Here is a 144,179-nt window from a genome sequence, read left to right as displayed (position 1 = left end):
TCAAGGTACCTTCTCGATGTGAGCCAGACTATCTGTATCAGTGACTGCAGGATGATAGTATACAGCTACCACAGGTAGGTGTTTAGAGTTGTTGGTTTGCATAGACCTCTTTTTATGTTATTTGGAGGCGTGGCTTCAGAAATAAAAAAATAAATAAATAAAAATAATTTTTAACACACCAAAAATATGACCTAAGATATGTTTTATGAAAGTAATTTTGAATATTTGGATACACCAGAAGTAATAATAAATAATGGAGGTAAACATTTTATTAGTCATCTACTTGGTCAGAACCATGCCTAAATATAAGACTAAGTTGAGTCGCTATGAAGGTTTTGTTTGGTAATGCTGCTGTAATAGGCCTACGCTTATTCCAGGCCAAAAAGGAGGGCCTCGTCTCCCATGTGAGTGCCTTACATCAGGAGTTATATCAACTGTCACTTATAAATGTGTATTCCCCTTGTTTCCAGATCAAGAGTCGCATAGTTTGCTTTCAGGTGGTTGGGTTGTCCTAAAAAGACGCAAGGAAGAGCTTGGACTCAAGAACAATGAACCCTTTCAAGTGCTGTTAACCTCTACAACCTCAGTGAAACTTCAAGAAAAGCTAATTTGGGTTCATGTCAGACATTGAATAAAGATTATCAAGGGAGGAGACAAATGTGGCCCATAATCCTTTGTTATATGTAGGACCCTTGCGGTCATTGGGCTCTCATTTCTCTTCTTCCTCATAAGGGTAACAGAAGACGTACATCCTATGAAGAGGGTTATACTGTTTCATATGTAATGTGTAGAGACGTAACTTGAAGCTCCCGGCCCCCGATGCAAAACTTGGAACAGGGCCCTGAACTATAATGCTTTACTCATAGTACTGGGTTCCCTATATGAAGAAGAGAGGCCTTATGGGCCCCCAAAAGGCTCCTGGGCCCGGGTGCAACCGCATCCTCTGTATCCTCTATAGTTACGCCCCTGGTAATGTGTCAAAGATCGGAAAAATGTCAATAGATACAATAAGGTAGCAGTAAGTGTACCAATGTTTCAGCCATATTGTGTAATCAGACCAATGTTAACCTGTAACAAACAATATAACCTGAAATCACACCTTGAAAAGCCAGTCACATTCAACATGTTGTATCATCTAAACTATGAACAAGGTGGCTTATGCAGAAAACGTGAAGAAGATCAATCTTTCAGGAGCCATCTACCTAGAATACCATTAGGAAACTGTAACGTGTTGTGTGGTATTTTCCTTATCCTGGATATCACCCAGCAGTAGGAAGGGATAAGGCAGGAGACAGGGAAAGGGCAGCAGGCGTGTGGTGTCACCCTTGCGGGAGGCAGCCACATGGCGGAGGTGACAGCTAGGGTACCCTGTAGGCGGTAGGGAAAGGCCCGAGAACACAAATAGGAAGGAAAAACTATCCAGGAGAATGAAAATACGCACAACAAAGGAGGGAATTGTGGGAGATACCCTATATGTATTTTCTGTATTTTTGTCAACTGTGAAGATGCTATGTTGTGTTTCTGGTCTGAACCTCTGGGGGAAGGGAACATCGCTCCCCCCCACCTCCACAAGAATTTAAGGAGCAGTGCCTATTGTCCCAATACTGGCCAAACCGGTTCTAACTGGCAAAAACCTATCTAGGATTGTCTTTATCTTGGTCAAGCAGAGAGGAGAAACAGGATGCTCTTCTCATGAGACCAAATTCAAGAATGAACTGAGCGTGCTCACCGAAGTTCCTCCCAGATGGATGACATCACAAGCTACCTCACAAATACCTCCCTCCATGAATGACCAATCAGCACACTAAATAATGTAACTGTGTCCTAAATTGCCTGACTACCTGTGTTGAAACTTATTTAAGTTTTACCCGCGCTTAATAAAGCTAGAGATTCTTTTGAGACACATGATGTAAGCAGTGTGGTCTTTGAAGGCTCTCCAGGCCTGTACACATATTATTTAATTTGGAAACGCACAGTATATCTGAAATAGCGAAAATTGCGCTAACAGCTTCTATGGGAGCCTGGAACGCACGCAGCCCACACCTCGGGGCAAATGAATGGGCTACTTCATGGAGCTTGAAGCCGCCCATTTACGCAATCTTCAAAGCACTGTTAGCAGGCAGCTTTTCTCGCTACTAACAGCCGTGACAACTACATTTATCTAAAAGGGCCCTAAGAAATAGCAACCAATCACAGCATAAATTTCATTTACCTCAGCAGTATAAGAAATGAAAGCCGAGCTGTGATTGGCTGCTATTAGCAACAAAAATTATAGGGGAAGTTGGTGAGATTTCAATTTTTAATTCCGCCAGTATTCGTCGCCCGGTGCTGAAGAACGCTCATGCAAAATTTCACACAAATCGGGCCAGAGCTGTGGATTTGTATACGATACAAACAAACAAACAGATTTTGCATTATATATATAAGCTGGTGAACCTTGCAAGAAAACAAAAAAATAGCAGAATTTCCAATCCTGTCATTAAAATTAAACAATACATTATGCTCCAAAGTGGTACTATTAAACAATACAACTCATCCAAGGAAAAACAAGGACTCTTACACATATGTTGACAAGAAATATAAATGGTTCCTGAAACATGGTCATATAAAACAAAAAACAATTGTCTGGTCATTTAGGTACAAAATAGGCCAGTCACTAGGGGGTTAAATTAAGTTTGCTTTATAATTATTGATATTTACTGTAGAATCACTAATGTTAGAGATTTGTATTAATAACAATAGCCTAGTACATTATAGAGTTCTCCTGTTCAGTTCCCATTCAGGGCTGTAGGGAATTTAACCTGCTTTAAGCAGGCTTCCATGTCGATTAGATAATATGTATTACTATTATAAATGACTAAATATTAATATCCACCGTGATGCAACATTGATTATAAATGTCTTACAGTAACTATGAATCATTTGCTGGACATTCTATAATGAATTAAGAAAGCATGTAGAAGACTTAATTTAATTGTTGTACCCAGTGCATTAGTCAGCGTCTTAGCCAGAACAAAATTTGCCATAGAGCTATTAAACTGAACGTAATTTATATTTGAGTACATATTATGGATCATAGTAAAAGAAAAAAAGTATCATTAACTAATGACATCTCATTCCCTCCCTGAACCAATTTAATGTTCACCTATTTACCAGTCATGACATCCAGCCATTTACCAGTCATAGCATGACCAGTTATGTGCAAAGTGATATTTACCGTAAATTGAAGCCCAGAACAAGTGATATTCTTTGTTCTTATTACTTTTACATATTACACAGGAATTCACATTTACAGAGGACGTTTTGCATGTATTCCTGCCACAGCAACACTCATATATCTTTACATGTAGACAGAAAGAAATATACAGACATACAAGGAATACTATACATAACATAATGGCTGATATGAGACCCATGGGGAGCAGTGAGCCGGCTAAAGTCGACCCCATTCCTATTTCTCAAGACAAAAAATGTACAAATTTAGCCACAGTCCCTTCTCTTCACATGTACTGTATTACAAAGTTAGCAAACAAGATGGGTAGAAACCAGCTTGAGGGTCTTTTTTGCATGGGGCTACACACTATAGAAGAGACCCATGTGGCGCAGAGTGTTAGGGTAGCAGAAGTGCAGTCCTAAGCTCTCGCTCATGACCTGAAGGTTGCAAGTTCAATCCCCACAGGTTCAAGGTTGACTCAACCTAACATCCTTCCGAATTCTGTAAAATGAGTAGCAAGCTTGGTAGGGAGTAAAAGATGACTGGGGAAGGCAATGACAAACCACTCCGCAAAAAACAGTCTGAGAAGAAAACATCACAATGTGACATCCCCTTAAGAGTCAGTCATGACTCGGTGCTTGCATCGGGGGACTTAACCTTACACACTATAGAGGCAGACGTTTTGGCTGCTATGGGACCCATAAAGTGAGGGTGCTGACCCTGGTTCATCTCATCCCCTTTGCTATTGACTGGTGACTTCCTGTGCAGGACTAACCCCTCCAGAATTCTTGTCACAACCACTGTGAAGAAAAAAGAACAAATTAAAAGCAATTATGTTGGGGTTCTTATTTAAACAGTTTGCCAGCTAGCTTATTTTCATTCAAGTATGAATATAAATAACGAATTGTAAGGGTCTTCCTTTGAGTTTTCTTATAGTGATGAAAAGGTATTCAATTCTCAGAAAATCTTCCTAAGGCCGCCTGCAGACGAGCGGGTCGGATCCGGCAGCGAGAATTCTCGCCGCGGGACCCGACCTGAGCGCCTGCAGAGACGAGCGCGTACTCACCCGCGCCCGGCGGCCCCGGCTCTTTCATGTGCCGACTGCCGGGCCACCGGCGCATGCGCAGACCGGAGCCCACGGCCGGGTGAGTGACGTATCTGTGCGAGGCTCTGCGAGCCCTGCACAGAAATAGGACATGCCACGGTTTGTTTGCCGCGTGAGATTTCGCACAGCCAAACTGCAGCCGTCTGCATAGGAGTGCGTATTGTAATGCACTCCTATGCAGGCTTTAAGCGGCCAGAATCCCGCGGGAAATCCCGCCGTGGGATTTCCGCCCGTGTGCAGGCGGCCTAAAGCATATGTCATTGTATTTCCACTGATACGACTCGGATTATTATCTTCATATTTCTTTAACTATATCATTACGACATTGATCCTCCCAGAGAGCTATCAATCACATATTACTAGAGACAATAGCACCGCCAACATAGCTACAATCATTTCTGTGACTTTCAGTTGTGTGCTGTAAATCATTCATACCTGCATCATTCATTTATAAAGATCAGACACTTAGCAGGAAAATTCATTTTATTTCTAGACTTGCAAAGCAATATATATATTGATGGATTGAACTGTCCTCAAATAAATTTACTATTTCAGTGAACCTGAAGAGATTGCTTTATTTTCAGCTCTGACTTCAAACAGAGATATGCTAAAATAAGCTCAATTACATTTGCTCAATAAAAAGACAAACATTGTAATATTATATCTATAAATGAAAAGTTTGGGGTTTTCATACAAAATAGTACATTAAAATCTATATTATTATTATTGTGGTATAAAGTCTTTGATAAATAAAGGCTATGCAAAAGAAGATACAAAAGCACCTCCACAGTGGCAACTATTGGAAGGTGGCGCTATAGAGGTACTTTTCCATTCACTTATTGCATACCTTATCCCTGGGGGTATTGCATGTCCTATATAAGACTCCCTACACCAACTTGGCACACTTCACAAACCTCATAATGGAGAGAAGAAAAATAGTAAACAATACAGTTCACCACATAAACTGAATCCTCAACTGAATCCTGGGATATCCCAGAATGTATGATAAAGTACACAGGAGGTAAACCCAAAGCCAAGTCTTGGGAACAGGATAGTAGAAAAAAAGGTGTGTACTCCAGTACTATAAACCTTTATTGAAATATGTCCATAAGAGCAAAGTAGTAGTGCTAGTCAAGTTAAGATAAAAAACCTACACATTGCCGTATAGTCTTAACCTTCATACTGACATCATATTTATCTATTAACATTATTATATTGTTATTGAATTGCTCATTCACTAGTAGTAGTGGTCTTATATTGGATATGTGATATCATTGTTCTTTTAAACTTCTGTTTATCTTTTTGACTAAGGCTGTCCCTAGCCGAAATGCACAAGTTTTTTTGTTTTACTTGGCTGGTGCTACTTCAGTAAAACCTCTACTAGCATTGACATCTACTGAGGTCAATTTCTAGTAAGGCCAGTTTTTTAGCCAAATTTTTGTCTCTAGTAACATTGGTTGCCTCTGATAACACCGGCCCACGTGACCTTGCTGCTGAACCTACATGATCTCCTGCTCGGCGTCTCTTCCTGCTGCAAATGCAACCCACCCTTCTCCGTCATCGGCGTCAGGTAATACATTAGTACAGTACAGTATTGTACAATTGCACTCTAATGTAACAGCACAAAGAACACAGTGATAACGCTGAGGACAGATAATGATGTCACCTGCAGTGCTATGTAGCACCACAGAGAACACAGTGATAACGCTGAGGACAGATAATGATGTCACCTGCAGTTCTATGTAACAGCACAGAGAACACAGTGATAACGCTGAGGACAGGTAATGATGTCACCTGCAGCGCTATGTAGCACCATAGAGAACACAGTGATAACGCTGAGGACAGATAATGATGTCACCTGCAGTTCTATGTAACAGCAGAGAGAACACAGTGATAACGCTAAGGACAAATGATGTCACCCTCAGTCCTATGTAACAGCACTGAGAACACATTAACAACGCTGAGGACAGATGTTGCAGTAGATGTGACCTGCAGTCCTATGTAACACCACAGATATCACACAGTAACATGTTCAATGACATGTTAAATGTTCATTTATTCTATACAGGAGTCTTTTATAGTCATTTATTATTGTTATTGTTTTTGGTATTAAAGATCATATTTATCCTCCATTAAATGTGGTTTGGTGTGTTTTTTGGAATGTGTAGAATAAATTATTTGAATTTAACCATTGGTTCCTATGGAAATAATTACCTCAAGTAGTAACGCTTTCAGGTAAAGCCAATTGTTTTCGGACAGATTACCAACGTTAGTAGAGGTTTTACTGTACTTTGTTTTCATGGACATATTTCAATAAAGATTTACTGTTTTAATGTTTGCTGGAGCACACACCATTTTTCTAAGGATTAGCTCATACCCACATCAATAGAGACTATTATTTTTTGCTGTTATTTTTGCTAATAGTGGAATGGATTTGTAATAAGCTACCTTTACAAAGGGCATTATATTCTGCTGCTGACAGGTCTGCTTCAACTCAGACCTCCTACTGGTGTGAGAGTTACAAGTAAATTTTAGTAGAAATTGGCTATTATTATTTACTTTGAAACATCATTCATTCCAGAGTGCTATATATATGAAAATGTGGGGTTTAAATACATAGCATAATATACCAGAATCAAGTATAATAAACATGAATCAACTGAGATACAGATTGGTGTGGAGGACTTCGAATCTACAAGGGGTGGAGGAAAGAGACAATAGGTAAGGGTAGAAGCTGTTCATATGGTAGTGTTGTGGCAGCAGGGCTGTTGGGAAGAAGTGGGTATTTTGGTTGCTTTTGGAGATAGGAGAGTCTGATGTGTTGGGGTAGTGAGTTTCAGAGTATGGGGATGCAGAAAAAATCATGGCTATGGTTGGGTGAAGAGCAGACTAGCACAGAGCAGAAAAAGAGGTCTTATGGTGATCAAAGATTATGTGTGGGAAGGTATCGGGAGATTAGGTCAGAGGTGTATGTAGGAGGCAAGTTGTAGACAGTTTTATATGTCCATGTGACCATGGGCAGATGGAGAATACACAGAAACGAATAACTAGATTTATCCTTTACAGGCCAGACCTGTCCGTTAATTAAAAAAGAGCATAGTCAGTCCCCGTTGAGTACTAAACAGAGGAGGCTAGTGGAGTCTAGTTAGTAACGATAATCTTTTTTTCTCGGTCCAAAGAAGTCCTAGGTGAGGGCTTCTTCTGATGACCATATTTTATTTGCATTTTTGCAGGCTAAAAATATACACATGTGAATAGGCGCTATCTGTGTGAAAAGTACAGTACTGTGCGCAAATACACACTGAAATATGTTGCATTGAGGCAAGTTTATTTGCATATATGGTTGTCTGAATTAGGGCCAAAACACACTGCCGTGGGCGCAGCTATGCTCCTTAGTGCCAAGGGAAATTTCTTATCCTTAACTGGCAGTTCAAACTCTCCACCAGAGCGCAGTCCAAATTTTTTTTAATCTCCTGCTTTCCCGCAGATCTGCAGTGTCAGCTGTGGCTGTGCCGCTGAATGGACAGCTCCCACTGACTTCAATAGAAGCCATCCTTGCGGGAATTTGAAGAAAATTGAGCATGCTGCTTTTTTTCCCCTATACGTGCGATCCACACACCGGGAAAAATAACATCCGCAGGTATTTAATTACAAATGAAGGTATATCACCACCTAATTCTGTGCCTCCCAGTTGCCTCTCAGCCACAACACTTTAGCCAAAAAGAATCACATTTCTGATTATGTGGTTCACTAAGCCAATCGAACTACAATGCAATTTAGTTTGCATGCAGTATGCCCTTTGAATCAGTGACCCTAATCAGAGAATCCGAGAATTCCTATGAGTGCCACAATAAACGCATTGCACTTAAGGGCTTAGTCACACAGGCGCATCGGCGACTGTGTTACTGCACTAAAAGACGGACGCACTGCAGATGCGGAAAAATCTCCACACCGCCGGAAGAAAGAACATGTGACTGGCTCCATTGCCGGTCATGTGTTTTTTCTTCGGCGCTGCGGGGAGTCGTCCGTCCTGAAGTGTGGCTGTCTTCTTCGTGCAGTAAGGGCTCAGTTACACGGGCGCAGATGTGCCCGTGTGACTAAGCCCTAAATTTAAATGCGATTTTCATGCAAGTGCAATGTTTTTTTCCATTTTAACTATTGGAATCACTTGCAATTTCTTTTCACAAATGTGAAAAACGCAATTATATCTGACACATATTGTACATTTTTTATGCAAAATGCATCATATATGCTTGAAAATCCCATGTAAAATCGCCTTGTGTAAATACAGCTTTAAATTAATTCAGTTTAATGCATTTGGCTACTATTTTTTTTTTGTTCATTAAATCTGCTAATTTTAATTTAGCATTAAACATAAAGTGAAATGGATTTGTATGTGAAATGGACGCATTGATATGCAATGGAAGGACACAGTTTCAACTACACTTGATGAAATTCCAGGTTTTTGGCAAGTACATTGTTGTTTCTGACATTGGTGATCTCATCCCATGTTTTCTGCTGACCTCCTCTCCCTCTGTCAAGTACATATGCCCTAAAGCATTGTTCCAGTCTTTGAACTTCGTGTGATTCAAAACTGTGATTGACAATTTGAACCATGTCCAAGAATAATGGTGTCCTATTCGTCCTCTAGGTGGTAACTTCTTTGAATCTTTGGGGGGTTCTTTAAATTCCATCCATTTCAATATAGAGAAAGCTTGTGTTTGGTCAACTTTCCAGATGCAATGGGGAATCACTGCATCCCCTCTGGGTCAGTGGGGTTCCCGGCAGCCTCTGATCAAACTTTTTCTTCCCATCGGTAAAGTTGATAACTGGAAAACCCCTTTAAGATCAACTTTTATTTTGTAATCTAAAGTTTCTTGTTTTGCTTAAATTGCTGTAGGATTATCTACAGCTATTTAAGCCCTAAGTGATTAAATCAGCAAAAGTTCCTTTTGAACAGATTTGCATTTTTAATCACTGCACTCTTAATTAAATACACATGGAAAATGTAAATTTAGCTCAGGTATTAATTTTTGTGTAAAAGTGACAGAAGGTTTCTGTTCACGCTAGGGAAGACAATTTGCAGCAGGCACCACCAAAGGCATTCAGTTTCTTGAATTGGCTGTAAAATCTAGATCTTTGTGCATAGCAGATGTGTGTTAATTATTGAGATCAAGACTCTCTGTAACCTCTGGCCTTAATTGGACAAAATATTGCTCGTTTAGGTGTTTTGCTCATTTGAATAATGTCCATGTCAGCAGCATGAATATCAATGGAGATGTCTACTTTTCAGTTTCGGGAATCTGTTATTTTTCTTATTGCTCCATCTGCAGTTACTAGATTATGTGATACTGTTGTCTGGAGTATTAATGTTCAATTTTTACTGCAAACATTAATCTGGGCCAAGGATGGATTTCCAATAAAGGCAAATGTAATGCTAGTAAGCATGAATATTACAAATACTTTATGAGGTGTTTATCTTAAAGGAGTTGTACCAGGATCACAAGTTATTCCATATCTACAGGATAGGGGATAATTTTCTGATCAGTGGGGTCTCGCTGCTGAGACTTCCAGCAATATCGAGAAAGGGGGTCCCATGTTACTGTGTGCCCGACACTGCACGGTTGCTTCTTCCCTACAGTGATGTCAAAATCAATGGAGCACTGGCTGAGCATGCATGGATGCCAATCCATTCATTTCAATAGGGCTGATAGAAGTACCCAAGAGCTTGCTGTTCGGCTATTTCCGGCAGTTCCCATTGAAAGTGAATAGAAGGGCAGTGTGCTTGCATGACCAGTGCGTCATTCATTCTTCTCATCATGGGGCGTATGGGGGCATTAAGCATGCAGTGAAGAGGAGGGGGAAATGTGGGCCCTCGTTCTCGGAATCAGTGGAAATCTCAGCGGTGAGACCCCCACTGATTAGCAAGTTATCCCCTAAAAGTAAATGTATATAACAAATAAAAATTTACTAAAAAAAACAGTTAGGAGTGTCAGTTGTCTGTACAATATCACATAGTTCCCTGAGCTGTGCAAGATGGTATGTTTGTTTACTCACTGCAATTGCAAACCGTATGCTGCATTTTACTAATTTTAAGGGTTTTTCAAATCTAAATTTTGCCTTTAGTGCACTTCAATAGTCTATATCATTATAGATCATGCTGTATTGTCAAACAAAGACCTCTGGTTTACTACATTTGCCTTGGGTTTATCAGTGTGAAAGCAGTGCTGCTACTTCTTCCTTATAGAAGCACAACAGGTGCTGCCTGATGATAACACAGGATCAAAACCAGTTAATTATGCCAACAAACCCATTAAAACCTCTACCTGGGAAGTTACAGCATTTTTTTGTTATCATTAGCGGGAGCAGATACAAGGAGGGTAAAATGGAAATATGTACAGAACATTATATGTAGAATAAATCTTTATACTTTGACTTTTTGCCGTACAGTAATGAAAATGTACAACCTAGTGGGTTTGTACATGTTGCACTATGATGATCTTGCCTGCAAGTACAGTGGTAATAGTGGGGTTGTAATACACAGCCTTGCTCCTGCTACAGCTGACAGGATTGGAGAAAGACCATAATTTGACAAAGGTCCCCATTGTGTACCTATTATGATATACTTGCGGTATGCCTTAATCAACAACTCTACATAAAAATCTATATTTTAACCCAATTTTGGATTCAGGGTTTCCTACGGGGCTTTCTCTTTCTGCCATTAGACAATGGTGCCATCTGATGGCTAGAGCCAGTACTGCGGTATGTGACATGCTGGAGAGGCCCCCGACCACAGAAGGGCCAGTAATATACAGTAAGAATACCCTGCCGGATATCTTCCGACATTGGAGCTGTACAGCTTTCAATCAGATTGTCTTTAGACGTCAGACAGTGGATTGGAAAGGGCTAACCCCTTTCCAACCTGCCTGTAACTATATGTCATGTCATTGTAAAAAGTGTATAGAGTCCACTCAATACCAAGTGGCTATCAATTGTTCCTGACAGCTGCTGACAATGGCCGTGAACAGAGTTAACGCCGATCTCATAAGTATTTAGATGACTTCGTCAAAGCTGACCACATATCTAAGCAGTCAGCTGGAGGAGGGCCCTCTGGTGCTCCATTGGCCCCCTAAACATCATGCTATAGCTTAGTGAAGGCTCCTAGGGCTGCGATGCATAAATGCCTATTAAGCCCTGCTTCTGGCAGGGCTTAAGAGCAACATTGAAAATTACTATATGCTGCACTACTGAAGTATTGTAGTATATTGTACAAGTGATCAAGTAACAGCAATTTCAAGTCCCCTATGGGACTAAAAAAAGTAGAACATTTTTTAATAAAATATATGAAAAGTTTAAAAATTCCTTTCAAGTTTTCCCAATAAAATTAAACAGCAAAAAATGTGGTATTATTGTATGAACTAGTATAAATACTATTAAGAAGTACAATATGACAAAATTGCATTTTTATATCCCTAATACAAACAGTATTTGCAATAACTGCTCATGCAGGTCCTAATCTAACTTATACTTGAGAAAATTGGTACATAATCAGAGTTCAGCTTTCATTTATGAACTGCTCTTGAAAAATAAAAGTTGAACTTTGGTTTACTGGAGAAACATTACCTTCTTCCAGTACCTATTGCCTCATTTCTCTCTATTTTGTAACATTTTGAATTGTCACAAAATATCATGGCATTAGAATAATAATACTCCTAGTAAGTGTATGAACTGGACATGTCTATGCTATGGAAAAAATGTACAGCTGTGACTACTATCAATTATTAAAGGGGTTGTCCCGCGCCGAAACGTGTTTTTTTTTTTTTCAACCCCCCCCCCGTTCGGCGCGAGACAACCCCGATGCAGGGACGTACAGAAAGCTTACCGGAGCGCTTACCTTAATCCCCGCGCTCCGGTGACTTCTATACTTACCTGTGAAGATGGCCGCCGGAATCCTCTTCCTCCGTGGACCGCAGATCTTCTGTGCGGTCCATTGCCGATTCCAGCCTCCTGATTGGCTGGAATCGGCACGTGACGGGGCGGAGCTACACGGAGCCTGCATTCTGCACGAGCGGCTCCATTGAAGAGAGCAGAAGACCAGGACTGCGCAAGCGCGGCTAATTTGGCCATCGGAGGGCGAAAATTAGTTGGCACCATGGAGACGAGGACGCCAGCAACGGAGCAGGTAAGTAAAAAACTTTTTATAACTTCTGTATGGCTCATAATTAATGCACAATGTATATTACAAAGTGCATTAATATGGCCATACAGAAGTGTATAGACCCACTTGCTGCCGCGGGACAACCCCTTTAAGGTTGTGAATATTAGTTTTTAGCATTCTTTTTGTTTTTAATTAATGACGGCTGCTATGGCTTTTGCAGCTACACAGAAAAACTGAAGTATAAAAATTATAAACAAAAATAACGGACTGTGATGCCATCCCATTGCTTTTAATGGGACCGGTGCTGCTGCCGCCCCATTGAAAGCAATGGGATGCAGGCAACCACCGCAGGAATTTTTGGGGAATGGCTGAGCGCTGCCTCTAATTGGTCATAGCGCTCAGCCAATCACAGGCAGTGCTTTCAGGGGGCAGGGGTTTTTTAATCCCCGGCCAGAAAAAAAGGCTACAGGAGAGTGCTGTGGAGCCAGGGAGAAGACGCGTCGGAGCCACGACAGTGCTGCTCGGTGATGTATATATATATATATATATATATATATATATATACAGTATATATATATATATATATATATATATATATATATATATTTTACAGCAGCTAGTGCTTATTTTCAGGGAAGGGCTTATATTTCAAGCCCTTCTTCGAAAATTCCTGTAGGGTTGCCTTCATATAAATTGCTTTCACTGGGGCGGCAGCAGCACCAGCCCCATTGAAAGCAATGGGATAGCATTGCAGTCCTTTGCCTCTGCACAGAGCTTTGGTCACGTGCATTTAGCAGATCTGAGGTGCGCACAAAAAAAAACAAAACGCTCATCTGACTTCGGCCTGATTGTCACATATAGGAGTCTTTTTTTCCTAGAAAATGAGTGAGAAGATTGAGTGAGAACACTTGCTCATCTAATCACTCCTCTATGTCATTTAAGCCCACAGATGCTAGCCATTGTTCACCACAGCATCTTAATATAAAAAATGCTTTTCCCCATACATAATGCTTTAAATATTTAAAAAGTAAAAAGACATAAAAAATTGGTATTGCCACATCTTTAGCAACCCGTACTCTAAAACATTACATTATTTAGGGCTCAGTCAGAAGTGCATTTTTTTCATGCATATATAGGCGCGTGAAAAAAAACACAGAACGCATGTATAAAAAGCGTGTGGCAGAAGCTAAAATTCGAACATAAATAGTGCGGCCCCACTGAAAGCAATGGGAGCCGATCACTATACCCTGCTGCGGCTGTGACATCTGTAGCAGGAGATTCCTTGGATGATGTATGGCTGTGATTGATCACAACGCTCAGCCAATCAGAGACAGCGCTTCCAGGAGGCAGGGATTTTTAAATCGGATGGAAGAAAATGAAGAAGATGAGTGGCGTGGACCCAGGGAGCACACGCGCCGAAGCCGGACAGCGCTTCTAGATGATGTATTATTATTATTAGTTTTTTTTCCTGCAGCTAGGGATTATTTAAAGCCTTTGACAGTAGGAAAACCGCATTTCCCTGTGTAGCGAAAAATTCTGGCCTATCTTTTGCAGGTGTGAATTTTTAGCGCTTGTAAAAAACGGACATGTGACCACTTTCATGGGAAAGCATTGTTCTAATAAAGCCGTTTTTTAAAATGCACTTATACATGTATGAAAATAGCACTCGTCTGACTGAGCCCAGATTTATTCAGCAAAGTAAATTCAGTAAAAAAGAAAATGGCAAAATAGCCATTTCTGTTCAACTTGCTTTCCCAAAACGGAAATAAAAAGTAATAAAAAAGTCATATATGCAGTCCACAAAATGGTACCAATAAACACCACTAATCATTCAGCAAAAATCAAGCCCTCATGCAGCTCTGTGGATGGGAAAAAATGCTATGGTTGTTGAATATGGTGACACGCAAAAAGTATTTTTGTAAGAAAAAAGTGTATATGAAGTGCAAAAGTAATAAACTATAATAAACTTATTGTATTGATCTGTAGAATACAGTTAACATAATATTTATACAACAGGGTGAACGCTAGAGATGAGCGAACGTACTCGTCCGAGCTTGATACTCGTTCGAGTATTAGCGTGTTCGAGATGCTCGTTACTAGAGGCGAGCACCACGTGATGTTCGAGTTACTTTCACTTTCATCTCTGAGACGTTAGCGCGCTTTTCTGGCCAATAGAAAGACAGGGAAGGCATTACAACTTCCCCCTGCGACGTTCAAGCCCTATACCACCCCCCTGCAGTGAGTGGCTGGCGAGATCAGGTGTCACCCGAGTATGTAAATCGGCCCCTCCCGCGGCTCGCCACAGATGAATTCTGACAGAGATCAGGGAAAGTGCTGCTGATGCCGGAGCTGCTATAGGGAGAGCGTTAGGAGTGATTTTAGGCTTCAAGAACCCCAACAGTCCTTCTTAGGGCCACATCTGACCGTGTGCAGTACTGTTGAGGCTGCTTTTTGCAGTGTTGCACTTTTTTTTTTTTTGTATATCGGGCGTGCAGAGCATTGCGTCCTCAGTCTGCAGTCATTGTACAGAGTATAGGGCCAGTACTGGTGAGGCAGGGAAAGAGATATACAGGCTATATAGGCAGTGGGCTTTTTCAAAAAAGTTGGGGAAAAATACTATATTTGGGCTGCCTGTGACCGTCTTCAGTTTACTGCGTGTCTGCTGGGTGTAGTAGTCCTAATCAATATGCAGCTAAGCGTTACAGCAGGCTTGCGCAAAATTGTTTCCTGGCTCTGCTGTCTCCGTTACATCACCGCCGTCATCCCGCCAGAGGGAAACAGTATACGTAATATTATACGCTGTCTGCAGTATCTGTCTGCTGGGGGTAGTAGTCCTAATTAATACGCAGCTAAGCGTTACAGCAGGCTTGCGCAAAATTGTTTCCTGGCTCTGCTGTCTCCGTTACATCACTGCCGTCATCCCGCCAGAGGGAAACAGTATACATAATATTATACGCTGCCTACAGTATCTGTCTGCTGGGGGTAGTAGTCTTAATTAATATGCAGCTAAGCGTTACAGCAGGCTTGCGCAAAATTGTTTCCTGGCTCTGCTGTCTCTGTTACATCACCGCCGTCATCCCGCCAGAGGGAAACAGTATACATAATATTATACGCTGCCTACAGTATCTGTTTGCTGTATCAGCTCAGCATTTAAAAAAAATAGAAGCAAAATACTTAAGGCCTACTACTGGCCTTTGGCCACTTGACTGCTTCTGCGCTGTGAATTCCACTAGCTCAGTCATACACACCTACGTCTCACTACAGGCGTGCGCAAAATTGTTTCCTGGCTCTGCTGTGCGTTCTGTTTCTGCACTACTGGTAATACAGAATGCTGAGGGGTAGGGGTAGGCCTAGAGGACGTGGACGCGGGCGAGGACGCGGAGGCCCAAGTCAGGGTGTGGGCACCGGCCGGGCTCCTGATCCAGGTGTATCGCAGCCGACTGCTGCGGGATTAGGAGAGAGGCACGTTTCTGGCGTCCCCACATTCATCTCACAATTAAGGGGTCCACGCGGGAGACCTTTATTAGAAAATGAGCAGTGTGAGCAGGTCCTGTCGTGGATGGCAGAAAGTGCATCCAGCAATCTATCGACCACCCAGAATTCTGCGCCGTCCACTGCTGCAACTCTGAATCCTCTGGCTGCTGCTCCTCCTTCCTCCCAGCCTCCTCACTCCATTACAATGACACATTCTGAGGAGCAGGCAGACTCCCAGGAACTGTTCCCGGGCCCCTGCCCAGAATGGCCAGCAATGGTTCCTCTCCCACCGGAGGAGTTTGTCGTGACTGATGCCCAACCTTTGGAAAGTTCCCAGGGTCCGGGGGATGAGGCTGGGGACTTCCGGCAACTGTCTCAAGAGCTTTCAGTGGGTGAGGAGGACGATGACGATGAGACACAGATGTTTATCACTCAGGTAGTAGTAATTGGAGTAAGTCAGGGGGAGGAGCGCACCGAGGATTCGGAGGAAGAGCAGCAGGACGATGAGGTGACTGACCCCATCTGGTTTGCTACGCCTACTGAGGACAGGTCTTCAGAGGGGGAGGCAAGTGCAGCAGCAGGGCAGGTTGGAAGAGGCAGTGCGGTGGACAGGGGTAGAGGCAGGACGAGACCGAATAATCCACCAACTGTTTCCCAAAGCGCCCCGTCACGCCATGCCACCCTGCAGAGGCCGAGGTGCTCAAAGGTCTGGCAGTTTTTCACTGAGAGTGCAGACGACCGACGAACAGTGGTGTGCAACCTTTGTCGCGCCAAGATCAGGGAGCCACCACCACCAGCCTCACCACCACCAGCATGCGCAGACATATGATGGCCAAGCACCCCACAAGGTGGGACGAAGGCCGTTCACCGCCACTGGTTTGCACCGCTGCCTCTCCCCCTGTGCCCCAACCTGCCACTGAGATCCAACCCCCCTCTCAGGACACAGGCACTACCGTCTCCTGGCCTGCACCCACACCCTCACCTCCGCTGTCCTCGGCCCCATCCACCAATGTCTCTCAGCGCACCGTCCAGACATCGTTAGCGCAAGTGTTGGAGCGCAAGCGCAAGTACGCCGCCACGCACCCGCACGCTCAAGCGTTAAACGTGCACAGGGTTGTGGAAACGGAGGCTTTCAAAGGTATGATGGCGGCCGCGGCCCCACACTACTCAGTTCCCAGTCGCCACTACTTTTCCCGATGTGCCGTCCCAGCCCTGCACGACCACGTCTCCCGCAACATTGTACGCGCCCTCACCAACGCGGTTACTGCCAAGGTCCACTTAACAACGGACACGTGGACAAGCACAGGCGGGCAGGGCCACTATATCTCCCTGACGGCACATTGGGTGAATTTAGTGGAGGCTGGGACAGAGTCAGAGCCTGGGACCGCTCACGTCCTACCCACCCCCAGAATTGCGGGCCCCAGCTCGGTGGTGGTATCTGCGGCGGGGTATGCTTCCTCCACTAAACCACCCTCCTCCTCCTCCTCCTACGCAACCTCTGTCTCGCAATCAAGATGTGTTAGCAGCAGCACGTCGCCAGCAGTCGGTGTCGCGCGGCGTGGCAGCACAGCGGTGGGCAAGCGTCAGCAGGCCGTGCCGAAACTACTCAGCTTAGGAGAGAAGAGGCACACGGCCCACGAACTGCTGCAGGGTCTGACAGAGCAGACCGACCGCTGGCTTGCGCCGCTGAGCCTCCAACCGGGCATGGTCGTGTGTGACAACGGCCGTAACCTGGTGGCGGCTCTGCAGCTCGGCAGCCTCATGCACGTGCCATGCCTGGCCCACATCTTTAATTTGGTGGTTCAGCGCTTTCTGAAAAGCTACCCACGCTTGTCAGACCTGCTCGGAAAGGTGCGCCGACTCTGCGCACATTTCCGCAAGTCCCACACGGACGCTGCCACCCTGCGCACCCTGCAACATCGGTTTCATCTGCCAGTGCACCGACTGCTGTGCGACGTGCCCACACGGTGGAACTCTACGCTCCACATGTTGACCAGGCTCTATAAGCAGCGTAGAGCTATAGTTGAATACCAACTCCAACATGGGTGGCGCAGTGGGAGTCAGCCTCCTCAATTCTTTACAGAAGAGTGGGCCTGGTTGGCAGACATCTGCCAGGTCCTTGGAAACTTTGAGGAGTCTACCCAGATGGTGAGCGGCGATGCTGCAATCATTAGCGTCACTATTCCTCTGCTATGCCTCTTGAGAAGTTCCCTGCAAAGCATAAAGGCAGACGCTTTGCGCTCAGAAACAGAGGCGGGGAAGACAGTATGTCGCTGGATAGTCAGAGCACCCTCCTGTCTATATCTCAGCGCGTTGAGGAGGAGGAGGAGGAGGGGGAGGAGGAAGAGGAGGAGGGGGAAGAGACAGCTTGGCCCACTGCTGAGGGTACCCATGCTGCTTGCCTGTCATCCTTTCAGCGTGTATGGCCTGAGGGGGAGGAGGAGGAGGAGGATCCTGAAAGTGATCTTCCTAGTGAGTACAGCCATGTGTTGCGTACAGGTACCCTGGCACACAAGGCTGACTTCATGTTAGGATGCCTTTCTCGTGACCCTCGCGTTACACGCATTCTGGCCACTACGGATTACTGGGTGTACACACTGCTCGACCCACGGTATAAGGAGAACCTTTCCACTCTCATACCCAAAGAGGAAAGGGGTTCGAGAGTGATGCTATACCACAGGACCTTGGCGGACAAACTTATGGTAAAATTCCCATCCGACAGCGCTAGTGGCCGAAGGCGCAGTTCCGAGGGCCAGGTAGCAGGGGAGGCGCGGAAATCAGGCAGCATGTACAGCACAGGCAGGGGAACACTCTCTAAGGCCTTTGACAGCTTTCTGGCTCCCCAGCAAGACTGTGTCACCGCTCCCCAGTCAAGGCTGAGTCGGCGGGAGCACTGTAAAAGGATGGTGAGGGAGTACGTAGCTGATCACACGACCGTCCTCCGTGACGCCCCTGCTCCCTACAACTACTGGGTGTCGAAGCTGGACACGTGGCCTGAACTCGCGCTGTATGCCCTGGAGGTGCTTGCTTGTCCTGCGGCTAGCGTCTTGTCAGAGAGGGTGTTTAGTGCGGCTGGGGGAATCATCACGGATAAGCATACCCGCCTGTCAACCGACAGTGCCGACAGGCTTACACTCATCAAGATGAACAAAGCCTGGATTTCCCCAGACTTCTCTTCTCTACCAGCGGACAGCAGCGATACCTAAACAATACGTAGGCTGCACCCGCGGATGGAAGCATTGTTCTCTATCACCATCAAAAACGTGGACCTTTTAGCTTCATCAATCTGTGTATAATATTCATCCTCCTCCTCCTGCTCCTCCTCCTGAAACTTGACGTAATCACGCCGAACAGGCAATGTTTCTTAGGCCCACAAGTCTCAGTCATATCATTTTTGTAAACAATTTTTATACGTTTTAATGCTCATTAAAGCGTTGAAACTTGCACCTGAACCAATTTTTATTTTAACTGGGCTGCCTCCAGGCCTAGTTACAAATTAAGCCACATTAACCAAAGCGATTAATGGGTTTCACCTGCCCTCTTGGTTGGGCATGGGCAATTTTTCTGACGTACATTAGTACTGTTGGTACACCAATTTTTTGGGGCCCTCGCCTACAGTGTAGTCCAATTAATTTTTTGCCCACCTGCATTAAAGCTGACGTTACCTCAGCTGTGCTGGGCACTGCAATGGGATATATTTATGTACCGCCGGTGGGTTCCAGGCACCCACCCATGCTGTCGGTCCACACGGAGTTGTAACTGCATGCGTCCACTTTTAAAGAACCCCAGTCTGACTGGGGCATGCAGTGTGGGCCGAAGCCCACCTGCATTAAACATGACATTACCTGAGCTGTGATGGGCAATGCAATGGGATATATTTATGTACCGCCGGTGGCTTCCTGGCACCCACCCATGCTGTCGGTCCACAGGGACTTCACAATAGGGAGTTGTACCTGCCTGTGTCTATGAATTAAAAACCCCAGTCAGGTTGGGGCACGCAGTGTGGGCCAAAGCCCACCTGCATTTAATCTGACGTTAGCTCTGCTGTCCAGGGCACTGCAATGGGATACATTTATGTACAGCCGGTGGGTTCCAGGGAGCCACCCATGCTGTGGGTGCACACGGAATTCCCATTGCGGAGTTGTACCTGCCTGTGACTATTTATAAAAAAACGCGGTCTGACTGGGGCATGCAGACACCTTGACAGAATGAATAGTGTGTGGCACATAGGTTCCCCATTGCTATGCCCACATATGCAGCTCCTGATGGCGGTGGCACAGGATTGGATTTCTCATTGCTTCTGTACAGCATAGTGGGCTATCGCCCCGCCCCTTTTAAAGATGGTCGCTGCCTAGCCGTGCCAACCCTCTGCAGTGTGTGCCTGCGGTTCCTCCTCATGGCAGACGCACTTATAAATAGACATGAGGGTGGTGTGGCATGAGGGCAGCTGAAGGCTGCGCAGGGACACTTTGGTGTGCGCTGTGGACACTGGATCGTGCGGGGGGGGGGGGGGGTTGCGCAGCATGTAACTCAGGAGAAGTGGTAGCGGAGTGTCATGCAGGCAGTGATTGTGCTTTGTTGGAGGTAGTGTGGTGCTTAGCTAAGGTATGCATTGCTAATGAGGGCTTTTCAGAAGTAAAAATTGTTGGGGGGGGGGGGCACTATTGCCGCTATTGTGGCTTAATAGTGGGACCTGGGAACTTGAGATGCAGCCCAACATGTAGCCCCTCGCCTGCCCTATCCGTTTCTGTGTCGTTCCCATCACTTTCTTGAATTGCCCAGATTTTCACAAATGGAAACCTTAGCGAGCATCGGCGATATACAAAAATGCTCGGGTCGCCCATTGACTTCAATGGGGTTCGTTACTCGAAACGAACCCTCGAGCATCGCGAAAATTTCGTCCCGAGTAACGAGCACCCGAGCATTTTGGTGCTCGCTCATCTCTAGTGAACGCTGTAAAAATAGATCCCAAATAAGAATGCTATAAATGTGTTTTTTGTCTGCAGGCAGTAATCAGACAAAAAAATCATTTGTATGAACATACCCTAAGGCAATTATTTTTTCCTCTCCCTCTCTAGGCCTCTACACAGCTGCACAGACGGTATGTTTGCCCTGGATTCTGTGCAAAGCAAATATAGTAAGAGGCTCAACTTGTAGACAAAATATTTTAGTCAAATATTATTGATAGTTAAGAGTTTCAATTTTGCTGACAAAACATTCAATAATTCTTTATGTTATTTATTAAAACTAGTGAGTCAGCAACTATTGAACAAAACAATTTACGGCATTGCTGTATGTCAAAGTTTTAGCTACAAACTTAGAGAGACTCAGTAACGTGCTGGCAAAAATTCACTGTTGCTGTTTTGCTTTGTACAATATATAGTATTGTAATTGTTAGAAAACTGTAACTTTTAAATTTTAGTTAATAAGATTTATTTTTCTACAGAAAATCTCAGAAGTTAAAACACTAGACTAAAATATTACGATCTAGTTCATGTAGTGATATCTAAACAATGCTAAAAATTGTTGTTGTGTATCTTCAGTCCTTTTACTAATGCTGACCTTTGAGCTGCAGGTTCAACATTTATAAACTACTTGTAGCCCAGAAAATCAGTCAGCAGAGGGGTGTATCTCTGATGTCATGGTTCAGGATGTACAATAGGGTGGCCCATAGAGATATAGCAGAAAATAAAGTGGCAGCTATACAGCAAGACCCCTTCACAATGTGTTACATCTGTTAATAGTAATGTTAGGGTAAAGTTTCAGCTTTAAATTCCAACTGCAAGACGGTGCTCAAAACTAATGTATATTATGAGAAATGGCTCTTATGTGCAAGATTTCCAGTTACAGAAGGTGCAGCATTAATATTAACACCTTGTTCTTGCAAAAGAACCGCTATACCTTAAAACATTAAGTATTGACAATGGCATGTGTCCTGACAATCTACACAAAATACCTCCAAATATATAAAAATAGTCAAAATTACGACACAGGTACTTGTCAGTCAGTGCTTAAGGACTGGACAGCGGACTTCTTGGTAATCTGTGTTGGAACTGCCTTGCGATTTGCTTCCACGACTTGAAGCAACAGTTGTTTTTCTTTTCCATCATTAGTAAAAAGTCTGAAAATTCCTGGTCTTTGGGCACAACCTTGCCGTGGAGCTAAGAACCTGAAACTCTGCCCCAAATAAAGGGTGGCTGAAAGGAAAAAAATTAGAAGGCGTCTTGCTTTGTAGTTGAAAGTTAAGTTTTTTGGGCCACCCTAATGTACAATCTAGGACTATCTAACAGAGCTATATGAGGCCCAAAAAACATCATAGAGTTTCTATGTAATAGTACGATATATTAAGGGCTCAGTCACATGGGCGTTTTTATGTGAGTATGTTACCTGTGTTTGAGATCCACATCTATTGCTTTTCAATGGCAGCGGTCAGATGCCCGATCTTTACCTGCGCACAAAAATACGCAGCGGTAAATATAGGGCAGCGGATTTTAAAATGGAGGTAACAGCGGCATCTGTCTTTTTTGGATGTGAAACCCCTGGATGCAGCATCGACCCCATTGAGAACATATAGTAAAGATTGCCACCCTCTGGCACAGCTGTGACAGCTGTGGCACAGGAGCGCGATGTTCTCTCATTGAATTCACTGAAGCCGGCACTACAACCGGCTCCATTGAAAGCAATGGGCTGCCGGCAAGCCCTGCAGTGATTTTCGGGGAAGGGCTTTAAATATAAGCACTAAGCTATTAGACGACAGCTGAGAGCTGCCTCTGATTGGTCACAGTGCTCAGCCAATCAGAGGCAGCAGTTTCAGCAGGTGGGGATTTTAAATCCCCACCTGCTGAAATCGCTTCAGAGCAGTGCAGGGGAACACCCAGCTAGACGCTCCTGAGCCCAGGAGAGGTGAGTATATATATTTTGATTTTTTACACATTTTAGGGTTGATTTTCAGGGAAGGGCTGCAGGACTTGCCGGCAGCCCATTGCTTTCAATGGAGCCAGCTCCGCGGGGAGTCCCCTTGTCACTACACACTGTGACAATGCTGTCACAGTGTTCAGTGACAAGGGTGCTCCCCGCGGAGATGAAGAAATCCTCTACCACAGCTGTCACAGCTGTAGCAGAGGATCACGATCTTCTCTGTATGTCAATGGGGCCACCGCTGCTGCAGCCGACCCCATTGGCCAAAGATGAAACTCCTGAATGTGACTGCATCCAGGGGTTTCACATCCAAGGAATCCCTTGCTGCAGCTGTCACAGCCGCAGCAGGGGATAGTGGGCAGCGCACTTTATGTGCGGAAAAACGCAGCCAAGTGTGTATTTTTTTCTGCATGCCACCCACTTCGATCACCCAAAATTTTTGTGCATTGGCGTTCCGTGCACACAAATTTACACGTTAAAACACTTGTGTACCTGAGCCCTAAATAAGTAATAGAACCAAATTAATTATCCAGTAATCCAGCCTTGCAATAGTAAAGAATAAGACAGATTACATTTGCAGAATGTTTCTCTTTTAACATTTTATGTGTTTATATGTCGTGAACACATCTCCTGCTTTCTGTATTTGTACAAATGCCACCTAATCAACAGCATTATCTCTCACTCACTCTTTCTCCACCTGCCCCCCCTCCCCCACACACACACTTCCCATGCACACTCTCTAGGTAAATCTTTGCTTCAAGACTGTAGATACATTTGTGTTATCTCTAATGTACTAACTTAACTCATTTTAGCAACTCTAATATGATCTAACCTATGTTATTAAAATACAACAGTTGTTTTGGTTAATAAGACTTCCACATGATTGTGATAGATTTCTTCATACATAGACCGAGTACAAATGACACTAAGAAATCAGCTATCTGGCAGCTGGATAACATTTGCAGTGAAGGTAATTCTGATGAATACTGAGATGGTTCACAAATAAAGTATGCTTCTAGTGATTTATGATTTCATTTAATTTCAGCTGAATACATGGACTTTCCAGGTTGTTTGTGCTGTCACCAGTCTACTGATTTACCTTATATGTCAGAGAGGTTTTGTTGGAATAAGCAAACTTCCTTTATTTATCGAGACAAGCAGAAACTCTGAGTGAGCTTCCTCCACCACCCCCAATAATGCATCAGACGGGAGAGCTGTGCCCTTTTATCATTTCTCAAATCCCATACCATTTGTATTGTGACTCCAAGATCTTCAGCAGAATTGCTGCTGCCTTCACTTGTCTAGAATGCTTTCTATATATTATTCTTGGAAAATGTCAGAAAGACCTCACTCTGCCTGAACAATCTGTCTCTGTCACGTAGCAGAGCATCCTAAAATAACTCTGCACCCTGTGAGGGAGAGAAATTGGATAGGACCTGTTTAAAAGGTTTCCACTGATTTTTTTTTTACATTTAATGTGGAAAACAAGTTTTAAGGCAAAAGAGCAGTTGAAGAAGAATTTGAAATGTTTGAATATACAGGAAATATATGGTAGCTCACTATCCCAAATGTGCTCTGAAAAACTAATAAAAAATAAATGAATTTGCATATGGTGTATTGCTGAAGGTTAGTCCAGATATGTTCTGCATTATTTCAGTTCATGCAATATTTAATAAGGCATTTGCTATGTTCAAACATGGTGCAATTCATTTGGTACACACTGCTTTGGAACAAATTTCTTTGATGCCCTGTGCTTAAATTTAATAGCCTTAGGCAGTTAGGAGTATTCCCATGAATTCTACCTGTGAAGAATAAAAGTAAACAAAGAGGAACAGATATGATTTACTATGGCACATGAGCCTCTCAAACTACTGTGCTTAGTAGTTAATAACTTGTATAACGTAAACACTGAATTCTAATAAACTATAATATTTTATACGGTTAAGTTGAATATTCCTGGGATGACTTATTGGTGACCTGATTATTCTGCTCTAGCATACACAGAAGAAAGGGTGTGTCAAACCAAAGAAGATCCTGGTGTTTGTTTCTTCCATCATACCCTTTCCATGGCCAATTCCTAATGGGTTAAAAATAGAGATGAGCGAACGTGTTCGTCCGAGCTTGATATTCGTGCGAATATTAGGGTGTTCGGGATGTTCGTTATTCGTAACGAACACCATGCGGTGTTCTGGTTACTTTCACTTCCTTCCCTGAGACGTTTGCGCGCTTTTCTGGCCAATTGAAAGACAGGGAAGGCATTACAACTTCCCCCTGCGTCGTTCAAGCCCTATACCACCCCCCTGCAGTGAGTGGCTGGGGAGATCAGGTGTCCGCCTAATATAAAAGTCGGCCCCTCCCGCGGCTCGCCTCAGATGCCGTGTGAGTTAGATGAGGGACAGTGCTGTTTGTACCGGAGCTGCTGTAGGGAAAGAATTGGTAGTTAGTGTAGGCTTCAAGACCCCCCAAAGGTCCTTATTAGGGCCACTGATAGCTGTGTGTTGGCTGCTGTTAGCAGTGGCAATTTTTTTTTTTTCTCAAAATCGGCTCTGCAGAGCGTTGCACCCGGCATTAGGGACAGAAGTGTTGCATAGGCAGGGAGAGTGTTAGGAGTGAGTGTAGCCTTCAAGAACCTCAACGGTCCTTTCTAGGGCCATATTTAACCGTGTGCAGTACTGTGCTGGCTGCTGTTAGCTGTGCTGCATATGTTTTTTCTTCTCAAAATCGCCTCTGCAGAGCATTGCACCCTCCATTGATACTGCAGGGAAAGAATTGTGTAGGCAGGGCCACAACAAAGTTATTATTCATTGAATATACGCAGTGCTGCCTTTTGGTTGAAAAAAACTGAAAATAATTGTATTTGTCCTGCCTCTATCCGTCCTAAGGGCGGTGGACACGTGTCGGCTGCGTGTGACACCTTTAAAAATCATACGCACCCAGCTACGTTTTACTCCTGGCTTCGCCATTTGCTTTCCTTAATTGGGAAAAAAAATACCTGCTCTGCCAGAGTTAATAACTCTGCTACCCTCACGTTCTGTGACACATTAGCAGGGACACAGCACAGTTATTAAACTTAGATTATTCATTCACTAGAGGCAGTGGGGCCTTTCGTTTTCAAAAAAGGGAAAAAATTATATTTGGCTGCAGTCTTGCGCCAATTTATTTCCTGCCTGTGAAATCAAATCACTGGTAATACAGCATGCTGAGGGGTAGGGGTAGGCCTAGAGGACGTGGACGCGGCCGAGGACGCGGAGGGCCAAGTCAGGGTGTGGGCACAGGCCGAGCTCCTGATCCCGGTGTGTCGCAGCCGACTGCTGCGCGATTAGAAGAGAGGCACGTTTCTGGCGTCCCCACATTCATCGCCCAATTAATGGGTCCACGCGGGAGACGGTTATTAGAAAATGAGCAGTGTGAGCAGGTCCTGTCCTGGATGGGCAGCTGAAGGCTGCGCAGGGACACTTTGGTGTGCGCTGTGGGGGGGAGGGGGGGCGGTTGGGCAGCATGTAACCCAGGAGAAGTGGCAGCGGAGTGTCATCCAGGCAGTGATTGTGCTTTGTTGTAGCTAGTGTGGTGCTTAGCAAAGGTATGCCATGCTAATGAGGGCTTTTCAGAAGTAAAAGTTGTTGGGAGGGGGGGGGCCCACTCTTGCCGGTATTGTGGCTTAATAGTGGGACCTGTGAACTTGAGATGCAGCCCAACATGTAACCCCTCGCCTGCCCTATCCGTTGCTGTGTTGTTCCCATCACTTTCTTGAATTGCCCAGATTTTCACACATGAAAACCTTAGCGAGCATCGGCGAAATACAAAAATGTTCTGGTCGCCCATTGACTTCAATGGGATTTGTTGTTCGAAACGAACCCTCGAACATCGCGGGAAGTTCGTTCCGAATAACGAACACCTGAACATTTTGGTGTTCGCTTATCTCTAGTTAAAAACTATCAAGATATCTGTAAAATAAACTAAAAATCCCTATGAGTAATAAACTCCAACAGGGAATTATCTGCTCTAGCATCAGCTTCAGATGTTTTCTTTTGTTGGATCTTTACTCAAGGGTCCAACTTATGATTCTCTAGCAAGGCAGTTCGACCCTGACCAATTTCAATATATTTTGTTTCAGTACATTGCACCTTGTTTCTTGTATTTTACAAGAAGGCAGTGAGGAAGCACTAAAAACATACAGGGAAAATAATAATAATAATGTAAGGAAAAGATCAAAACTGCCAGAGAGGAGGCAGAAAGACTGATTGCCAAAGAGAGCAAAAAATAACCCTAAACTGTTTTTCAATTATATAAACAGCAAAAGGATTATAATAAAATAAAGCAGGAGAAACCATAAAAAATGATGGGGGTAAGGCAAATCTATTAAATAGTTTTTTCTCAAGTGTATTCACAAATGAAAAAGTAATGTCACACGAGATGCAGGGGGATAAAATGAACTCCCTGCTAAATATCACCTGCCTAATGCAGTTGAAGTGCAGAGTAGACTAAAATCAACAAACCACCGGTCCCAGATGGAATACACCCAAGGGTTCTAAGGGAACTAAGTGACATGATAGATAGACCGCTATTTCTTATATTTTGGGACTTTCTATTGAGGCCAGGGTTGTACCACAGGATTGGTGTATTGCAAATGTGGGTCCAATATACAAAAAGGGGTCAAGGCCTGGTAACTACAGGCCAGTAAGTCTCATTTCAATAATTGGAAAAAAATTTGAGGGGTTTCTGAGAGATGCCATCCTGGAATAGCTAAAAAAAACAACGGTATAACTACTCATCAGCATGGGTTCATGAGGAGTCGATCATTTCAGACCAAATTGATCAGCTTCTACAATGAAGTAAGTTTTAGGCTAGACCTCGGAGAGTCTATTGATCACATATATCTGGATTTTTCTAAAGCATTTGACACCGTGCCGTATAATAGGTTGATATCCAAAATGAGACAGCTCAGTCTCGGTGAAAGCAGAGGGTGGTAATAAATGGTTCATACTCTGGGCTACTATTGCTAGTGGGGTGCCACAGGGTTCAGTATTAGGCCCCATTCTGTTCAATATATTTATCAATGACCTGATAGATGGACTGCACAGTAAAATATAAGTATTTGCAGACGATACAAAATTGTACAAAATAATTAATGCAAAGAAGGACAATATATGTCTGCAAATGGTCCTAGATAAGCTGGTGGCTTGGATAGAAAAATGGCAAATGAAGTCCAACATCGATAAATGTAAGGTTATGCACACGGGCCGGAGAAACAGATACACACTAAATAGGGTACTGCTAGGGAAAAGTGATATGGAAAAAGACCTGGGAATACTAGTTGACTGTAGACATAATTGGAGCAATCAATGCCAATCAGCTGCTGCAAAAGCAAATAAAGTCTTAGGGTGCATTAAAAGAGGTATAGGGGAGAAGAACATTATTCTTCCACTATATAAGGCACTTGTCAGGCCTCACATGGAATACTGTGTACAGTTCTAGACACCAGTGCTCAGGAAAAATGTTGCAGTGCTTGAGGGGGTTCAAAGAAGGGCAGCTAAATTAATAAACAGAATAAGGGGACTCGAATACCCAGAGAGGCTTTCAAAATTTGGATTCTTCAACCTGGAAAAAAGACGGTTAAGGGGCAACCAAATAACTATGTATAAATACAGTAGGGGATAATACAAGGATCTCTCCCATGATCTACTTATACCCAGGACTGCAAAGGTAACAAGAGGACATCCTCTACGTCTAGAGAAAAGAAGGTTTCATCACCAACATAGAAGGGAGTTCTTTACTGTTAGAGCAATGAGACTGTGGAGCTCTCTGCCTGAGGACATGATGATGGCAAAATCGATTGTGGAGTTGAAGAGGGGACTAGATGTCTTTTTAGAATGCTATGATATTACAGGATATAGACATTAAATAACCAGCAGGTCTGTTGAACCAGGTCTTGGAGCCAGTTAGAAACTTTCAAAGGTTGATCCAGGGATTATTCTGACTGTCATTATGGATTTGGGAAATAATTTTTCCCCCAAATGGGCTAAATTGGCTTCTGCCTCATTGGGGATTTTGGCCTTCCTCTGGATCAACAAAAGGGGCGGAAACAGGCTGAGCTGGATGGACGTTGTCTTCTTTCAGCTTAACAAACTATGTTACTATGTATGTACACACATTGTCACTAGTGGAATTGCCATAAAGACTGATATCATTCAACTATAGCCCTATTACTTTTTGAAGCAAGGTTGAACTGAGCATTGGTTAAGAACAAGCAACAATAGGAAATCAGCTCAAATGGCCACTAACTAGAAACATATAGAAATATATAGTTAGACAGATCATTGTTATATGCAAATATATTCTGTATTTTAGATGCATGATTTTATTTGCACTTAAACATTTTAAAAACATATAGTTCAATACATTCACATCTTTAGATGCAAACTGTTAAAGCTTTTATCATTTGCTTATAATTACTATGATTTTAAAGGTGCGTTCTGGGTATTTACAACTGATGACCTATCATTTGGATAGGTTATCAGTAGTTGATGGATGGGGACCCACTGCTCAGGATCCCCATCAAACAGCTGATCATCCAATCTGCTGTCAGTGCAGCCAGCCAGACATTGTCATTAGTGGACAGGGCAAGAGGCGCAGGTGCCGGCTTCACTCACATTGAAATCAATGGGAGTGCTACACTGCTATTATATTTCCCGATCCTCAATATGGACAGGACTGAAAAGTGGACTGGACAATCAGCTGATGGATGGGGATCCAGAGGATAGGTCATCAGTTGAAAATGCCCAGAATACCCCTTTAATGTCATGTGATAACAAACAACAAATCTGAGTTTTTAACCCTTTACTGATCAATGTTGTAGATATATCCAAGTCTGCGTCAAATGTATTGGGTGTTAGCAGTCTTTGACCAATGACACTTGGTCGCAACGTCCACTATAAATTTGGTGTTGTCATAATCATACTGACTCACAAAATAAAAATAGCAAGTCATTTTTATCATATCATGAATGCAGTAAAAACAAACTCCACCCACCAATATGGCGAACTTATGTTCTTTCCGCATGTCACCTCACTTTGAACTTTTTAAAGATTTCCAATACATTATATATTTGAAATGACACTACTAAAAAATACACGTTGTCTCACAAAAAAAAATCCTTATGTGGGTATGTCACCAGAAAAATGTTTTGAAAGTGAAGATGGGAAAATGAAAACTTCAGTACATCAAGGTGCTGACAGATGAAACAAATGTATAAAGAAACGAGCACCTCTTAATATATTTGCCACTCGTATCCCAATGCATACTTTACTTTGACCATGTACGAAAGGCCAGTTGAAGGAACTATGCTCCATTGCTCTTAGTGAAACAGAGAAAGGGACCTATTTATTAAGTAGAACAGAATTCTGGTATCCAAAAGCCACAATTTTGGTGGACTCACCAAAACTGCAATTATTCGGGAATTCATACCGTGCCTCACTACTTTCTCAAAAAGTGGGTGGGGCCCAGGCTTAGGGGATGGGGCTGCACACTACTTGTCCCATTTACTACAATCAATGCCAGAAATTGACATAGATTATAGCAAAAACATATTCCTGCTCAGAGCTGGCATAGGTTTTCATTTGGCACATGGAAGTACCTCCAGATAAGACAAATGTTTTAAGAAGCTTGTGCCTCTTAATACATTTTTCATAGCCCGGCACAGTGTTTACTTAGACCAGTGTGTAAAATGCCTTTCTCAGTAAATAGGACCTCGTGAATGTAAAAGGACTAAAGAGGTTAAATAAATCGCAGCCTTTACGTTCATGTTTCACTAATGGATTAAACCTCTGATTAATTCATACTTTCTGCAAATTAAAGATAACCCTTATGATATTAAGATTAAATTATATTTGAATAAGAAACTGAATGTATTGCTTGAATACTTAGGAATCTTTTACAGTAATTGTCAAACTTGACTGTCTCTGGTTGAATTAGATAATTAACTATTTCATTTTTCCTTCTGCTTTCAGTGGCTAACACTGAATGACCATGTATCTGTAACATATATACGAAAGCTGCTATATGCTGTATAGCCCCATTTACACGCAACGTTTATTGCTCAAAATCCATTCAAATGATAGCTTTTGAGTTTTGAGTGATAATCATTGCGTGTAAACGCTTCCATTTTTCACTCTTCGGCTGAACTATGATTTTTAAGTGAGCATAAAATCCATAATTCAGTCGGAGAGAGATAGCAGAGACCGCAAACTGTGTTCTCCACAGGAGCAGCTGATTACATTGTATTCAGCTGACAGCCCATGCAAAGACAATGCAGCTGAGTGCAAAGTCCAGACCACATGCTGGGATTTGCAAATAGCTGCTGGAGGCTCATTTGTATGCAAATGAAGCTGAAAAAGTGTTAATGGGCATTAGTGCCCATTAGTACTGTATGTAAAACAATCTCTAAAACTGTCAATCTTTCAATGAGCCTTATAAAAAAGATATAAATATATAGGCAGGGGTTGAAGGGGAGAAAAATGGGAGTAGGGAAGTGCATACCTGCTGGATAGCAACAACAACATAAACCAGAATGTGCATGCAAACAACAGCAACAGGCGACAGATGCCAAAATACTTACCAATGTACTACAACACATAGGCAGATGAAAATATCTAATAAGCAAGTACAGATGAGGCATCGGTTTGAATTTTGGCCAGAATACATGAACTCACTAGCCCACATCAAAGGTCCTCCTTATCTTGTGAGTCCCTACTCCAACAAGATAACTAAAACCACAAGTGGGGTGCCTACAAGTGGGTGATCATTCCAATAGAAATGGCCCCATGCTGGGACCTAGGGGCTTGGCTCACCCTAGATGCTAACAGACACTAAGACAAGACAATGGAAATATAATATACACTGAGCAGGACAGTTCACACCTAATGTCTGAACAGCTGCAAACAGACACTGAGTATGTCACTCTTCACATAAGGTGTCTGCCACACTTACAGACAGACACTACAACGACACTGTTCAAACAACAAACAGACAAGGGAATCTCACCCAGAACCTCATACATGCAACTAACACCAAATCAGAACATGCCTGACTGCAAACGCCTGATGCTATGAAGGCATTTATGCATATTCATTATATACAGAAGATTAGCCTACATAAGTCTAAATTTCAGATGCTATTATGGCCTTTTAGTGACAAGCCTCAGATGCATTGCAAGTGTATGTGGAAATTATTTGGAAAGAGGCACAGACTCTTGGGGAGTTTTTTGGGGAAGGGAAAGCAGTGGGTCATTTTTTTGGCTTCTATAATTAAAGCACAAGAATCATAACCTTATGCTACAGCATTGAGAAAGCCTCATCCTCTGATTATAAAGGAGGATGACATTTTGGAAACATTTTTCTCCATTTTAAAAACCTGTATGCTAAAAAAAACCCCTTCGGTGGACCTCTGGAGAGACAGAGTAAATCTCCTCGCAAATCTAGAGGAACTCTCGAGCTGGGCTAAGGGCACATACGAAAAATTCATAGAAACATGGTACCCTTGGAGAGTAGTGGTTTGGAACAGAACTGCCTGATCTGATTCCGGATATTCTAAGCAGAGAGGATGGGACGTTAAGCTAAGCTCGCAATACTGAACCCCCTCATTCATGCCATCGACCCCCGGTCATGAGTGATGGGGCCGGTTGTTACTACTGGGTTGTTGAATCTACAGGATACCTTTCGCTGGACTCGCTTATGGGCTTATGCTCGGTCTCTATGAAGAGCTCGCTCGGAGGCTCTTTCGAGCACCATTTCTCGGAGTAGAGTGGGTTTCTCACCTGCACCCCTAGCTACCCCCCCCCCTTCCCGACCCGCCCTTACTTTCCTTCCTACTCCCTCACACCCCCCCTCCCTGTTTTCACCAGTTTAGGAAAGTATTTCATTCTATAATAGGAATAGAGGTCATCATATGAAGCCTCTTTCATTCTCTACATGGCTCCAGCTGGCCGTTATGTGACACATTAAGGTTAAAGTTCTATGTCGGCCGGTAGTGTTTCTGGCATTCTATAAGAGATTATTTTCGGAGGCTGTCGAGCCCGGTGTGTACGGAGCTCAGACCTCTTATTTGTTGTTTTATTTGTTGCACTGTATGTCTATATGGTAAAAATTTTCAATAAACATTGATTTAAAAAAAAAAAAACCTGTATGCTTCCAAGTTAAGTGTGGATTGTGAAGATCTTTATTAATATGTGTCTCGGGTTCAATTGAAAATTTTGTCTGATGATTAGAGAGTGATATTAGAGGCTTTTCTGACAGTGAATGAGTTAAGAAATGTAGTAGAAACACTTCCCAATGAAGTGTTACCTCGGTTGAATGACTTTCCAAATGAATTTTTAAACAACACCAGGATATGCTTCTGCCACACTTATTGATGGTATTTAATGAATTATTGCATGAGGGTATACTTCCACCATTAGTGAGAGATGCTATGATTGTCTTAATTCTTAAAAGGGAAAGGAATTGTCTTTTTCTGATTCCCATCATCCAAAATCTCTGTTGTTAAAACCTTGGCGAAGGTACTTACAAATAGATTACTTATAGTAATGACTCATTTAATACATAAGGATTGGTCCAGCTTCATGCCAAACATATAATTAGTATTATAAGGAAGATATACCTGAGTATTCAGTTTGTGGGAGCAAGGATGTTTTTTCACTTGGTACTACCAAAGCATTTGACAGTGTTGAGTGGAATTGTTTGTGGGCTGTGTTTTGGTGAGAAATTTGTAGAGCGTGTTTAACTGCTCTATTTAATGCTAGGGGCAAGAGTGAGGACAAATGGTCATATTTCGTGGGGGAAGGGGAACAAGGCAGGAGTGTCCCCTGTCCCCTCTTCTCTTTTTCTTGGCAATCGATCACCTGGCTGGTTTTATGAGGCAATCACCTGATATAGTTGGAATGCAATATGGAGAAATTGAGGAAAGTATCTCACGGTATGCAGATGATCTGTTGTTGTATACAGGGGATGAGAATAGAACAAAGAGTCCTATTATGCTCATTTTTTATATATTTGGTAAGATGTTGGGTCTCACTATTAATTGAGGGAAATCTGTAATTCTTCCTTTTAGATCGCTTGCTAGTGGACTAATCATTGGAACTAGAGATGAGCGAACGCGTTCGTCCGAGCTTGATATTCGTGCGAATATTAGGGTGTTCGGGATGTTCGTTATTCGTAACGAACACCATGCGGTGTTCTGGTTACTTTCACTTCCTTCCCTGAGACGTTAGCGCGCTTTTCTGGCCAATTGAAAGACAGGGAAGGCATTACAACTTCCCCCTGCAACGTTTAAGCCCTATACCACCCCCCTGCTGTGAGTGGCTGGCGAGATCAGGTGTTCGCCTAATATAAAAGTCGGCCCCTCCCGCGGCTCGCCTCAGATGCCTGGTGAGTTAGATGAGGGACAGTGCTGTTTATACCGGAGCTGCTGTAGGGAAAGAATTGGTAGTTAGTGTAGGCTTCAAGACCCCCCAAAGGTCCTTATTAGGGCCACTGATAGCTGTGTGTTGGCTGCTGTTAGCAGTGGCATTTTTTTTTTCTCAAAATCGGCTCTGCAGAGCGTTGCACCTGGCATTAGGGACAGAAGTGCTGCATAGGCAGGGAGAGTGTTAGGAGTGAGTGTAGCCTTCAAGAACCTCAACGGTCCTTTCTAGGGCCATATTTATCCGTGTGCAGTACTGTCCAGGCTGCTGTTAGCTGTGCTGCATTTTTTTTGGGCTTCTCAAAATCGCCTCTGCAGAGCATTCCACCCTCCATTGATACTGCAGGGAAAGAATTGTGTAGGCAGGGCCACAACACAGTTATTATTCATAGAATATACGCAGTGCTGCCTTTTGGTGGAAAAACAAGTGAAAACAAATCTATTTGTCCAGCCTCTGTCCGTCCTTACGGCGGTGGACACGTGTGAGCTGCGTGAAAAACATTGCTAAATCATACGCACCCAGCTACGCTTTACTGCTGGCTTCGCCATTTGCTTTCCTTAATTGGGAAAAAAAATACCTGCTCTGCCAGAGTTATAATAACTCTGCTACCCTCACGTTCTGTGACACATTAGCAGGGACACAGCACAGTTATTAAACTTCTCATGTTCATTGAATATACGCAGTGCTGCCTTTTGGTGGAAAAACAAGTGGAAACAAATCTATTTGTCCAGCCTCTGTCCGTCCTTACGGGCGGTGGACACGTGTGAGCTGCGTGAAAAACATTGCTAAATCATACGCACCCAGCTACGCTTTACTGCTGGCTTCGCCATTTGCTTTCCTTAATTGGGAAAAAAAATACCTGCTCTGCCAGAGTTATAATAACTCTGCTGCCCTCACGTTCTGTGACACATTAGCAGGGACACAGCACAGTTATTAAACTTCTCATGTTCATTGAATATACGCAGTGCTGCCTTTTGGTGGAAAAACAAGTGAAAACAAATCTATTTGTCCAGCCTCTGTCCGTCCTTACGGGCGGTGGACACGTGTGAGCTGCGTGAAAAACATTGCTAAATCATACGCACCCAGCTACGCTTTACTGCTGGCTTCGCCATTTGCTTTCCTTAATTGGGAAAAAAAATACCTGCTCTGCCAGAGTTATAATAACTCTGCTACCCTCACGTTCTGTGACACATTAGCAGGGACACAGCACAGTTATTAAACTTCTCATGTTCATTGAATATACGCAGTGCTGCCTTTTGGTGGAAAAACAAGTGAAAACAAATCTATTTGTCCAGCCTCTGTCCGTCCTTACGGGCGGTGGACACGTGTGAGCTGCGTGAAAAACATTGCTAAATCATACGCACCCAGCTACGCTTTACTGCTGGCTTCGCCATTTGCTTTCCTTAATTGGGAAAAAAAATACCTGCTCTGCCAGAGTTATAATAACTCTGCTACCCTCACGTTCTGTGACACATTAGCAGGGACACAGCACAGTTATTAAACTTAGATTATTCATTCACTAGAGGCAGTGGGGCCTTTCGTTTTCCAAAAAGGGAAAAAATTATATTTGGCCTGCAGTCTTGCGCCAATTTATTTCCTGCCTGTGAAATCAAATCACTGGTAATACAGCATGCTGAGGGGTAGGGGTAGGCCTAGAGGACGTGGACGCGGCCGAGGACGCGGAGGGCCAAGTCAGGGTGTGGGCACAGGCCGAGCTCCTGATCCCGGTGTGTCGCAGCCGACTGCTGCGCGATTAGGAGAGAGGCACGTTTCTGGCGTCCCCACATTCATCGCCCAATTAATGGGTCCACGCGGGAGACGGTTATTAGAAAATGAGCAGTGTGAGCAGGTCCTGTCCTGGATGGCAGAAAGTGCTTCGAGCAACCTATCGTCAACACGCAGTTCTGCGCCGTCCACTGCTGCAAATCCGAATCCTCTGTCTGCTGCTCCTCCTTCCTCCCAGCCTCCTCACTCCACTACAATGACACCTGCTCAGGAGCGGGAACACTCCCAGGAACTGTTCTCGGGCCCCTGCTTAGATTGGGCAGCAGCGGTTCCTCTCCCACCAGAGGAGTTTATCGTCACTGATGCCCAACCATTCGAAAGTTCCCGGGGTCCGAGGGAAGAGGCTGGGGACTTCCGCCAACTGTCTCAACAACTTTCTGTGGGTGAGGAGGACGATGACGATCAGACACAGTTGTCTTGCAGTGAGGTAGTAGTAAGGGCAGTAAGTCCAAGGGAGCAGCGCACAGAGGATTCGGAGGAAGAGCAGCAGGACGATGAGGTGACTGACCCCACCTGGTGTGCAACGCTTACTCAGGAGGACAGGTCTTCAGAGGGGGAGTCAAGGGCATCAGCAGGGCAGGTTGCAAGAGGCAGTGCGGTGGCCAGGGCCAGGGGTAGAGGCAGGGCCAGACCGAATAATCCACCAAGTGTTTCCCAAAGCGCCCCCTCGCGCCATGCCACCCTGCAGAGGCCGAGGTGCTCTAAGGTCTGGCAGTTTTTCACAGAGACGCCTGACGACCGACGAACAGTGGTGTGCAACCTTTGTTGCGCAAAGCTCAGCCGGGGAGCCAACACCAACAGCCTCACCACCACCACCATGCGCAGACATATGATGGCCAAGCACCCCACAAGGTGGGACGAAGGCCGTTCACCGCCTCCGGTTTGCACCCCTGCCTCTCCCCCTGTGCCCCAACCTGCCACTGAGATGCAACCCCCCTCTCAGGACACAGGCACTACCGCCTCATGGCCTGCACCCACACCCTCATCTCCGCTGTCCTCGGCCCCATCCAGCAGTGTAGTTCAGCGCACCGTTCAGCCGTCGCTTGCGCAAGTGTTCGAGCGCAAGCGCAAGTACGCCGCCACGCACCCGCACGCTCAAACGTTAACCGTCCGCATAGCAAAATTCATCAGCCTTGAGATGCTGCCGTATAGGGTTGTGAAAACGGAGTCCTTCAAAAGTATCATGGAGGCGGCGGCCCCGCGCTACTCAGTTCCCAGTCGCCACTACTTTTCCCGATGTGCCGTCCCAGCCCTGCACGACCACGTCTCCCGCAACATTGTGCGCGCCCTCACCAACGCGGTTACTGCCACGGTCCACTTAACTACGGACACGTGGACAAGCACAGGCGGGCAGGGCCACTACATCTCCCTGACGGCACATTGGGTGAATTTAGTGGAGGCTGGGACAGAGTCAGAGCCCGGGACCGCTCACGTCCTACCCACCCCCAGAATTGCGGGCCCCAGCTCGGTGGTGGTATCTGCGGAGGTGTATGCTTCCTCCACTAAAGCACCCTCCTCCTCCTCCTCTGTCTCGCAATCAAGATGTGTTAGCAGCAGCATGTCGCCAGCAGTCGGTGTCGCGCGGTGTGGCAGCACAGCGGTGGGCAAGCGTCAGCAGGCCGTGCTGAAACTACTCAGCTTAGGCGATAAGAGGCACACGGCCCACGAACTGCTGCAGGGTCTGACACAGCAGACCGACCGCTGGCTTGCGCCGCTGAGCCTCCAACCGGGCATGGTCGTGTGTGACAACGGCCGTAACCTGGTGGCGGCTCTGCAGCTCGGCAGCCTCACGCACGTGCCATGCCTGGCCCACGTCTTTAATTTGGTGGTTCAGCGCTTTCTGAAAAGCTACCCACGCTTGTCAGACCTGCTCGTAAAGGCGCGCCGGCTCTGCGCACATTTCCGCAAGTCCCACACGGACGCTGCCACCCTGCGCACCCTGCAACATCACTTTAAGCTGCCAGTGCACCGACTGCTGTGCGACGTGCCCACACGGTGGAACTCTACGCTCCACATGTTGGCCAGGCTCTATGAACAACGTAGAGCTATAGTCGAATACCAACTCCAACATGGGCGGCGCAGTGGGAGTCAGCCTCCTCAATTCCTTTCAGAAGAGTGGGCCTGGTTGGCAGACATCTGCCATGTCCTTGGTAATTTTGAGGAGTCTACCCAGGTGGTGAGCGGCGATGCTACAATCATTAGCGTCACCATTCCTCTGCTATGCATCTTGAGAAATTCCCTGCAAACCATAAAGGCAGCTGCTTTGCGCTCGGAAACGGGGGCGGGGGAAGACAGTATGCCGCTGGATAGTCAGGGCACCCTCCTGTCTATTTCTCAGCGCGTACAGGAGGAGGAGGAGCATGAGGAGGATGAGGAGGAGGGGGAAGAGACAGCTTGGGCCGCTGCTGACGGTACACCGGCTGATTGCCTGTCATCCTTTCAGCGTGTATGGCCTGAGGAGGAGGAGGAGGAGGAGGAGGATCCTGAAAGTGATCTTCCTAGTGAAGACAGCCATGTGTTGCGTACAGGTACCCTGGCACACATGGCTGACTTCATGTTAGGATGCCTTTCTCGTGACCCTCGCGTTGCACGCATTCTGGCCACTACGGATTACTGGGTGTACACACTGCTCGATCCACGGTATAAGGAGAACCTGCCCACTCTGATTCCCGAAGAGGAAAGGGGTTCGAGAGTGTTGCTATACCACAGGACCCTTGCGGACAAGCTGATGGTAAAATTCCCAGCCGACAGCGCTAGTGGCAGAAGGCGCAGTACCGAGGGCAAGGTAGCAGGGGATGTGCGTAGATCGAGCAGCATGTACATCCCAGGCAGTGCAACAGTCTTTAAGGGCCTGGCCAGCTTTATGGCTCCCCACCAAGACTGTGTCACCGCTCCCCAGTCACGGCTGAGTCGGCGGGAGCACTGTAAAAGGATGGTGAGGGAGTACGTAGCGGATCGCACGACCATCCTTGGTGACGCCTCTGCCCCCTACAACTACTGGGTGTCGAAGCTGGACATGTGGCCTGAACTAGCGCTGTATGCCCTGGAGGTGCTTGCTTGTCCTGCGGCTAGCGTGTTGTCGGAGAGGGTGTTTAGTGCGGCTGGGGGAATCATCACAGATAAGCGTAGCCGCTTGTCAACCGACAGTGCCGACAGGCTAACACTCATCAAGATGAACAAAGGCTGGATTTCCCCAGACTTCTGTTCTCCACCAGCGGACAGCAGCGATACGTAAGCAATACGTAGGCTGCACCCGCGGATGGAAGCTACGTTCTCTCTCACCATCCAAAACGGGGACATTTCTGCTTCATCAATCTGTGTCTAATATTCCTCCTCCTCCTCCTCCTGCTCCTCCTCCTGAAACCTCACGTAATCACGCTGAACGGGCAATTTTTCTTAGGGCCACAAGGCTCACTCAAATAATTTTTCAGAACAATTTTTATAAGTTTCAATGCGCTTAAAAGCATTGGAACTTTAACTTGAACCAATTTTTCGTTACACTGGGCTGCCTCCAGGCCTAGTTACCACTTAAGCCACATTAACCAAAGCGATTAATGGGTTTCACCTGCCCTCTTGGCTGGCCATGGCCAATTTTTGGGATGTACATTAGTACTGTTGATACAGCAATTTTTGTGGGCCCTCGCCTACAGTGTAATCAAATTAATTTTTAGGCCACCTGCATTACAGCTGACGTTACCTCAGCTGTGTTGGGCAATGCAATGGGATATTTTTGTGTACCGCCGGTGGGTTCCAGGGAGCCACCCATGCTGTAGGTGCACACTGAGTTTTTAATACATCTGTACACTTCTAAAGAACCCGTCTGACTGGGGCATGCAGTGTGGGCCGAAGCCCACCTGTATTACGCACGACATTACTACCTCAGCTGTGTTGGGCAATGCAATGGGATATTTCTATGTACCGCCGGTGGCTTCCTGGCACCCACCCAGGCAGTGGGTCCACAGGGAGTTTAACCTACATGTGTCCACTTGTAAAGAACCCCAGTCTGACTGGGGCATGCAGTGTGGGCCGAAGCGCACCTGCATTAAGCACGACATTACTACCTCAGCTGTGTTGGGCAATGCAATGGGATATTTTTGTGTACCGCCGGTGGGTTCCAGGGAGCCACCCATGCTGTAGGTGCACACTGAGTTTTTAATACATCTGTACACTTCTAAAGAACCCGTCTGACTGGGGCATGCAGTGTGGGCCGAAGCCCACCTGTATTACGCACGACATTACTACCTCAGCTGTGTTGGGCAATGCAATGGGATATTTCTATGTACCGCCGGTGGCTTCCTGGCACCCACCCAGGCAGTGGGTCCACAGGGAGTTTAACCTACATGTGTCCACTTGTAAAGAACCCCAGTCTGACTGGGGCATGCAGTGTGGGCCGAAACCCACCTGCATTAACCCTTTCCAGTCCACTGTGTGACCTGTGAAGACATTAGGGTTTAAGGCTGTACAGCTCCGTTGTTGGTAGACGTCCGTCGGGGTTCTCTTACTGTATATTGCCAGCCTCTCTGCTGTCGGAGCCTATCCTACGTGTCAGCTCATGCAGTACTGGCTTTAGCCAGCATATAGCGCCGTTGTATAACGGCAGAAAAAGAGTAAGCCCCCTAGGAAAACCATATACAAATTGGATTGGAAAGGGTTAAGCACAACATTACTACCTCAGCTGTGTTGGGCAATGCAATGGGATATTTCTATGTACCGCCGGTGGCTTCCTGGCACCCACCCATGCTGTAGGTGCACACGGAGTTTTTACTACATCTGTACACTTATAAAGAACCCCAGTCAGACTGGGGCATGCAGTGTGGGCCGAAGCCCACCTGCATTAAGCACGACATTACTACCTCAGCTGTGTTGGGCAATGCAATGGGATATTTCTGTGTACCGCCGGTGGGTTCCAGGGAGCCACCCATGCTGTGGGTCGACAGGGACTTCACAATAGGGAGTTGTACCTGCCTGTGTCTATGAATTAAAAAGCCCGGTCTGACTGGGGCATGCAGACACCTTGACAGAATGAATAGTGTGTGGCACATAGGTTCCCCATTGCTATGCCCACGTGTGCAGCTCCCGATGGCGGTGGCACAGGATTCTATTTCTCATTGCTTCTGTACAGCATTGTGGGCTATCGCTCCGCCACTTTTAAAGAGGGTCGCTGCCTAGCCGTGCCAACCTCTGCAGTGTGTGCCTGCGGTCCCTCGTCATGGCAGACGCAATTCTAAATAGACATGAGCGTGGTGTGGCATGAGGGCAGCTGAAGGCTGCCCAGGGACACTTTGGTGTGCGCTGTGGGAGGGGAGGGGGGGCGGTTGGGCAGCATGTAACCCAGGAGAAGTGTCAGTGGAGTGTCATGCAGGCAGTGATTGTGCTTTGTTGGAGGTAGTGTGGTGCTTAGCAAAGGTATGCCATGCTAATGAGGGCTTTTCAGAAGTAAAAGTTGTTGGGAGGGGGGGGGCCCACTCTTGCCGGTATTGTGGCTTAATAGTGGGACCTGTGAACTTGAGATGCAGCCCAACACGTAGCCCCTCGCCTGCCCTATCCGTCACTGTGTCATTCCCATCACTTTCCTGAATTGCCCAGATTTTCACACATGAAAACCTTAGCGAGCATCGGCGAAATACAAAAATGTTCTGGTCGCCCATTGACTTCAATGGGGTTCGTTGTTCGAAACGAACCCTCGAGCATCACGGGAAGTTCGTTCCGAATAACGAACACCCGAACATTTTGGTGTTCGCTCATCTCTAATTGGAACATACACAACTACAAAGAGTGAAGGAATTCAAATATTTAGGAGTTGTAGTATCTTCTAAGCCTCAAGACTATATTTCTTCCAATTAGCAAGGTCTGAAATCATATTCTATTGTCAATAATTGGCAGGAGAAATCTTATTAAAATGGTTTTGATGCCACAGCTAGTTTATATACATTAAATCTCTCCAGTTTGGTTTCCATCACAATATTGTTTTAGATGTCATACGATATTTAGGAGTTTATTATGAATTTAAGAAATCTGCTAAAATTAAATTGAACCTTCAAATGGATAAACGGTATGGAGGGTTGGCAATTCCAAATGAAATAGGATGAGGTTGAATGGCAGATTGGTTTCTAAAATGACAGGTTGTAGCCCCCCTATAACATTATGATGCCAGGAGAAAAAATGATATTATATCTGACAGTTTTAGTAATTAAATTATCAAATACATTTAAGCAGATATGGCAACTAGATGGATTTACTATATACACCCCCTCTGGAGGAACCCTAAATTGCCAGAGTTTTCTAGATTGGAGGGATTTTCACCATGGGATAGGAGGGGAGTAATCCTTTTGGAGCAGGTACATTCTCAGATTCTTCTTATAGTTCTGAACAATTTAGAGAACTTTATGGTATTCCCTTTTTTTCCCCATTTTTTTCCAGTTTCTTCAGTTATGAAATACATTTGCTGCTCAGGCCTGGTAGCATCTGTGCTTACGGTTCAACACCCTTTGGCCAATTTTCTTGGGTGTTCAGGAGCTATGAAGGATGTAATATCTTATTTATATAGACAGATGCTTTCTTACTATTTACATCAAATCACACAAAAAGATAAAAGAAAAATAGGAAAAGATTTAGGCCATATTAGTGAAGATAAAAGGGGCTATAGTGCTGCATATGATTCTAATGATATCTCTATCTGAAAGTTAACGAGTATTGAAATTGTATTTAGTGCATTAAACTCTAAAGGCCCATTTACACTGGACGAGTGTCTGGCAAATTATCCCCGACACTCGTCCCTGTATCCCCGCACACGGAGTGGCCAGCAGGGGGGCGGGGCAGTGCAGGAGATTTCTCTCCTCTCGCTTCCCCACCCATCCCCATTGACGTAACAATGGCGCTGTTCGCTATTGAACGGCAGTTGTTTAAACTGCACTATGAGCGATGATCTGCATCGCTCATCTTTTGTGCTGAGCGATGAAGATCATCGCTTATCGTGCAGTTTAAACAGCCGCCGTTCAATAGCGAACGGCGCCTGTGTTATGTGAATGGAGAGGGGCGGGGGAGCGAGAGGGGAGAAATCTCCTGCACTGCCCCGTGCCCCTACTGGCCGCTCTCTGTGTGAGCCAGCTGTGCTAGCTCCCGTGTAGGAGCACGGGAGCGCGGAGACACAGGGACGAGTGTCGGGCATCGTTTGCCCAACACACGTCCAATGTAAATGGGCCTTAATACTCATGTTAAAACTGCCTGAAATGTTATATAGATGGTGCAGATTTAATGCATATGCTCTGAGATTGCGTAAAATTGGGTGAATTTTGGAATGAGATAATTAGAAATATATATATCTTGTCGACATTGTTCTTATTGAATATGTTATTCCTGATAGGCTTGATGGGCATACTCTTTTTGGAATTCAGAGAGCATTGTACCAGGTGTGGAAGCTGAATTCTGCCCATTGAATACAGCCCCCCCCCCCCCCCCCACTGTAGAAGATTCCGTCACAAAGTAAAGGTTAAATAGAGGTAGTAAAATATGTGTTTTACACAGTGGAAATGGGGAGGCACCTAAATGCAACATCATGAACTCAAATTTGGGCCAAAATTGCTGCACATTTTGGCACAAAATCTGGCATACACTAAGCCAACTAAAAGCAGGAATAACATTAAACTAGACTGTCTAAATATGCACTAGATTTATCAGCCAGTAGAGTCACTGTGATATATATGGCACATTTTAAGACTGCCTGTCTAATTTTGCACTGTCTATTTTCTAACTAATAGACAGTAATAGTAAATCTTCCCAATCATCTTTTATGCAAAAACATAACATTTTTGGCATTTTGATGCAGTGGCATTTTTTCTGGCAAACATTACATTTTTATTAGCAATTATTCTTACTTTTGCTGCACATTTTTGGATCAATAGCATTTTCTTTTATTTTGCAAATTGCAGAACACTCTGGGTGCGACTGTTTTCATGCATTTTTTTAACAGGGGTCTTTATAGGAAAAAATACAAATGGAAAAATGTATGTGTGAATAAAAACTGCCACTACCTCTTAGTTTTGCTGTTATTTTTTTTTCCTTCACTCAAAAATCTCCAAAAAATATACTATACCTGTGGGTGTCACTAGGATGCATTTTTAAATTGTAGAAATGTTTTTTAAGTATGCCTGGATGCAGAATACCAATCTGAATATTTACTTTCTCCCAAAACGAATTCAGATAGTAATAGTTGAAGATATGATGTTAAAATTGCTTGGTGAGTAGATTATATATATTTTTTCACTGTCAAGATCAAAGAATATAGGGTAATCGTGATGTTAATTTCACATGATCAGTTTCATATGAATTATTCATTCAGATCCCAATAAACGCTTTAAGCATTTCCTCTTCGCTGTTGGAGGTATTTCATCAGTAAAAATTTACTGCAAATGTTAGAATGTTCCTTATGGAATTCTCAAAACTTCCTGGCTGCTGTGTATGCAAGGTGACAGTCTTTCTTCAAGCCAACAGCTGTACATTCTGTTTGTGAAAAAAAAGTACATAAAGAGGAATGTATCAAGGGCCTTGTAACAGTTTCCGGCTTCAAAAAGTCGTAAACTTTTGTGCAAGTGTGCTTTTGAGACTTTTTGATGTTTTGAACTTTTGAGTCTGATTAGAGTGTTAGAACTTTTGATGTTTTGAGTCTGATGAGTGTCGGGTTTTAGACTGATTTATGAATTGTGACTTTTTAAAATTTATACAGTTTCATTTTTGGGAAGGTCTGGCATATAATAATTATTGAACTATGCCTAGAAACTCTGCGACTCTCCACCACGGTAGACAGCCGCAGCGGAGGTTCCCTGCATCCCCAAGGTGATGCAAGGTTGTTTACAGATGTAAACGCATTACATTCTTGGGGATTTCACATGGATGGAGAGCGTGATATGGGAGTGTGCAGCGGTTCTAGGATTGCTTCCCTTCCAGTATTCTGGTATTGGTTTTGTATGTGTTTCTCCATTTTCTGGCCCTGGTGGGAGTGGTATTAGGTGAGACTTGCTTGGTCTAACCTGTAGGTAGTTTGTCAGTATTTTTTAACCTGGCCTTTGTGCTTTGTGAGCAAATGCTCATTTTGTTTTTAGTGGTCTTCTCCTATCCCACATAGGGTTTGCTAGTGGTCTAGGTCCGTGGGTAAGTTCACCCTTGTCAGGGTGGGATATCTGCATATAGGTAGGTCCCTTTCCTGTGTGGGGGTCTTTAGAGACAGTGTTTTCCTTGTGGCAGTTTTCTTTATGGCTTACCACTGTTTGGTGTGCTGTTGTGTGAGTTTTCAGGTTTACAGATCCATCACGTCTTCCTTGGATGTGACAGGGGGTGGGATTCATAGTCCCATATTACGCTTACCCATGTGAAGTTAGCCTAATGAAGATGGTCAGTATCACACAGAATCACCATGTGACAAACAATTCTTTTATGTGGTTCTCTCATCAACGTTCTGCCTATTATCTAACACACTTCCAGCTTCACAGATGTATTTGAAATCTGGTAACAACACCTATACTGAACCATACCAGGTGAAGTGAGCCTGTCACATTATATTATATAGGCAGCATGTTGTAGAGCAGGAGGAACTGAGCAAATTTAATATATATACATTCTAGTCTGATGTTGTGCAGCTTTTTATCCAAACAACTCTGCCCTCCTGCCTATGCATTATGTACCACTACACGCTATGCCTCACACTTCACTCGTCATCATCATAGCATCTACAACAAACTTCATGTTTCACATCATCTACATCCACACATGCACAGCAAAGCTACCTCTCTCAATCAAGACACAAGCCTGTATCATATAATGTACACTTTTTCATCAATCATCTGCTGAGGTTCCATGATAATGGTTTCACAAAGTAGCAAAATCTTGATTTAACAAATTAAGTACTGTAAAATAATTGTCCATCCTTGAATGTATAATAGAGCAGAAGAGCCTTGAACTCTGCAAGAAGAGAGAATGAAACAACAGAGAGCCAACAAAACCAAAGAACATCATCCTGTAAGGCTGCAGGGCAACACACAAATGAACCTCCACTTCCTTTGCTCTGGGTATTAGACGCCTTTAGACTATAACCATTCTTTCTAATTCCAATGAATAATTTTTCTGCACGTGAATGTTTATATAGGTACTGTGTTTCCCTGAAAATAAGACCCTGTCCTTTTTAAATTTTGGCCACAAAAAGGCACAAGGTGTTATTTTCAGGACAGGTCTTATTATACTTACAAAGCAGGCTCAGTCCAGGTCCCTCACGCTGCTCACCATATTTCCAACATGCTTCCTGAAGTCCTCTGCGAACATCACTTCCTGGTTACGGGATTCATGAATCCCACCTCCAGGAAGCAATGGTTGTGATTGATTTTTACCGCTGCTCAACCAGTCGATGCAGTGCTGGATGAACTAATGCAATGGCTGTGAGTGGTTTATCGAGCGCTGCATTGATTGGCTGAGCAGCGGTTGAAGAACCAATCAACATCCATCGGGGCATTGGGAACCGCACTGAACCTCTAGAGAGCAGCGGCAAGGACCTGGACTGAGCCTGTTAGGTAATGTATTCTTGTTTTAATGGAGTGTAACTAGGGATTATTTACGGGGTATGGCTTATATTTTAAGCCTCCTCGAAAAGTAGGCTATGGCTTATTTTTGGGGTAGGTCTTGTTTTTGAGGAAACAGGATAAATTACAGTCGCCATCGTGGGGTGGGCCTTCTAATAGTTGAAACCTAGTTTTGTGGGAACAGAATTATTACAAGTTGTACTTTATTAATTTAAAGGGGTTGTCCCGCGCCGAAACGGGTTTTTTTTTTTTCAATAGCCCCCCCGTTTGGCGCGAGACAAACCCGATGCAGGGCTTTAAAAAAAAAAAAAAACGGATAGTACTTACCCGAATCCCCGCGCTCCGGTGACTTCTTACTTACCTTGCGAAGATGGCCGCCAGGATCTTCACCCACGGTGGACCGCAGGTCTTCTCCCATGGTGCACCATGGGCTCTGTGCGTTCCATTGCCGATTCCAGCCTCCTGATTGGCTGGAATTGGCACACGTGATGGGGCGGAGCTACGAGGACCAGCTCTCCAGCACGAGTGGCCCCATTCAGAAGGGAGAAGACCGGACTGCGCAAGCGCGTCTAATTGGGAGATTAGACGCTGAAATTAGACGGCACCATGGAGACGGGGACGCTAGCAACGGAACAGGTCAGTGAATAACTTCTGTATGGCTCATATTTAATGCACGATGTACATTACAAAGCGCATTAATATGGCCATACAGAAGTGTATACCCCCACTTGCTTTCGCGGGACAACCCCTTTAAATCCCTGCATATGCTATACTGAGGAGTCCAGTGGGAGGTCTTATCAGAGATTAACAGCTATCTATGTACAAATTCATACAGGAAAGGCTGTCAATTACAGCCTCACATGGAATGAGTAGGGATTTTAATTAATAAAATACAAACTGTTCTGAATCTTCTCCCATAAACCTATATACCAATCTTCTCATCTCCTCCTGCTCTATAACATGATGCCTACAGATTAGACTGAATGTTAAATGTGACAGGTTCCATTTATATTAAACTGCTGTTGCCTTCTTTTGTCTCAGCTGATGTCAGACTTGCTGGTGTCTGGAACTGGCGTTCCACATTACAATAATCTGATAAGCATTATTATGTGCGTTGCATTATGTGTGCAAAAGAGGGACAACACTGTGTTCAAACAACAAAATAAAGTGTGCCAGTGGTCCTGTTCCAGATCATGGAGCAATTGTAACTAATCCAGAAAAATAGACTAGTGGTTCCTTAATCTGTATCCACCCATGTATGTAACAATGCAATGTTTCATCTCATTCTATGGAGCGTTTCTCAAGCAATATGGTGCATACAAAGTTTAGTATTTAAAGGTATATAAATACTATTCCTTCATAATACACAATTAATGCATTATTCAAAAGGTAATAACAATAATAAAGAACATCATACAAAAATTACATAAATGTATAAACATATCATTCTATTTTTAATATATCCAAAATACTGCATAATAAATATAGTGCTATACATATACCATTAATAATGTAATAAATATCAATAATCCATTAAACAGGGGGATGAGTCAGAGTTTTCTCACCAATCACAGCTCATCACTGGCTAGAAACACATAAATTAAGAAAAAAAAATCTCCCTACTTACCTAGGGCTGCTGTACATGTTCAGAAAGTTCCTCGGTAAGCAAAACAGAATGTCTACTGAATAGGAGGTGATTATTCTCAGTAAGGGCTCAGTCACACGGGTGCCGATCCGCCCGTGTTCCTGCACGATAAGACGGCCGCACTGCACTGTCGTGAGAAAGAACACATGACCGACTCCATTGCACCTGCAGTGCGGCTGTCTTATTGTGCAAGAACATGGACGGATCGGCACCCGTGTGACTGAGCCCTCAGAGAAACCAAGTAATCTTGTAGATATGATACCTTTGATTGGCTAACAAAAATACATGATATTGCCCTCCCATGTGATCATGTGAACTTATTAAATTCATAGTTAGATTTGTTACATTATTGGCCAAGGAAGGACCCCGAGAGATTCAGAAGCTTGCTATAACATCATGTATTTTTGTTAGCCATTAAAAGCTATCATATCTACAAGATTACTTGGTTTCTCTCACTGAGAACAATCACACTTTGCTCTGCTGGCTAAGGCCTCAGTCACATGGGCGCATCGGCACCCGTACACCGGCACCGATGCGCCCGTGTGACTGCAGGAAGGAGACGGACGTACCTAAAGATGGCTGTCTCTCTGCAGCATCAGAGGAAAGAACACATGACCGGCAATGAAGCCAGTCACATGTTCTTTCCTCCGGCGCTGCAGAGAGACGGCCGTCTTCAGGTACGGCCGTCTGCTGGTGTCAGTCACACGGGCGCATCGGCGCCGGTGTACGGGGGCCGATGCGCCCGTGTGACTGAGGCCTAACACAGTACCAAACCTTTTTTTCCCTTTGTTTTACTGAATAAGGAGCAATCTGTTTTTGACCTCTACATGCTAAACACCAAACAGTTAGTTTGTGACATCAAGAGCCTAGGAAGATTGGGAGTTTGTATGCTCAAATTGGAAGGACACTAATGGCCAGAGCATCTTCCCCTTTTCAAAATATTGGCAGTAGACCAGCCCCATTTTCTTCAAACTGGAAGACTTTTATTTACTTGAAAAGATCCTTCTGCAGTATATAGGATAATACTTATGGACTGAGCACATCTGGTATGAATTCTATCAACTACTTCCCTGGGCTAATACCCATCACTTCAGGTATACATCTATTACTCATTCAGGCTTCGTTCACACGAGCATTTTTTGCGCTCAAATGGCCACGCTAAGAAAAAATCGTGTGAACGGGTGATTTCCAGCTATTTAGCTTAATTAGCTGTGAAATTGCCCATTCACATAATCGGGAGCTGCGTGTTGCATGTTATCCAGCTCTCATAGAAATCTATGGAAACTACTGCGCAGCACGCACCAAAGATAGGTCAGGTCCTATCCTTTCTCCCTAAAGCTTTGCATTTGCATGTTCTATTTTTGTTAGATGCAAGTACTTTGCGCATCTACAATTACTTCATGTAAACGCTTCTATAGGAAACAATTGTTTCTAATAGACGCGATCTTTTCACGCACCTATAATAACAGATTTTCTTTAGGACAGCTTTCATAAGAGTGTGGTGCTCGCCTCATTTTTGAGGCCACTTTTGTATATTCCAGGACTGCTATTCATAAAATTGCCGTGCAGTGCACGAGTATGTCATCTAGTTGACTATAAAAGTTATGTATTCATTATTTAGCTTGCTAGCTGTATGGAATGTGATTACATAACTGCAATTATCATGATATGTAATCACACCTCTGTGCTACCCAATTATAATTGTATTCTTATATTTTGTAGTTGACTTTATCTCCCCTTTGGCTCAATTCCTTAGATGCAACTATACCCACTACGGCTATGCCACTGGTTATATTTTATGAAAGGATGGAAAACTAACTATGAACTCTGTAACTAGCAGTGAAACTACTTTCTCATTGCAGTGATCATTCAATAAGTGATTCTTTCCTCAGTCCGCTGTGATTTAAATTCAGGTCAGAAGTTTAGACTGCAGTTTTTTCCTCAGACTGTCAGCATAAACCTATAATGACTAGAGATGAGCGAGCATACTCGTCCGAGCTTGATGCTCATTCGAGTATTAGTGTGCTCGAGATGCTCGTTACTCGAGACGAGCACCACGCGGTACTTGTCTCGATTAAACGAGCACTGACCATTGAATTCAATGGAGCCGGCAATACAGCCGGCTCCATTGAAAGCAATGGGCTGCCGGCAAGCGCGGGATGAATTGTCGGGAAGGGCTTAAATATATAAGCCCTTCCCTGCAATTCATCCAGAAATGTGTAAAAATAAAAAAAATATATATACTCACCTGGTCCCGGCAGACGGAGTTCAGCGCGGCCGGCGGCAGTCCTCCTGAACTGCTCTGAACAGCTGTGAGTAGTATTCAGCAGCTGGGGATTTAAAATCCCCGCCTGCTGAATGAGCTGCCTCTAATTGGTCACAGCCTGACCAATCAGAGGCAGATCTCACTCACACATCCATTCATAAATTCATGAATGGGTGAGTGACTGCTGCCTCTCATTGGCTCAGCGCAGGGACCAATCTGATTGGTCTTTTGCGCACTATTGCCTACCTCCCACCGTGGTGGTGTTGTGACCTAAGGAGTGCCGCTGTGATATCTAGTTCTTTTTGGATGATTTGTCATGGATTCCACACAGCAGGCACCCATGGATCGAGGTGGACCAGCACAAACGGCAGGAAGTGGGCCTGACTATTCCAGTACCTTCACCTATACACAGGTAGAAGCGGACAAGATTTATTCAAGTATGATTGTGGATGGATCTTTTTTGGACACTCCTAATGCTAATACTTTACAGAGGAAATGGGAGGCATTAAATAAACATCTGATCTCCTACCAACTACATTTGGCAACTCTGCGTGAGTATTATGGCGTGGGGAGGATCCCACGGGGCCTTAGATCACATATAAGACCAACTCTGTTTGCAGACAATGAGGACTTTTGCTCTAAATTTATAAAAATCACCAACAAATATGCATTTGACTTGATGCTTCTCAATATGGAGTTTTTGCAGGCGGAAATTAAAATATGCCAGGAACAGTTGAAGAGTTTTGATGAGGAACTCATGATGACTATGAAATCGGACGATTTGGAACAACTAAAGAGTAAATGCGATGTTTTCCTTAAAAAATACAAGGAAGACATCGAGAGCATGAGGAGAAACAAATGGTTCTGGGATACAGAAGATTATAAAAGTGGCCGAATATTCAATTGGCAGTCATCTGGTAAACGGAGGCAGAATATACAGGGCCCGAGATGACCACGTGGCCCTAGAAATCCACAGCGACCAAGGCCTCCGCAGAAGTTCGGTTTCACATCTGCCAGCTCAGAGTCTATGGATGAAAATCCCCCAATAACTGATAATGTGTGATCTAATTTTTTAGAACAACGCCCTCCACGTTTGAGGGCACGTTTGGGAAATGGAAACGCAGCAGGCGGGGTGGAAAGCGACACCACCGATGGAGGAAGACGAGGACCAGGGATTAGAGATGAGCGAACGTACTCGTCCGAGCTTGATACTCGTTCGAGTATTAGCGTGTTCGAGATGCTCGTTACTCGTGACGAGTACCACGTGATGTTCGAGTTACTTTCACTTTCATCTCTGAGACGTTAGCGCGCTTTTCTGGCCAATAGAAAGACAGGGAAGGCATTACAACTTCCCCCTGCGACATTCAAGCCCTATACCACCCCCCTGCAGTGAGTGGCTGGCGAGATCAGGTGTCACCCGAGTATAAAAATCAACCCCTCCCGCGGCTCGCCACAGATTTATTCTGACATAGAGGAGGGAAAGTGCTGCTGGTGCCGGAGCTGCTATAGAGAGAGTGTTAGGAGTATTTTAGGCTTCAAGAATCCCCAACGGTCCTTCTTAGGGCCACATCTAACCGTGTACAGTAGTGTGGAGGCTGCTTTTTGCAGTGTTGCACTTTTTTTTTTTTTTGTATATCGGCCGTGCAGAGCATTGCGCCCTGCAGTAATTATACATACTCCAGGGCCAGTAGTGGTGGTGAGGCAGGGACAGAAGACATATATTTATTGAATATAGGCAGTGGGCCTTTACAAAAACATTTGGGAAAAAAATCTATTTGGGCTGCCTGTGACTGTCCTCAGTGTACTGGGTCTGTGCTGGGTGTAGTTGTCCTCCTAATTCATACGCAGCCAGCTAAGTGTTACAGCAGGCTTGCGCAAAATTATTTCCTGGCTCTGTGTTGGCTGTTACATCACCGCTGTATTCCAGTCCACAGTGCAACAGTCTGCAGTTATTTTACATACTCCAGGGCCAGTAGTGGTGAGGCAGGGACAGAAGACATATATTTATTGAATATAGGCAGTGGGCCTTTCCAAAAACATTTGGGAAAAAAAATCTATTTGGGTTGCCTGTGACTGTCCTCAGTGTACTGGGTCTGTGCTGGGTGTAGTTGTCCTCCTAATTCATACGCAGCCAGCTAAGTGTTACAGCAGGCTTGCGCAAAATTATTTACTGGCTCTGTGTTGGCTGTTACATCACCGCTGTATTCCAGTCCACAGTGCAACAGTCTGCAGTTATTTTACATACTCCAGGGCCAGTAGTGGTGAGGCAGGGACAGAAGACATATACAGTGTATATAGGCAGTGGGCCTTTCCAAAATCATTTGGGAAAAAAAATCTATTTGGGCTGCCTGTGACTGTCCTCAGAGTACTGGGTCTGTGCTGGGTGTAGTTGTCCTCCTAATTCATACGCAGCCAGCTAAGTGTTACAGCAGGCTTGCGCAAAATTATTTACTGGCTCTGCTGTGCGTTCGGTAAGCGAAGTCAGCCTCCAACCACAGGCCAATAAGTGGCGCATTTAATTACAGCGTTCTGTATCTGCACTACTGGTAATACACCATGCTGAGGGGTAGGGGTAGGCCTAGAGGACGTGGACGCGGGCGAGGACGCGGAGGCCCAAGTCAGGGTGTGGGCACAGGCCGAGCCAGTGCGGTGGCCAGGGGTAGAGGCAGGGCCAGACCGAATAATCCACCAACTGTTTCCCAAAGCGCCCCCTCGCGCCATGCCACCCTGCAGAGGTCACGGTGCTCAAAGGTGTGGCAGTTTTTCACAGAGACGCCTGACGACCGACGAACAGTGGTGTGCAACCTTTGTCACGCCAAGATCAGCTGGGGAGCCACCACCACCAGCATGCGCAGGCATATGATGGCCAAGCACCCCACAAGGTGGGACGAAGGCCGTTCACCGCCTCCGGTTTGCACCACTGCCTCTCCCCCTGTGCCCCCACCTGCCACTGAGATCCAACCCCCCTCTGAGGACACAGGCACTACCGTCTCCTGGCCTGCACCCACACCCTCACCTCCGCTGTCCTCGGCCCCATCCAGCAATGTCTCTCAGCGCAGCATCCAGACGTCGCTAGCGCCACTGTTTGAGGGCAAGCGCAAGTACGCCGCCATGCACCCGCACGCTCAAGCGTTAAACGTGCACATTGCCAAATTGATCAGCCTGGAGATGCTGCCGTATAGGCTTGTGGAAACGGAGGCTTTCAAAAGCATGATGGCGGCGGCGGCCCCGCGCTACTCGGTTCCCAGTTGCCACTACTTTTCCCGATGTGCCGTCCCAGCCCTGCACGACCACATCTCCCGCAACATTGTACGCGCCCTCACCAACGCGGTTACTGCCAAGGTCCACTTAACAACAGACACGTGGACAAGCACAGGCGGGCAGGGCCACTATATCTCCCTGACGGCACATTGGGTGAATTTAGTGGAGGCTGGGACAGAGTCAGAGCCTGGGACCGCTCACGTCCTACCCACCCCCAGAACTGCGGGCCCCAGCTCGGTGGTGGTATCTGCAGCGGTGTATGCTTCCTCCACTAAAGCACCCTCCTCCTCCTCCTACACAACCTCTGTCTCGCAATCAAGACGTGTCAGCAGCAGCACGTTGCCAGCAGTCGGTGTCGCACGCGTGGCAGCACAGCGGTGGGCAAGCGTCAGCAGGCCGTGCTGAAACTACTCAGCTTAGGAGAGAAGAGGCACACGGCCCACGAACTGCTGCAGGGTCTGATAGTGCAGACCGACCGCTGGCTTGCGCCGCTGAGCCTCCAACCGGGCATGGTCGTGTGTGACAACGGCCGTAACCTGGTGGCAGCTCTGCAGCTCGGCAGCCTCACGCACGTGCCATGCCTGGCCCATGTCTTTAATTTGGTGGTTAGGCGCTTTCTGAAAAGCTACCCAAACTTGTCATACCTGCTCGGAAAGGTGCGCCGGGTCAGCGCACATTTCCGCAACTCCAAGACGGACGCTGCCACCCTGCGGACCCTGCAACATCGGTTTAATCTGCCAGACTGCTGTGCGACGTGCCCACACGGTGGAACTCTACGCTCCACATGTTGGCCAGGCTCTATGAGCAGCGTAGAGCTATAGTGGAATACCAACTCCAACATGGGCGGCATAGTGGGAGTCAACCTCCTCAATTCTTTACAGAAGAGTGGGCCTGGTTGGCAGACATCTGCCAGGTCCTTGGAAACTTTGAGGAGTCTACCCAGATGGTGAGCGGGGATGCTGCAATCATTAGCGTCACCATTCCTCTGCTATGCTTCTTGAGAAGTTCCCTGCAAAGCATAAAGGCAGACGCTTTGCACTCGGAAACGGAGGCGTGGGAAGACAGTATGTCGCTGGATAGTCAGAGCACCCTCATGTCTATATCTCAGCGCGTTGAGGAGGAGGAGGAGGGGGAGGAGCATGAGGAGGAGGGGGAAGAGACAGCTTGGCCCACTGCTGAGGGTACACATGCTGCTTGCCTGTCATCCTTTCAGCGTGTATGGCCTGAGGAGGAGGAGGAGGATCCTGAAAGTAATCTTCCTAGTGAGGACAGCCATGTGTTGCGTACAGGTACCCTGGCACACATGGCTGACTTCATATTAGGATGCCTTTCTCGTGACCCTCGCGTTACACGCATTCTGGCCACTACGGATTACTGGGTGTACACACTGCTCGACCCACGGTATAAGGAGAACCTTTCCACTCTCATTCCAGAAGAGGAAAGGGGTTCCAGAATGATGCTATACCACAGGGCGCTGGTGGACAAACTGATGGTAAGCTTCCCATCCGACAGCGCTAGTGGCAGAAGGCGCAGTTCCGAGGGCCAGGTAGCAGGGGAGGCACAGAGATCAGGCAGCATGTACAGCGCAGGCAGGGGAACATTCTCCAAGGCCTTTGCCAGCTTTATGGCTCCCCAGCAAGACTGTGTCACCGCTCCCCAGTCAAGGCTGAGTTGGCGGGAGCACTGTAAAAGGATGGTGAGGGAGTACGTAGCCGATCGCACGACCGTCCTCGGTGACGCCTCTGCCCCCTACATCTACTGGGTGTCGAAGCTGGACACGTGGCCTGAACTCGCGCTGTATGCCCTGGAGGTGCTTGCTTGTCCTGCGGCTAGTGTCTTGTCAGAGAGGGTGTTTAGTGCGGCTGGGGGAATCATCACGGATAAGCGTACCCGCCTGTCAACCGACAGTGCTGACAGGCTTACACTCATCAAGATGAACAAAGCCTGGATTTCCCCAGACTTCTCTTCTTCACCAGCGGACAGCAGCGATACCTAAGCAATACGTAAGCTGCACCCGCGGATGGAAGCATCGTTCTCTATCACCATCAAAAACGGGGACATTTATGCTTCATCAATCTGTGTATAATATTCCTCCTCCTCCTCCTGCTCCTCCTCCTGAAACCTCACATAATCACGCCGAACGGGCAATTTTTCTTAGGCCCACAAGGCTCAGTCATATAATTTTTCTAAACAATTTTTATATGTTTCAATGCTCATTAAAGCGTTGAAACTTGCACCTGAACCAATTTTTATTTTAACTGGGCTGCCTCCAGGCCTAGTTACCAATTAAGCCACATTAACCAAAGCGATTAATGGGTTTCACCTGCCCTCTTGGTTGGGCATGGGCAATTTTTCTGAGGTACATTAGTACTGTTGGTACACCAATTTTTTGGGGCCCTCGCCTACAGTGTAGTCCAATTAATTTTTTGCCCACCTGCATTACAGCTGACCTTACATCAGCTGTGTTGGCCACTGCAATGGGATATATTTATGTACCGCCGGTGGCTTCCTGGCACCCACCCATGCTGTCGGTCCACACGGAGTTGTAACTACATGTGTCCACTTCTAAAGAACCCCAGTCTGACTGGGGCATGCAGTGTGGGCCGAAGCCCACCTGCATTTAATCGGACGTTACCTCAGCTGTGATGGGCACTGCAATGGGATACATTAATGTACAGCCGGTGGGTTCCAGGGAGCCACCCATGCTGTGGGTGCACACGGAATTCCCATTGCGGAGTTGTACCTGCCTGTGACTATTTATAAAAAACCGCGGTCTGACTGGGGCATGCAGACACCTTGACAGATTGAATAGTGTGTGGCACATAGGTTCCCCATTGCTATGCCCACGTGTGCAGCTCCTGATGGCGGTGGCACAGGATTATATTTCTCATTGCTTCTGTACAGCATTGTGGGCTATCGCCCCGCCCGTTTTAAAGAGGGTCGCTGCCTAACCGTGCCAACCCTCTGCAGTGTGTGCCTGTGGTTCCTCTGGCAGACACACTTATAAATAGACATGAGGGTGGTGTGGCATGAGTGCAGCTGATGGCTGCGCAGGGACACTTTGGTGTGCGCTGTGGACACTGCGTCGCGCGTGCAGGGGGGGGGGTTGGGCAGCATGTAACCCAGGAGAAGTGGCAGCGGAATGTCATGCAGGCAGTGATTGTGCTTTGTTGGAGGTAGTGTGGTGCTTAGCTAAGGTATGCATTGCTAATGAGGGCTTTTCAGAAGTAAAAGTTGTTGGGAGGGGGGGGCACTCTTGCCGCTATTGTGGCTTAATAGTGGGACCTGGGAACTTGAGATGCAGCCCAACATGTAGCCCCTCGCCTGCCCTATCCGTTGCTGTGTCGTTCCCATCACTTTCTTGAATTGCCTAGATTTTCACAAATGGAAACCTTAGCGAGCATCGGCGATATACAAAAATGCTCGAGTCGCCCATTGACTTCAATGGGGTTCGTTATTCGAAACGAACCCTCGAGCATCGCGATAATTTCGTCCCAAGTAACGAGCACCCGAGCATTTTGGTGCTCACTCATCTCTACCAGGGATCCAAACGAGATCGAACAGGAAACAGAGGAGTTAACCACAGAACAACATCTGGTGGTAAATATATCCTCTAAAATTCTAAACGAGACTGATATTAAGGTTTTATCTCGTGGTTTGTCATTTTCCAAGGTCCCTTAGACTGATTGGTTCCAGGTCGATATTGACTGTCGCCATTTATTTAGATCTTTGAAATTTAAGGCACATTTTTCAACTGTTGAGGTGCGTTCCTCCTCAAATGTACATTCTGTGACGGGCTTTGCATCAAAAGAATTGGGGCTACGTAACAAAAGCTCCTTTCAACCACCCGCTACATATGGTGGAGTAGAGGCCTTTTCTAGATTGGTCTCGTGGGATTTGCATAAACTTAGACGAGAACAGTATAGATATGTACATAGAAAAAACTTGACTAAAAATGAAGCCATGGCACTGAGGTCATTGAGTAAAGATGAGATGATTACCATTAGAGCTGCCGACAAGGGGGGCGCAATAGTGGTAATGGACTCAACTTACTATCATCACGAAATTATGACACAATTGAATGATGATACCACGTATGAATTATTGGATAGCAATCCGATATTTAAGTTGCAAAAAGAACTGCGACTAATATTGGATGAAGCTTACCAATCAGGAACTATCGATAAGAAGCTGCATGACTATCTGTTTGTTCCACACCCGACTACACCAGTCATCTATACTCTACCCAAGAGTCACAAAAATTTGCACCAGCCACCTGGTAGACCCATCATCTCGGGTAGAGGTTCCCTGTATAGCAGAGTCTCTGTCTTTCTGGACAGGGTACTCAGAGAATTTTCTGTTAGAGCAAAATCATACATAAAAGATACCACCGATTTTTTGGTTAAATTACGTGATGTTGCTATTCTACCAAACTCCATCTTGGGGTCTTTTGATGTTGTTGCACTGTACACCAATATCCAACATGAGGCGGGCTTAGACGCGGTCCGTACCTTCTTGATTGACTCCAACTTCGACAATATGAAGATGATGTTGATATTGACACTATTAGAACTTATTCTCACAAACAATTGCTTCATGTATGGTGACTCCTATTACAGGCAGCGGCGCGGAACCGCGATGGGGACGAATGTAGCCCCGACATACGCTAACCTGTACATGACACACTTTGAGGAGTCCCGTGTGTATACATCTTCATATTGGCCGAAAGTACGGTTGTGGACAAGATATATCAATGATATATTCATCATTTGGGACGGCACCGAGGCTGAGCTGCAGCTTTTCCATCATGAACTAAACAGCGTCTACCCTGACCTCAAATTCACACTTACACAATCAAATGAACATGTACAATTTCTGGATGTTATGGTTTACAAAAATGAAGGGCCTTTGAAGACTGACCTATATACAAAGGACACGGATAGGAACAGTCTATTATTATACAGCAGTTGCCACCCACCAAGGATGCGTGACTCCTTGCCTTGGAGCCAGCTCCTACGGGTACTAGGATAGTTGGAGACGAACATATTGACCATAGGCTTAATGAAATGTACAAAAAATTCAAACTAAGGGGTTACCCGGAAGGGGTGGTTAAGCCTCTGGTCAATAAAGCACGAGATATCAAACGTGATACCCTCCTTATGGGGAGGAATTTCCCATGCCTGGGTTGCTCTAGCTGCCATAATATGACTAAAGGTAGTTCATTTACACATCCCCGGACGGGGAAACGTTATCCGATTAAATACAGATTTACGTGTAATGCAACTTATGTCATTTATGTCATTACATGCCCGTGTGGCCTCATATATGTAGGCGAGACAACAAAAGAATGCAGAACCAGAATATCAAAGCATAAGAGCACAATCCGCACAGAAAAACTCGATGTACCCGTAGCCAAGCACTTCATAGAATCCCACCACGCCATAAGCCAACTTAAATTTCAAATAATAGATTGTGAGCCACCCAATAGTAGAGGAGGAGATAGGGAGAGACGCCTAAAATTCAAGGAAGCACGGTGGATCTTCGAATTAGATGCACTGCAACCCAATGGGTTAAATTTAGAATATGACCCCCTATCATTGGTCTAAATGTTGATTCCATTCCATTTTTGTATATGTTTTTATCTCTTTGTTTTTTGTTCCCACAGATTATGTGCCGCTACCATTGCTGTGTCCACAACCCGCCACACCTCTCATATCATCAGTTCATCACTATATTATTAATGTATATAGTCGCCAGAAAATTTATTTAATTGTACTTTATGTCATACCATTCCTAGGGAATAATGTAATGATAACATAATAATGAAGTATATATAGTTGATAATCTTTTTGAATCAAGAACAATGTAATGTGAAATGTGGTAACATTGCACTAATAGTTAAAATGTATCTACCACCAATAAAAGATGTTTTTATTTGCATATTGGTATCCCTGTTTATGTAAATTTAGCGATCCTCTTGCAATAGAGATAGGACTAGTAATGTATGCACTTACAGGGTAATGCATTGTACATGTGGGTTTGACCGCATTTGATCACCATTCTCCTTCAGTCTTTCTATGTATCTACTTGATACAGAGAAATGACACATTAAAATCTCCATGGTTACGGTCCCCAATAGACCTAGCTAAAGGCAGGTTGAATATCAAACTCATACGCAAGGTCTCGCGAGAGTTTGTTTCCCTGCATTGTTGATAGTAACGGGCGGCTACCAAGCTAGTGCCGTCATTACGCGCCAAGTATCGCGTGAATCCGCGATCTTTGACGCATGCGCAGTTCCAGAGGACCGGAGGAGTTTGTGATGTATCCGCACGGCGCTGCGATTTCTGATGACATCAGACACCATTTCCATGTGAGAGATGGTGCAACGGTTGTGGAGCAGCACAGGTGACGGTAAAAATATTGTTTTCAGCTGTATGTGGGCGTTTTTAATTATGTAATTGTATGGTGATAGGTGGAGGTGTTGCATAAATATACTGCATGTCACATGTAAATTTTATGCACTTGAGAAAGACCCTTTCATGGGTCGAAACTTTGTGTTTTACTGGATCTTTTTGATTCAATAAAGAAGCATTCGTTGATGCACTTTTAAGGAAATTTAACCACTTCTGGCGCTGCTCATCATTACATTCTGTAGCTGCGGTAGAGGGGGACACAGCAGCGGCAGACAGGTAAGTAATTTTATTTTTATTTACACTACTTTTAATTGCTTTTCAGGGAAGGGCTTATGAAGCCCTTCCCTGAAAAGCCATTGACAGCTGATGGGGCTCAGCGTTGACTTCTGCCGTTGCCCCCAACTCTGTAGCGCTGCTGAGCTATCAGCAGCTGGGGATTTAAAAATCCCCGCCTGCTGGTAACTCTGATTGTGATTGGCTGGAGCACTTCAGCTGATCACAATTAGAGCTATCAGCAGGCGGGAATTTTAAATCACCGGCTGCTGATAGCTGAGAGCTACAGAGGCGGGGACAGCGGCAGAAGTCAACGCTGAGCCCCAGCAGGTGAGTATTTTATTTTTTTTTTACTATTTTAAAAGGCATTTCAGGGAAGGGCTTATGAAGCCCTTCCCTGCAAAGCCACTGACAGCTGCCGGGGCTCAGTGGGACTTCTGCCGCTGTCCCCAGCTCTGTAGCTCTGCTGAGCTATCAGCAGCTGTGGATTTAAAAATCCCCTGCTGCTGGTAGCTCTGATTGTGATTGGCTGAAGCACTTCAGCCAATCACAATCAGAGCTACCAGTAGCCAGGGATTTTAAATCACCGGCTGCTGATAGCTCAGCACAACAGAGCCGGGGACAGCACCAGAAGTTGCGGCTGAGCCCCGGCAGCTGAAGGGAGGTGAGTATTGTTTTTTTTAACATTTTTTGCACTATTTTAAATGGCTTTTCAGGGAAGGGCTTATGAAGCCCTTCCCTGAAAAGCCATAGACGGGATGCCGGCAGCAGGATCCTCTATCGCAGCTGTCATGTGTGACAGCTGCGGTGGAGAATTGAAGAATTCCCTTTGCTATTATCAAGTGAGAATAACCTTAAGATGAATCAGTAAGGATACAGGAAAATTTACTGCAGTTTGTGAACAAAAACATTAGACTACTTTTAGTGAATATATATACCCAATATAAATGTTGCTGTTGGCTATGTGATTACTAAATACAACCCTTTCCCCTGGCTAGTTTAGTTTCCCATTACTGACGATTGTATATGGAGGAACAATCTCCAAGGCTCAGAGTAAGGATTTGTACTTAATTAACCCATTAAGGACCAAGTGTTGTAAATATACTGTGCTTTAATCCCATCCTATGGTAAATACATAGTGTGGGATTAAGGTTCCCACAATTTAGCAGGTTGGGTTCATTTGTGTTGGATCATATAAAAGTTTGTTAATGCAAATTAACTCACATAAACCATAATGTGAGGGAGAACTGTAATTTTCCTTACACTATCAATTTTTTAAATAGCGTTTCTTTAAGCTTTCTTGCATACAGCAAGAAACTCACCCCATAGTTTATAGTTATAATGCCCTAACTAGACCCCACTAATGTAAACATCATGCCAAGGCTATCCAAGAACCCTTCACTTAACATATTATAGTTATGGGCCCTAAGTCTCATCGGAGACTAACAGTATTCCAGATTTTGTCTGCTCAGCTGCCTATAAAGTCAATAGGCTTCTATAAGTTGGATAACTAAATGAGAATCACTGTCAAATAACATTATGGTCAATCACAAGATGTCAAAAGGAGTCCCGACTTATACAGTATGTATGACATTCAGAAAAATATAACTTAATTTTCTTAGTGAGGAGAAGGGGAAATAGGAGGAATGTTTGGTTTCAGCGAACCTACTTGATGAATATGTCTTCTAGCTTTTTAGTTATTTTATAGAAGAGAATACAAGCTACAGCCCTACAAAATGAATCCACCGCAACCTAATTTTATTATTTTTTTGCCCCTGGTATGCATAGTATACTGGGAAAGTTCAGCTTCTTATCCTGTAACTCTTATATTATTACGTATATTATTACTATTTATTTTTAAAGCACGATTAGTACCAAAGCACTGTACATACCGACATTGACCATGACCAATGCTAAATATGGTATTAATGGAACGGCATAGTATGTATAGTACTTAGGGCTCAGTCAGACGGGCGTTTTTTCACGTGATTTGCGCATGCGTCCGGCGATTTTATAAAACCATTGCTTTGCAATGGTATCGGACACATGAGTGCTTTTTATGCGCTCGTCCGATAAATTATAGAACAGAAATCGCAGATCGCACCTATCTGCGATCTGCGATTTCTGTTCTCTTCTCTATATGCGCTCAATGGGGCCGGCGGCAGTAGCGCTGACCCTATTGAGAACATATAGAAGACAAATCATTCTTCTCTGCCACAGCTGTAACAGCTGTGGCAGAGAAGAACGATGTTTTCCCATTGAAAGCAATGGGCTGCCGGCGATCGCGGGATGAATTTTTGGGAAGGGCTTAAATATATAAGCCCTTCCCTGCAATTCATCCAGAAATGTGTTACAATAAAAATATATACCGGCGTATAAGGCGACAGGGCATATAACACGACCCCCCAACTGTCACCTTATACGCCGGGAATACAGCGGAGCAAAGAATAAAAATCATTACTCACTTCACCGGGCGTTCTGCGGTGCTCCTGCAGGCTGTCGCTCCCTCCTGGTCCCTGGCGTGTGTTTCTGGAGGCGGGGATTTCAACCACTGCGTCCAGAAAGCAATGCTCTGCCGGGGACCAGGAGGGAGCGACAGCCTGCAGGAGCGCCGCAGAACGCCAGGAGAAGTGAGTAATGATTTTTATTCTTTGCTCCGCTGTATTCCCGGCGTATAAGGTGACAGTTGGGGGGTCGTCTTATACGCCCCGTTGCCTTATACGCCGGTATACATTTTTATTGTAACACATTTCTGGATGAATTGCAGGGAAGGGCTTATATATTTAAGCCCTTCCCAAAAATTCATCCCGTGATCGCCGGCAGCCCATTGCTTTCAATGGAGCCGGCTGTATTGCCGGCTCCATTGACTTCAATGGGCAAGCATCGTTCTTCTCTGCCACAGCTGTTACAGCTGTGGCAGAGGAGAACGATCTTTATGCTGACAGTGGAGGGGGGGGGGCACTCTTGCCGCTATTGTGGCTTAATAGTGGGACCTGGGAACTTGAGATGCAGCCCAACATGTAGCCACTCGCCTGCCCTATCCGTTTATGTGTCGTCCCCATCACTTTCTTGAATTGCCCCGATTTTCACAAACGAAAACCTTAGCGAGCATCGGCGATATACAAAAATGCTCAGGTCGCCCATTGACTTCAATGGGGTTCGTTACTAGAAACGAACCCTCGAGCATCGCGAAAAGTTCATCCCGAGTAACGAGCACCCGAGCATTTTGGTGCTCGCTCATCTCTAGTAAAAACAAAAAAAAATATATACTCACCTTGTCCCGGCAGACGGAGTTCTCCTGAACTGCTCAGAGTAGTATTCAGCAGCCAGGGATTTAAAATCCCCGCCTGCTGAATGAGCTGCCTCTGATTGGTCACAGCCTGACCAATCAGAGGCAGCTCTCACTCACACCCATTCATGAATTCATGAATGGGTGAGTGAGTGCTGCCTCTGATTGGCTCAGCGCAGGGACCAATCAGGGGCAGCTCTCACTCACACCCATTCATTTATTCATGAATGGGTGTGAGTGAAAGCTGCCTCTGATTGGTCAGGCTGTGACCAATCAGAGGCAGCTCATTCTCTGAGCAGTTCAGGGGAACTGCCACCGGCCGCAGCTGAACTCCGTCTGCCGGAACAAGGTGAGTATATATATTTTTTTTGTTTTTACACATTTCTGGATGCATTTCCGGGAAGGGCTTATATATTTAAGCCCTTCCCGAAAATTCATCCCGCGATCGCCGGCAGCGCATTGCTGTCAATGGAGCCGGCTGTATTGCCGGCTCCATTGAATTCAATGCGCTGGACAGCTCCGGCCCGTTTCTATTGAAACGCGGCTAGGAGCAGTATTTTCGGGCGATTTTTCGGCCCCGGTCACACGATTTGCAGATGCGCATCCGTCATGCGATCCGCAAATCGTGGGGAAAAACGCCCGTGTGACTAAGGCCTAATACAGCATTCTGTCTTTAGACTTCAACAGAACTAAGAAAAAAAGCACAACATTCAAAAGTTACATCTAAACATTACTGCAATAAAAGTTAGGCTAGTCTCCATGTAATAGGTCATAAAACCAGGTGTTAGATGTAGTCAATATGTCAATGACTGGAGTGTTCTTACCAGTTTGAATTCCTATACTTTCTGCTCTCTCTGTTGTTCTTAACATGACCTTTGAGAAAAAGGATAAAATGTGACCTTTATTTTTAACATTAAAAATAATAAAAATAACGTATCTAAGCTCAGTGTCATTTATTTTTGCCGCACTGCCAGCACTAAGAGATATATCTTAGATAGAGACGACCCTCTGTCATGGAGCCTGCTTCGGCATACTTGGCTAAATTGTCAGCTTCAAGATATTCCATGAGATAGGGCTCTTGCTTGGCCATGTGACTGAAATTAGTAGTAAATGACAGTATAGGTGGAAAATGTCATGCAGGTGCTATTAATGCTACTATGGGCTATATGGGATGAGCTCCTGTTTGAGCTGTATGGCCAAAATTAGCAGTAAGCTACAGTATACAACAGAAATAATAGAGTGGATTGTATAGTAGCACTCTATACATTTTATGTATGGTTAACAAGTGAATTCCACTCACTTGGTACTTGGTGGGATTGAAAATGCTTGAGATAGGCGCCTCAGTGTGCCGAAATGTGTTGCATAGCAAGCAAATAGAATACAGTTATTTAACCATTTGACCTTTGGGTCTTTAGAATTATGTCTAAGTCCTGGAGCGCAGAGTTTTTAACTTTTTTTACCTGCCTGACAGTATACCACAAATTTGCATGGGAGTAGAGCAGCAGGTGAGGAACACCGCTCTTCACAAAAATAGCTCAAAATAGTATTAAGTGGTGTAGGATGTCACTGAAAATAAAAGAAGGCTGATATAGGGTCTCCTAGATCAAAAAAAAAATTGTGCTATGGAAGACATCAGGTGTGCTGCTTGTTTTAAATGCCATGTCAAAAACAATACTCAAGTACATGCCTGCTCCAGGGAACAGCTATAGAGCTACCAAAAATTTTCTTAAAGGGGTTGTCCCGCGCCAAAACGGGTTTTTTTTTTTTTCAATAGCCCCCCCGTTCGGCGCGAGACAAACCCGATGCAGGGATAAAAAAAACAAACCAGATAGTACTTACCCAAATCCCCGCGGTCCGGCGTCTTCATACTTACCTTGTGAAGATGGCCGCCGGGATCTTCACCCTCGGTGGACCGCAGGGCTTCTGTGCGGTCCATTGCCGATTCCAGCCTCCTGATTGGCTGGAATCGGCACACGTGACGGGGCGGAGCTACGAGGAGCCGCTCTCCGGCACGAGCGGCCTCATTCAGCAAAGGAGAAGACCGGACTGCGCAAGCGCGTCTAATCGGGCGATTAGACGCTGAAGATTAGACAGCACCATGGAGACGGGGATGCCAGCAACGGAACAGGTAAGTGAATAACTTCTGTATGGCTCATAATTAATGCACGATGTATATTACAAAGTGCATTAATATGGCCATACAGAAGTGCTGAACCCCACTTTGTTTCGCGGGACAACCCCTTTAAGCAAGAAAGCAGGTGTGCTGCTTGTTTTTAAAGCAATGACATAAAGTTTGCAAAGGAGAAATTCTGCAAGGTAAACAGAAGAGCCAAGCAAGGGCCTTCTCTAAAGAAAAGCTATATAGCTGCAGCTTTCCCTTCTGCTTTAAAAAAATTTCATTTTCGGAGGAGAAGGAGGAGGAAATAAGGCGGAAACAGGAGAAAGAGATCAGCAGCACTACTACCACCAGCACCACCAGCAACACCACCTTGAGGGCACAGTGTGGTCTTTGATATAAATATATACTCGTTTAGCATGCTAACTAATCAGTGGAATCTGCCATAAGGGTGCAGAAGCATGCCTGGTTCATTTTTATCAATGTAAGGTGATCTACATTTTCTGTGGACAGGTGGATGTGTCTGTCAGTTATCACACCCCCAGCTGGTGTGGGTTAGTAAAGCATCTGTAAAGCATTTTGTGCAAGCTCTGGCCACTTGCCCTGCCTAGACACACAGAAACCAAAGGGGGCAATGCCATATCTGAGTACATCCACCTGAGAGCTGACTTACTCTTGGACCATCATGGATAAGTGCTGTCTGTAACTGACAGTCTTACCATGTTTTATTGCTGCAGGTTGTCACTGTTGGTGGAGCTGTTGCGGTAGCTTCCTGCTCGTCCACCATGAGCTGCACAACTGAAATCCATTGAAGATGCATCGCCTTAATCATGGGGAAATGCTGCTTAACAGTCTGTTCTGATACTGTTGCATTTTGAGGTCCTTCTCCACTGTAGAAATGAGATTTGTCATTTTGCCCCTGTAGCAGGGATCAAGGAAGGTGGTCACCCTGATATGTGGGTTATGCAACAGTCCTTCTGCAAGCACTGCAGCATAAAAGCACTCATATGCCTCAAAGTGTTTGAGGGTCATGGCTCAAATTTCTCAGGATCAGGCCTAAGAGTATCCTCTGGCTGGTCCCACCATCCACATAAAATAGGGTTAGTGATGGATGGAAGAAGCATTATGTAGCCCCCTACCCTGCCTCTGGACCTATATTATCCCTCTACTATTCTATAATTCTGATGCATGTAGAAATGTCTTTGATAAGACTACCATCTCCAACACCACCTACCCCTTGCTTCCTCATTTTTATTTATTTTTTTAATTTAATTTTTTTGTCCTAATTTTTAGTGTAGTTTTATATTACTTAGCTAAGTTTGTAGTGTGTAGAAAACCACACTACATGGTCTGCAAATGATTTGTAGTGGTTGGACTAGCAACTTTGAATGACGCCTGAGGCCGCTGACACTCACTGTGTGTATTTGCAATATAACCTCTATAGAATATCTGTTTCGATTAAGGCCACTTAATACACACAGACATTTAGGTTTTTTTTACAGCATTTTAATGGGCGTTTGAAGCGCCCGCTAAAAACACTTTACTAAGCCTCCATTGATTTCAATGGAACTTCTCAGACAAGCTAAATGAACAATGTATTTTCTATTTTATTGCATTGCAGCACTTTTAACGCACCACATCACCAATTATATAGGTATATAAACGGGATGCAGCTTCTCTGTCCTGTGCTCAACTGTAAAATGTCTTCTGGTTACATTGTGCCTATTTTATATATGGCTAGGTCATGTGATGCAGGCATAGGCCTTAGTCACACGGGCGTTTTTTGCCGCGATTTGCGGATCGCATGACGGATGCGCATCCGCAAATCGCGTGACCGGGCCAAACAAATCGCCCAAAAATCTGCTCCTAGCCGCGTTTCATTAGAAACGGGCTGGAGCTGTCCAGCGCATTGAATTCAATGGAGCCGGCAATACAGCCGGCTCCATTGAAAGCAATGCGCTGTGGGCAATCGCGGGATGAATTGTCGGGAAGGGCTTAAATATATAAGCTCTTCCCTGCAATTCATCCAGAAATGTGTAAAAATAAAAAATATATATATACTCACCATGTCCCGGCAGACGGAGTTCAGCTGCGGCCGGCCTGCAGTGGGTGTGAGTGGGTGTGAGTGAGAGCTGCCCCTGATTGGCTCAGCGCTGAGCCAATCAGAGGCAGCTCTCACTCACACCCATTCATGAATTCAGAGCCAATCAGAGACAGCTCTCACTCACACCCATTCATGAATTCATGAATGGGTGTGAGTGAGAGCTGCCTCTGATTAGCTCAGCGCTGAGCCAATCAGGGGCAGCTCTCACTCACACCCACTGCAGTCCGGCCGCGCTGAACTCCGTCTGCCGGGACAAGGTGAGTATTTTTTTTTTTTTAATTTTTACACATTTCTGGATGAATTGCAGGGAAGGGCTTATATATTTAAGCCCTTCCCGACAATTCATCCCGCAATCGCCGGCAGCCCATTGCTTTTAATGGAGCCGTCTGTATTGCCGGCTCCATTGAATTCAATGGGCAAACATTGTTCTTCTCTGCCACAGCTGTTACAGCTGTGGCAGAGAAGAATGATTTGTCTAGTATATGCTCTCAATGGGGTCGGCGCTGCTGCCGCCGGCCCCATTAAGCGCATATAGAGAAGAGAACAGGAATCGCAGATCGCAGATAGGTGCGATCTGCGATTTCTGTTCTATAATTTATCGGACGAGCGCATAAAAAGCGCTCATGTGTCCGATACCATTGCAAAGCAATGGTTTTATAAAATCGCTGGACGCATGCGCATGCGCAAATCACGCGAAAAAACGCCCGTCTGACTAAGGCCACACAATGGAACTGTTGCCCATATGCAAGATAGGGGACACATTTGATGACATCAGCAAGGTGCCCTTGCTGCTGATTGGCTGCATGCTGACCTCTGCTCAGACTAACCCAATTCAATTTTGCAAAAATTGGGACCATTTTATCGCTCATCCGATTAAGATGAGCCGCACTATTCATAATGGGAAATTTGATTTTCCCACAATTTTCGCCAAAAATCAGTTTGGATATACCCGATAAGAAAATCGAGACAATTTTATTGCCTGGCAGATCAAGATGAGCAACACTATTTTAAAAAAATTGAACCCCTGAGGAAACTGAGTTACAGTAGAAACACAATGGGTCTTATAAGTATGAAATAAGTCCCATGAGGACTCATACCAGAAGAGAACATAAAATAAAAATATTATTTCCATGGCATGATTCTCCCTGGGAATTGCATAATACTTCTGTAAAAACTCTAGCCTCATTAAATTAAAAAGCAGAAAATATTCTATCTAACACATGTCTCTTATTGCTAACAGAGTGGCAAAACTCACACTGTATACCGGGGAGTTTGAATGCTCCGAAAAAAATACTCTGTTGATGCACAACTATGCTCTGTAGCATAGTTGTGCATACGCCCTTGTGAAGAAGTCTTCTAATGCTTTACCAGCAACTAAGAACACCAGATTTCTGCTTGAAAAGGGAGTCTGTTCTGCTCTGAAACGCGTTGCGCTCCATTGGTTGTTCCCTCCATCTGTTGCCTGTTTGTCTTCCGATTAATAAATTAGTTGATATCGAAATCTCACTGGACTCCCTGCTTTGGCTTTTTAAGGATGTTTCTGGATTAAGAGGAGCCCCACATGTATATAGGGCTCCTCTATGAAGTAAGTTATATCCATCATTAGATTTATATCACTCACATTATCTAGTACATATGAGCACAAGGTTCTTTTCTACTTTGTCTACTGTGTTTTTGACAGAGGTCCTAATGCATGTGGGCTCTCCCCCAGATGCTCTCCCTAAGGACTAGGGATTTTGCTCCACCAAATAATGTATCAAGCCTCCTTGGAGTGACGAGGTGGCTGTTTGTAGGACACGAGAGGTAAATCTGGGAATATTTCTCTTAGGTACACAAGGTACGATCTCTTGTGCTTTTGAAGGCCATTCTCCATAGCTGATTTGCAACGTTCCACATTTTCACTATCAAGCATTACAGACAGGGAGTATGAAAGTGTATCATGGCATTGGAAAAAGGTGTGCAAGACACAAAAGGCCAGCACTACCTTGTCTATACTTTCTGGTAGGAGATTGATTGTGGCATTAAAAATGCTGAATCAATTGGCCATAATGCCAACAGCCTTTTCAACCACATGTCTGGCTTTTGACAGCTGATAATTAAATATTTTCCTTTCTGGATTCAATAGTCTTTGAGAGAAATGTTTTAGTAGATGTGTTTGCAGGACAAATGCCTAATTTCTAGAGATGAGCGAGCGTACTCGGAAAAGCACTACTCGCTCAAGCACTACTCACTCGAGTAATTTGCTTTATCCGAGTATCGCTGTGCTCGTCCCTGAAGATTCGGGTGCCGCTGCGGCTGACAGGTGAGTCGCAGCAGGGAGCAGGGGAGAGCGGGTGGGAGAGAGGGAGAGAAAGATCTCCCCTCCGTTCCTCCCCGCTCTCCCCTGCAGCTCCCCGCTCCGTGCCGGCACCCGAATGTTCAGGGACGAGCCCAGCGATACTCGGATAAAGCAAATTACTCGAGCGAGTAGCGCTTTTCCGAGTACGCTCGCTCATCTCTACTAATTTCCAATGAACACCAAATTCAAATTTGCATTTGCCTCTGCATTGCTCGAGAGACCTAGTTTGTCTGTGTACAAAAGTGCTATTATTTTGGTGTGCTCCAAAATTCCACCATTCGATATTCATCCATTTTTGCCATCATCTACCATCAGAAATTCAAAGTTACACAAGACTCATCAAGATTATACTAAAGTAGCCCTTCTAATTATAGTACTATGATCCTGAGTTTGCAGACTGTGGCAATTCCCCGCCACAACTGGGAAATTGCCACAGATGATCAAAGCCCTCTGCAACAATCTTCTACTCCTGCACGGACTTTGGGAACTGTAGAAAAAGAAAAAACTTGGTTACAACAATGAACACAGCAGTGAAGCTTACAAGCAAAATGGAGGGACACTTATCAACCATTTCACGCCACATTCACATTTTTACACAAATATGGGATTGCACAACAATTTGGGCTAACAAACTGGAAAGTTTTTTACAAACCAGATGAGATAACTACAACAACCTATTTTCAAATAATCTGCTTTCAGTCTTCTCACTATTTTATCACAATTTTCAGGAATTATGACACTCAGAGAAGGAACAGAGATGGCAGCTGAGAACTTCAGATCTTGCAGAGATCTGCCGGTAGCCAAGAAGTGTAAAATCACCACCAGTTGCTGCTCTGCTGAGATAACTTTACACATAACTTTGTTTTGCTTCCCAATAAATGGTTTAACAGATGTCAGCAAAACAGAAAATGACTTCTCAGACATGCGCATTGCACAAGTAATTTCAGAAATCCTCTGGGTCATTCTCATGTGTCTGTTAAGAGACTTATGTGTCACAAGCTATCTCTTTGCTGCAGCCAATGTTTGGAGCAAACTATCTGATGACGCTTGCAGGGACGTTTTTGCTCCATGTATGCTACGTGCACCATGATTTCTGCTGCTACACGGCATTTGGCCCAGCTGATCATCATAGTTCTCGAAATGGCGACCGTCCTCTTGACCAACAACTGTAAATAAACAAAACAGTTACATTAACTGAGCATCAAGTACACAGGGAGAGTTATATAATACTCTTGTGAATATTCCCTCAAGAAAGTTGAACTTCCAGGTGACCGAATGAACTATTTACATGTCCAAATATCTCTTGAAGTAGCAAACTAAATGTCTTGCATGTGGCAGCATGAGGAAGCTATCCATTTGCCATTACAAATGCCTTGATAGAGCCACATGGTGCTGCTGAATGCAAGACATTTTAATTGCTCTTTTGAGGGGTACTATGACATGTTTGTTCCATGCAAAGCGGACGTAAGATAACAGTATACAGGACGCTACTGGAGGCTACATGGGAATCAAGTAACAGAATATACAAGCAAGCAAACTTAGTTTTGTATTTATAGGCCTTCACTCCTGGGAATATGTCCTCGAAGAAGTGGCAAAACTTGCAGGCGACTGACAGAAGTAATCCTCATTGCAATTAGCATCACTTGACACTTTGCAGGCAATTGAAATGGCGAACAATCCCTTGACCCTTTTATGTAGTTCCTGTGGTGTACATCATGAGGTACTTCCAATTATACAATAATTTAGCAGCCAATAGTAGAGAAATTTGTGAGCGTGTTAAAAACCCAGTTTTGCTCTCCCAGGAAGGCTATCCCAGCGTATTTTGAGGTGCATGAAACTACGCCTTGACAAACAATCATCCCTCCCCTTGAGTCTGCGGATGACTGGACAATATTTGTTTAGACACAACAAAATTCCAACAATGAGCAATAATTTTTTGGCCTTCAGAAAATGAACAATTATAGTTCATTTTTGCTCGTTTAAACAATTTTTTGAACAATCATTGTTTCGTGTAAAAGGGTCTTTACACGGCACTATCTAATAAATCATTCTCCAGAACTTCTCGTTTCGCAGGAAGAAACACAAAAATCTTTTAGTAGTGAAGAACTAAAACAGCTGTTTGATAATATACTGCATGTTCTCAGGCTCTTGTTTTAGATGTTTTTCACTTATGACACATTGTTCCATTATTTCATTCCAAAGATAGGCAATGTAATTTTTTCATCTTGTAAAAAATGACATACTGCATGTGTATTATAAAATAATAATGTAAAATATATCAAATTTCTGATGAATTCTATATTTTTCCACAATAAATATATTTTGCAAGTATTTGATAATGTCATTACATTTCTGAAGACCATCCAGTAACATTAAACTGAATGTGCCTGAAACTACTAAAAGTTTGAATTGTTAACATCCCAGTATCAAAATGGAATATCTAATTCCTAGCATACACCAAGGTAATAAATAATAGGGAATAAAATTGAACTTTCAGTTTGGGGAGCTAGAAAGTGCAAAGCTAATTAAAGTTAAAGCAATGTAAATGAAAGCAGCGGTCCATGATATTTTACTTTTAAGTGAGCTTATAGCTACAGAGGGGACGAAAGAAATGAAAAAGTTTGCAATTAAAGCTCTAAAAAAAGCAATGTCCATAAAATTGCTTTTTTTTTTTTTGTAAATGACCTCTAAATACATACTGCACACTGACTTTACCATTCATTGTTCCATTTAATTACAATTTAGAGACTATGTTCACCTGCACAGTCATGCCCATAATGCATTGTTAATGTACGACAGTATTTTACTTCATCTTATTGATTGAATTTTTTCTTTCCTTTTTGCCTATCCCTAAGGATTAAATTAATCTAAGTTAAAAATAAATAATGTAATTATTAATTCTAACTGATAAATAACAGAAAAACTTGTCTTGGTTAGAATATTATATTAAAGGCTTACTAAAGACAAAACCAGCAAGGCCATACCCGAGTCCTCTTTGGCCAGGTGAAGCAGACCCAGGCACCATTCGTACCACACAAAGCAGCAACTATCAAAGATTGGGATGGCAAACTGTTACAAGAAGAAGATCAAATCAAGCATAGGTGATGAGAATATACAGCAGAGCTGTATGAAGGTACTCAGACAGACAACGCGTTGGATCACGTACATCAAGTAGAACAAGAACCGGAATTCACATAGGCCCTGAATCAACTACCAAACAGGAAAGCTCTGGGCATTGATCACATACCAGCCGGACTGTACAAACCAGTGTCAGTCAAGATCTTAACTGACCTATGTCAAAAGATCTGGAGCTCCAAATCGTGGCCCAAAGACTGTCTTTGTCACACTTCTTAAAAAAGGTGATGCTCAAGAATGTTCCAATTACTGCACCATCGCCCTCACACCTCACGTGAGCAAAATTCTTTAAAAGATCATACAAAAACGCATTGTGACAATTGTTGAACGGGAACTGCCGAATATTCAAGCTGGCTTCTGCAAAGGTCATGGCACCAGAGACCAAATCGCAAACCTGCGCTGGATCATGGAGAAGACCCAAAAGTATCAAAAGGAAGTGTACATGTGTTTCATCGACTACATCAAGACATTTGATTGTGTTGAACATGACAAGCTTTGGAAGTGTCTGAAGCAAATGAGCATCCCATAACATATTGGGCAGCTTATAAGGTAGCTTTACAACAACCAAGAAGCAACAGTCAGGACAGCTTATGAAAACAAGGATTGGTTTGAAATTGAGAAAGGCATATGGCAATGTTGAATTCTGTTACCAGTCCTTTTCAATCTGTATGCAGAAACGATAATGAGGTGATGCAACCTGGATGAATCAGAAATCGGAGTTAAAATCGGTGGCAGAAATGTCAACAACCTTCGATACGCAGAGGACACCACCCTGCTTGTGGAAAGTGAAAAGGACTTGGAATACCTTATATAACGAGTGCAAAAGGAAAGTGAACGCATGGGACTGTTCCTCAACAGCAAGAAAATGAAAATCATAACCATGGTAGGCAAAGGTACAGTGAACATAAAAATTAACAACAAAGAAGTCGAGTAGGTCCAAGATTTCATCTTCCTTGGATCCAAAATAGATTGCAATGGCCAATCTAGACCTGAGATCAAGAGACAGATTACACTTGGTAGGATTGCAATGCAAGGAATGGAAAAGATCTGGAAAAGCAAGGACATTAGCACTGCAACAAAAACCATAGTGGTCAATGCAGTTGTCTTTCCCATACCTACATATGGTTGGACACTCAGGAAAACAGACAGAAGGAAAATTGATGCGTTTGAACTATAGTGCTGGAGGAGAATGGTACAGATACCTTGGACTGCCATGACAACGAACAAGGTAGTGTTAGATAGGGCAAAATCATAAAACTGCAGCTCTCATTTTTTGGCCACGGGATGCATGCTAACTCACTGGAAACAGAATTGATGCTTAGCAAAGACAGTGGAAAGAGAAGATCAGAACGACAAAGAACAAGCTGGCTAGATGCAATCAAGATCACCACGAACATGTCAATCGCCAAACTGAAAGATGCAGTGAAAGACAGGAATGCGTGGAGAACATTGATCCATAGAGTGACCGAAGGGCGGATGCGACTAAACGAATAATCATCATCATCAAAGACAAAACCTATATAGTCATTTACTATAATTTTAGCAGTGAACATTTTTCTATTTTGTTTTATCTTTGTCGGATCCTCACTGATATAAATAAGGAGCTGTACAAATATGTTTACATTGTCAAATGGGGCATTTTTACAAGACAGCATGCATCTGTATAATAAAAAAAATATTATTTTGCAAAAATGAGCAGTATCACTGATTAAAGAGATTCATTTATACAATAGCCTAAATGGTGCACGTTCACAATGGTGAATCAATAGTTTAAGAAATGCCTTTCCCTATGCATAGATAAGGTTCCTATACACAATGCACACATGCCATTTTTTTCTATAAACAATGCATTTGTGGTACTTTGTTTTTATATAGAATAACAAGTAGAAATAAGCAAAATGTTTTAAGATTCATGACAAAATAATGGTGTCAACGGGGCTTGGGAAAGTAGGACATTTTCACATGCACCTATATAAAAACATGAAACTAGCATGACCTTGTAATATCTTGTAAACATCTTTGTCCTGTTTGCAACATCTGTTTATGGCTCTGAAGTAGAAGAGTCTGTCAAAATGGTTCCTTTGTGACGGAAGCACTAATACACAGATAAACTCTTGCCTCTCATGCTGATGCTGCAAACAATGAGAAGCCGAGGTCTCATAAAAATTGTGTAACTATCGCATTTATACGGGAGGAATGTCTGGAAAATGATGGATTTTATGCAGCTTAAAATCCTGGATGATGATCGTTCAGAGTAAACAGCAGTCGTTCAGTACTGAACGGCTGCTGTGTTAAGTGAATGGAGAGGGGCAGGGTAGAGCAAGGAGTGAAATCTTCTGCCATCCTGGCATTCCTGCTGCGTGAGCCAGCGATACTCACTCCTGTGCAGCAGCACAGGAGCGAGTATCTGCGGGGATGAGTGATGGCATTGTTTGCCCAACATTCGTCCCATGTAAATGGGCCTTAAGTGTCCTTTAATATGTGCAGATAAACAATAATCCATAATAAACACCAATCAATATATAGCAAGTTGATCGGTGCTTGTTTACATGATACATGCTATTCTCATGATTTTTAGTTATGCAGCACTGTACACTATTTTATAGGAAAAAATTGTCTAAACATTTAGAAACAGGCAGTTCAGGTGAGAACGGACATTGCCCACTGCCTCACATCAGTCAGACAGTTGGGGTATTTCTGAAGGGCTCCTGAGCTTTGGCTGTTATCCAGAAGGAACTTCATGAGTTGGTACTCCTTGTGTGTGCCAATGAACAGACCTTCCATTGGTGGGATCAGTCCATCTGCTGTAGATGTTTAAAGGCCTTCAGGATGACGGGTTGTTCAAAATTATAGATAGAATGCGCTTTCCTTTGGACAAATTTCTGAAACTGGTTGTGCACCATCTTAAAAATAAAGGGCTCCCCACTATAAACGTCTTGTAGGTGTGTAGTGGCCTGAAACACCTACATCTGGCCCCTCCATAATTGTCAAACATGTCATGTCTTTTATGTGGATGCACTGTGCAAAGTGTCTTGTCTGCTGTTATGTGTATTGCACAGCTGCAGCATGCAAGAAGTTAATATCTGAAAGTGGCTGGGATATGTCTGGGAAAGTATCAAAAACTGTCTAGTCCTGTGTTGGCTCCCTTCTATAATGTTGAGTGATTGAGACGTGTCAAGGGTCTTTTTAATCATCTTCAATGGTTGGGAGTGGAGTAGGAGTGGCGGCCACATGGGGGTACCTTCAACCCTTATGTGGTGAAGTGATGGAGGAAAAAGAAAGGTACCCTGAGTCCTTCCATGCCAGGAACAACCTCTGAGGAGAAAGAGGAGTAAGGAGTCTGCTGTGCAGAGTCATCTTCAAGAGTTCTGAGTGAGTGTCAGTGGAGTGTCGTGTTTGTCGTAATTCAGAGTCCCAGAGTGTGTGTGTGTCAAGGAGTGGAGCACTGCAGATAACTAAGACTGTAGGCCTGATTTCATCCTGTGGTCTCCTCCCTGACCGATCACCAATAAGCTGTCTTTCCTGCACGTGCGAATAAGCTATATTGTATGCCAATTATACAGTAAAGTACACTGGTCATTGCCCATTCACAGAGACTGAGTTATCAAATTCCAATCATGTGTGTGGACTCTCTTTAGTCAACCGCTGGATACTCAACGGTGTGAAGGAACGGTGGAGTCATGCATGACAACTTCAAGTTCACCACACTTATACCGCTGTCCCAGCATTGCCTGGGAGAGGCCTAGCGGTGCCTTGGCCAAGGTTCCGGGAATTCCTCCGGGGAGGAGTCTGATAGAGTCACCATGACAAGTGATACCTCTACCCCCGCCAGCTCCTCAGTGTGGTCCTTGTGTCTTGGTCATCATAGAGCAACACAGGTGTTTCATAGGAATTACCAGACACATTTCCAGGGCAGACAAACCGTGCAACATATTTACTTTGGAATTCAGGCTGCGGAGTCTAGAAGCTTCCACAAAGTTGGCAGCATTCAGATGAGGATGAGACACATTCATGCGACACAGGGCCAAGTGCAATACCGTGTGCAGGGATCACATATAAGAATAGCCTTTTTTTCATTAAAAAAAATACAATAATTCATTCTTCCACCTAATGCCCATTACATTGTAAATAACAAGCAGATGTCTGTTTATACAAGAGGAATTTATATTAACAAACAATAATTTCTGGCAGCATAAAAGATGCTGTTAATGACAAATGAGCAAATAGTTTGTCACTTGATCGTTTCATGTTATTTACACAAAAAATGGCCGTGAATAATTATTTGTTCTGCCGATTTATTGTCCTTTAGAAAGCCAAGATGATGTTAATAGAAAAGTGTCCGAGTGGTTTATTTACCATATATACTCGAGTATAAGACGAGTTTTTCAGCATAAAAAAATGTGCTGAAAAATCCCCCCTCGGCTTATACTCGAGTGAGGTAAAAAAAACCAAAAAACTCAATACTCACCTATCAGCCGGCGTCTGTGTCCCCTGTGCGATGCTGTCCCCTGCAGTGCGGCCAGCTGCTGCAGTCTTCTCCCCGTTGTCTTCTCCCTGGCATGCTTTTGAAATCCCCGCTGTCAGCGCTGTGATTGGATTGAGCATTGGCCAATCACAGCCGGCGCTTGATAAACCATTCACAGCCATTCAGTGATGTCCCCGGCGTCGGGGACACAGACGCTGGCTGATAAGTGAGTATTGCTTTTTTTTTACCTACTATTTACTCAAGTATAGCTAGGCTTATACTCGAGTCAGTAAGTTTTACCAATTTTTCGTGGTAAAACTTATAGACTCGGCTTATACTCGAGTATTTATGGTACTTTTTTTTGTTTTTTTCTTTTGTAAATCCTATTTAGTTTTCAATGTTAACTTTATTAAATTATACACGTCACAACACGTACCAAAAAAAAATTACTATTTAATGTACATAAAGGATGCTTTAAAAGTTGCATAAAAAGGTTCTCGGGCGCATGTTACATCAGAGAGTACACAGACCTCGCCGATGCCAGGCATTCTTGTGGTGAAGCCGCGGTCTCTAATTGATATGTGCTATTCTCATCTAAAAATTGCAGAAAAATAATACATGCTGCAATTTTTTTTACTCTGAATATTCATCTAAGTAAAAAAAAAGGCCATTGTGATTGTTCTCAGGGAGAGAAACCAAGTAATCTTGTAGATATGATACCTTTTAATGGCTAACAAAAATACATGATGTTACAGCAAGCTTTCGGATCTTCCATCGATCCTTTCTCAGGCTAAAATGAAACTCGTTTGGATGGGGCACATATATAATATACAAATGCAGAGAGGACACCCCTTTTGCTTGAAATACAAATGTTCACACACAGAAATTTAGGACTGTTTTGCACTCAAAACCTAAAGCAACAGACAAACTGAGCTGAGACATAAATACTTAATCAGTCTACTAAGCTCAGGAATGTGACAGTTTTACGATGTGTCTTATCTCTCTTTCAACCTGCACATGGAAGGAGATGCAGCACCACATATTAGTTGGCAACATTCTTATAAAACAAGTTCAGAATTTTTGTGAAGTTTAAAAAAATTAAAAGACAAACAAAAAAAGCAAATGATTGTGAAGAAGAAATCCCTCTTGGCCTCCTTCATATACATATTCTCCAATTATGCAAGAATCCCAAGCTGAGGTTCATTCTATTCTTGAGGATTTAAAACATGGCCATAAATTTGTACTCCTAAATGTTACGGTACTACTGGGGTGCGTAGGTACGCATGGCGCAGGGCTCCCTAATCTACACCCATGCCACTGTCCCTTCCTGGAGATAGCCCTGATGGTGGACACATCCAGGCCACCAACTCTGACCCTACGCTTCCTAGGGGTAAACAGGCAGGGACCGCTGTACCTATGCAAGAGAATACTACCCAGTAGCACTGACAGGAAAGGCAGATCACAAGAACCAACGCGAACAAAACAAACAGGACAGTGGCAGATGGAAAGGCTTAGCTGATAACAGAAAGCAAAGCAGACAATAGCAAGGTCAAACGGACAAGCTGCATGAAGCAGGATACAAAACGAGGCAGACTGGAAAACCCTGGTTGATAACAGCAAGGTCTAGCGGACAAGCTGAAAGCAGCAAAATTCAAACGAGGCAGACTGGAAAACAGCAAGGTCTATCAGCCAGCTGACAGCAGCGGGATGCAAACAAGGCAGACTAGCTAGGAGACTGAAAAGCTGAACACTGAACACTAAGTACAAGACACAGAAAACATCACAAAGTACAAGACACTGAAAACTGAACACAAAGTACAAGGGCCAGACTAGTTAGCAAACTGAAGACTGAACAAACACTGGACACTGAAGAATAATCCGCAACTCCAAGGCAGCCAGAGCTGGATCTTATAGGGAGGCGGGAGGAGCCGATAGGTAGATAGCTGTTAACCCTGGCTAGTCTGGACAGAACAAGGAGTGCTGGCAAAATTAACTACGAGCTGACAGGCGTAATACTAAATTCTTCTGTGACGCTGCAAATTAAAATTGTCCTTCAGTATGATAACTCTCATCTGCTCTATGCTGTGTCCCTGACCACAAAACTCCCCAATACACAGCAGAACTATAAGATCCTGGGGACATTCACATGTTCCACGTGCAATGTTGTGTACCTGATCCCGTGCAGTAAATGTCCTGTTGGGGGGCTTTATGTTGGAGAAACAGGAAAAAAAACTGACAGCCAGGATGAGATCCCATCGGCACTCAATTAGAGAGGGAAAGACTGAAATACCTGTGGCAAAACATTTTTGTGGTCAGGGACACAGAGCAGATGAGAGTTATCATACTGAAGGGCAATTTCAATTTGCACTGTCACAGAAGAATTTGGGAGTACAAATTTATTGCCATGTTTGATACCCTCAAGAATGGAATGAACCTCAGCCTGGGATTCTTGCATAAGTGGAGAATATGAGAGGTTTGAAGAAACTTCATAAATAGAGATGAGCGAGCACCAAAATGCTCGGGTGCTCGTTACTCGAGTCGAACTTTCAGTGATGCTCGAGAGTTCGTTTCGAGTAACGAACCCCATTGAAGTCAATGGGTGACTCGAGTATTTTTGTATATCGCCGATGCTCGCTAAGGTTTTCATTTGTGAAAATCTGCAAAACACAAGAAAGTGATGGAAACGACACAGAAACGAATAGGGCAGGCGAGGAGCTACATTTTGGGCTGCATCTCAAGTTCCCAGGTCCCACTATTAAGCCACAATAGCGGCAAGAGTGAGACCCCCCCCCTCACTCTCAGCGTAAAGATCGTTCTCCGCTGCCACAGCTGTAACAGCTGTGGCAGAGAAGAACGATGTTAGCCCATTGAATTCAATGGAGCCGGCAATACAGCCGGCTCTATTGAAAGCAATGGGTTGCCGGCGTACGCGGGATGAATTGTCGGGAAGGGCTTAAATATATAATCCCTTCCCTGCAATTCATCCAGAAATGTGTTACAATAAAAAATATATATATACTTACCTGGTCCCGGCAGAACGATGTTAGCCCATTGAATTCAATGGAGCCGGCAATACAGCCGACTCCATTGAAAGCAATGGGCTGCCGGCGATCGCGGAATGAATTGTCGAGAAGGGGTTAAATATATAAGCCCTTCCCTGCAATTCATCCAGAAATGTGTAAAAATAAAAAATATATATATACTTACCTGGTCCCGGCAGACGAAGTTCAGCGTGGCAGGCTGCAGTTCTCCTGAACTGCTCTGAACAGCTGTGAGTAGTATTCAGCAGCCGGGGATTTAAAATCCCTGCCTGCGGAATGAGATGCCTCTGATTGGTCACAGCCTGAGCCAATCAGAGGCAGCCCTCACTCACCCATTCATGAATGGGTGTGAGTGAGGGATGCCTCTGAATGTTCCCCTGCCTGCGCTGTACATGCTGCCTGATCTCCGCGCCTCCCCTGCTACCTGGCCCTTGGAACTGCACCTTCTACCACCGCGTGGTGCTCGTCTCGAGTAATGAGCATCTCGAGCACCCTAATACTCGAACGAGCATCAAGCTCGGACGAGTATGCTCGCTCATCTCTATTCATAAAGTTTCAGAACTTGACTTGTAAGAATGTTGCCAACCAATAGGTGGTGCTGCACTCCCTTCCGTGTGCAGGTTGAAGGAGAGATAAAACACATCATAAAACTGTCACATTCCTGAGCTCAGTGGACTGATCAAGTATTTATGTCTCAACGCAGTTTGTCTGTTGCTTTAAAGTTTTGAGTGCAAAATAGTCTCAAATTTCAGTGTGTGAACATTTGTATTTCAATCAAAAGAGGCGTCCTCTCTGCATTTGTATATTATATATGTGCCCCATCCAAACCAGTTTCATTTTAGCCTGAGGAAGGATCGATGGAAGATCCAAAAGCTTGATGTAACATCATATATTTTTGTTAGTCATCACCCATATGCGTAGCTAAAGGCACATGGGCCCATTGCAAATGTTTATCTTGGGACCCCCAACTTCTCTTAACCCCTTAACACAGAGGCATAACTTGAAGCTTCTGGGCCTCAATGCAAAACTTGTAACAGGGCCCCCAACTATAATGCTTTATTCATAATACTAGGCTCCCTATATGGTGAAGAGAGGCCTTGACCCCCTAAGGCTCCTGGGCCTGGGTGCATCCACATCCTCTGCATCCCCTATAGTTACGCCATTGAGTTAGCCCTTTCATGGCAAAGTTATCAGTATGGATAAGTTAAACTTTAATTAGACATTGCACAGAAATCTCACTAGTTATTTTTGCTGTTTTTCTTTCAGCCCATGTTGCAAAGGAAAAATACAAGAGACATAGAATAATTATCTATTTTGTAGTCAGCTCTGCATGTGTTGAGAAAAAAGATGACATGAAGGTAGAGCAGCATGTTATGTCTTACTTATTTCTAATAACCTACTGGTTTTCCTGTTAAAGAATTGGATAATGAAGAGTGAAAATTGAATAGTTATAATTTTACTATGTTTGAAAAATATGCAACTCCCCAAAAGCTTATTTATGTATTTAATGAGCTGCCATTTCTTCCCCAATGTACAGGAGATCTTATACTTTATATCAAGAGGTTGCTATACTGTAACCATTTGTTAAACATTATCACTATAATTGCGCCCTGGAGCATTTGTGAACAGTAGGATCTGCCAGGTAGTTTTCAGGACACTGGGAAGTGTTTAGAATTATAACTGATTAATGAGTGTGTGATTTCCACAATATATGTCAAATGAGGCATACTGATAGAAGTAGAAAAAATACCTCTACTTCATACATTTTCTAAATGATGAGGTTATCAATGTAAAGGGGTTTACCAACTCTAAATAATTCATGACTTATCTTCAACCCTCCTATCCCTAATCTAAAATTATTTATTACACATGGTATACTGTCACTGATGCTTGATGTGTTCAATTAGAAAGACATTTCAAAATTAGTTTGACATGACTGGTTAATAGAAAAGTCCAGAATTGCATCAGTTAATAATGTTTTGAATCCAAAATCAATTTATGTCACCTTGATTGCTGCATTCATTTTTACCTGCCTGTCAGAAAGAACCTTAAAAAAAGAGGAGCCTTTGTTGTTCCAATTGACAAGTCACTGTAATTATTGAGCACTTACATCCTGGAAGTTAAAAAAAAACTATTTAGTGCTAATATATTTAGCATAGTTATTCTTAGCCTGTTTGACTTTCACGTCTCTGCACAATCATATATTTACCATACTTTACCAGAAATGTTCCTTTTATACTGTATTGACATCTTCTTTCCGTAGGTAATTAGAAAATGTAACTATTGCATAATTTCTGTTTATGCCTAAATCAGTTCTCAACAGGCAACAGTTATCACCCTTAAAGCTATGAGTAGCTGGCTATATAACTGTAAATATTACCTACTGTCCTTTTTATATTGTAATGTCTTTTATATACTATAATGTGTCATTTAAAATTAAAGGGCTTTTATCACTACCAGGAAAATTCTGCTAGCAGCTGTGCCCGGCTTAAATTAAAAAACAGATAATACTTACCTCTCCACACCCCTCCATGATACAACTGAGTGTCCCCCACAATCCTGACACCAGCTTCAGAGTGTGCAGGCCGGCAGAAGTCATGTGACTGCTGTGGCCAATCTGAAGCTGCAAGTTGAACGTCTCCGGCAGCTGGTATCATGGTATTCAAGATGATGCCAGTCATTCGGATGGTAATGTTGCGGCCTCTGATTGCATGTACGCTGTCTTCCTTGCTAGGGAAGGGAATGGGAAAGTAACACATCATCTCATCAAATAGTCAGAATGTAGTTGTTTTAAAGGGTTTTCTAGGCAGTGCCCATTGTCGAAGCTGGGATACACTGGGGTTGGTGTGTGTAGTGGCAGGTGCTCGTAATTGCAGGCTGACATTACAAGCACCAACAACTACACAAGAGTGAGTGCAACAGCTTTCACTATGACCCCAGTGCGCTCCAGCTCTGGCAACGGGGACTGCCTCAAAAACGCCTTTACTTGTGCAACATTATCTGGCTGCTGGTCATATGATAAAAGTAACAGTTTACAGACTAAGGCCTTAGTCAGACGGGCGTTTTTTCCCACGATTTGCGGATCGCATGACGGATGCGCATCCGCAAATCGCATGACCGGGGCCAAAAAAATCGCTCGAAAATACTGCTCCTAGCCGCGTTTCAATAGAATTCATGAATGGGTGAGTGAGTGCTGCCTCTGTTTGGTCAGGCTGTGACCAATCAGAGGCAGCTCATTCAGCAGGCAGGGATTTTAAATCCCCGGCTGCTGAATACTACAGAGAGCAGTTCAGGAGAACTGCCGGACGTCCGCGGCTGAACTCCGTCTGCCGGGACAAGGTGAGTATATATATTTTTTTTATTTTTACACATTTCTGGATAAATTGCAGGGAAGGGCTTATATATTTAAGCCCTTCCCGAAAATTCATCCCGCGCTCGCCGACAGCCCATTGCTTTCAATGGAGCCGGCTGTATTGCCGGCTCCATTGAATTCAATGGGCAAACATCGTTCTTCTCTGCCACAGCTGTTACAGCTGTGGCAGAGAAGAATGATTTGCCTAGTATATGTTCTCAATGGGGTCGGCGGCAGCCCCATTGAGCGCATATAGAGAAGAGAACAGGAATCGCAGATCGCAGATAGGTGCGATCTGCGATTTTTGTTCTATAATTTATCGGACGAGCGCATAAAAAGCGCTCATGTGTCCGATATCATTGCAAAGCAATGGTTTTATAAAATCGCCGGAGGCGTGCGCATGCGCAAATCGCGCGAAAAAACGCCCATCTGACTAAGGCCTGAGAGTCTCTGACCAATGCTACTTGTGTTGGCTTTTATATTTTTATTACTTGTTCACAAACCTTTTCCAATACCTAAATTAAGTCTCAGAGACTATCCTTCTGCTGCCAAGATCATGATACATTTGTAAAATTTAAACAAAAGTGTGTAAATTTAAAAAAGGGATAGATCCCTCCGATGCAGCTGCCATCAACAGCTTCTTCAAAATAAAGATATTTCTACGGTAGTACATTCTGCAGCATTTTGCTGCAAAGAAAAAGGAGTGCGGTTTGTTCTCATCATATCCAATGCTAATAGTGAAACGCTATGCTAATCTTTATCCAGTGAGTGCGCAGAATTGGCTTATAGGGGTAACGTGATATCTAAAACTCCAGTAATGCATTTATTTGAAATCCAAATGAAACACGTATTGAGGTTGAGATACTTACTCATAGTAGACTGCAGCATTTTTGGTGTGTAAACCTCTAACTTTCATTTACTTTATAATTAGAGATGAGCGAGCACCAAAATGCTCGGGTGCCCGTTACTCGGGACGAAATTATCGCGATGCTCGAGGGTTTGTTTCCAGTAACGAACCCCATTGAAGTCAATGGGCGACCCGAGCATTTTTGTATATCGCCGATGCTCGCTAAGGTTTTCATTTGTGAAAATCTGGGCAATTCAAGAAAGTGATGGGAACGACACAGCAACGGATAGGGCAGGCGAGGGGCTACATGTTGGGCTGCATCTCAAGTTCCCAGGTCCCACTATTAAGCCACAATAGCGGCAAGAGTGCCCCCCCCCCCCTCCCAACAACTTTTACTTCTGAAAAGCCCTCATTAGCAAGGCATACCTTAGCTAAGCACCACACTACCTCCAACAAAGCACAATCACTGCCTGAATGACACTCCACTGCCACTTCTCCTGGGTTACATGCTACCCAACCCCCCCGCACGACCCAGTGTCCACAGCGCACACCAAAGTGTCCCTGCGCAGCCTTCAGCTGCACTCATGCCACAGCACCCTCATGTCTATTTATCAGTGCGTCTGCCATGAGGAGGAACCGCAGGCACACACTGCAGAGGGTTGGCACGGCTAGGCAGCGACCCTCTTTAAAAGGGGAGGGGCGATAGCCCACAATGCTGTACAGAAGCAATGAGAAATATAATCCTGTGCCACCGCCATCAGGAGCTGCACACGTGGGCATAGCAATGGGGAACCTATGTGCCACACACTATTCATTCTGTCAAGGTGTCTGCATGCCCCAGTCAGACCGCGTTTTTTTTACAAATAGTCACAGGCAGGTACAACTCCGCAATGGGAATTCCGTGTGCACCCACAGCATGGGTTGCTCCCTGGAACCCACCGGCTGTACATAAATGTATCCCATTGCAGTGCCCATCACAGCTGAGGTAACGTCCGATTAAATGCAGGTGGGCTTCGGCCCACACTGCATGCCCCAGTCAGACTGGGGTTCTTTAGAACTGAACACATGCAGTTACAACTCCCTGTGGACCCACAGCATGGGTGGGTGCCAGGAAGCCACCGGCGGTACATAAATATATCCCATTGCATTGCCCATCACAGCTGATGTAACGTCAGCTTTAATGCAGGTGGGCAAAAAATTAATTGGATTACACTGTAGGTGAGGGCCCCAAAAAATTGGTGTACCAACAGTACTAATGTACCTCAGAAAAATTGCCCATGCCCAACCAAGAGGGCAGGTGAAACCCATTAATCGCTTTGGTTAATGTGGCTTAAGTGGTAACTAGGCCTGAAGGCAGCCCAGTTAAAATAAAAATTGGTTCAGGTGAAAGTTTCAACGCTTTAATGAGCATTGAAATGTATAAAAATTGTTTACAAAAATTATATGACTGAGCCTTGTGGGCCTAAGAAAAATTGCCCGTTCGGCGTGATTATGTCAGGTTTCAGGAGGAGGAGCAGGAGGAGGAGGATGAATAGAATACACAGATTGATGAAGCAAAAAGGTCACCGTTTTTGATGGTGATAGAGAACGATGCTTCCATCTGCGGGTGCAGCCTACGTATTGCTTAGGTATCGCTGCTGTCCGCTGGTGGAGAAGAGAAGTCTGGGGAAATCCAGGCTTTGTTCACCTTGATGAGTGTAAGCCTGTCGGCACTGTCGGTTGACAGGCGGGTACGCTTATCCGTGATGATTCCCCCAGCCGCACTAAACACCCTCTCTGACAAGACGCTAGCCACAGGACAAGCAAGCACCTCCAGGGCATACAGCGCGAGTTCAGGCCACGTGTCCAGCTTCGACACCCAGTAGTTGTAGGGGGCAGAGGCGTCACTGAGGACGGTCGTGCGATCGGCTACGTACTCCCTCACCATCCTTTTACAGTGCTCCCGCCAACTCAGCCTTGACTGGGGAGCGGTGACACAGTCTTGCTGGGGAGCCATAAAGCTGGCAAAGGCCTTGGAGAATGTTCCCCTGCCTGCGCTGTACATGCTGCCTGATCTCTGCGCCTCCCCTTCTACCTGGCCCTTGGAAGTGCACCTTCTGCCACTAGCGCTGTCGGATGGGAATGTTACCATCAGTTTGTCCGCCAGGGTCCTGTGGTATAGCATCACTCTCGAACCCCTTTCCTCTTCGGGTATGAGAGTGGAAAGGTTCTCCTTATACCGTGGGTCGAGCAGTGTGTACACCCAGTAATCCGTAGTGGCCAGAATGCGTGTAACGCGAGGGTCTCGAGAAAGGCATCCTAACATGAAGTCAGCCATGTGTGCCAGGGTACCTGTATGCAACACATGGCTGTCCTCACTAGGAAGATCACTTTCAGGATACTCCTCCTCCTCCTCCTCCTCAGGCCATACACGCTGAAAGGATGACAGGCAAGCAGCATGGGTACCCTCAGCAGTGGGCCAAGCTGTCTCTTCCCCCTCCTCCTCATGCTCCTCCCCCTCCTCCTCAATGCGCTGAGAAATAGACATGAGGGTGCTCTGACTATCCAGCGACATACTGTCTTCCCCCGCCTCCGTTTCCAAGCGCAAAGCATCTGCCTTTATTCTTTGCAGGGAACTTCTCAAGAGGAATAGCAGAGGAATGGTGACGCTAATGATTGCAGCATCCCCGCTCACCATCTGGGTAGACTCCTCAAAGTTTCCAAGGACCTGGCAGATGTCTGCCAACCAGGCCCACTCTTCTGTAAAGAATTGAGGAGGCTGACTCCCACTACGCCGCCCATGTTGGAGTTGGTATTCCACTATAGCTCTACGCTGCTCATAGAGTCTGGCCAACATGTGGAGCGTAGAGTTCCACCGTGTGGGCACGTCGCACAGCAGTCGGTGCACTGGCAGATTAAACTGATGTTGCAGGGTCCGCAGGGTGGCAGCGTCCATCTTGGACTTGCGGAAATGTGCGCTGACCCGGCGCACCTTTCCGAGCAGGTATGACAAGTGTGGGTAGCTTTTCAGAAAGCGCTGAACCACCAAATTAAAGACATGGGCCAGGCATGGCACGTGCGTGAGGCTGCCGAGCTGCAGAGCCGCCACCAGGTTACAGCCGTTGTCACACACGACCATGCCCGGTTGGAGGCTCAGCGGCGAAAGCCAGCGGTCGGTCTGCTCTGTCAGACCCTGCAGCAGTTCGTGAGCCATGTGCCTCTTCTCTCCTAAGCTGAGTAGTTTCAGCACGGCCTGCTGACGCTTGCCCACCGCTGTGCTGCCACGCCGCGCGACACCGACTGCTGGCGACGTGCTGCTGCTGCTGACACATCCTGATTGCGAGACAGAGGTTGCGTTGGAGGAGGAGGGTGGTTTAGTGGAGGAAGCATACACCGCCGCAGATACCACCACCGAGCTGGGGCCCGTAATTCTGGGGGTGGGTAGGACGTGAGCGGTCCCAGGCTCTGACTCTGTCCCAGCCTCCACTAAATTCACCCAATGTGCCGTCAGGGAGATATAGTGGCCCTGCCCGCCTGTGCTTGTCCACGTGTCTGTTGATAAGTGGACCTTGGCAGTAACCGCGTTGGTGAGGGCGCGTACAATGTTGCGGGAGACGTGGTCGTGCAGGGCTGGGACGGCACATCGGGAAAAGTAGTGGCGACTGGGAACCGAGTAGCGCGGGGCCGCCACTGCCATCATGCTTTTGAAAGCCTCCGTTTCCACAAGCCTATACGGCAGCATCTCCAGGCTGATCAATTTGGCTATGTGCACGTTTAACGCTTGAGCGTGCGGGTGCGTGGCGGCGTACTTGCGCTTGCGCTCAAACAGTTGCGCTAGCGACGTCTGGACGCTGCGCTGAGAGACATTGCTGGATGGGGCCGAGGACAGCGGAGGTGAGGGTGTGGGTGCAGGCTGGTAGGCACTCGTGCCTGTGTCCTCAGAGGGGGGTTGGATCTCAGTGGCAGGTTGGGGCACAGGGGGAGAGGCAGTGGTGCAAACCGGAGGTGGTGAACGGCCTTCGTCCCACCTTGTGGGGTGCTTGGCCATCATATGCCTGCGCTTGCTGGTGGTGGTGGCTCCCCAGCTGATCTTGGCGCGACAAAGGTTGCACACCACTGTTCGTCGGTCGTCAGGCGTCTCTGTGAAAAACTGCCACACCTTAGAGCACCTTGGCCTCTGCAGGGTGGCATGGCGCGAGGGGGCGCTTTGGGAAACAGTTGGTGGATTATTCGGTCTGGCCCTGCCTCTACCCCTGGCCACCGCACTGGCTCGGCCTGTGCCCACACCCTGACTTGGGCCTCCGCGTCCTCGCCCGCGTCCACGTCCTCTAGGCCTACCCCTACCCCTCAGAATGCTGTATTACCAGTAGTGCAGAAACAGAATGCTGTAATTAAATGTGCCGCTTATTGGCCTGTGGTTGGAGGCTGACTTCGCTTACGGAATGCACAGCAGAGGCAGGAAAGAATTTTACGCAAGCCTGCTGTAACACTTAGCTGGCTGCGTATGAATTAGGACAACTACCCCCAGCAGAGACCCAGTACACTTGTGGACAGGAATACAGCGGTGATGTAAGAGGCAACACAGAGGCAGGAAAGAATTTTGCGCAAGCCTGCTGTCACACTTAGCTGGCTGCGTATGACTTAGGACAACTACCCCCAGCAGAGACCCAGTACACTTGTGGACAGGAATACAGTGGTGATGTAAGAGGCAACACAGAGACAGGAAAGAATTCTGCGCAAGCCTGCCGTAACACTTAGCTGGCTGTGTATGAATTAGGACAACTACCCCCAGCAGAGACCCAGTACACTTGTGGACAGGAATACAGCGGTGATGTAAGAGGCAACACAGAGGCAGGAAAGAATTTTGCGCAAGCCTGCTGTAACACTTAGCTGGCTGCGTATGACTTAAGACAACTACCCCCAGCAGAGACCCAGTACACTTGTGGACAGGAATACAGTGGTGATGTAAGAGGCAACACAGAGGCAGGAAAGAATTCTGCGCAAGCCTGCCGTAACACTTAGCTGGCTGTGTATGAATTAGGACAACTACCCCCAGCAGAGACCCAGTACACTGAGGACGGTCACAGGCAGCCCAAATAGATTTTTTTCCCCAAATGTTTTTGGAAAGGCCCACTGCCTATTTACACTAAATATGTCTTCTGTCCCTGCCTCACCACTACTGGCCCTGGACAATGTAAAATTACTGCAGGACGCAATGCTCTGCACGGCCGATATACAAAAAAAAAAAAAATGTGCAACACTGCAAAAAGCAGCCTCCACACTACTGCACACGGTTAGTTGTGGCCCTAAGAAGGACCGTTGGGGTTCTTGAAGCCTAAAATAACTCCTAACGCTCTCCCTATAGCAGCTCCGGCAGCAGCAGCACTGTCCCTGATCTCTGTCAGAATGCATCTGTGGCGAACCGCGGGAGGGGCCGATTTATATACTCGGGTGACACCTGATCTCGCCAGCCACTCACTGCAGGGGGGTGGTATAGGGCTGGAACGTCGCAGGGGGGAGTTGTAATGCCTTCCCTGTCTTTCTATTGGCCAGAAAAGCGCGCTAACGTCTCAGAGATGAAAGTGAAAGTAACCCGAACATCGTGTGGTGCTCGTTACAAGTAACGAGCATCTCGAACACGCTAATACTCGAACGAGTATCAAGCTCGGACGAGTACGTTCGGTCATCTCTATTTATAATGATAATTGATACTTTTTAATAATCCCATGAACATTTAATCTAAATTTTTAGCAATATTTGAGGAGACATCAGATATTAAAGAGGTTATCTTCTTTGAGTGACACCTTTTTGGTTAAAGGCCCCCTACTGCTGCTTAGACTCCCAGCAATCAAATTTAATCTGTCAGCAAATTTGGAAATAAGTTTTCAATTCCCCTGTAGTAACACTAAAAGGGAATTTAAGCTTTAGATTGTGTCCTTTCAACACAATGAGCTGTCATTGCAATGGACAGAAGAGATGGATCCTCCAAAGAAAGAGAGATGCTTTTAGTAGCTGTTCTGCCCTCTGGATAATAGGTTAGCTTTATTAGATTTTTGAAAATGGATTTTCTAAACCAGTTAGTTTTTCACATGGATGGTATGGGTGTTGAATGACTGTATTTTCTCTTTGCCTAATATTATATTTTGGCTAAAGATCAGAAACTGTTCAGTGTAATGAACATGCAATACTTGGTGATATTGAATTTTTATTTCTCAGCACTGTATATTGAGAAAGCTTATTTTATATGGAGAATATTAGGATATTACATTAGAAAGTTTTCTGAGCCGTCTAGCTGACTATACAGATTCCTCTACCTCTTAGGTTTGACTTATGTGCCTTACACAAGGGCAGAGCAATTACCCATTACAGGAACCTATCATCGATATAGCAAGTTGAGGGTTGCTTGTTTGTTTGCATTTATATGTGACATTAATCATGAGATTGTTTTCTATTATTATGATTGTTTTTCCCCTTTCATGTTTACTTTGTAAACAATAGGCAGATGCCTGTTTACACAAGAGGATTGTATGCTGCCAAACAATAATTTTATATCAGCATAAAATATAATATCAATAACAAGCAAGAGAATTCTTGTTTGTCATCAGATTTCTGCCTACTTTTTAGCGCTGTTAATGCACATGTGATAGCGTTAATTGTCAGGCTACATCTGCAAGTGCAGTCTGGAAATTATCGTGAACATGTGGGCATTAGCCAAAGAATTGATTGGTGATTTTGATTTGGCTACCTGAGACATCAATATCTAAAGAGTAAATGAGGGTAAAAATGACAAGTAATGAGTCTTTGTAAACTGCATTGGTTTCTGTATGCTTAAATAGCAGGTGCACATTTAAACATTTTCTAACACATCATTGAGACATATAAGAAGATGTCAATGGTGGCCAGCTTTGTTCACTAGGTTTTTATGCTGATTTAAGCAGTGTATTCATTAAAAAATCATATGAAAATTCAAAAAATATAAAAAGTTGGATTAAATGACATGGCCAGTTGGCCACCATTTATAGAAAAGTTTTTTTTCCTGTAACTAATTCGCTGAGCAACTAGGCTAGGAGTTGCTTTTTAAGGTCAAATATACAAGAAAGAATTTTACTTCAGTAAGATGGATGTTAGCTTAAAATATACAGTTACCATCACAGATATTTTGAGCAAAAAAAAAAAATATGTGGCATCCTAGCAAAATATCCCCCTGCTATAATGATAAGGATTGAATTAGGGTTGTATTACACCACCTTGAAAAAAGCCACTGTTTTGTGGCAGTTTGGATGCAGTTTTTTTTAGTCAAGGTCAAAAGTGGATTCAAAAGATGTGGGAAATCTAAAGCACTGACTTTTGTAGCTTTTCCTGTTGAATCCACTTCTGCCTTTGGCTCAAAAACTTTGACAAAAACCTGTATGTGACACCATCCTGAGTACTGTGTATGAAACTGGCCTTAACCCCCCCAGTGAGCTGTTATAAGTATTTTTATAGTGGTCACTAATGGGTCTCAGGCTAGGCTGCCATAAAAGCAAGGACTTTAGAGCTAAGGCCAGCACAGGAGACCTGTGCCAGGATGAAAAAGGCCTCAGCTGTCTAGTAGCTGGACACGGAGAAACATAAGAAAAATACTAGTGATCACATGATTGTATTTCAAGTCCACTTGAGAGACTAAAGATATTTGAAAAAAAGTTAGTTTAATTAAAATAAAAATAAAAAACACACTTTCTCTAGAAAACACCCTTTCTATTGAAAAAAGCAAACAAAATTTGGTACCGCTGCATTTGTAATAGCCTGCTCTTAGGATTGACAGATTTGGATCCACTGAGTCACAAACTAGTTTGGCTTTGGGCCATAAAAAAATAAAAAATGGCTGACCTGGGTTTTTTTTATCCCTCCTACTCGACCAATTTTTTAAAATAAAAGTTAAACAATACAGTTTGTACCCTAGAGTTGTACTAATAATAATACAACTCTTCATACAAAAACAAGGCCTCATATGGTTATGATAAAAAAAAATAGGAATATTATGGTTTTTGGAATGTGACAATTAAAAGCGAAAAATTACCTGGTCAATAAAGTGTAAAATAGGATGATCACTAAGGGGTTAAATGAACATTTATATGCTGTTGCTGTAGAGAACATAGTGATTGGATCAGTGAGTTTTATTATATCACAATACCAAGTTAGTTTAGTTTAGTTATCTCGCTTGCATGATGAGGGTCCGTTGGGTCGATCTATAATGACCACAGCCAAGAGCATTGTTCCATTCAGTGTTGATGTCGGAGGAGGTACAGTTGCCTATCTGTTGCACCCACGAGCGCCGTGGACAACCAGGAGGCCCCCACTATCCGGCAGGGGTTCGTCTCTCGATTTCCCTAGCAATAGCTGTGGTTAGAGCAGCATGGGCTGTTTCTGACAAGCATGCAACATGACTAGAGATGAGCGAACATGTCCGTTACGGACACATCCGTACCCGGACACCGGCTTTGCCGAACACTGCAGTGTTCGCGCGTAAAGGTCCGGGTGCCGCCGGGGGGCGGGGAGATGCGCGGCGGCGCGGGCGGCAGTAGCGGGGAACAGGGGGGAGCCCTCTCTCTCTCCCTCTCCCCCCCACTCCCCGCCGCACCCCCCCGCGCTGCCACGGCGGCCCCCGAACTTTTTTCGCCCGAACACTGAAGTGTTCGCAAAGTTCGGTGTTCGGGCGAAAAAGGGGCGGGGCCGAACGTGTTCGCTCATCTCTAAACATGACCAAAAAGTTCGAGTCCTCTCTTTGTTATTGTTTCTGTGATTGACTCAAGCCCCGTACAATACCAAGGTGTGATAAAATCCAAATTTCTTTGAGATAGCAGCACTAATACTATATGTAAACCCAGCTTCTCATTTAAAAGCAAATATTATGCAAAGACGTATTTGATTTACTGTCACCTAATCTAAAATATCAGTTTGTGCCTGAGTGCAATTTGCTCTAAATGTCTGTTATGGGAAGATTTGCAAAATGCGGTACAACAGGTCTAATCTCAATCAGTTCACTAGACATGGTAGAAATTAACAGATAACTTTACTTGACAATACTTTCTCACGAATACATCTGAACATTGCCTTAAGGGCAGTTTGTAAGGATTGTCTGTTATGTGAAAGATACTCAAAGGACCTGTAATAATCCACAGTAAATTAAAGAGTGATACCTAAATGTTATGTGACTGTGCCTAGCAAAAAGATTGTTCTCCCATAGACAGGACTGAATTAAGGCTGAAATATTTGGGGGATATTTAACATCATTTCATCAGATTGCAATTACTTCACTAAATTGGGTGTATCGTTTAAAGCATGCATAGATGGTTAAAAGCACCTTTAAAACCTCTCATAAAACAATCTTTTCAATGATATTTTTACTGATCTCAATGCTAATTACAAAAGTGATCCAGCAAGTAGTAATTTTTACAAAGGAAGTAATTACCTAATGGCTACACAGCAAAGAGGAACTTCTTTGCTATTAGCAAGAACTAATTTTAATTATTCTGTGATTCACAATGAAGAACATTTTTGATTCTTAATTGCTTTTGCTTTAAGGGTTGCATTCACCTCACCCAAAACAAAGCTCCTAGACGTGATTGTATTTTTCTATTATGTAGCATTTCAAATAAAGCTTAATGCTCGATTTTCTATTATGAACAGGGGAATACTGTTCTGTGTTAGTATTTGAAGCAATGAGATAATAGTTACTTTGGTTAAATCACTGAATAGACCCACTGACTTTATTTGGATTTGATAAACCAGACTTGAATGTTGATATTCTTGGATGCTTTAGTTAACTGCTTAAGAACTGTCTCTGCTTCTGTTTTTTCTCTTCTCACATGCACAGCAATGTGTACTACGTATGGAATAGTGGTGCTACCTACTGTAGATTGGTCTCTATGTACATGACTCAGTATGTAATCACCAATGTTGGTAGCAAAGCCCTGTTGATGGGTCTAACAAGACCCAGAGCAACCTTAGTAGTGATAATTGTCACTGGAACAGGCTGCAACTGTTGAAAATGAAAATGTTTAGCATAAAAATAGTTTAATTGAAAACTAAATAAGTAAAAAAAGCCCTATGCCCAATGGTCTTTTCAGACTATTGGATGAAAAACCATTACAATATAAGTAAACAAAATGTACATAAAATAACCTAATTAAAGTCTTTCCTAACCAATCATAATTGTAACACTAACTCCTACTCAGTTTTACTAAATTAGACATGTAATCCATCAACATCAATGACAATGACGAACATAAATAAAAAGTCTATTTTAAGATAACATGATATTATCAGAAAAATTAAACATAAAAAAATTCAGTTATAGCTGTTAAAATGAAAAAAGTTTTGTATCGTGTTAGTTCATCCTCACACACAACTATTTCTTCTTCGGCAAAGAGATATTACTGCAACTCATCAGAACTGCCATGGGCAGTAAAATGGCACTGCAATAGGCCAACTTTGCATGGCAAAACTGGAGAGTGACTTTCTGGCCTCCTGCTCCAGCAGACTGTTGGCCTACTTCCGGTACATTAATCACCTGGACCAACACGAAGAAGCACTAGTAAAATTTCACGAGATATTAAACACATTTCACCCCACCATAAAGTTGACATTAAGCTACTTATACGAAGTTGGACACCATAATAAAAATTTCAAACAACTCAATACAAACATCCCTATACTGAAAACCAACTGATCGGCCCACATACCTCAGACGGGACAGTTCCCATCCTAAACACATCAAAAAGTCCATCGTCTTTAGCCAGGCCATCAGATATAACCGGATCTACTCTAAAACAAAACGCAGAGGTGAATATTTGTACCACCTTAAAAGGATATTTTTAAACCAGGCCTACCATTCCATTTCAATTGATAACTAAATAACCAGAGCCACCAGGATACCCAGAAATCAACTACTCCAATACACAGAGAAGGAAGAAAACTGTCTTGTACCTGTAGTAGTGACCTACAATTCACAGCTAGAACTACTAAGGAAAACTGCAAAGAAACTCTACCATACCCTACACAAGGATGACCGTCTGTAAACCATACTATCACTATAACATCATGTATTTTTGTTAGCCATTAAAAGGTAACATATCTACATGATTACTTGGTTTCTCTTACTGAGAACAATAGCTGTTAAATTAATGGAAACTAAAAATGGCTATCTACTGTATAGATTTTTATATGTTATATGTTTAGTCTATATTAGTATTATATATGCGTACTTATTTGTACTTATAGGCTTTTAAAATATGAATAGCTTGAAGGGGTTGTCTCGCGGCAGCAAGTGGGGTTATACACTTCTGTATGGCCATATTAATGCACTTTGTAATATACATGGTGCATTAAATATGAGCCATACAGAAGTTATTCACTTACCTGCTCCGTTGCTAGCGTCCCCGTCGCCATGGATCCGTCTAATTCTGATGTCTTCTTGCTTTTTTAGACGCGCTTGCGCTGTGCGGTCTTCTTCCTGGTGAATGGGGCTGCTCGTGCCGGAGAGCTGGTCCTCGTAGCTCCGCCCCATCACGTGTGCCGATTCCAGCCAATCAGGAGGCTGGAATCGGCAATGGACCGCACAGAGCCCATGGTGCACCATGGGAGAAGACCCGCGGTGCATCGTGGGTGAAGATCCCGGCGACCATCTTGGTGAAGGAAGAAGGAAGACGTCGCAGAGCGGGGATTCGGGTAAGTAATAAAAATTTTTTTTTTAACACATCCTTTGTGGTTGTCCTGCGCCGAACGGGGGACCTATGGAAAAAAAAAAAAAAACGTTTCGGCGCGAGACAACCCCTTTAATATCAACAACTGAACTGGATGGATGTATGCCTGAGTAACTAGGAAAAGACCAAGAACTTTTAATTAACAGATATCGGTAAAGCCAAATGATGCAAAATGTATCAGCACAGTAATTTTGTATCCCCAATAAAAATTAAACTGCAGAAAATAATGAAGGAACTTGCAATATTTAATAAGAAATAACTGTCAGGCCAAAATTATTAAAATCTAATCTGGGTAATTACAAACATTTAAATTCTCTTCACTATAAACAGGATTCAAAATCTTAAGAAAATTGATTTATTTACAGCACAAAATTATTACCCCACAAGTAACTCCCCACAAAACAAAGCAGAAAAACACTTTATAAAAATGCAAAAAAGGAAAAAACATTGCTTTCTGTAACTTTTTCTTAAAAAAAGGAATCATATTTGTAGATACAGTATCTGCTAGACAGCTCTTTTTAGGCTTCTAGTTACTTTTGTGAGCTTTCTTATAAAAACCTGTGCTCATGTAATTAGGAAACAAAAAAAGAAAACAATTCTTGAAATAACACAGAAAAAGGAAAATAATTGCTGAGGTTGCAAACCTCAAATGTACCAATTTTGGTGGTGGTATTCTACAATGTTTCTGCAAAAAATTGTACAATACTTTTTTTTTTTTTTACAATTTTTAGAACAGATTTAGTTGCAACACAGAACAAGAGGTAATCTTAAAGGATAGGTTATCTATGGGTGGCACTCCTGGAACATATTAACATTACTTCATAAATTATACAGCATAGTCTCAGGTAACTTGAAACTCCTAAAAATAGCAATGAGAAGATGTTGCTGCAGAACTACTTTCATAAAAAGAGATTCTGATGATTTCATGTTCTGACTTACAGACGATTAACATTGTCTCCTCTTGTGGTTCCAAATTTTCCCCCCTTGGACTAAAGAAACTGTGTTTGTTCTCCCCTTCACACCCTTGGTATTTGTATAGTATGTCTACACCAGATGTGTGGGTGTGACCTGGCTGAGCTAGAGGTAATGCTCAGGTCACGCCCACAGCTAGCGATTGGCTGCGGGACACATACACCTTCACCCAGCTGTCAAGAGAGTGAGAGAGATTGATGGAGGCAATAGCAAAGCAGGATACCTGTATCTGGCGTCCTGTTGCCATGACAACTCATCAGCCTTCTGGAATTTTTATCGTGGGGGTCCGAGGACCTCATGGAGGGAGCACGCTCACTCTGTGAAACCCTTTACACCCCACAATCTACATAGATCATGGAATTTAAGGGGTTAACAGTGGGGGTTGCTGTTTCGATGCACCTCCAGCTGATGCAGTGGGAGGCCGCCCATCATTGACAGCCAGATCCCGCTGACAGAGCTCATCAATGTCAGGGCTGATGGCAAAGCAAGATGGCTGTATTTGGCATCCTGTTGCCAAGACAACCCGTCGGCCCTCCACGATTTTTATCGCAGGGGTCCAATGACAAAAACAGAGGGAGCTCCCTCCCTCTGTGAAAACCCTTTACATGCCACGATCAACATAGATTGCAGCATTTAACCCCTTAGTGACGTTCTAATAGTGTTTTTATGTCCTGCCATTGCAGGACGTGTATGGAGGGAGATAGCGCCGCTATCTCCCTCCATACAGTGCGGGCGTCAGCTGTTTATTACAGCTGACACCCACGGGTAATAGCCGCAATCGACCATACGGTATTTAAATCCCCGGTATTTAAATCCTCCGAACGATGTTCGGGGTTCCTGTACAGCCCCCCCCCCCCCCCCCAGCCAGGGGCTTTCTAAAAGGCCTCAGGGCTGCCTTGGGAGACTGCTTATCAAGCCATCCCCATGGGGTGGCTTGATAGACTGCCTGTCAAAAAGCAGTATGACATAATGCTATAGCATTACGTCATACTGCAGGAGCGATCAAAGCATCGCTGGTTGCGGTCCTCTAGGAGGACTAAAAGAAAGTGTAAAAATAAGAACAAAAAAGTTTTACTAATTATTTTTAAAAAAGTAATTAAAGTTCAAAAAGAAAACCTTTTGCCATATTTGCAATAAAAAAATAAAAATATTAAACCAAAAATACGTATTTGGTATCGCTGCGTCCATAAAAGTCCAATCTATCAAATAAATGCATTATTTTACCCGCACGGTGAACGTGGTATGAAAAAAATATATAAAGTACGCCAAAAATGTACTTTTCTGGTCACCCTATCTCCAAGAAAAAATGTAATAAAAAGCTATCAAAAAAGTCAATTGTTTGCAAAAATAAAACCAACAGAAACAACAGGACATACAGCACAAAATGAGCCCTCACTCAACTATGCCCATGGAAAAATAAAAAAGTTATTGTGCACAGAAAATGGACACAAAAAATTATTTAAAAAAAATTAAATATCTTAAAAAAAATACAAGTACTACAGCAAAAAAACTATACAAGTTTGGTATTGCAGTAATCATACTGACCCATAAAATAAAAGTTATCAGGTTATTTGATGGAATGTTGTTTTTTTCCCCATTTCTCTCCACTTAGAATTTTTTAAAAGTTTTTCTGAACATTTCATGGTATAATACATAGTACCATTGAAAAATACAACTCGTCTCGCAAAAAACAAGCCCTCATACAACAACATCAATGGATAAATAAAGAAGTTACGATTTTTTAAAAGGGAGGGGGAAAAAAACGAAAATGGAAAAAAAGCAGAAAAGCTCCGTCACTGAGGGCTTAAGCAATTAACAGTGTTCCTATGATGCATGGAGCTCTAGGCAGCTCAGGGAAGCTACGTATGCCGCAGCCAATTGGGAGCTGTGGGCGTGACCTGGGTGTTACCTATAGCTCAGCCCGGCCACGCCCACACTACCAGTGTTGACATACTACACTAATACCCACACTCTTTTCATGCTGTGTGACCAATTTCTTACCTCATTGTTTACTAACAATGCAGTTCTTCAAGAGTTGCTAGCAAAATGGGTAGGCCCAACCATGGCTAGGCTTCAGCTTTCTAAGGGACCTAGAGTAGCTATAGGGTGTACCTTTTTGGTATGTATGACCTTGTGTTTTACTATACGCTTTGTAAAAAAAAATCAAGCACCTAGAAGTAGTTGCCATTTGCTGCAAAACTCGGCATGCAGTTACATCTCCAGCAGACATGCAAATAATTAGAGTTCCGCCGTGATTAGATCAACAGTCCTGCCACCTGAAGCCCTAAAAGTGGTTCCATCCTTGGCCTATAAAAAAACCTCTCAAAGGCTACTTGGGTTTAGTGGACTTCTTTTTCTACTTGTGTAGAGTTTTTTGACCACTAGACATGCCTCTATGATGCAATCAAAGAAATTTCACTCCGTTAACAGAGTTTGAGAGAGGGCGCATTATTGGAAGTTTGAGAGAGGGCGCATTATTGGAATGCTAGAAGCTAGATGTTCACAACAACAAATTGCTTGCCACCTGGGCCATTCTATCCAGACTGTTAGGATGTGTTGGGACCAGTGGATGTGTGAGGATATGCAGATAAGGTGACCGGGCTCAGGATACCCTCATCAGACTACCAGTATAGAAGGATTGTCTTATTATTCGACAAGCATGAGCACCTCCAACTGTTTCATTGTCTACCATCCAGAGACAGGTGGCACCATCATTATGAGCTCCTGTGTCTGTCTGAACCATTTCCAGGCACTTGGCTGTAGGACATTTTGTCTCATGGCCCCATTACTTGAACTGTCTTTGACACCCACCCACCATTGACTCCATTTGCAGCGCTGCCTCTCATAGAAGGGCCTATAAGAGACATTTTCCATCAGGATAATGCTCAGCTGCACACAGCAAGGGGGTAACAGGAATGCCTCCACAATATTACCACAAATCCATGCCCTGTCAACTTCAACAGCTTATGAATTTTCATAATCTAGAGGCTCAATTACAGCAAATGTAGACCGATATGTCGCAGATTACCACACAAAACCTGCATTCCTCCATGCTTGTCCATATAATATCTTTGATCCAAGCTACAGGCATCCCAAAAGAGTACCAGAATCTCCCTTCAAGTGTTCAGTTTTCCACAATAAATTATTACTTTGTTCTAATATTGTAATCACTTATTTATATCAACATTACAATCGCACATATTCTGATAACTCCTTTTAGGTGCTAGATTTTTTTTTTACAATAAGTGTATATCAACAAATAACAGCCATTATTTAAATCAGGTAGGATGTAGATATAGTTGTATTTGAAAACCTGTATACAAGGACCCCATTACAAGAGATTTCTACCTGAGATGGTTGGTTATAGGGTGATTAATCAGTGGTCTGTGAAGCAAAGATCAGTTGGGAGTAACTAAATTCAGTTGCAAATAAAGAAGATGGAACAACACCTTGACGGGCCACCTACTAGATGGCAGCATTCCTGCGAATCAATGTTCGACCCTTTATACAGTTCTTTATAATGATTGGGAATTGAAAACCAAGCCAGAATCCATACACAGATAGGAGTTTCAGGGTTTTTTCCTCATCAGTGTGCAGTAGATTTTTGGCTTGGCTAGTGAGAGGCCTTTAATGTGGGTTGGGAGGGGTATTATCTCTCTTTAAGGAGAGCACCTAGGAGGTATGGGAGGAGATACCTAAGAGGTGAGTGAGGAGACTTATAAGACCATGCATGCTCCTCTGGGAAATATATGCAAATAAGGAAGATGGAAAAATACCTCTGCACTGCCACCTATTGCATGGAAGCATTCCTGCAAATCAGTGTCCGACCCTTTATACAGGTCTTTATAACCATAATGGGGAATTGAAAACAAACCCAGAATCCATACACAGACAGCTATTTTGGGGTTCCTAATTCCCAATCATTGTTATAAAGACCTGTATAAAGGGTATAACCATGTGGACACATTGAGCACTTTGTGAAGCTTTGCCCTCACGTAACTCCTAAACAGGTAAAAATAGGGCAAAACTGTCACTTAAAGTGTGTTTTCTGAGTAACTTCTATCCAAGACTGATGTTTACCATGACTCTCTTTGCATTTGAAAAACTAGAGCTGAATTCAATATGGCGGAGCTCAAATTTGCTACCAAATTCACCCCATTCACCAAAAAATGCAGCCTCCCTTCCATTTAATACCTTCACACATTGGAATCCAATTTTCCCATTATCACACCAGTAATTACTACATGGGTATGTCCAGACTTTTGTCTCATTCTATATTTATCCCCAATGCAGTTGCATTTCTGCTTTTGTTGGCAGCTCTATCGGTTTCACGTTCATCGATAGGCGTGGTTTCCATCTTATCACTGCTGTGCAGGTTTGAAGATGCTAGGTCAGTTCTAGAGATGAGCGAACGTACTCGGTAAGGCCGATTTCGCAATCGAGCACCGCGATTTTCGAGTACTTCACTACTCGGGTGAAAAGTACTCGGGTGCGCTGTGGGTGAGCGGGGGGTTGCAGCGGGGAGTGGGGGGGAGAGGGAGAGAGAGAGGGCTCCCCCCTGTTCCCCGCTGCTACCCCCACTCCCCTCTGCAACCCCCCGCCCCACAGCGCCCCCGAGTACTTTTCACCCGAGTAGTGAAGTACTCAAAAATCGCGGTGCTCGATTGCGAAATCGCCCTTACCGAGTACGTTCGCTCATCTCTAGTCAGTTCCATTGTCACAGCCATCACATTAACCATCACAGCAGTATTCTGTTTGCACCAAAGAAGAGTAGCATTCAGTGATCCATTTTGTATGGTCTGAAAGACTTTCATCACAATATGGGAGCAGTGTTTTGCTGCAAAGGAGTGCCTATGGATGGAGTGAAAAATTCCAAAAATGGTTGTACAAGTGTTACACATGGAGAAGGAGTTGGATGCCCATCCATAGACAAATAACTGACTATTGATGAAGTAACAAATCATCTGTAAATTAGTGACTCTGTCTATGAAATCATCCACAATAGACTTGGATTTCATAAAGTTTGAGCAATGCTGCATAAACAAATGCACTTGGACATATGCATTTGTAGATGGTATTCTCACAGGTGATTAAACATGAGGCCATCATTATGAGCTGGAGAGTAAATGACAGATTATAGAATAGAAACATCCACAATCGCCTACAAGGAAAAAGTTCAAAAGTCAACCACTGGCTGGAAACCTGATGCTTACAGGTTTTTGGAACTCCCAAGGTCTAATACTGTAACATAATCAGGGGAGGGACTCAACAGTAAACAGTGCTCTTTACAGTGAGATGCTTATTGACAGGCTGAAGCCTTCAATTTGAAGCAAACGTCGAAGACAACTGTTGAAGGGCATTGTGTAATTGCATGGTAATGCCCGTTCACGTATTGTTGCCCATACTGTTCAAACCTTCTAGAAACTCAAGTTTGAGGTATTGGCTCAGCCTCTTTGTAGTCCCAATCTTGTCCATTCAGACAATCCCCTATTTGATGCATTCAAGGAGACAATAAGGGGTTGTTGATTCACCTAGGCCTAAGAATTGAAGGAAATGGTGAATGTATGGCTCACTGCTCAGCCAAAAACATTTTTGTGAGCACATAAAGAACCTTGTGCAACAATAAAAAAAGTACTTTGAAAAACAAGGAGATCGTGATGAAAAATTATGTTATTATAAATGTTCTTGAAATAAATCTTATAGCTGTATTCCAGATAATTATCGTCTCACCTTCGTATATTCTAATTTCCAATAATGAGAACAAATCCCTTTCTTGGCACTAATTATACTGTACATGGCTCACATATGGAGCCAAATCACCCTGTCTGATTGCAGCCTGTTTCCTTCACATACACGTTTTGTGTGATTTTTCACCTAAAAACATATTACAAAAACAGCACTTGTTTTAAATAGTACAGTATATGTCTTTTAAATACATTTTTGGCATGACATTTTGTTTTAGTCACAGAATTTTTATGTGCATCTCTTTCTGGCCTCTTTTGTTACTTTGTAAAAAATGACAGAAAATAAAGTCACTGACAAAAAATGCAAGTAAAAAAAAAGTCTCAAAAAAGCCCTGTTTTAGTATGTTTTATATTTCCCTATTCACCTACTGCTAGCATCTGTCTACACAAAAATGCACAGAGAAGTGCTACTAAAAGCATGGCTATTTGGCAGAATCATCCTGACGAGGACATTGACATTTAGTTTTTCACTACATCCGGGTGTTCTGTTTTGGCTTTTGTCAGAATCCCCCAAAACAGGATTCAGGCATAACCCTGGAATGGAAGCATATACTTTCATTGCTCAAATGGAGACCAATAAGGTCTTCTTCTGAGCAGCTTCCCAGTCATTTCCGGCATTTGAGCCAGACAGGATAGTCAAACATATTATTCTGCCTGGCACAAATGCCAGAAACAAACAGAGAATTGCATACTTTATTGGTCTCTGTTTGAGCAAAGTCTATGTTTCCATTTTGGGGTTACGTCGGAATCTGTTTTTTCGGTATTTATAGATAAGATAGTCCTAGGTTGTAGAGAAAAACAAGATGTGAATGCTCCATAATCAAGCTTCTAGAATAATCGCCAGATGCTGCTACATTTTAACCATGATGTCTCCAAAGAACTAAAGGATATGGCCTGTCTGTCCAATGATAAGAGCAATTATTTTCCCTGGTGGGCCCAACAATGACAGAGAGTAAAAATTAGTATTGCAAATGGTGAGCTTCCATACAGTATACTATACTGTATTATTTTATTGCTTACTGCATTATCCTTTAATAATTCTAATTCCCCATTCAACTTTAGCAAACCAACTTGTTGGTTGAAGCTACTCTCATACTAAAAAGTAATAAAGAAGTATTGTATTGCATTTAAACAGAAAAATAGCTTTTAAATAGTTCTCTTTTCTATAAACCATCTAGCATTTTTTTAAATTTAGAGGTCCTACAAGGATTAAATATCTATCCGCTCTTTGAATAATGGTAACAGACTTGAAAACATGTGCTTGAACAAATCAAAAGGGGTGCTTTGTTTTGTATCTGTTACTGAAGGCTATAACTTCTCCCGAAGATCACACATGTAGCCTTTGTCATGCAGGCTGCCTAAAGTACCAATTGAATACCAGACAATCTAAAACGAATTTGCGCTAAAAGGTTTTTTAAATGTCTGTATAAGGACATCTATGATGTCACAGTTACTGCAGCCAGAAAGATTTATGGTCTTACTACAACTGAGCAATTTAAAAAGAGCAGGCATATTATTTTGAATGTTTTGAAAATTATTATACTTTAGGTGGCTTCATTTTTATAATAGAAAATTGAACAAAATGTTCTACTGAAGCAGAGTTTCATGATTGTGAAAATGTCAACAGCAAAAAAATAGTTTTACTATGTATATATATATATATATATATATATATATATATATATATATATATATATATATATATATATATATATGATTAGGACTGCCTAGCAAATCTTTGCTTGGGGCACAAGCACACAGCACTAGCTTGTCAGCAGAGACCCTAAAGATGGAGATACACGGTCAACAGCTGCAAAAATTACCTTCATATTACTTTTATATAGCCAATTTCAGCCCAGCATTTTGTGGATGCATTTTTGTGCTCACAATATAAACTAGTGACTTGGCCCAACAGAAGTTCTACTGACCTGAATTGGGAGAGATACCAGTTCTCAGGTACTCTACAGACCATAGAAGTGGTTACAGTACAGTTATATTTAATGAGATGACATCCTTAGACTGATAGAAGTGCTCATCAATCATGCTCCCTTTGTCCTGACCCTGTCTGCTCTAGTAATCCGAATGTCAGGACTGACAGCCCTGAACCTAATAAAGGCTCAGCGCTGTCTAGTGATAATCTACTAGAGTATGCCCTAACAGAGGCTTGTGCATTTAACTCAGATAGACATTAATGTACTGTCATATCAAGATGACAGTACATTATATTAAATAAAAAGTGTACAATAGGAGTCTTGTAACTGGACTAACAAATCTTAAAAAATTCTGCCATTTAAAAAAAAAGTAATCCTTCTTCAGTGCAAATTTATTTTATTTATTCAAAGTCACTGAAACATATTCTTATTAAATATCTCCGCACTCCCCACAGAAAGCAAACAAACAACAAATCCTCAAATAGCTATGTAGCCTAAAAATAAAAACTTATGGATAATGGAATGCTCTTTGTACTAAAGGCCAAAATAGGCTCAGTCTTTAAAGGGTTAAGGCCCATTTATAGGCAAAGAGAATCTTTCAAAGGACTGAAAGATTGAAAGATTTAGCAATCTTTTTGCATAAAGCCTTATTGGCCATTAACACTTTATCTTCTTCATTTGCATGTAAACGGGCCTCCAGGAGCTGTTTGCAGAGCCCAGCATGTGATTAACCACATGCCCAGCTGTACAAACAGCTGCATTGTTCTGCTCGAGACTGCTGGCATTTTACATTTTTATCTGCTGGCTCCCATAGAGATAACAGCAAGCGGTCTATTGAGAGGTAAATCTGTTTGCTTTACCTATCAATAGGTGAACGGTGGATTTTAAGTTCCCCCTTAAAATCTTTGTTCAAACAAAAAGTGCACGATGCCCCCATTTACATGTAATGATTATCGCTCATTTTCAGTCATTTGAATGAATTTTGAGGGATAATCGTTACGTGTAGCTAATTAATTTAAGAATCGTGTCTGTAGTCTGATTAATTTACTGGTCTGGTCTGTGGTCTTATGTATGAATTAATCTAAGGGTCTGTGAATACATTCTTGGGAAAAAAACTAGTTATGCCCCTATTACTGTTCCTTATAACAAATGACTTGCAGGGAATGTTTTCACTAATTGTAGAGTTGTTCCTTAATTTCTCCATGCAGCCTGAACCAGTATGATGACTGCCACTAATGACTACAGAGTTTCCTGCCAAGAAGTTTTTGGCCCCTCGATCTGGCAGTTGTTCCCAGCACCACACACAAAGTTCTAACTCTGGCAGTTTTACAATATCACTGGTCAACTTCAGTGTGGCAGTTTCTGCAGATGAAAAGAAGCCCAGTAGCAAGGAATATTATTGTTTCTTACTTTCTAGATACATCCAAGAGATGACAGCAAATTAAAATATGCCCCAGTTATTTATGGGGGAATTGTTACAATTAAGCCCCCTCCCCCAAATCCGCCCCTGTATGTGTTGCTTGCAGATTTTGCATTGAATTTAATTAAAAATTCTACAGAAAATTCCCCCCTTTTATTTTTTTATCATGTAAAATCTGCAGTAAAACACTGGCCTGCAGTGTTATCTAATGCAAAGAACACTTCGACTATTGCTCCTGTTTTTTGCATCAAATTATTAGATATCATCTGCTATAAGGAGCACACTTCCAGAAAACAAGGCAGACATTGAGCAGGTAAGACATTTGGAGAAATGTTACCTCTTGAGCTTGTATGTTTGTAAATATAAATAGCTCTAGACTAGTATAAAAGCAGTAACTCAGAATTATTAAAAGACTAGGTGATATACCCGTGCGTTGCCCGGCGATTTTATGAGTAGCGGTCCTGGAATATACAAAGTGGCCACAAAAATGAGCCGAGCACCACACTCTTATGAAATCTGTCCAAAAGAAAATCTGTGTTTCCCATAGCAACCAATCACAGAACAGCTTTCATTGTACCTCAGCAGTGCAAGAAATAGCAACCAATTACAACACAGCTTTCATTTAACCTTAGCAGTTTAAGAAATTAAAGCGGAGCTGTAATTGGTTGCTATAGGCAACAAAAATTATAGGGGAAGTCGGTGAGTTTTCAATTTTTAATTCCTCCAGTATTCGTTGCCCGGTGCTGAAGAACGCTCACGCAAAATTTCACTCAAATCGGACCAGAACTGTGACACAAACAAACAGATTTTGCGGTTTATATATAAGATAAGATAAGTTATACATTAGAGATGAGCGAGCACGCTTGTTTAAGGCTGCTACTCAATCGAGTAGCAGTCTTATCAAGTAACTGTGTACTCGCCAGAGCAGCATGCGGGGGGGGGGGGGGGGGAGGGGGGGGGCGGCGTGGGCCAGCGTGGGAAGTGGGGGGCGGCAGGGGGGAGAGAGAGAGAGATCTGTCTCACTTTCCCCCCTCCCCCCACCGTCCCCTCACATGCTGCTCGAGCGAGTACACAGTTACTCGATAAGACTGCTACTTGATCAAGTAGCAGCCTTAAACGAGCATGCTCGATAAAAAAGATCACCGGACAGCGCTTACCTGAATCCCCGCGCTCCGGTGACTTCTTACTTACCCGGTGAAGATGGCCGCCGGAATCTTCTCCCTCCGTGGACCGCAGGGCTTCTGTGCGGTCCATTGCCGATTCCAGCCTCCTGATTGGCTGGAATCGGCACGTGACGGGGCGGAGCTACACGGAGCTACACGGAGCCCCATTGAGAAGATAAGAAGACCCGGACTGTGCAAGCGCGTCTATTTTGGCCATTAGACGGCCAAAATTAGACGGCAACCATGGAGACGAGGACGCCAGCAACGGAGCAGGTAAGTGAAAAACTTTTTATAACTTCTGTATGGCTCATAATTAATGCACAATGTACATTACAAAGTGCATTAATATGGCCATACAGAAGTGTATAGACCCACTTGCTGCCGCGGGACAACCCCTTTAACAAAAATAAATTATGTTAGCTTTCGAAACGTCCTAGGCCTCTTCATCAGGCATAACATAAATGCAGAAATGATGAACGTACCATTGATTCTAAAATCTTCAGCACGTTCATTATCCTGCGTAAAATTTTTTTGCTGCATGTGATTGGATTATTAAAAAAATACCCCATTTACTTGCACTAATTGCAAAATGTCAGTGGATTAGATTAGGATTTATCCATGCCTAAATGAAGACACAATCCTGAATATGTGAACATGTCTTTAGAGCATACAGAATAATTTCTTATTGGGGTTTTGCATAGACAAAATGTTCAATGAACATTTGATTATAATCAAGCATTTCTAAGCGTAACTACCTAGACATCTTTTTTTCTACATTTAACATAAATTTCTCTCTAAGTGGCAGACAAAAAATAAACTCAATCAGACTTAAAAACATCCCTGTAATGGACATGAAAACAAATGAATTTCCTTATCCTTCCAGGCTTGGGTTGTTTTTGCTTACCGATCTTTTTACGATTCACTCACTGGAGGTTTCACTTTAGTTAAATGAAGCAAAACTGTTCAGCGTTGTATACATAAAATCTGCTAATTTATTTTCTTTTTTAAAAAGCTAAAATATGTAAATGTTTTCCTTGATAATGAGATTCTACCAAGTTTGCATCTATTTATTTTTCCATATCCAAACTCTAAATGATTCTATCTTCAACGCATTATCTTTGCTTTTGGCCAATTTTCATCCTGTCTGAACTAATTTTTCAGATTGTCAACACTTTTCGTCCTCAGATGTACTAACTGAATAGTTGCAATCTCAAGCCCTAACAACAGATATGGATTTTTAAATTCTTGGTAAGGAGGAAAGAAAAATAATGTAGCAGCAGAAATAATATACTGATTGATCACTGCATTAAGAATAGCTGGTGTGTGACATCTTATGATCAGTAATGCGGTACTACATGAATGCTGCATCATGATCTGCTTTCAGATAATGTCCTGACCTCTTCTCTGCACAGCAGATAAAATTTGGTTGTCGTGGGTAAACATGGTGATATGAGTGCCTTTAACCACGGGCAGATTGTTGATGCCCAGAGGTGTGGTGCAACTGTTCTGCAACAGTTGCCCTTGTTGGCTGTTCCCAAACCACAGTATTTAAGAATGTACTAAGACTAATCGAACCATAAACATTCATGCAACAGATTACCTAGTGGCAGGCCATGTGTGGTTGATCAAAGAAGCAAGCCTCGGGTGGCAGGTTTGGCCTCTCTGCAAAAAGACACACAGAAGTACAACCACGGGAAAGTTGGACAAATTCCATAGTGACCGTAAAAGGTTAGGGCTGGCATAACAAGTCCAATATAAGCAGCCTGAGCCAGGGTAGGCAACTGGTAGAGAGAGTGGTCTTATAAACATAGCTGAGGTTAGGGATGGAGAAGTCAGAATTATCAGGAACAATCAAGAGTCAGAAAACCAGTAGGGCAAACAAAATACTGATTTAACAACAGGTGGAAACTAATTGTTTAGGCATCCTCCTTAGTGATGGATGCCTCATATATAGAGATGTGCGAGCGTACTCGTCCGAGCTTGATGCTCGTTCGAGTATTAGGGTGTTCGAGATGCTCGTTACTCGAGACGAGCACCACGCGATGTTCGAGTTACTTTCACTTTCATCTCTGAGACATTAGCACTAGAGATGAGCGAACGTACTCGGATAGGCACTACTCGTCCGAGTAATGTGCCTTATCCGAGTACCGCTGTACTCGTGCTGAAAGATTCGGGACGCGCTGCGGAGCGGGGAGCTGCAGGGGAGAGCGGGGAGGAACGGAGGGGAGATCTTTCTCTCCTTCTCTCCCGGCCGCTCTGCCCCGCTCCCCGCTCCGACTCACCTGTCAGCAGCGGAGCGCCCCGAATCTTTGAGCACAAACACAGCGGTACTCGGATAAGGCACATTACTCGGACGAGTAGTGCCTATCCGAGTACGTTCGCTCATCTCTAATTAGCGCGCTTTTCTGGCCAATAGAAAGACATGGAAGGCATTACAACTTCCTCCTGTGACTTTCCAGCCCTATACCACCCCTCTGCAGTGAGTGGCTGGGGAGATCAGGTGACACCCGAGTATTAAAATCTGCCCGCCCGCGGCTCACCACAGATGCATGGTGACAGAGATCAGGGAAAGTGCTGTCTTGCTGTAGCTGCTATAGGGAGAGTGTTAGGTGTTATATTAGTCTTCAAGAACCCCAACGGTCCTTCTTAGCGCCACATCTGACCGTGTGCAGTACTGCTGAGGCTGCTTTTAGCAGTGTTGCACAATTTTTTTTTTTTTGTATATCGGGCGTGCAGACCTTGCGTCCTCAGTCTGCAGTCATTGTACAGAGTATAGGGGCAGTACTGGTGAGGCAGGGAAAGAGGGAAAGGTGAAAAGATATACTGTCTATATAGGCAGTGGGCTTTTTCAAAAAAATTGGGGAAAAATACTATCTTTGGGCTGCCTGTGACCGTTTTCAGTGTACTGCGTGTCTGCTGGGGGTAGTAGTCCTAATTAATACGCAGCTAAGCGTTACAGCAGGCGTGCGCAAAATTGTTTCCTGGCTCTGCTGTGCCCGTTACATCACCGCCGTCATAGTGCCAGAGGGAAAGAGTATACAATATATACGCTGCATACAGTATCTGTCTGGTGTTTCAGCTCACCATTTAAAAAAAGGGAAGCCAAATACTTAAGGCGTACTACTGCCCTTTGGCGACTTGACTGCTTCTGCGCTGTGAATTCCACTAGCTCAGTCCTACGCACCTACGTCTCACTACAGGCGTGCGCAAAATTGTTTCCTGGCTCTGCTGTGCGTTCCGTAAGCGAAGTCAGCCTCAAACCACAGGCCAATAAGCGGCACATTTAATTACAGCGTTCTGTTTCTGCTCTACTCGTAATACACCATGCTGAGGGGTAGGGGTAGGCCTAGAGGACGTGCACGCGGGCCAGGACGCGGAGGCCCAAGTCAGGGTGTGGGCACAGGCCGAGCTCCTGATGCAGGTGTATCGCAGCCGACTGCTGCGGGATTAGGAGGCAAGTTTCAGGAGTCCCCAGATTCATCTCACAATTAATAGGTCCACGTGGTAGACCTTTATTAGAAAATGAGCAGTGTGAGCAAGTCCTGTCGTGGATGGCAGAAAGTGCATCCAGCAATCTATCGACCACCCAGACTTCTACGCCGTCCACTGCTGCAACTCTGAATCCTCTGGCTGCTGCTCCTCCTTCCTCCTAGCCTCCTCACTGCATTACAATGACACATTCTGAGGGGCAGGCAGACTCCCAGGAACTGTTCTCGGGCCCCTGCCCAGAATGGGCAGCAATGGTTCCTCTCCCACCGGAGGAGTTTGTCGTGACCGATGCCCAACCTTTGGAAAGTTCCCGGGGTGCGGGGGATGAGGCTGGGGACTTCCGGCAACTGTCTCAAGAGGCGTACCACTGCCCTTTGGCGCCTTGACTGCTTCTGCGCTGTGAATTCCACTAGCTCAGTCCTACACACCTACGTCTCACTACAGGCATGCGCAAAATTGTTTCCTGACTCTGCTGTGCCCGTTACATCACCGCCGTCATAGCGCCAGAGGGAAAGAGTATACAATATATATGCTGCATACAGTATGTGTCGGGTGTTTCAGCTCACCATTTAAAAAAAAGGAAAGCCAAATACTTAAGGCTTACCATTGCCCTTTGGCAACTTGACTGCTTCTGCGCTGTGAATTCCACTAGCTCAGTCCTACGCACCTACGTCTCACTACAGGCATGCGCAAAATTGTTTCCTGGCTCTGCTGTGCCCGTTACATCACCGCCGTCATAGCGCCAGAGGGAAAGAGTATACAATATATACGCTGCATACAGTATCTGTCTGGTGTTTCAGCTCACCATTTAAAAAAAGGGAAGCCAAATACTTAAGGCGTACCACTGCCCTTTGGCGACTTAACTGCTTCTGCGCTGTGAATTCCACTACCTCAGTCCTACGCACCTACGTCTCACTACAGGCGTGCGCAAAATTGTTTTCTGGCTCAGCTGTGCCCGTTACATCACCGCCGTCATAGCTCCAGAGGGAAAGAGTATACAATATGTACGCTGCATACAGTATCTGTCTGGTGTTTCACCTCACCATTTAAAAAAGGGAAGCCAAATACTTAAGGCGTACCACTGCCCTTTGGCGACTTGACTGCTTCTGCGCTGTGAATTCCACTAGCTCAGTCCTACGCACATACGTCTCACTACAGGCGTGCGCAAAATTGTTTCCTGGCTCTGCTGTGCCCGTTACATCACCGCCATCATAGCGCCAGAGGGAAAGAGTATACAATATATATGCTTCATACAATATCTGTCTGGTGTTTCAGCTCAACATTTAAAAAAAGGGAAGCCAAATACTTAAGGCGTACCACTGCCCTTTGGCGACTTGACTGGTTCTGCGCTGTGAATTCCACTAGCTCAGTCCTATGCACCTACGTCTCACTACAGGCGTGCGCAAAATTGTTTCCTGGCTCTGCTGTGCCCGTTACATCACCGCCATCATAGCTCCAGAGGGAAAGAGTATACAATATATATGCTTCATACAATATCTGTCTGGTGTTTCAGCTCACCATTTAAAAAAAGGGAAGCCAAATACTTAAGGCGTACCACTGCCCTTTGGCGACTTGACTGCTTCTGCGCTGTGAATTCCACTAGCTCAGTCATACGCACCTACGTCTCACTACAGGCGTGCGCAAAATTGTTTCCTGGCTCTGCTGTGCGTTCCGTAAGCGAAGTCAGCCTCCAACCACAGGCCAATAAGCGGCACATTTAATTACAGCGTTCTGTTTCTGCTCTACTCGTAATACACCATGCTGAGGGGTAGGCCTAGAGGACGTGGACGCGGGCGAGGATGCGGAGGCCCAAGTCAGGGTGTGGGCACAGGCCGAGCTCCTGATCCAGATGTATAGCAGCAGACTGCTGCGGGATTAGGAGGCAAGTTTCAGGGGTCCCCACATTCATCTCACAATTAATGGGTCCACGCGGTAGACCTTTATTAGAAAATGAGCAGTGTGAGCAAGTCCTGTCATGGATGGCAGAAAGTGCACCCAGCAATCTATCGACCACCCAGACTTCTACGCCGTCCACTGCTGCAACTCTGAATCCTCTGGCTGCTGCTCTTCCTTCCTCCTAGCCTCCTCACTCCATTACAATGACACATTCTGAGGAGCAGGCAGACTTCCAGGAACTGTTCTCGGGCCCCTGCCCAGAATGGGCAGCAATGGTTCCTCTCCCACCGGAGGAGTTTGTCGTGACCGATGCCCAACCTTTGGAAAGTTCCCGGGGTCCGGGGGATGAGGCTGGGGACTTCCGGCAACTGTCTTAAAAGCTTTCAGTGGGTGAGGAGGACGATGACGATGAGACACAGTTGTCTATCAGTGAGGTAGTAGTAAGGGCAGTAAGTCCGAGGGAGGAGCGCACAGAGGATTCAGAGGAAGAGCAGCTGGACGATAAGGTGACTGACCCCACCTGGTTTGCTAAGCCTACTGAGGACAGGTCTTCAGAGGGGGAGGCAAGCGTATAATCCACCAACTCTTTCCCAAAGCGCCCCCTCGCGCCATGTCACCCTGCAGAGGCCGAGGTGCTCAAAGGTCTGGCAGTTTTTCACTGAGAGTGCAGACGACCAACGAACTGTGGTGTGCAAGGTTTGTCGCGCCAAGATCAGCCGGGGAGCCACCACCACCAGCCTCACCACCACCAGCATGCGCAGGCATATGATGGCCAAGCACCCCACAAGGTGGGATGAAGGCCGTTCACCGTATCCGGTTTGCACCACTGCCTCTCCCCCTGTGCCCCAACCTGCCACTGAGATCCAACCCCCCTCTCAGGACACAGGCACGACTGTCTCCCGGCCTGCACCCACACCCTCACCTCCGCTGTCCTCGGCCCCATCCAGCAATGTCTCTCAGCGCAGCGTCCAGCCGTCGCTAGTGCAAGTGTTTGAGCGCAAGCGCAAGTACACCGCCACGCACCCGCACGCTCAAGCGTTAAACGTGCACATAGCCAAATTGATCAGCCTGGAGATGCTGCCGTATAGGCTTGTGGAAACGGAGGCTTTCAAAAACATGATGGCGGCGGCGGCCCCGCGCTACTCGGTTCTCAGTCGCCACTACTTTTCCCGATGTGCCGTCCCAGCCCTGCACGACCACATCTCCCGCAACATTGTACGAGCCCTCACCAACGCGGTTACTGCCAAGGTCCACTTAACAACGGACATGTGGACAAGCACAGGCGGGCAGGGCCACTATATCTCCCTGACGGCACATAGGGTGAATTTAGTGCAGGCTGGGACCGAGTCAGAGCCTGGGACCGCTCACGTCCTACCCACCCCCAGAATTGCGGGCCCCAGCTCGGTGCTGGTATCTGCGGCGGTGTATGCTTCCTCCACTAAACCACCCCCCTCCTCCTCCTCCTCCTACGCAACCTCTGTCTCGCAATCAAGATGTGTCAGCAGCAGCACGTCCCCACCAGTCGGTGTCGCGCGGGGTGGCAGCACAGTGGTGGGCAAGCGCCAGCAGGCCGTGCTGAAACTACTCAGGTTAGGAGAGAAGAGGCACATGGCCCACGAACTGCTGCAGGGTCTGACAGAGCAGACCGACCGCTGGATTTCGCCGCTGAGCCTCCAACCCGGCATGGTCGTGTGTGACAACGGCCGTAACCTGGTGGCGGCTCTGCAGCTCGGCAGCCTCACGCACGTGCCATGCCTGGCCCACGTCTTTAATTTGGTGGTTCAGCGTTTTCTGAAAAGCTACCCATGCTTGTCAGACCTGCTCAGAAAGGTGCGCCGGCTCAGCGGACATTTCCGCAAGTCCAAAACGGACACTGCCACCCTGCGGACCCTGCAACATCGGTTTAATCTGCCAGTGCACCGACTGCTGTGCGACGTGCCCACTCGGTGGAACTCTACGCTCCACATGTTGGGCAGGCTCTATGAGCAGCGTAGAGCTATAGTGGAATACCAACTCCAACATGGGCGGCGTAGTGGGAGTCAGCCTCCTCAATTCTTTACAGAAGAGTGGGCCTGGTTGGCAGACATCTGCCAGGTCCATGGAAACTTTGAGGAGTCTACCCAGATGGTGAGCGGCGATGCTGCAATCATTAGCGTCACCATTCCTCTGCTAGGCCTCTTGAGAAGTTCCCTGCAAAGCATAAAGGCAGACGCTTTGCGCTCGGAAACGGAGGCGGGGGAAGACAGTATGTCGCTGGATAGTCAGAGCACCCTCATGTCTATATCTCAGCGCGTTGAGGAGGAGGAGGAGGAGGTGGAGGAGCATGAGGAGGAGGGGGAAGAGACAGCTTGGCCCACTGCTGAGGGTACCCATGCTGCTTGCCTGTCATCCTTTCAGCGTGTATGGCCTGAGGAGGAGGAGGATCCTGAAAGTGATCTTCCCAGTGAGGACAGCCATGTGTTGCGTACAGGTACCCTGGCACACATGGCGGACTTCATGTTAGGATGCCTTTCTCGTGACCCTCGCGTTACACGCATTCTGGCCACTACGGATTACTGGGTGTACACACTGCTCGACCCACGGTATAAGGAGAACCTTTCCACTCTCATACCCGAAGAGGAAAGGGGTTCGAGAGTGATGCTATACCACAGGACCCTGACGGACAAACTGATGGTAAAATTCCCATCCGACAGCACTAGTGGCAGAAGGCGCAGTTCCGAGGGCCAGGTAGCAGGGGAGGCGCGGAGATCAGGCAGCATGTACAGCGCAGGCAGGGGAACACTCTCCAAGGCCTTTGCCAGCTTTATGGCTCCCCAGCAAGACTGTGTCACCGCTCCCCAGTCAAGGCTGATTCTGCGGGAGCACTGTAAAAGGATGGTGAGGGAGTACGTAGCCGATCGCACAACCGTCCTCCGTGACGCCTCTGCCCCCTACAACTACTGGGTGTTGAAGCTGGACACGTGGCCTGAACTCGCGCTGTATGCCCTGGAGGTGCTTGCTTGTCCTGCGGCTAGCGTCTTGTCAGAGAGGGTGTTTAGTGCGGCTGGGGGAATCATCACGGATAAGCGTACCCGCCTGTCAACTCACAGTGCCGACAGGCTTACACCCATAAAGATGAACAAAGCCTGGATTTCCCCAGACTTCTCTTCTCCACCAGCGGACAGCAGCGATACGTAAGCAATACGTAGGCTGCACCCGCGGATGGAAGCATCGTTCTCTATCACCATCAAAAACGGAAACCTTTTAGCTTCATCAATCTGTGTATTATATTCATCCTCCTCCTCCTGCTGCTCCTCCTGAAACCTCACGTAATCAGGCCGAACGGGCAATTTTTCTTAGGCCCACAAGGCTCAGTCATATGACTTTAGTAAACAATGTTTATACATTTCAATTCTCATTAAAGCGTTGAAACTTGCACCTGAACAAATTTTTATTTTAACTGGGCCGCCTACAGGCCTAGGTACAAATTAAGCCACATTAACCAAAGCGATTAATGGGTTTCAGCTGCCCTCTTGGTTTGGCATGGGCAATTTTTCTGAAGTACATTAGTACTGTTGGTACACCAATTTTTTGGGGCCCTCGCCTACAGTGTAATCCAATTTATTTTTTTGCCCACCTGCATTAAAGCTGACGTTACATCAGCTGTGCTGGGCACTGCAATGGGATATATTTATGTACCGCCGGTGGGTTCCAGGGAGCCACCCATGCTGTGGGTCCACAGGGAGTTGTAACTGCATGTGTCTACTTCTAAAGAACCCCAGTCTGACTGGGGCATGCAGTGTGGGCCGAAGCCCACCTGCATTAAACCTCACTTTACCTCAGCTGTGATGGGCAATGCAATGGGATATATTTATGTACCGCCGGTTGGTTCTAGGGAGCCACCCATGCTGTGGGTCCACAGGGAGTTGTAACTGCATGTGTCCACTTCTAAAGAACCCCAGTCTGACTGGGGCATGCAGTGTGGGCCAAAGCCCACCTGCATTTAATCGGACGTTACCTCAGCTGTGATGGGCACTGCAATGGGATACATTTATGTTTAGCCGCTGGGTTCCAGGGAGCCACCCATGCTGTGGGTCCACAGGGAGTTGTAACTGCATGTGTCCACTTCTAAAGAACCCCAGTCTGACTGGGGCATGCAGTGTGGGCCGAAGCTCACCTGCATTAAACATGACATTACCTCAGCTGTGATGGGCAATGCAATGGGATATATTTATGTACCGCCGGTGGCTTCCTGGCACCCACCCATGCTGTCGGTCCACACGGAGTTGTAACTGCATGTGTCCATTTCTAAAGAACCCCAGTCTGACTGGGGCATGCAGTGTGGGCCGAAGCCCACCTGCATTTAATCGGACGTTACCTCAGCTGTGTTGGGCACTGCAATGGGATACATTTATGTACAGCCGGTGGGTTCCAGGGAGCAACCCATGCTGTGGGTGCACACGGAATTCCCATTGCGGAGTTGTACCTGCCTGTGACTATTTATAAAAAACCGCGGTCTGACTGGGGCATGCAGACACCTTGGCAGAATGAATAGTGTGTGGCACATAGGTTCCCCATTGCTATGCCCACGTGTGCAGCTCCTGATGGCGGTGGCACAGGATTATATTTCTCATTGCTTCTGTACAGCATTGTGGGCTATCGCCCCGCCCCTTTTAAAGAGGGTCGCTGCCTAGCTGTGCCAACCCTCTGCAGTGTGTGCCTGCGGTTCCTCCTCATGGCAGACGCACTTATAAATAGACATGAGGGTGGTGTGTCATGAGTGCAGCTGAAGGCTGCGCAGGGACACTTTGGTGTGCGCTGTGGACACTGCGTCGTGCGGGGGGGGGGGGAGGGGCGGCATGTAACCCAGGAGAAGTGGCAGCGGAGTGTCATGCAGGCAGTGATTGTGCTTTGTTGGAGGTAGTGTGGTGCTTAGCTAAGGTATGCCTTGCTAATGAGGGTTTTTCAGAAGTAAAAGTTGTTGGGAGGGGGGGGCCACTCTTGCCGCTATTGTGGGTTAATAGTGGGACCTGGGAACTTGAGATGCAGCCCAACATGTAGTCCCTCGCCTGCCCTATCTGTTGCTGTGTTGTTCCCATCACTTTCTTGAGTTGCCCAGATTTTCACAAATGGAAACCTTAGCGAGCAGCGGCGATATACAAAAATGCTCGAGTCGTCCATTGACTTCAATGGGGTTCGTTACTCGAAACGAACCCTCGAACATCGCGAAAATTTCGTCCCGAGTAACGAGCACCCGAGCATTTTGGTGCTCGCTCATCTCTAGTGGCCTGTCTTGACTGCTACTACTACTGAAATGGAACTAATACTGTGCTCCCCCTATACTGCTGCTTCGGAATTGTTACTGGGGCCTGTCTTGACTGCTACTATTACTGAAATGGAACTAAGACTGTGCTCCCCCTATACTGCTGCTAGTTATATGTTACTGGGGCTTGTCTAGACTGCTACTATAGAGATGAGCGAACGTGTTCATCCGAACTTGATATCCGTGCGGATATTAGGGTATTCGGGATGTTCGTTATTCGTAACGAACACCATGCGGTGTTCGGGTTACTTTCACTTCCTTCCCTGAGACGTTAGCGCGCTTTTCTGGCCAATTGAAAGACAGGGAAAGCATTACAACTTCCTCCTGTGTTGTTCCAGCCCTATACCACCGCCCCTGCTGTGAGTGGCTGGCGAGATCAGGTGTCCGCCTAATATAAAAGTCGGCCCCTCCCGCGGCTCGCCTCAGGTGCCTTGTGAGTTAGATGAGGGACAGTGCTGTTTGTACCGGAGCTGCTGTAGGGAAAGAATTGGTAGTTAGTGTAGGCTTCAAGACCCCCAAAGGTCCTTATTAGGGCCACTGATAGCTGTGTGTTGGCTGCTGTTAGCAGTGGCAATTTTTTTTTTTCTCAAAATCGCCTCTGCAGAGCGTTGCACCCGGCATTAGGGACAGAAGTGTTGCATAGGCAGGGAGAGTGTCTAACCGTGTGCAGTACTGTGCTGGCTGCTGTTAGCTGTGCTGCATATTTTTTTTCTTCTCAAAATCGCCTCTGCAGAGCATTGCACCCTCCATTGATACTGCAGGGAAAGAATTGTGTAGGCAGGGCCACAATACAGTTATTATTCATTGAATATACGCAGTGCGGCCTTTTGCTTGTAAAACAAGTGAAAAAAATTCTATTTTACCTGCCTCTGTCCGTCCTAAGGGCTGTGGACACGTGTCGGCTGCGTGTGCAACGTTTAAAAATCAGACGCACCCAGCTACGGTTTACTGCTGGCTTCGCCATTTGCTTTCCTTAATTGGGAAAAAAAATACCTGCTCTGCCAGAGTTATAATAACTCTGCTACCCTCAAGTTCTGTGCCACATTAGCAGGGCCATAGCACAGTTATTAAACTTCTCATGTTCATTGAATATACGCAGTGCTGCCTTTTGGTGGAAAAAAACTGAAAAAAATTCTATTTGTCCTGCCTCTGTCCGTCCTAAGGGCGGTGGACACGTGTCGGCTGCGTGTGCAACGTTTAAAAATCAGACGCACCCAGCTACGTTTTACTACTGGCTTCGCCATTTGCTTTCCTTAATTGGGAAAAAAAATACCTGCTCTGCCAGAGTTATAATAACTCTGCTACCCTCAAGTTCTGTGCCACATTAGCAGGGCCACAGCACAGTTATTAAACTTCTCATGTTCATTGAATATACGCAGTGCTGCCTTTTGGTGGAAAAAAACTGAAAAAAATTCTATTTGTCCTGCCTCTGTCCGTCCTAAGGGCGGTGGACACGTGTCGTCTGCGTGTGCAACGTTTAAAAATCAGACGCACCCAGCTACGTTTTACTCCTGGCTTCGCCATTTGCTTTCCTTAATTTGGAAAAAAAATACCTGCTCTGCCAGAGTTATAATAACTCTGCTACCCTCAAGTTCTGTGCCACATTAGCAGGGCCACAGCACAGTTATTAAACTTAGATTATTCATTCACTAGAGGCAGTGGGGCCTTTCGTTTTCAAAAAAGGGAAAAAATTATATTTGGCCTGCAGTCTTGCGCCAATTTATTTCCTGCCTGTGAAATCAAATCACCGGTAATACAGCATGCTGAGGGGTAGGGGTAGGCCTACAGGACGTGGACGCGGCCGAGGACGCGGAGGGCCAAGTCAGGGTGTGGGCACAGGCCAAACTCCTGATCCAGGTGTATCGCAGCCGACTGCGGCGCGATTAGTAGAGAGGCACGTTTCTGGCGTCCCGATAGTCATCGCACAATTCATGGGTCCACGCGGGAGACGGTTATTAGAAAATGAGCAGTGTGAGCAGGTCCTGTCCTGGATGGCAGAAAGTGCTTCGAGCAACCTATCGTCCAACCGCAGTTCTGCTCCGTCCACTGCTGCAAATCAGAATCCTCTGTCTGCTGCTCCTCCTTCCTCCCAGCCTCCTCACTCTACTCCAATGACACCTGCTCAGCTGCGTGAAGACTCCCAGGAACTGTTCTCTGGCCCCTGCTCAGATTGGGCAGCAGTGGTTCCTCTCCCAGCAGAGGAGTTTATCGTCACTGATGCCCAACCATTGCAAAGTTCCCGGGGTCCGGGGGATGAGGCTGGGGACTTCCGCAAACTGTCTCAACAACTTTCTGTGGGTGAGCAGGACGATGACGATGAGACACAGTTGTCTTGCAGTCAGGTAGTAGTGAGGGCAGTAAGTGCGAGGGAGGAGCGCACAGAGGATTCTGAGGAAGAGCAGCAGGACGATGAGGTGACTGACCCCACCTGGTTTGCAACGCCTACTCAGGACAGGTCTTCAGAGGGGGAGGCACGGGCAGCAGCAGGGCAGGTTGCAAGAGGCAGTGCGGTGTCCAGGGGTAGAGGCAGGGCCAGACCGAATAATCCACCAACTGTTTCCAAAAGCGCACCCTCGCGCCATGCCACCCTGCAGAGGCCGAGGTGCTCTAAGGTCTGGGAGTTTTTCACAGAGACGCCTGACGACCGACGAGCAGTGGTGTGCAACCTTTGTCGCGCAAAGCTCAGCCGGGGAGCCAACACCAACAGCCTCAGCACCACCAGCATGCGCAGACATATGATGGCCAAGCACCCCACAAGGTGGGACGAAGGCCGTTCACCACCTCCGGTTTGTACCCCTGCCTCTCCCCCTGTGCCCCAACCTGCCACTGAGATGCAACCCCCCTCTCAGGACACAGGCACTACCGTCTCCTGGCCTGCACCCACACCCTCACCTCCGCTGTCCTCGGCCCCATCCACCAGTGTAGTTCAGCGCACCGTCCAGCCGTCGCTTGCGCAACTGTTGGAGCGCAAGCGCAAGTACGCCGCCACGCACCCGCACGCTCAAACGTTAACCGTCCGCATAGCAAAATTCATCAGCCTTGAGATGCTGCCGTATAGGGTTGTGGAAACGGAGTCCTTCAAAAGTATCATGGAGGCGGCGGCCCCGCGCTACTCAGTTCCCAGTCGCCACTACTTTTCCCGATGTGCCGTCCCAGCCCTGCACGACCACGTCTCCCGCAACATTGTACGCGCCCTCACCAACGCGGTTACTGCCACGGTCCACTTAACAACGGACACGTGGACAAGCACAGGCGGGCAGGGCCACTACATCTCCCTGACGGCACATTGGGTGAATTTAGTGGAGGCTGGGACAGAGTCAGAGCCTGGGACCGCTCACGTCCTACCCACCCCCAGAATTGCGGGCACCAGCTCGGTGGTTGTATCTGCGGAGGTGTATGCTTCCTCCACTAAAGCACCCTTCTCCTCCTCCTCCTCCTCCTCTGTCTCGCAATCAAGATGTGTTAGCAGCAGCATGTCGCCAGCAGTCGGTGTCGCGCGGTGTGGCAGCACAGCGGTGGGCAAGCGTCAGCAGGCCGTGCTGAAACTACTCAGCTTAGGCGATAAGAGGCACACGGCCCACGAACTGCTGCAGGGTCTGACACAGCAGACCGACCGCTGGCTTGCGCCGCTGAGCCTCCAACCGGGCATGGTCGTGTGTGACAACGGCCGTAACCTGGTGGCGGCTCTGCAGCTCGGCAGCCTCACGCACGTGCCATGCCTGGCCCACGTCTTTAATTTGGTGGTTCAGCGCTTTCTGAAAAGCTACCCACGCTTGTCAGACCTGCTCGTAAAGGCGCGCCGGCTCTGCGCACATTTCCGCAAGTCCCACACGGACGCTGCCACCCTGCGCACCCTGCAACATCACTTTAAGCTGCCAGTGCACCGACTGCTGTGCGACGTGCCCACACGGTGGAACTCTACGCTCCACATGTTGGCCAGGCTCTATGAACAGCGTAGAGCTATAGTCGAATACCAACTCCAACATGGGCGGCGCAGTGGGAGTCAGCCTCCTCAATTCCTTTCAGAAGAGTGGGCCTGGTTGGCAGACATCTGCCATGTCCTTGGTAATTTTGAGGAGTCTACCCAGGTGGTGAGCGGCGATGCTACAATCATTAGCGTCACCATTCCTCTGCTATGCATCTTGAGAAATTCCCTGCAAACCATAAAGGCAGCTGCTTTGCGTTCGGAAACGGGGGCGGTGGAAGACAGTATGCCGCTGGATAGTCAGGGCACCCTCCTGTCTATTTCTCAGCGCGTACAGGAGGAGGAGGAGGAGCATGAGGAGGATGAGGAGGAGGGGGAAGAGACAGCTTGGCCCGCTGCTGACGCTACACCGGCTGATTGCCTGTCATCCTTTCAGCGTGTATGGCCTGAGGAGGAGGAGGAGGAGGATCCTGAAAGTGATCTTCCTAGTGAAGACAGCCATGTGTTGCGTACTGGTACCCTGGCACACATGGCTGACTTCATGTTAGGATGCCTTTCTCGTGACCCTCGCGTTGCACGCATTCTGGCCACAACGGATTACTGGGTGTACACACTGCTCGACCCACGCTATAAGGAGAACCTGCCCACTCTCATTCCCGAAGAGGAAAGGGGTTCGAGAGTGTTGCTATACCACAGGACCCTTGCGGACAAGCTGATGGTAAAATTCCCAGCCAACAGCGCTAGTGGCAGAAGGCGCAGTACCGAGGGCAAGGTAGCAGGGGAGGTGCGGAGATCGAGCAGCATGTACATCCCAGGCAGTGCAACAGTCTTTAAGAGCCTGGACAGCTTTATGGCTCCCCACCAAGACTGTGTCACCGCTCCCCAGTCAAGGCTGAGTCGGCGGGAGCACTGTAAAAGGATGGTGAGGGAGTACGTAGCCGATCGCACGACCGTCCTCCGTGACGCCTCTGCCACCTACAACTACTGGGTGTCGAAGCTGGATACATGGCCTGAACTAGCGCTGTATGCCCTGGAGGTGCTTGCTTGTCCTGCGGCTAGCGTCTTGTCGGAGAGGGTGTTTAGTGCGGCTGGGGGAATCATCACAGATAAGCGTACCCGCCTGTCAACCGACAGTGCCGACAGGCTAACACTCATCAAGATGAACAAAGGCTGGATTTCGCCAGACTTCTCTTCTCCACCAGCGGACAGCAGCGATACCTAAGCAATACGTAGGCTGCACCCGCGGATGGAAGCTACGTTCTCTCTCACCATCCAAAACGGGGACATTTCTACTTCATCAATCTGTGTCTAATATTCCTCCTCCTCCTCCTCCTGCTACTCCTCCTGAAACCTCACGTAATCACGCTGAACGGGCAATTTTTCTTAGGGCCACAAGGCTCACTCAAATAATTTTTCTAAACAATTTTTAAAAGTTTCAATGCGCTTAAAAGCGTTGGAACTGTAACTTGAACCAATTTTTCGTTACACTGGGCTGCCTCCAGGCCTAGTTACCACTTAAGCCACATTAACCAAAGCGATTAATGGGTTTCACCTGCCCTCCTGGCTGGCCATGGCCAATTTTTGGGATGTACATTAGTACTGTTGATACAGCAATTTTTGTGGGCCCTCGCCTACAGTGTAATCAAATTAATTTTTAGCCCACCTGCATTCCAGCTGACGTTACCTCAGCTGTGTTGGGCAATGCAATGGGATATATTTATGTACCGCCGGTGGCTTCCTGGCACCCACCCAGGCTGTGGGTCCACAGGGAATTATAAATGCATCTGTTTCCACTTGTAAAGAACCCCAGTCTGACTGGGGCATGCAGTGTGGGCCGAAGCCCACCTGTATTACGCACGACATTACTACCTCAGCTGTGTTGGGCAATGCAATGGGATATTTCTATGTACCGCCGGTGGCTTCCTGGCACCCACCCATGCTGTGGGTCCACAGGGAGTTTAACCTACATGTGTCCACTTCTAAAGAACCCCAGTCAGACTGGGGCATGCAGTGTGGGCCTAAGCCCACCTGTATTACGCACGACATTACTACCTCAGCTGTGTTGCGCAATGCATTGGGATATTTTTGTGTACCGCCGGTGGGTTCCAGGGAGCCACCCATGCTGTAGGTGCACACGGAGTGTAACCTACATGTGTCCACTTGTAAAGAACCCCAGTCTGACTGGGGCATGCAGTGTGGGCCGAAGCCCACCTGTATTACGCACGACATTACTACCTCAGCTGTGTTGGGCAATGCAATGGGATATTTCTATGTACCGCCGGTGGCTTCCTGGCACCCACCCATGCTGTGGGTCCACAGGGAGTTTAACCTACAGGTGTCCACTTCTAAAGAACCCCAGTCTGACTGGGGCATGCAGTGTGGGCCTAAGCCCACCTGTATTACGCACGACATTACTACCTCAGCTGTGTTGGGCAATGCAATGGGATATTTTTGTGTACCGCCGGTGGGTTCCAGGGAGCCACCCATGCTGTAGGTGCACACGGAGTGTAACCTACATGTGTCCACTTCTAAAGAACCCCAGTCAGACTGGGGCATGCAGTGTGGGCCGAAGCCCACCTGTATTACGCACGACATTACTACCTCAGCTGTGTTGGGCAATGCAATGGGATATTTTTGTGTACCGCCGGTGGGTTCCAGGGAGCCACCCATGCTGTCGGTCGACAGGGACTTCACAATAGGGAGTTGTACCTGCCTGTGTCTATGAATTAAAAAGCCCGGTCTAACTGGGGCATGCAGACACCTTGACAGAATGAATAGTGTGTGGCCCATAGGTTCCCCATTGCTATGCCCACGTGTGCAGCTCCTGATGGCGGTGGCACAGGATTCTATTTCTCATTGCTTCTGTACAGCATTGTGGGCTATCGCCCCGCCCCTTTTAAAGAGGGTCGCTGCCTAGCCGTGCCAACCCTGTGCAGTGTGTGCCTGCGGTCCCTCGTCATGGCAGACGCACTTCTAAATAGACATGAGGGTGGTGTGGCATGAGGGCAGCTGAAGGCTGCGCAGGGACACTTTGGTGTGCGCTGTGGGGGGGAGGGGGGGCGGTTGGGCAGCATGTAACCCAGTAGAAGTGGCAGTGGAGTGTCATGCAGGCGGTGATTGTGCTTTGTTGGAGGTAGTGTGGTGCTTAGCAAAGGTATGCCTTGCTAATGATGGCTTTTCAGAAGTAAAAGTTGTTGGGAGGGGGGGGGGGCCCACTCTTGCCGGTATTCTGGCTTAATAGTGGGACCTGTGAACTTGAGATGCAGCCCAACATGTAGCCCCTCGCCTGCCCTATCCGTTGCTGTGTCGTTCCCATCACTTTCTTGAATTGCCCAGATTTTCACACATGAAAACCTTAGCGAGCATCGGCGAAATACAAAAATGTTCTGGTCGCCCATTGACTTCAATGGGGTTCGTTATTCGAAACGAACCCTCGAACATCGCGGGAAGTTCGTTTCGAATAACGAACACCCGAACATTTTGGTGTTCGCTCATCTCTATGCTACTACTACTGAAATGGAACTAATACTGTGCTCCCCTATACTGCTGCTAGTGATATGTTACTGGGGCCTGTCTAGACTGCTATACTACTGAAATGGAACTAATACTGTGCTCCCCCTATACTGCTGCTAGTGATATGTTACTGGGGCCTGTCTAGACTGCTACTACTACTGAAATGGAACTAATATTGTGCTCCCCCTATACTGCTGCTTCGGAATTGTTACTGGGGCCTGTCTGGACTGCTACTACTACTGAAATGGAACTAAGACTGTGCTCCCCCTATACTGCTGCTTCGGAATTGTTACCAGGGCCTGTCTTGAGTGCTACTATTACTGAAATGGAACTAATACTGTGCTCCCCCTATACTGCTGCTTCGGAATTGTTACTGGGGCCTGTCTGGACTGCTACTACTACTGAAATGGAACTAAGACAGTGCTCCCCCTATACTGCTGCTTCGGAATTGTTACCAGGGCCTGTCTTGAGTGCTACTATTACTGAAATGGAACTAAGACTGTGCTCCCCCTATACTGCTGCTTTGGAATTGTTACTGGGGCCTGTCTGGACTGCTACTACTATTGAAATGGAACTAATACTGTGCTCCCCCTATAATGCTGCTAGTGATATGTTACTGGGGCCTGTCCCTAATGCTACCGCTGAAATGTTAGTAATTCTGGGCTCTGCCTATACCGCTGCTAATGCTATGTCACTGGGGTGTGGAAACGGAGGCTTCCCAAAGACATGATGGTGGCGAGGCCATTTCCCACCAACGCGGTTACTGTTAAGGTGCATATAACCACGGACACGTGGAGAGGACACGTAGTGCCTCAAAAACATCCCCCTCCTCCTCCAACAATGAAAACACTCTTTGCAAATACCTTTGCATAGGTCCGTCTGGTGGCAGTCCAAGAATTTCACCATACCCGACACAACAAGAGAGCCCCCCCACCATCCCCCCGCCACGGCCCACTTAATCCTGGCCACATTCCGAAAACCAACTAAATAAAACCGCGCTACTAGGTCCGCAGTCGCCACCACATTCCCACCAACGCGGTTACTGTTAAGGTACATATTACCACTCTGACTGGGGAATGCAGTGTGGGCCGAAGCACACCTGTATTGTATGTGACGTTAGCTCTGCTGAACAGGGCACTGCAATGGGATACATTTATGTACCGCCGAAGCCCACCTGCATTTAATCTGACGTTAGCTTTGCTGTCCAGGGCACTGCAATGGGATATATTTATGTACCGCCGGTGGCTTCCTGGGACCCACCCATGCTGTCGGTCCACACGGACTTCACAATAGGGAGTTGTACCTGCCTGTGTCTACTTATAAAAAACCCCAGTCTGACTGGGGCATGCAGTGTGGGCTGAAGCCCACCTGCATTTAATCTGACGTTAGCTTTGCTGTCCAGGGCACTGCAATGGGATATATTTATGTACCGCCGGTGGCTTCCTGGGACCCACCTGTGCTGTCGGTCCACACGGAGTTGTAACTGCATGTGTCTACTTATAAAGAACCCCAGTCTGACTCGGGCAGGCAGTGTGGGCCGAAGCCCACCTGCATTAAACCTGACGTTACCTCAGCTGTGCTGGGCACTGCAATGGGATTTATTTATGTACCGCTGGTGGGTTCCAGGGAGCCACCCATGCTGTGGGTCCACAGGGACTTCACATTAGGGATTTGTACCTGCCAGTGTCTATGTATTAAAAACCCCGGTCAGACTGGGGCATGCAGTGTGGGCTGAAGACCACCTGCATTTAATCGGACGTTACCTCAGCTGTGATGGGCACTGCAATGGGATATATTTATGTACCGCCGGTGGCTTCCTGAGACTCACCCATGCTGTCGGTCCACACAGAGTTGTAACTGCATGTGTCCACTTCTAAAGAACCCCAGTCTGACTGGGACATGCAGTGTGGGCCGAAGCCCACCTGCGTTAAACCTGACGTTACCTCAGCTGTGATGTGCAATGCAATGTGGACACTGGGTCGTGCACGGGGGGGGGGGGGGGTTGGGCAGCATGTAACCCAGGAGAAGTGGCAGCGGAGTGTCATCCAGGCAGTGATTGTGCTTTGTTGGAGGTAGTGTGGTGCTTAGCTAAGGTATGCCTTGCTAATGAGGGTTTTTCAGAAGTAAAAATTGTTGGGAGGGGTGGGCCCACTCTTGCCGTTGTGGCTTAATAGTGGGACCTGGGGGAACTTGAGATGCAGCCCAACATGTAGCCCCTTGCCTGCCCTATCCGTTGCTGTGTCGTTCCCATCACTTTCTTGAATTTCCCAGATTTTCACAAATGAAAACCTTAGCGAGCATCGGCGATATACAAATATGCTCGGGTCGCCCATTGACTTCAATGGGGTTCGTTACTCGAAACGAACCCTCGAGCATCGCGAAAAGTTCGTCTCGAGTAACGAGCACCCGAGCATTTTGGTGCTCGCTCATCTCTACTAATATAGCCAGGGCTGGCAGGGAATAGGTGGGTAATAATTTAGCGGTGCATGCACCGCCCCTTTAAGTATGAGAGTGGGAGCTTGCATACTCTGTGGGCAGAAGCAAGCGACTGTACACTGGATAGGATCTGGTCTCTACTGCAGGAATGTGAACTGGGATTAACCACAGCAACAACAGGTGAGCCAAGATGGCAGCTGCAGCAATGCACCATGACCGTTAACTATATCCCACTGTTTTAAATAAGAGTTCATGTTGCAGAAAATTGAATTGAGAAAAGCTTCCAAAGCCCAGAATAAAATCTCATGTAATATCACATCAAAAACAGCACTGTGGTCCAAGAACAAATTAGATTGTAGCATTAGCTCATGGTCCTTCTTAGCGATAGTGCCCCCTCCATGGCCCTAATTACCAATAGTGTCCACTCTGTGGCACCACTTAGTAACGGTGCCTCCTCTGTGGTCTCATTTACTAACAGTGCCCTGTCCTGAAACATAGTATAACAGTGCATGTACTGAGCTGGGTGCCATCGAACAATACACTGTGAGTAAAGAAGTTAGTTCTACTGCTGCTTTCCAGAGTTTCAGTTCCGGAGGCTTGATGGCTTCTATACTCGAAAGGGCCCACAGATCCCATAGAAGCTGTGTGGTCTGCTGCTATTGGTGGCATGATACTGAAAGGACATCTTTAAAGGTCTTGTTGACTCCTTGCCTTAGCAGGTTAGAGCTCTTTTAGAGGCGTAAGGAGGGCCTACTAAACATTAAGTAGATTGTTTTAATGTGATGTCTGATCAATATTAAAGGATTTGAAACAAAGCCTAGCGTAGACTTTACAGAACTGATGTATGCTTCCTAATGATAAATTGAAGTATATCATAAACAAGTTGTTCCTTACAAAATCTGCTTCATGAATCTTAATAACAATCTTAGTACACGTTGCAAACTCAAATAAGGATAAACTGTTCTCTTTAATGTTCCCATGTTTCCGTGTATGTCACCAGTCTAAAAAAATCAATGGCCTTTGCTGTATTATTCCCTTTTTAAAGGACAACGTACTTGTCCTTTAAAATAAGGAAAAATACAGCTTCAATTTTTTGTAAGAAGCAAAACACGGACAATTATTTATATGTACTTTTCTATTTCAACAAACTGGTTCATTATATTTGTATGAAATCAGAATTTTGAAATCAGAATGCCTTGAACAAAATATGAACTATGAATGATTCCAGTCACATTAGTGAATAAAGCTCTACAGTAGCAAGGAACACAATGTTCTAGGTGAGAATTGATTCAATTAAAGAACCACATCATTTAAAAAAAATAAAATCTAATTTTTTGTTCTGGAGCTCCAAATCCTGTCAGGCTTCACATAGCAGTAGTTACAGAGGTTGTCCCTTAAAAAATATAGTTTGTACACTTTGATCTATGAAGGACCAGCCATGTTTCAGTTCTCTGTTCTGTTTTTTTCACCTTGCTCCAACAGCTAGAATTTCTATTTCTCCATCAAAATAGTGAGGGCTTATTTTTTGTGGGACAAGGGACAAGTTGTATTTTTTATTGTGTCATTTAATGTGCCATATAATGTAGTAAAAAGCTGTTAAAGGTTTCTAAATGGGGTTTAATAGAAAAAAATGCAATTGCATTAAATTTTAGAGGTCTTATTTTTCTGATGTTTACAGTGCAGTAAAATGGACATGTTAACTTTGTTCTGTGAATCTGTACAATTATGGCAAAACTAAGTTTATGTTATTATGACTTGCTGCTTTAAAAAAAACATAAAACTTTGAAAGAGAAAAATTGCTTTTTGTCACCACATGGAGAAAATGTTTTTTTTGTGTGTCAAGGGGACTCTGTTAGGGCTGTTTTGCAAGATGAGTTGTTCTTATTGATAAAATTATAGGATACATACTAGTTTTTGATCACATTTTATTCCATTTTTGGGTGGTGGGGCAACAAAAAACACAATTCTGCATTGCATAGTTTTTTTATGGCATGATAAATAATGATATTTTGGACTGTATCTGTCATTGTTTTTATTTTCTATGTGAATATATATATATATATATATATATATATATATATATATATATATTAAATATATTAAAGTTTTTAATTAAACTTATTTTTACATTATTTTCTTTAGTCCCCATAGAGGACCTGAACTTGTGATCATCTGATTGCCTGTTCAATATACTGCAATATTTCAGTAGTATTGTAGTACTTTCACAAACTTCCTATTAACTTCTACCTATTCCTTTTAAGCCCTACAACAGGGGCTTAATAGGCTTAGCCTAATATGCAGGGTTTGATAGGCTTAACTCCATGACAGTCCTAGAGATCTTCACAGGACCCTGGGCTGCCATGGTAACCCATTGGCATTCCACAATCGCATCACAGGGGGACGATGGGGTATCTGAGGCAGTACACTCCTCAGGCTGGCTGCATTAAAATACTTAAATGTCTGTGATTAGAACTAGCTCTGACTGTGTCCACGAACATATTATGTAGCTAAAGGGATGAATATGCACTCAAAACAGGATGCAGAGATTATCAAACATAACCCAAATGTGAAACAGATTTCAGTTAATTTCACACGGTTGAGCGCGATATCGGGCCGTGAAATTCGTGCTCAGGGTTGTGCGATGTCTCTGAGGGTGTGAGATGTTTTTGTAACAAAATTCTTACAATCACATCTGGGAAGATATGATCTTACATGAGCGCTAGTGGTAGCCACTAGCACTGACGATTTCCCGACAACTGCCATGGAAGTACTGGTGCAACTGAGCGATTAGTGCTATTACACAATCATTAATAGTACTTGTGTAATACTAGCCATAGTCTGCTATTACACAGCAGCATTTTTGTCTGAATTTACAAACGCACTTTGAAGAATGCATGTAAACGCAAGCATTTTGTGTCTTTCATCACAGAAAATAATTAGCATTTAGACAAACTGAAAAACAAATATGTGTTTTTCAAAGTTCATTTTTGGTGCATTTGTAAACGCAGACTGAGGCTTCATTCACACAAGCATATATCAGCTGTGTTTTCACGGCCGGCCAATATACGCTACCCACCTGATGCATTGGTTTCCAATGCCTCAGTTCAGATGGCCGTTTTAGCGGTGTGGAAAAGATAGTGCATGCGGTGCGCATTCTGGTCGGCCGTTTTTACGCCGTCCTGAAATGATAGTTCTGGTACTATCTTCCGGCCGGAAAGCGGTGGCCAGTCCCATAGACCCCTATGGGAGCAGCCAAAAAACGGAGGTGGGAAGGTGTTTAGCAGCATCTCTGCAAAAACTCCCTCCCCCTTCCTTTTCCCTCTCTGCCACATGCCGGCTGTTGGGAAAGGGGGAGGTAGATTAGCATACTAGCGCCTGTCCCATCTCGCCCCCTACTAGAGATGAGCGAGCACACTTGTCCAAGCTTGATGCTCGTTCGAGTATTAGGGTACTCGAGATGCTTGTTACTCGAGACGAACACCACGCGGTACTTGAGTCAATTATATTTCCTTCCCCGCATGTTTAGCACCATTTTCTAGCCAATAGACATGCAGAGAAGGCATTACCACTTCCTGTTGTGACGTGCCAGCCCTCTTGCCCCCCCCTCCACAGTAGTGATTGGTTGTGCTGATCAGGTGACCGCTGAGTACTTAAAGCGGTCCCGCTCGTGGCTCGCCTCAGACGCATGCTGGCAGAGGTTAGGATAGTGCTGCTGCTGATATAGGCACCTATAAATAGACATGAGGGTGGTGTGACATGAGGCCAGCTGAACGCTGCGCAGGGAAAATTTTGGGTACGCTGTGGACGCAGGGTCGTGCGGGAGGGTTGGACAGCAATGCCAGTATGTAACCAAGGAGAAGAGGCAGCGGTGTCAGCCACAGACAGTGATTGTCCTTGGTTGCAGGTTGTGTGGTGCTTAGCTAAGATGTGCCAGCGCGTGTGCCTTGCTAATGAGGGTTTGTCCGAAGTAAATTGTTAGGGAGGTGACGCCAGACTCTTGCCCCCATTTTGGCTTAATAGTGGGATCGTTACTCAAAACGAGCTCTCGAGTATTACGAAAAGTTTGACTCGAGCAACGAGCACCCGAGCATTTTGGTGCTCGTTCATCTCTACTCCCTACCATTATTGACAGCCAGAAAGGGGTGTAGAGGGGGCAGGCATTTAGAAAACTAGCTCCCATTCCGCCCCCTCCCATTGCAAGGGGCGGAGAGAGCTAAACCCTCTCCCTTTGCCTGAACGGGCGCATGAATGGGAGATGCAGTCATGACTGGGTCATGCCTGCCTCTCATTTATGCGATTTTGAGACTCGCTGTGACCGTGATATGACCGTCGAAAGTCGCAGCGTCCGTGTGAAAGAGCCCTAAGACTAGTATTATATGAGCACTGTTAATGCTTGTGTCATAGCACTAACTACTGGGTTGCATCTGTGCTTGTATTGTCAGTGCAGCAGTTGTTGGGAAAATGCAAACAGTAGTGGCAGCCACTAGTACATGTTCAATAGTAGCCTTATTTTGCTGCAGGAGTGACGGAGACTGTAATCATACTGTGGGAAAAGATATTGCACATAGCAAGGGTCTTTTTAGGCAAGCCGATTTATCATTTGATCGAGTGAACAAGCAAATTACATCATTGTTGGCTTGCTCGCTCATGCAGCCTGTTTAGACAGACAAATACATTGTTAGCTTGTTCAAACGAGAAATCGTTCAAAATCGTTCAATCTTTCACATTCACTGTATAGGTGTCAGGACAGTGTCCGGGATATGGGGGTCCCTGAGAAATCCCGCAACCCCTGTCCCTGCCTACTTGCCCCCCTGGGCTAACCCTCAGGGCGACAACTGGGTGGCGGTCCCTACCCTAACTAGGGAAGCGGGACACGGGAAGACAAACAGACACTGAAGACAAACAAACGGTAGAGTGGTCAGACAATCTGGGTCGGCAACAGGAGGGAACGCAGTACAGAGGGGTCAGGCAAAAACGTAGCCAAAGTCCAAAAGCAGAAGTCAGAAAAGCCGGGGTCACAAGAGCAGTCAAATATACGCGGGTGCAGCTGGAGAACCAAACTAACACTGGCAAGGCTGGAAGGAAAACACACACATTTAACTGCTGTCAGAGCTCCTGCCCCAGCAGCTGATTGGGGCGGGGAGCCTGACAGCAGCAAGGCCCATCAAGGAGGTGCTGGGAACACGCCCCCTGCCTGCTGAAAAGACAGTTACCAAGGAAGCATGCTTGGTAGTCAAGGAAATGGAGAAGCACCTGCTGCTTCCCTAGCAACCCGGCGGCGACCAGATTTACAGCGGCCTGGGGAGATCACTAGAACCGGGGCTCCTCTACGCCGCACTCCTGTAACCCAGGTGGCAGGACCGGTGGTGTGGGCACGGCGGCCCCGAGAGTTGCTGGTTCTGACAATAGGTGAATGAGAAGAACAGAACGAGTGTTGTTTAAACTTAACAAAAAGGGAACGAATCAATGATGATTTTATGCCTGCATCAAATTAACAACAAACTAAAAGTGAACGGTTATCATTTTTCATTTGGCCATTGACCCACGTTAGGACTGAATAATTATTGTTCATTTTCACTCATTTGAATGATTTTTTGAATGATAATTGTTCCATCTAAAAGCACCTTAGGTCTTACAATGATATTTCAGTGTTACGGCACTCTGCCCCCCAGAGCGCCAGATGGGGTGCCCTGATCTTCCCGCACCCCACTGTCCCTGCCTACTTGCCTCGGCCCTGGCTAACCCCAGGCGGACAACTGGGCGGCAGTCCCTGCGCTGGCTAGGGACCTGGCGACTACCTGGATGGAACTACTAACAGGGGACAGAGTGCCGACAGGAGAGGCAGGTGTAACAGACCAACAAAACTGCTAGGTGAATCAAGGCTGGAGGTGTAGCTCACAGGCAAACGAAAGGAGACTGACAAGCAACTAGAACAGACTAGAATAGACCTGACTAGAGGCTAGCAGAACCAATAACTGGCAGTGAGTTCAGGTCACTGCCAGCCTTTTAACTAAAAGCCTCCACCCAGGGGCGGAGAGTGGGAGGAACCGACTCTCCCACTGTTGCATAAGGGAGGTGGATGAGAGCGGGCGGCACCCTACGGGCGGACACGCCCACGCCGCAGCACGCTGGCTGCTCCACGCCGCCGGGAGATCCCTGACAGCACAGCTCCGGGACGCCGAAGCCGAGCTCGAAGCGGCGCGCGCCGGCCGCGGGACCCAGCGCCGCCCTGCATGGTAACATTACCCCCCCTCTGACGGGGGACCTCCGGGCCCCCGGAAACTCGACCAAGCTTATCTGGAAAACGACGGTGGAACCGCCGTACCAACACGGGAGCATGAACATCACATGCGGCCACCCAGGAATGATCTTCTGGTGGAAAACCCTTCCAGGCCACCAAGTATTGTAGGATTCCTCGACACCGACGAGAGTCCAGTATCTCCTGGACCTCGTATTCGACTTCATCCCGGACCAGGGTGGGCGGAGGGGGACCGGAGGTGGGTATCACCGAAGGGACAAAAGGTTTCAGCAGCGACTTATGGAATACCCTGTGAACCCTCCATGTGGCTGGCAACCCCAGCTCGTAGGCGAGTGGGTTCACCACACGTGTGATGGCAAACGGCCCCACGTAACGTGGCGCCAGCTTCAAGGACGGGACCCGCAATTTGAGATTTTTAGAGGACAGGTATACCTTCTGTCCCACCCTGTAAGGTTCAGACACAGACAGACTCTTCCCACTGCGCAACTGCATACGGGCCCCCGCTGCCTCCAAGTTTCTCTGCACCTCTTTCCATACTCCCCGAAGCGTATCTGTGGCGTCATCCGCTGCCGGACAGAGCGACGGAGTAGGGATAGCTGTAAGGAAGCGAGGATGCTGACCGTATACACTAAAAAATGGAGACACCCCAGTAGAAGAACAAAGGCGGTTGTTTAGTGCAAACTCTGCCAACGGCAGGAACTCTGCCCACTGGTAAGCCTTTTCGCTGGCAAACAACCGTAAATATTGCACTAAGTCTTGGTTCTTCCGCTCAGTCTGACCATTAGTCTGCGGGTGGAACGCTGACGAGAAGGAAAGCGACGTTCCCAGGTTTCTGCAGAAGGCACGCCAAAACTGCGACACAAACTGAACCCCGCGATCAGATACAATATTTTGGGGAACCCCATGTAGGCGAATTATTTCCTTTACAAAAATCGTGGCAAATTCTTTTGCCGAGGGTAGCTTTTTTAACGCCACAAAATGTGCCATCTTTGAGAACCGGTCGACCACCACTAAGATAGTGGTGCACTTCTGGGATTCTGGTAGGTCAGTGATGAAATCTACTGATAAGTGAGACCAGGGACTGGCAGGAACCGGTAGTGGTCTCAGAGGACCCTCCGGAGGACGCCGCCGACTCTTATTGCGAGCACAGACCGAGCAACCCCTCACAAAGTTGCGGATCTCCTGAGACATGCCTGGCCACCAGAAGTATCGGGAGCAAAGCTCCAGGGTCCCCTGGAACCCGGGATGCCCGGCGAGAGCCGACGAGTGGGACTCATCCATGACTCTAGGGCGTAGGGTCTCTGGCACAAACCATCTGCCCTCCGGCACCCCTGACGGAGCGTCCTGCTGAGCATCCTGTAGTTGAGGGACGAAGTTAGACTCTAACACTGCCACCACCACGCCGGGGGCTAAGATATTCTCGGGAGTCATGGTCCCACTGTCTGGTACCCCGAAACTCCGTGACAGGGCGTCCGCCTTCACGTTCTTCTCTCCGGGGATATATGTCACGACGAAGTTAAACCTGGCGAAGAACAACGCCCACCTGGCTTGACGAGCAGTGAGTCTTTTCGCATTGGCGAGATATACCAGATTCTTGTGATCAGTATATACGGTAATTGGGTGTCTAGCACCCTCAAGATGGTGTCGCCACTCTTCCAGAGCCCATTTGATAGCCAACAATTCACGGTTACCCACGTCGTAGTTGCGCTCTGCTGAATTGAACTTTCGCGAAAAGAACGCACATGGGCTATAGCCAGACCTCCCACTGACTTCCTGCGACAATACTGCTCCTGTACCCACTTCCGACGCGTCTACCTCAATAAAAAAGGGTAGTCGTGCGTCCGGCTGTATTAGCACCGGGGCAGTCGTGAATGCCTTTTTTAGACGGCTAAAGGCCTCCAGGGCTGCAGGCGACCACTTACCCAAGTCAGCCCCCTTCTTAGTCAGGTCGGTCAGAGGTTGAGCAATAACTGAGTAATTTCTAATAAATTTGCGGTAGAAATTTGCAAAACCTAAGAACCGCTGGAGAGCCTTGAGGTTGTCGGGTCTGACCCATTGGGAGATTGCTGCTACTTTATCAGACTCCATCTGAATCTCTGTGGGGGAAATTACATAACCAAGGAAGGATACTTGTTTAGAGCCAAATGTACATTTCTCTAATTTGACAAAAAGTTGATACTCGCGCAAACGGGTCAGGACCAACCTCAGGTGCCGCACATGTGAATCCCAGTCCGGTGAGTACACCAGGATGTCGTCCAGATAAATGACCAGAAATACCCCCAGGAAGTCGTGGAAGACTGCGTTCATAAAACCCTGAAACACAGCGGGGGCATTACAGAGTCCAAAAGGCATGACCAGACATTCAAAATGTCCTAACGGGGTGTTGAACGCTGTCTTCCATTCATTTCCCTCTTTGATGCGAATTAAATTGTAAGCCCCCCTTAAGTCCAGTTTGGAGAACCAGTGAGCCCCTACCACCTGATTCAACAAGTCAGGAATTAGGGGCAAGGAGCACTGGTTCTTCACGGTGATTTTATTCAAGGCCCGATAATCCACACAAGGCCTTAGTGTCCCGTCCTTCTTCTCTACAAAGAAGAGACCTGCCCCGGCAGGGGACCTGGACGGCCGGATATGTCGGTTGGCCAGAGCTTCCGAGACATAGGACTTGAGGGCTTCATGCTCACGACCTGACAGATTGAAAATGGCTCCCTTAGGGATGGGACCGTCGGGAATCAGGTCGATACCACAGTCCCACTCCCTATGAGGGGGCAGAGCCTTAGACAGTCGTTTGGAGAATACATCCTGAAAGTCTGACAAATACTCCGGAATGAGCACCGTATCTGCGGAGCACACAGCTATGGTAGACAGGTGATTGTGACACGATGACCCCCAATGAGTCAATTCCCGGGTGGACCAATCAAATTGGGGGTTGTGCAGTGCCAACCAGGGCATACCAAGCACCACATCAACCGACATTTTTTCCATCACCAGGAAAGACAGTTCTTCCGAGTGGAGGACCCCCACCGTGAACTGTAATCTTGGGGTCCTCCATCGTACCAAGCCTGTAGAGAGAGGGGTAGCATCAATGCTGGTAAAATGAATTGGCGTCTTCAACGCCACAAATTCCGCCATCAGAGAACGGACAAAACCCAGACTTATCAAGTTAGCGGCTGCTCCGGAATCAATAAACGCCCGCCCTGATCGGGAAAAATCCCCGAATCTAACATGACACGGTACCAAAAGTTTAGGAAGTACCTGAAGTCCTAGGCGATCCTCCCTGCAATCGCCTAGGACTCGGAGTTTTCCGCCGGTTCCGGCTGCGGGCGTTGAGACCTCAGTGGGCAGGTTATCACCCGATGTCCAGCTTTCCCGCAGTAGAGGCAGAGACGATGCAACAAACGGGTCCGGCGTCGCTCTTTGGGGTCCAGCGGGTCCACCTCCATTTGCTCGGGCGCAGAGACTGGTAAGGAGGAGGAGGGACCAGGGCCACTGACCTCCCTGACTCTACGGGTCTGCCTGTCCTGCTTCCTAGACCTGAGCCTCCTATCTGCTCTCACCGCTAGCTCCATAGCCTCCCTTAAGGACCCGGGAACGGGATGGGAAATTAACAGGTCTTTAACTGCGTCCGAGAGGCCCTGCAGAAAAACGTCCTTCAGCGCGCTATCGTTCCATGTCGTGTCCCCCGCATAGCGTCTGAAGTTGGAGCAATAATCCTCCACACACGACAACCCCTGCCGCAGCGCCAACAACCGTGAAACCGCCAACCCCGCTCGGTCCGGTTCGTCGAAGATACCCCCGAGTTCCTGAAAAAAGGAGTCCACGGACTGCAGGCAGGAGGAACCCTCGGGGATGGAGAAAGCCCATGTCTGTGCCGAGCCCCGCAGCAGGGACATTATCAGCCCGACCCTCTGAGCCTCCGACCCGGAAGAACGGGGACGCATGCGAAAAAACAGGCGACACGCCTGTCGGAAAACAAAAAACTTGTTCCTCTCCCCAGAAAACACCACGGGAAGAGGGCACTTGGGTTCGGGGCTGGTTGAGGCGTCCGACCCCTGCGACACCCCCCGCTGCTCCTGGGCCACCATGCGGGCGGATAAATCCTGGATCACAGGCACCAGGGCCTGCAGCTGGTTCGTGAGGGAACTGATCGCCTCCATGACAAAAACGGTTTTAAAAGGCCAGTTATTATGTTACGGCACTCTGCCCCCCAGAGCGCCAGATGGGGTGCCCTGATCTTCCCGCACCCCACTGTCCCTGCCTACTTGCCTCGGCCCTGGCTAACCCCAGGCGGACAACTGGGCGGCAGTCCCTGCGCTGGCTAGGGACCTGGCGACTACCTGGATGGAACTACTAACAGGGGACAGAGTGCCGACAGGAGAGGCAGGTGTAACAGACCAACAAAACTGCTAGGTGAATCAAGGCTGGAGGTGTAGCTCACAGGCAAACGAAAGGAGACTGACAAGCAACTAGGACAGACTAGAATAGACCTGACTAGAGGCTAGCAGAACCAATAACTGGCAGTGAGTTCAGGTCACTGCCAGCCTTTTAACTAAAAGCCTCCGCCCAGGGGCGGAGAGTGGGAGGAACCGACTCTCCCACTGTTGCATAAGGGAGGTGGATGAGAGCGGGCGGCACCCTACGGGCGGACACGCCCACGCCGCAGCACGCTGGCTGCTCCACGCTGCTGCACGCTGGCTGCTCCACGCCGCCGGGAGATCCCTGACAGCACAGCTCCGGGACGCCGAAGCCGAGCTCGAAGCGGCGCGCGCCGGCCGCGGGACCCAGCGCCGCCCTGCATGGTAACATTCAGTTTATATCTATTTGGCGACCAGAAATTTTATTTGGCTCCTGAATTTTTCAATTTAGGAATAAATAGTTCCTACATAATTTTTTAAGTCTGGAGCACAGGATTAAACTTTAGCATATACATTTTGAACACTGTTGCATTAACGCCATCTTGGTCATGGGATTCAAACAGAGGCATGTGGGACACTATATAAATGGATGACAGTTTGACACCAGATTTTCCCTGAGTACGTTACGTGAAATGCATGTCAGGGAGATACAGCACATTCCCTCATGGGTAGGTTTGGGAATTATCAAACTACCAATGACCACTTGTCTTAATGTATGTGTGTGAGTGCTTCTCATGCTCCGCCCCAGCTGAGGTCATTGCTCTGCCCCCCTGGTGACGCCATCGAAGGTTCTACAACATGTATAAAACACAGAGTCTGACCGACAGAAGAACAACATAGTTAGGAGTTTTATTGTCCTAACACATTGAGAATACAACCAAGACATTATTATCTCAGAAGACACAGCTCAGCAGTCCTGACAGAAGACAACAACCTACCACCACCACCCCAGAGATCCAGTGGGCTAAAGGACCTGTGGTGTTGTCACTGCTGTGGGAGGAGCCAAGCTGTGGCATTGCACCACCAGAAACACTGGTACTATCATTTCCTACACAACTCAGCAGTCCTGACAAAACACATTGACCTACCACCACCACAGAGATCCGGTGGGCAGAAGGACCTGCGGTGATGTCACTGCTGTGGGAGGAGCCAAGCTGTGTTTGTCTTTTGTGGTAATCAAGCTACTGTGAGTGTGATGTGCCACCAGAAACACTGGTATTATAACATCCTAATAATTACTAGTATTATTAGATATATTGCACTGGCATATGAATTGTTAATGATTTCTCTCTCCCATTTAGCTCTTGTGTTTTTTTGTTTTCCTCTTTTGATTTTTGGTTGCCAGTAAAAAGTATTTGCTTTGCGTTTTTGGTTTTTAATAAACTTTACTTTTATTTTATCTCTGAGTGGTAGTTTATGCTCCTATTTTCTTTTTTGGCAGTTTGAGTTTATATGGATTGTTATCCACTAATATTCTTTATTATGGTGGGACATTAAAGATCTATTGACTATGTACCCAGCCCTATGAAATGAATGCTGTACTTCTTTATATGTAATACTTAATGAACAAGTTGAGAGCTATGAATATTATTTAAGAAAACTTACTTTTAGAAAAAGACGTTTTGTGTTTTATTTTGGTTTAATTCATTTTTATTCATGTTTAGATAACATTTGTTTCCCAAAACTGAGTTGTGATTCATTAAATCTACCCTCCCAATAGTAATTGCCGTAATTGTAACATTTCAACTTACTAGAGAAACTAATATAGCAAGTGCACCACCTAAACAATTTAATTTAAATAAAAAGTTATTTAATGAGCAAAATGTTTTCAAGTGAACTAAAGCAATCATGATGTGTATACTTTAGAATAACAACATCTCAAAAGGTTGTCCAAAGCTTCACTCTTCCCCAGTTATTTATCCAAAGTCCAGACTGGCTCGCAACATAATAGAACAAATAAATCATTCGTGCAGACTCAAAATTAGTTAACGTTTGTAATCAGACAAAAGCCATTAGACAGACAGCCCTATATTACCTGTGACAATGCTAATAGTTCATTACATCAATTTACCCTCAGTCGTAATAATAATAGAAGCAAGACAAGGACAAAGTAAACAAGAATTAAGAGTCTGGAAAGATACGACTATGGTATGAATTAATAGTCAAGAGAGTGACGTTCCCTACAAACAAATATAAAAGATATGAAGAATTATGTTGGTATTACATGGATTGTCCAGCTCTGAAGGATTGATGACCTATCCTTAAGCCCCTTTTACACGGAACAACTGTTGGGCGCTGAAGCTCCTGGCAGCCATCCCAGCGATGATCGCTTCTGTGTTTTTACACAGCAGTGCTCATCGCTCAGTGAATGGAGGCAGAATGTGTCGGGGATCGTTCTGGCTCGCCAAACTCTATTCATAGTAAAAAGCAGTCATTCATAGTTGAACTAACTAGTGATTTGCACAATAATTGTCCCGTGTAAAAGGGGCCTTTAGAATAGTTTATCAATTTCTGATTAGCAGGGATCTGCTGCTCTGGACCCCATCCGATCAGCTGTTCACAGGTCATTTTCAATGTAAGGATCAAGAAGCAGACAGCTCTGTAAACTTTACAGTGGCCCACCAAGGTATGGCAGGCACGGCTCCCATTCACTTTAATCTGAATACAGAGTCTTTGCTACTTAGTTAATTCCATCTATTTTGGAGGAAATTACTAATTGACTTTACTATTCTAACCTCCAAAATAAATGGAAACCTAGTCAGAGGAAATCAAAGTTTGCAATATTTAAAATCAATGGTTCCATTGGATATACCATTTTAATTCTTTTTTTCAGGAATTCAGATGAAACATCAGGACACAAAGAAAAATGTAGTGTGAATACACACTGTGTATACAGTTTCCCACATGTAATTTTAATGGATTTCCTGGACTTATGCATACACATATACACCATACACACCATGTTGACTCTATGATACCTCAAATGACATTCCTTGCACCCCACATTTTGTCTGCCCTAAACAGTCCTATCTACTGTAGCTACAGACTTAGGGACTCAGGTGCAAAAGCTCAGCTTGAGACCCCCTATTGCAGCCCCAAACACTCTCTCGCTGCTGCTTTGTTCCACCTGCAAAATGTGCACATTATATATAATTGGACAGTATATTTCTAAGAGAACCTTTATAACATGATGGCTTGTGTATAAAATTGGAGTCATTTATAACCTGAGAGCATACTCTGTGTGGGTTTATATAAAATATTGCTCTAGTTAATATCATAAAGTTGTCTGACTTTCTCTGCACTGCATACTGGCTAATGTAATCAAATGAATGCATTATTTATTCATAATAAAATGTCAGCCTGCTCTATGTGTCACAATAAAATGTCAAACTCATGTGTGCTGTCCAATGAAATGTCCATCTTACCTCCACAGTCTGCCATGACCAAATACATGATGATTTCGTAATCTCAGGAGAGAAAGTAGAATAAAGATCAGCAGCGCCTAACATCAGTTTTGAAAAATGATACACATGTCCGGTAGAACAATACTCGTCATCGGTATGCTGTATGTGTAACATAAGTATGATTAAATGATAGTTGTGCAAATGCAGCATGAAAAGAGCAAAGGTGAAGGATGCAACTATCTAATATCCATCACACTATATTTAAAAGGTAGAAATCTCAGTAAAATAAATCTACACTTTGGGATTTTTGCTCTTATCGGTTCCCATAATTTTACAAGACAAGTGACTGGCAGGTGATTATGGAAGTTGAAATTAAAAATTACATTTAGGGCTGCTAGTTGTACATTTCTTGCAAGTATGAAAAACTAAAGATTTTAGCAGGTGTCCAGAAGACTTACATAATCAGGGTTATTCTACCTGCTGGAATACAAATGTAGTAGTCTAGGTCAGAATGGGGACTCAATATTAACTGTGATAATTGTTGTAATTGTAACTTTAAAACATGCGATCTATATAGTTTTTATCTTTTCTAATTTAATGATGCCCGACACTCGTCCCTGTGTGTCCTCACTCCCGAGATGTTGAACGGGAGCTAATTTCACTGGCTCGCTCACAGAGCGACCAGCAGAGGGGCGGGGAGACTGCAGGAGATCTCTCTCCTCGTGCTCCCCCACCCCTCTCCATTGACAACATATCAGCCGTTCAGTACTGAATGGCTGTTATTTACAGTGAGCGATCAGCTCATCGTCCATCGTTTATACTGCATTAATGATGGACGATGAGCTGATCACTTAGTGTAAAGTGTAGTTATTCAGTAATGAACGGCTGCTATGTTTAGTCAATGGAAAGGGACAGGGGAGCGTGAGGAGAGAAATCTCCTGCAGCCTCCTGCTGTGAGACAGTCTAAATAGCCCTTTAAACTCTGCCATCTCCCCTGAACCCTCAATAGCTATATATTAAAATGTCTTCCAGAATTGGCAGATCTAATTCTTCTTATAATTCTCACATGTAGCCATAAACTTTATTTTATACTTATCCTACAGTAGGCAGAAAAATGACACTGGACAAAGTAATAGGCACATAAAGGGCAACTAGTGTCGATCCTAACGTTTTCACGTATATATCCTCCCTGTTAGGCAAATACAACTGGTCCATGTACACCAGCCAATTATTTTAGGATTTACCTAGCAATTGTAATGATACTTTGCCTGTGTGAATGTACGAAATTAATGATAAAACTATTTTTTATTGATCATCAATCATGTCATGTAAATATTATAATTATCGACAGTATGATCAAAAAATGTAATT

This window comes from Eleutherodactylus coqui, chromosome 2 (assembly GCF_035609145.1).
Source record: "Eleutherodactylus coqui strain aEleCoq1 chromosome 2, aEleCoq1.hap1, whole genome shotgun sequence".
Taxonomy (NCBI): Eukaryota; Metazoa; Chordata; class Amphibia; order Anura; family Eleutherodactylidae; genus Eleutherodactylus; species Eleutherodactylus coqui.
Note: the sequence above shows the minus strand (reverse complement) of the source record.